General features: G+C 40.2%; 7 protein-coding genes and 1 non-coding gene across 16 annotated transcripts; 4 read left to right on the top strand and 4 right to left on the bottom strand.

The window, feature by feature from the left end:
* Positions 1-4,412: 4,412 nt before the first annotated feature.
* LOC132977496 (intermediate filament protein ON3-like) lies at positions 4,413-8,166 on the bottom strand. The gene is made up of 9 exons (XM_061042105.1): positions 7,810-8,166; positions 7,069-7,277; positions 6,913-6,973; positions 6,137-6,232; positions 5,877-6,041; positions 5,644-5,769; positions 5,333-5,553; positions 5,188-5,240; positions 4,413-5,088 (listed from the first exon to the last, which is right to left on the bottom strand). Exons 1-9 carry the CDS (start codon positions 8,149-8,151, stop codon positions 4,976-4,978), a joined length of 1,386 nt encoding a protein of 461 aa, XP_060898088.1. The 5' UTR covers positions 8,152-8,166; the 3' UTR covers positions 4,413-4,975.
* Positions 8,167-15,900: 7,734 nt separating this feature from the next.
* On the bottom strand, positions 15,901-20,229 carry LOC132977223 (intermediate filament protein ON3-like; the record flags this gene model as incomplete). Its single annotated transcript, XM_061041693.1, has 9 exons — positions 15,901-16,728; positions 16,848-16,900; positions 16,993-17,213; positions 17,316-17,441; positions 17,549-17,713; positions 17,814-17,909; positions 18,006-18,066; positions 18,183-18,391; positions 19,789-20,229. Coding segments are annotated over 9 exons (1,482 nt in total), but the record flags the coding sequence as incomplete, so codon positions are not given.
* Positions 20,230-42,308: 22,079 nt separating this feature from the next.
* On the bottom strand, positions 42,309-50,326 carry LOC132977495 (keratin, type II cytoskeletal 8-like). The gene is made up of 9 exons (XM_061042104.1): positions 49,810-50,326; positions 47,312-47,520; positions 46,426-46,486; positions 46,189-46,284; positions 45,881-46,045; positions 45,368-45,493; positions 44,961-45,181; positions 44,804-44,844; positions 42,309-43,096 (listed from the first exon to the last, which is right to left on the bottom strand). Exons 1-9 carry the CDS (start codon positions 50,260-50,262, stop codon positions 42,789-42,791), a joined length of 1,680 nt encoding a protein of 559 aa, XP_060898087.1. The 5' UTR covers positions 50,263-50,326; the 3' UTR covers positions 42,309-42,788.
* Positions 50,327-57,242: 6,916 nt separating this feature from the next.
* Positions 57,243-61,563, top strand: LOC132977494 (keratin, type I cytoskeletal 18-like). Of its 2 annotated transcripts, none has more exons than XM_061042102.1 (7): positions 57,243-57,786; positions 59,192-59,274; positions 60,008-60,164; positions 60,264-60,428; positions 60,521-60,646; positions 60,963-61,183; positions 61,369-61,563. In XM_061042102.1, exons 1-7 carry the CDS (start codon positions 57,334-57,336, stop codon positions 61,397-61,399), a joined length of 1,236 nt encoding a protein of 411 aa, XP_060898085.1. In that variant the 5' UTR covers positions 57,243-57,333; the 3' UTR covers positions 61,400-61,563. The 2 variants fall into 2 exon arrangements, with proteins under 2 accessions (XP_060898085.1, XP_060898086.1); XM_061042103.1 differs by having other exon boundaries at positions 60,963-61,235.
* A 1,248-nt stretch (positions 61,564-62,811) lies between these two features.
* On the top strand, positions 62,812-75,398 carry eif4ba (eukaryotic translation initiation factor 4Ba). Of its 5 annotated transcripts, none has more exons than XM_061042098.1 (15): positions 62,812-62,911; positions 64,737-64,889; positions 65,729-65,934; positions 66,514-66,630; positions 66,828-66,882; positions 66,972-67,118; positions 67,572-67,703; positions 68,104-68,253; positions 68,469-68,745; positions 69,738-69,826; positions 70,189-70,450; positions 70,634-70,671; positions 74,064-74,193; positions 74,612-74,684; positions 74,966-75,398. In XM_061042098.1, the coding sequence occupies exons 1-15, from the start codon at positions 62,899-62,901 to the stop codon at positions 75,032-75,034; spliced, it is 1,911 nt and encodes a 636-aa protein (XP_060898081.1). In that variant the 5' UTR covers positions 62,812-62,898; the 3' UTR covers positions 75,035-75,398. The 5 variants fall into 5 exon arrangements, with proteins under 5 accessions (XP_060898081.1, XP_060898079.1, XP_060898082.1 ...); XM_061042096.1 differs by having other exon boundaries at positions 62,813-62,911; positions 68,104-68,259; XM_061042099.1 differs by lacking the exon at positions 74,612-74,684 and having other exon boundaries at positions 62,813-62,911; positions 68,104-68,259.
* A 2,732-nt stretch (positions 75,399-78,130) lies between these two features.
* On the top strand, positions 78,131-107,533 carry LOC132977492 (tensin-2-like). Of its 4 annotated transcripts, none has more exons than XM_061042092.1 (27): positions 78,131-78,877; positions 86,143-86,254; positions 86,421-86,458; positions 95,276-95,308; positions 95,404-95,453; positions 95,599-95,782; positions 96,055-96,105; positions 96,199-96,321; positions 96,409-96,473; positions 97,213-97,296; positions 97,389-97,501; positions 97,649-97,709; positions 98,407-98,482; positions 98,933-99,062; positions 100,105-100,170; positions 100,274-100,390; positions 100,472-101,872; positions 101,990-102,140; positions 102,225-103,084; positions 103,202-103,333; positions 104,453-104,545; positions 104,730-104,807; positions 104,996-105,073; positions 105,271-105,439; positions 105,616-105,684; positions 105,979-106,008; positions 106,190-107,533. In XM_061042092.1, exons 1-27 carry the CDS (start codon positions 78,755-78,757, stop codon positions 106,332-106,334), a joined length of 4,632 nt encoding a protein of 1,543 aa, XP_060898075.1. In that variant the 5' UTR covers positions 78,131-78,754; the 3' UTR covers positions 106,335-107,533. The 4 variants fall into 4 exon arrangements, with proteins under 4 accessions (XP_060898075.1, XP_060898076.1, XP_060898077.1 ...); XM_061042094.1 differs by lacking the exon at positions 78,131-78,877 and adding an exon at positions 78,894-80,015; XM_061042093.1 differs by lacking the exon at positions 105,979-106,008 and having other exon boundaries at positions 78,133-78,877.
* Positions 107,534-108,348: 815 nt separating this feature from the next.
* Positions 108,349-108,420, bottom strand: trnaq-uug (transfer RNA glutamine (anticodon UUG)). Its single transcript has one exon. It is a non-coding gene; the product is annotated as a tRNA-Gln (tRNA).
* A 6,235-nt stretch (positions 108,421-114,655) lies between these two features.
* On the top strand, positions 114,656-140,277 carry LOC132977491 (vitamin D3 receptor B). The gene is made up of 10 exons (XM_061042091.1): positions 114,656-115,244; positions 115,510-115,587; positions 126,126-126,273; positions 127,214-127,344; positions 128,508-128,704; positions 129,610-129,709; positions 130,433-130,613; positions 132,237-132,388; positions 133,534-133,650; positions 134,219-140,277. Exons 3-10 carry the CDS (start codon positions 126,128-126,130, stop codon positions 134,470-134,472), a joined length of 1,278 nt encoding a protein of 425 aa, XP_060898074.1. The 5' UTR covers positions 114,656-115,244; positions 115,510-115,587; positions 126,126-126,127; the 3' UTR covers positions 134,473-140,277.
* Positions 140,278-143,056: the final 2,779 nt, after the last annotated feature.

Genomic DNA, 143,056 nt, shown 5'->3' with positions numbered 1-143,056 from the left:
AAAATATAACATCCCAATTAAATGCTCTAACAACAAAGGGAAACATAATCTAATAAATTGTGTAATACAGATGTATATAATACTTTATACCTCTCTCTGTGCTGTTGTGCCTTCATTGCACATCTTTCAAGATAAGGCACACACATACCTAAGCTGAGCAAGCTAGGAGATCCATATCTCCCCAACAATGTATTGTGGACAGATGGTTTTTTTAAATATTAAATAGGAAAGTGTAGTGAAGCTGCATCCCTGTTTGAGTTTCCTATACTACATCTGGAGGATGATTCATACATTTAATTTGTAAGCAGTAGCAAAATGTTACCCATTTGTAATAATCTCTTCATATCTAAAAGTTAGAAGCCAATCTAAAGGGAATGAGTTGCAAAGAAGTGACATTTCTAAAGTGGCTGATTGATACATAGATGACGAAATCACATATATTTAGAACTGAAAGCAGGAATCTCTCCTGTCCAATTAACTTGGTGGAACTTCTTCCAATTAAGAAGTGTGGTCGTAGCCTTAGGACAAGTGTTTATAGGAAAGATTACTTATTTGCATGTTTATATATGTACGAGACTGAGAACATGCTTGGGTGTGTGTATTGCAGGCAGTTTTGGGAACATTCAGCTTCTGCATGAATTGTGTTTGTGTTCTGACTGCCTTGTTAAGTTTGAGTTTAAGGGTTTGGACCCCAGAATGCAGAACACGGAAACTAAAGTCAGTCCTTAAGACGTTTTAATGTAGCTTGTAGCAAAATAAAAGGCTTAAGGCAGTTTGTGACAATAGAGGACGGTCTGGCGTAGGAGAACTCAATAAACAACAAGGCCAAACAGAAATCCAAAGCAAGGAGGTGAGGCTCACCGGCAGGCTGCACACAAAAAGAGAAAACAGGTCAGTCTATGACACAAGAACAACAATCACATTCAAAGTTCTTCAAGGTAAGGCTAGTAGTGTGACACAGTTACCGACTGCATAAGTAATAATCTGGCACAGAAGTTGAGTCTCGATCTGTCTTTAAGGCCTGAGTGATGACCTGATGAGATTCAGGTGCTCCTCGTTCCAGCTCAGCCAGCCACGCCCTCCACTGCACACACACTGCAAGAGAGAAAACAGAAAACAGAAGGAGGGGAAACAAACACAAAGTGACACCAAATGCATCAGAAACTAACACCATGACACGCCTGTTTCTGTCTCTATTTTTAGAGACTTTCAATAAAAAGAGAATAATTAAATAAAAACACACACATCATTGATAAGCAGTAGTTGTTTGCAGTTGTCATTTGAAAGTGGTTTTCTCCATGAAATGATATTGAAGTTAAAGCTGAAAGATCAGTTATACCTTAATGAATGTGAAGAGATATTTTGAAACCTGAAAATAGTTTGGGAAAATGAAGCTTGTGTGAACACTACAGCACTTTTTGATCATAAAAGGAGCTAAACTACTGTGAAATTGTTAAATACAGAAAAAAAGGCAAACCTACCCACATGTATCGTTCATAATGTAAAAACGGAGCCGTTTAAAAAAAAATCACCCCCCGTACGGTGCGTGCCCATGATGACAATAACTTATCAGACCAAAGGCGTATATATAAACAGTGCTGCCAGTGCGGCTGCTAGGGCCCGTGGGGTGGGGGGAGTTTGTGTGATGAAAGCAGGCCCCCTCTATACTATGTCGCTATCTGACTTGATAAATGTCAAGTGCCATTCGCTATTGCCTTGAAGAGGCAGACCAATCTCCATCATGGTTTTCTTTTTATATGTGTTATTGTCACGTTTGAGGAATAATAAAAAGGAACTGGACCCAAGTGCAGAACTAATCGAAATATGTATTAAACAAAAAGGCAAAAGGCTTACTTCTTGAATAACTGTGCAAACTGAAAAAATACAACAACAACAGGTCAAACCATAGGGAGCCACGAGGAAAACACTGGAAAGAGATGTGGTTCAAAAAGATACACACATTTTATTTAAAAACATTAGGCTATAATGACTTGGCTGACAGGGGTGAGGGCTTACCAGAAGTGAAGAGGACTGGCTGAAAAGGAGGGGGGGAGGGGATCCTAAATTATACCGCACACTTGAAAAACCACACCATCTGCATAGACACCCAAATGCTCTACTGTACAGGGATGTGAAGGGATTGCCACCGGAGAGTCAGTCAGCCACTTGCTCTGCCCAACAGAAATAAATAAATATGATTATTACTGTGCCGTGTAGTGAACGAATAGCGTTCAGGTGTCTGAGGTAACACAAAAAAGGGGTAAAAAAAGGGTAACTTCGAAACTTTGAGTTTCTTCTGACTTAATCAAAATGGTGTGATTGCATGGCCATTATACCCAGGCCTCCAATGATTAAATGTATGAATGCTGAGTAAAACAAAAACATTGCTTGTTTAATAAAATTATGTTTCCTATCTATCCGGATATATTCAGGTGTGTTTATCATGATAAGGAAGAAATGACAGTTAGTTGTGCAATCTTAATTTCCACTTTAATATGAAGTTGGCAATCCAATCCAGTTCAGTCTGTGTTCTTCAGAAGCAATAGGTGGCTTCTCTGCTTTGAGAAAAATAGTGATCCCCCAACAGTGAAATTCAACCACTTCTTTGTGATGCCTATAATGAAAAATTGTAGTCATTATGTATTTTAAAGAACATGACTGATGTTGATGATTTAAATATAACCAGAATATAAAATATAATAGTGCTAAACAAATGATAATTTTATCTAAATGTAGAAGAAGTATATAGATAATATATATCATCTTTCTGACATGTAGCTGTGTTTTGTTGTTATGCAAAGTAAAAGACAGCTCCCATAATTCCTCACAAATAAGGAAGTGTTATTCATTGTGTGCTTGACACTTTCCACACATCAAAACATTGTTTGTGAAGGGTCATATAATTTGATTTGCTCTTTTTGCTTTCCCATGGCATTGCAGGTACTTTGTACAGACCATTTCCTTTCTTTCCCACTTGATCTTTCAGAATATCCTCTAAATCACAGACTACAGGTCTATGTCCAGATACAACACATTGAAGGATGCATTTAGGGTAAAAGCACCAAATGTGCATTGAGAAACTTTCCGCCTGGCATAATTGGGGAAGAAGTGAACCCATTTCTGTAACATCTTCAGAGGTAGTAACAGAGGTGTTACAGAGGCAAGACGTTATCAGTGGAGCCAGCAGGTTAGTGCAGTGCTGTGTGTGCATGCATGTCTGAGTGTGTATGTGGAGCCCCCACTGTGCTGAACTTCTGCAACTGACTGGGACACCAATTTTACACCTTTGCAGAATCATTATGAATGCACAAAGACATGATTACTGCTGAGCTTATTTATCAATCATCATTGTTTTTATTCTGCTTTTACCCTGGAGCATAGAAGGGAACAACAGCAGGTCAACGTTCCTTGATCAAATGATGGCAGTTTCATGTTTGAGAAAATTGGACTGAAACAAACTTCTTTCTTTAAGTCTTAGGGAGAAAAGTAACTTTACTTGTAATGGTTAACTATGTTTTATGTTGCAAATGTGGTGAAAGATAGATTTCAGACTTTGTTACAATGTTACAATTCACTTAGCAGACACTTTTATCCAAAGTGACACACATCAGAGAGGAAGTACAATACTACTAATCCATTCATACACCGCCACTGAAGCAGTGGGAGCAATGCAGGGTTAAGTGTCTTGCCCAAGGACACATTGGACATGTTGCTCAGCTGGGGATTGAACCCTTGACCTTCTGGTTGAGAGGCGACGACTCTACCAACTGAGCCACAGCCGCCTGGACTGTAAAGTCCACTCAATCGATCAATCGATCAATCGATCAATCGATCAATCAATCAATCAATCGATCGATCAATCAATCAATCAATCAATCAATCAATCAATCAATCAATCAATCAATCAATCAATCAATCAATCAATCAATCAATATGTGGGAGCTACAATTGTATAAACTTTGCACATACCTTGTATCATTATTATGAGTCCACTTGAAATCTTGTTTCAACTTTATAATGACACAACACCAGCACTTTTTGGCTTCAGAATGTAACTTATTAACACGTCAATACAGACTGTAAATGACTTAAACAATTGATAAACACCATTGTATTTGCAGGAAACAGTGCAGAACACAATACATCTTTACCAAGTCAATACACATATCAAAAGATTGCTCATTCAATCTTTAACGGCTGAAGCTTGTAGCCATTTCCAGATCCTATATTATCCATTTTTAAAAAGCAAGCAAGGAGTGAGCAGTTGAAAAGGGGCACAGCAGTGCCCCCATGTGATATCTCACTTAAAGGGGATTTGGTTGGTAAAGCAACACACTATGCATTTGAAGTATCCAGTAGGGGTTATACTTTTTCTTTAATCCATCCCAACAATAATGTGACTGAGGCAACAATTTCAGTTCTCAGGTATATTTTATTCAGGTTATTTTTACATTTGCTGTCAAAAAGATCTACAGTAACAACAGTTAATGAACAACGTAAACCTGGTTTCACATGGCTTACTTGGAAGGCAAAGAAAGGTCAAACAAATCAGGGAAACAGGACTGGAATAAAAACGAGCAACTAGCCAGTCAGTTTAAAGTTAAACTGCTAAACATGCAAAGTCACATAATTGTTACCAGTTCCTCTTACTAACATCACACTCAGATGTAGGACTGAACACATCAACTCAAAACAACTTCTTGTCTCAGGGAAATTATTTTATTTCTGACTAGTTTATCACTACCAGACAGGAAATAAAGTATCCATGTTAACATGAGTGTGGGTTTTGAAATGTTGTCCTTATTTAGTTTGAACACTATCAAAACCTTTCTTTTTCTTTTTCTTATTCTTGTGTGTTTCAGGTCTTGTTTAACTTAAAATAACCTCTTACTCTTACTATGTGGTTAAGGTTGATTTGGAGTCACGGTTTTGGCATAGGACCATAAGAGGGCACAGAGACGAGTCGCTCTGCTTTTTAATAGACTCTCCTGGAACTGGTTGAGGAGGCTGAGGACTTGGTGACAGAACCAGTATTTCCACCATAACCACCAAAGCCAAATCCACCACTGGAGCTGGAGCTTGAGAATCCTGGGGAAGAACAAAAACATCCAAATGTTATCATTTATCTCTTTATTCATCACCTATAATGATGATGATGACCATAATCTATGAACTCGGAATCACTACCTCCAGATGTCTGCTGGACATGGATGGTTGCGTTGGCTCCTCCACTGGCCAACCTAACAATGGATTAATAAAGAGTTAGTCCTTCATTCAGAGATGATGATCATAAGTGTAACCATCAAACATTGAATTGTCAGCTTTATCCCACCTGTCTTCCTCTCCTTCCAGCAGTTTCCTGTAGGTGGCGATTTCGATGTCCAGGGCCAGCTTGACGTTCATCAGTTCCTGGTATTCTCGCACCTGGCGGGCCATGTCCTGCTTGGCTCTCTGCAGAGCATCCTCCAGGTCCTTGATGCGGAGCTTGGCATCTCTTACTGCAAGCTCACCACGCTCCTCAGCCTCTGAGATCTGGAGCTCAAGGTTGGCTCTCTGTGGAAGTTAATATCACAGTTTGGTTATTAACTGTACAATCACGTTTCTTCATTATGAGGCATCATTCTTTAGGAGAGCTTGACATACCTGTCCCTTGACGGCCTCAATCTCATTCTGAAGGCGGGCGATCATGCGGTTCATCTCGGCAATCTCGGTCTTGGTTGTACGCAGGTCATCACCATACTGTCCAGCAGAGCTCTGCATCTCCTCGTACTGTTTCAATAAAACAATGCATGCAGTAGTATGAACCAGAGGGTTGGTAGAGGGGATTCAAATGTATTCAGTGAACTCATGGGATTGATTTCTTCTCTGCTTATTACCTTCTGTTTGTACCAGGACTCTGCCTCAGCCTTGCTTTTGTTGGCGATGTCCTCATACTGTGCACGCACTTCAGCTACAATAGAATCCATGTCCAGGTTACGGCTGTTGTCCATCTCCACAATGACAGAGGTGTCCTTGATCTGGCCCTGCAGCTCACGGAGTTCCTAGAACCAGATTTTTGCACCAGTTAACTGTTGAATGTCATTAGCTTAACTATAGTGTTAGGAAGAAGGGAAAATATTAAATTTTAGAAACATACAGTCTCATAGACGGCCCTGAGGAAGTTGATCTCGTCCTGAAGAGCATCAAGCCTGGCTTCCAGCGTCACCTTGTCCATGTAGGCGGCATCAACATCCTAAAATTTATATTATAGAAAAACACAGTGTTACCAATGACCATATTGTATTAAACTGGGATAAAAAAATCACATCTTAAAGTGTATTTCCTTTAATTCTAAAACTGGTCCCTATTTTTTGATTTGTTGTGGTCTAAGTGGTCCCCAGGTCACCCTTGAAAAAAATCTGATCTCAATGGCAGTAACTTAGTCAAATTAGAGTAAAAAAAAGTAACTAAAAGTTTAATTAAAGGTTTGGAATTCAGTAGAAGATTGCTTCAGCCAGCGTTTGCAATTGGGCTGTAATGGCTGCAACATATTTTAAGGAAATTTGCCCAGTGGAAGTACATCCACTAAAATTGCTCATCTAAGCATCTAACAACATTTATTGAAGCTACAGACACCAAGAAGCAGGATTCCTTTTTGAAACCAGAAACAGCTGTAAAACATTTCTGTTTCAAGTCAACGGACTGTACTGACAAGGTACATCTCAGACCATGGGAGTTGTTTATCTACCTCTGCCTCGTTTTTCAGTGTTACTTATCTTACACCAAAATTATTCTAAATTTGAAGTTGACAGCAGGGATAACTTTGCAGCCACTGCAGCTTGTTTATCAGTTCATGGTTTTAATACTGAGATAACAAATTTTAATAATCCTCTTTTTGAAAAATAACATAATTCCCCTTAAATGTCTTCAAACCTTCTTCAGGAGAACAAACTCATTCTCAGCAGATGCACGTTTGTTGATTTCATTTTCATACCTGCAAGAACACAAGGAAATGCGTCAGTGCATCTGCTTCAATTTGTACCACTACATCTATCACTTGGTAGTTAGAGACGTCATGCACACACTCACTTCCTCTTGAAGTCCTCAACCAGGGATTGCATGTTATTCTGCTCTCTCTCCAGCTTGACCTTCTCATTGACGAGCCCGTCGAGCTGTCTGCGCATGTTGGCAATGTAGGCCTCGAACATACCATCAATGTTGGATCGGCTGGTGGTCTGGTCCTGCAGGAGGCTCCATTTGGTCTCCAGCATCTTGTTCTGCTGCTCCAGGAAACGGACCTGTGGAGGCAACAAACCAGGCATGATTGTCAGATATCTTAATAGGCATGTATATATATATATATATCTATATATATTTATATATATATACACCAATTACAACCTGCAGTCAAAATACAGGCTTTAGACTCTGTGGGCATTATGCTGATTGAGTCTTGTTTTTACAGTCCAGGTAAGGGTTAGAAGAGGAACTAAATCAACACTTGTAAGAGCAGGAAGGGCACCAGATAGGGATAATCTTTCCTGCATCTTCAGGATTGAGTTGATAGTTTAGGATACGGTCTCAGCAACAGTCTTAAAGATATATTAATTTCCTGTTTGATGGATCAAACAATGAAAAGTCACATTCTCATCTTTTTTTGACTGTAAAAATAACATTTCTGTATCTTAGCAGTGTTCATCAGTGTCATTTAATCTAAAGATTGCTGTTACTACACTATGATCTAAAGATTAAACTATATACCAGGGAAAGAATGAAGGCCTAAAGTAAAGTATACCTTATAAATTGAAAACAATCTTAAAAGAAACAAACCTTGTCGATGAAGGATGCAAAGCGGTTGTTGAGGGACTTGATCTGGTCCTTCTCCTGGGTGCGGACAACCTGGATGGTGGGATCAATCTCCAGGCGGAGAGGGGTCAGCAGGCTCTTGTTTACCTGAACAGCTGTAATTGGTGGAGCAATGTAACAGCCTGCTGTTTGGCTAGAAGAAAAATTGTAAGCAGCAGAGCTTCCACCAATAGAGGATCCACTAAAACCAACACTGGGACCTATCCCATGGCTGGCTCTTTTCACAGAATAGCTGCTTCCTTGTCCAGCAAAGGACCTGCTGGTGCTGCCATTGGAGCTGGTGACTGAGTATGCCTTTCTCATCATGATGTTGCAGCGGTAGAGGTTGTTAACTCTGAGAACTGAAGATGTGAAGTCTTCAAATGGAGAGCCAAGTCCTTTTGAGTGTCTGACCGCCAACTATGACTGCTTTTATAGCTAAAGCAGGGTGGGGTCAGGGGGCAACTTAACCTGTACTGTTACTTTCTGTCCATCTTTCTCCACCTCAGCCACCAGGCCTCTGTCTCTGAATGACAGGAGTGATCAGTCCCGTAAAACTGGAAGGGAGGTATTTTCAGAAGATAAGCCATGACACACCCTGCACCAGCACATTTAAATCAGCATTTTAGGTGCCCTTACTCTTTCAAAAGAAGTGTCCCTTAAAGCTATTGTAGGAACTGTATTCAAGCATTCTTAGGCTATATGTTCAAAATATAACATCCCAATTAGTAATCAACCAATTAAATGCTCTAACAACAAAGGGAAACATAATCTAATAAATTGTGTAATACAGATGTATATAATACTTTATACCTCTCTCTGTGCTGTTGTGCCTTCATTGCACATACATCTTTCAAGATAAGGCACACACATACCTAAGCTGAGCAAGCTAGGAGATCCATATCTCCCCAACGATGTATCGTGGACAGACGTTTTTTTTAAAATATTAAATAGGAAAGTGTAGTGAAGCTGCATCCCTGTTTGAGTTTCCTATACTACATCTGGAGGATGATTCATACATTTAATTGGGAAGTAGTGTCAAAGTGTTCATTTCTAAAATGACTGATTTATACACAAATGTTGACATCAAATCATATATAAAAGTGAAAGCAGAAATCTCTCCTGTCCAATTATCTGGGTGGAAGTTTTTCTTATTAAGAAGTGCGGTAGTAGCCTTTAGAAGTAATAGTAAAAAAAAAAATAGGAGAAATGCTTATTGGAAAGAGAACAATCAAAAATAGGCACCCCTGGAATCTGTAAAAAAAAAAAAAGAATTGTCAAAATAACAGACTGTGGAGTTCAGATATAGATGGGGACATTACTGGAATAGAGTGGGATGAGGTCTTGCGTAGAGCCCAAACAGTCTCAAAGGATGTTTCACTGAAATTTGCACAATTTAAAAAGGTGCATCGGTATCACTGGACCCCTAGCAAGCTACACGGAGTTGGCTACAGACCAATGGGTACCTGTTGGAAATATTCAGCTGAAGCAGGGACCTACCTGCACATGGTTTGGGATTGTGTCACAATTAAGAGTTTCTTGAGGTCAGTCAAAAGGTTATTGAAATAACAAGAAAACAAATGGATCCATACCCTAAACTTTGCCTCCTTGGTATTTTCCCCAGACTTGATATCAACCTATTAACAAGTGGCATGATACAGCCTTTGCAGTTGCTAAAGAGCTATAATGTACTGTGGATGGAAAGATGCTTCTGCATCCACTATTCACGACTGATATAATGCACTTGCTAAAAAAGCGATACTGACAGAGTCATATACAGCAACATACTGTATATTCTGTGCCTAAATTTGACAAGATATGGGGGTCTTCTCTTATTTAATGACAAAACTCGTTATTAGCTTTGACCTGTTAGTGAAGAACGCTTCTTGTGACACAACACTTTAAATGCCTATGTGAATAGGCAGGATTTTATAACATATTGTTAATTAAATAATTAAAAATCTTTAAAAAATTGCTCTGGAAGTGTGGACCGATTGACAATTTATTATATATCAATGAGGTAAACACTTCACCAACCCTTATCTGTCTCTATTTTACAGACCTTCATTGATAAGCAGTAGTTCTAGCATCTGCAGTTCTCATTTGAAAGTGGTTTTCTCCATGAAATGATCTTAAAGTTCCAACTGAAAGACCAGTTATAAAAGCACAGCTCTTTTTAGCGCTGAAAAAAGTTTGGGAAAATGAAGTTTGTGGGAACACTAGAGCACAATTTAAAAAAGCTAAACAACTGTGAAGTTGTTTAATACAGACAAAATGCAACTTTACCCACTTGTTCTTGAAAATGCAGTTTAATTAGCATTACTTGTAGCCTGGTTACTGCCCATGGTTCTTGGCCTGAAGGGAAGGGTTGGGATTTTTTGAAACCAGTTTGATACTTTCACAATCTAGCATACTATCTCTAGTTTTTATAGAGGTTTCAGCACAGTTTTGAACCAAAGTTTTAATTGTGACGTTAACTTGGTAGAGGGCTCCATGTTTAATGGCTGTGAGTATTTGAAGATGTACAACGACATCTCCAATTAGTGAAACATAATTGTGAAGTTTATATAATATTTGTGTCGGACACCATTTATTTTCTTATGCTACATGATCCATGATAACATACCTATGTCTCAGACATTTTACTGGTTCATTTCTCTTCTCTCTTACACTAGGTAGCATTCCCTTGTAAAACCTTAGTTTTTAGATTTTGTAGTTAAGCTGGTGTTTATAGTACCGGTATGTCATACTTTAAAATGAATGAATAACCTTTCCTGTCTGCTTAATCAGTTGCCAACAAAGGCTTTTTATGTAGCTCTTAATTAGCTGAGCATCTGGTCATTTTCTGCTTACAATTTAAGCTGCACGATTGGGTGAAATTGTGCGATTCCGATTATAGTGGACAATATTGCAATCTGCAATTTCAACATAATAAATGGCATTATGAGTAAGTAGGGTTTTTTTACAGGCCCAAAATAATACATTATGTTTCTTGTTTCACAAACATTTTTTCAATACATTTAATTGAGTTAATAAGGTTTTATTTTCCATTGGATCAGATACTGGATTTACTGTAAGTCATGGATCATTTCATCAGATCAGGAAATTGAGAAATAATACAAAATATATTTGTTGCCTTTATATTTTAAGAAGGTAGAAGTGTCCAGGCCACCCTTACTACCCTCTGGAACCATCCCATTTACAATCAAGGCATTACAACATTAAGAAGTAAAAACAATAATCCATCTGTGAATAATCCATTTGCTTTAATCCACACACTCAAAAAAATAAGAAATTCAGCAAACTGTTCAAACTGTGTGTGTGTGTGTGTGTGTCTGCGTTGGGTGTTGAGAGTGCATTTAGCATGCACATCCCCTTCCAGAGGGTGTGGTTGAACACAGCTCACTTGCATTTTAAGCTTCAGGCACAGAAACAGCCTGTTCTTAGCAGGGCTACAATAAAGGGTTTTTTAGGCATGCTAAAATTCAGGATCAGAGTGGATTATAGCAAGAAACTTCACACACATGTTTTGGGCAACTTCTCACACTGCAACTTCGATTAGATGAATCATGCATAACTACTTACAACTCCTGCTCATCCTGATATAAACACTGTGCTGTCAATCCTGATAATTCATGTGTATAATTGGTGTGGTATTTGGCTTTTCATGGAAGTCTAATACCAATTACTTTAACTTAAATGTTTCTATTCTGGTCATGGCTGAATTTTAAACTAGGTTTATGTAATTCCTGACCATATTAATTTATTTAGATAATTTCCAGCGGTATGCATTCAGCTCCAGGAAAACATATCAAATTATTGGTCATTTATTTCCATATGTAGAATAGGAGCCACATTTTAACATATTTTATGTGCATATAGTTTGTTGATTTTTCCTGCATTGATTGTAATCAATTTTACAAGTGGAGGCCATACTCCAGTTTCTCCTCCGTTTCTGGAGTGGCAGGAGGTTACAGTACAGCCTTTTCCTCAGGTTGTTGGGTATGCTGACGTCTGTAACATCAGTGGTGCCACTGGGCCTTTTGTACCTGCGGCCCCTCCAGGTTTGGACCAATGGCCTCCACATAGATCCAAGGGGGCACAGATCCAAGAGAGTCATGGTGTCCAGCAGATGTCTCCTTGCTCTGTGGCAATGGAGAAGCAGGGAGTTTCTTTCCAGAGGCGTCTTGTTGGGTTTAGTACCCTCAGGTTGCGATGTGGCAATGACCAGGTCCTCCCCATCAGGATGGGGGGCAGTGTGGCAGCGCAGAGCAGTGAGAGGGCTTTGGACAGTGCAGGAGGCTACACAGTGCAATGCATTTAGCACTCATCGAGCTCCTGCCCTATTTGAGGGGCCGACATGTTTTTGTGCATTCCAACAACATTCACCAGGTCGACCGAGCTGCTGCCTATTCAGTGAGTGAGGCATGCGCTGGAACTCAGATGGCACAGGAGTGGCACTTTGGCCTAGCCCAGGCATGGGCAAACTACGGCCCGCGGGCCATATATGGCCCGTTGGGCTTTATAATCTGGCCCGCTGAACTTGTCCAAATTATATTATTATTAAATTAAATTTTATTATAATTAAACCTTGTTCGTTTTCCCCTGTAATGCCCGCGTTTCCCCAATAGATGGCGCACTTCAGAGTGTGGTGTATTATTCCCTTCTTCACTTTTTCGCTTTGCCCTATGAACCCGTATGAGCCTTTCTGTAAAAATGATCAAAGAAAAGAAAAGTGGACAGTGAATGCCGAGTGTTTAATATGGAGTGGACAACTAAATATTTTTTCACTGAAGTCCGATCAAAGGCTGTATGCCTGATATGCCAAGAAACTGTTGGAGTTTTCAAAGAGTACAGTATCAGCCGTCACTTTGCAACGAAGCATGCTAACTATGCTAGCAAGCAGTCCACGCAAGAACGGGCGGCTGCGGCTCAGAGGTTGAAGGCTAATTTACAGACTCAGCAACATTTTTTTCACCAACAAACTGTGATTCAAGAGTCAACTACCAAGGCAAGTTTTTTGCTGGCATTCAAATTAGCAAAGGCTAGCAAGCCTTTCTCCGAAGGCGAGTTTTTAAAAGAATGCATGGTAGAGACAGCAGGTCTCTTGTGTCCGGAGAGCCAAGGCCAGTTTGAAAAAATCAGTTTATCACACAGGACTGTGACTCGCCGTGTGGAACTGATTGATGAAGATATAGCCAGAGAATTAAACAAAAAGGCTGAGTCCTTTAAGTTATATTCACTAGCGCTGGATGAAAGTAATGACGTGAAAGACACTGCTCAGCTCCTCATTTTTATCCGAGGGATTAATGACAGTTTTGAGATAACGGAGGAGTTTTTGACCATGGAGTCCCTGAACGGAAAAACGCGAGGAGAGGACTTGTATAACCAGGTGTCTGCTGTCATCGAGAGAATGAAGCTACCTTGGAGTAAACTTGCCAATGTCACAACGGATGGATCGCCAAATTTAACTGGAAAACATGTTGGGCTGCTGAAAAGAATCCAGGATAAAGTGAAAGAGGAAAACCCTGACCAGGATGTTATTTTCCTTCACTGCATCATCCATCAGGAATCTCTGTGTAAGTCTGTATTGCAGCTTAATCATGTCGTGAATCCAGTTGTAAAACTTGTTAACTTTATACGAGCAAGGGGACTTCAGCATCGTCAGTTTATTACGTTCCTGGAGGAAACTGATGCGGATCATCAGGACTTACTGTACCACTCTCGTGTCCGCTGGTTAAGTTTGGGCAAAGTGTTTCAACGAGTGTGGGAGCTGAAAGAGGAGATCAGCGCATTTTTGGAGTTAATGGGGAAATCCGACAAATTTCCTGAGCTAAGCGACAAGAACTGGCTTTGTGACTTTGCATTTGCTGTGGACATATTTTCACACATGAATGAGCTGAATGTGAAACTACAGGGGAAAGATCAGTTTGTGCACGACATGTACAAAAATGTTAGAGCCTTCAAATCCAAGCTAACTTTATTCTCCAGACAAATTGCAAACAAATCTTTTGCTCATTTCCCCACACTTGCCATGCAGAAAGAGACGACGCGAAATGCAAAGAAATACAACAAATCCCTTGACGACCTGCACGGAGAATTCTGCCATCGGTTTTCTGATTTTGAAAACATTGAAAAGTCACTTCAGCTGGTGTCCTGTCCCCTGTCAGAAGACCCTGAAACAGCACCACAGGAGCTGCAATTGGAACTGATCGATCTTCAGTCTGACTCCGTCTTAAAGGAGAAGTTCAACTCTCTTAAACTGAATGACTTTTATGCTTCACTTAACGAAGCCACGTTTCCAAACCTCCGGAGGACGGCACAGAAGATGCTGACTTTGTTTGGCTCGACCTACGTATGTGAGCAGACATTCAGCGTCATGAACGTCAACAAAGCCCCTCACAGATCCAAGTTAACTGACCAACACCTCGGATCTATCCTGAGAATTACCACTACAAAACTAACTCCAGACTTTAATGCACTGGCAAAAAAGGGAGATCAACAACACTGTTCCCACTGAAACTGAACGTGAGTTTCTCTACTGTGTTTTTTTTAATTAAATGTAATTAAATGAATGCATTTGGAAATCAATTTGTACAATGAGCCTTGCATATTCATGCTTTGCTACCTGTTAAAGGCCAAATCCTTTCATGTAATGGCTTTTACATGTCATTTATATTAGTTCAGACAAACACTCCATCCATCTGTTCCTGGCCCGGCCCCTCTGTCAAATTTTAGAACCCATTGTGGCCCGCGAGTCAAAAAGTTTGCCCACCCCTGGCCTAGCCCATCTTTTTTCTCCACGAGGTTGGCTGCAAGCCACTTTCATCAGGTCATTGAGATGGCAGCTTATCGCCCCTGCAGGATGAAGATGTCATGATTTGGTCTGTTTTAGTTTTGTATTTCAAAGTTTGTATCTTTTTGTTTTATAGTTTCTTCTTCCCTAGTGTTGCTTGTGTTTCTTTAAATGGTTCCTGGTTAATGTTTTCTGTATGGTTAAATTCTTGAGTTTTCTTTGTCTTTAGTGTTTTAGATTGTAGTTCTTGTCGTCAGTGTTTCTTGTCTTGTGTTAACTCCTGCCTCTGTGTGTTTCCCTCCTGTCTTCATTGCCCTGATTGTCCTCACCTGTGTCTTGTTAGTTTCACCTGTGTTTGATTACCCCTGTCTATTTAGTCTCAGTGTTCCTGCCCTCATGTTGTCAGGTCATTGTTGTAAGTGAGTGTAGTTTGTCTGTCAATGTCAGAGTTTCCAGTGCACTTGCAGAACTTGTTGCTCCTTGTTTTCCCTTTTTGGATTTTGTTCTTGTAATTTTTTGTTTTGCATTTTGCCAACTACTTTTTTGTTAAATTAAATAGTTTTCTTTTTATCTGCAATTGGGTCCACCTCCCTTGTTTTACACAGCGTTCGTGACAGAAGAAGCTTATTCGGCAGAGCTGATCTGCCCAGTTTGGGTCTTGAGAGACTACATCCAGGCAACCTGAAGTTTTCTCCACTCTGATTGCCTGTTTATCTGCCATGGTAGCCACAAGAAAGAGCAAGCCATGTCCAAACAGATTTTATTGATTTACATTTTCAGTCATTTCTGAGAGTATGTATTAGTTTCCCGATCTTGGCTATTAGTTCCATGCTTTTTCAACTTTTTTATTCATTCCATGTACATTGCTAGCCTTATTTATGTAATTAGGGCCTGAGCACCAGTGGTGCAGAGGATGCATTTCTAATACACTTGAGCAGTGGATGTATTGTGACAGTTTTACAGAATTCTACAAATACACTCCAATTAAAGCAACAGCTTTTGAATCTGGGTAAGGCTTTGAGGATTTAAAACCTTTATGAAACAGGATATGGATGTTACGACAATGTAGAGTTCACATGCAGTGCTTTATGCACTTATCTGGCAAATTAAAAAACAAGCAGAAAGTTAATAGTGAATAAGATGCACAGCACCACCCATCCAAACTGTCCATGTGAAAATTCATGTGTCTATCAAAGTTGAACACTTTTTAAGAGTCGTAGCCGAGCATTCTCCTTTTCCAGTGATTAAATACAATAAATGATGAGAGTAAGAGACAAATGTTTCTGTTCTCAGATTTATTTTATTCAAGTTGATTTGATGTCACTTGTTGCAACATTCATGACATGTTGCTAATAATGATTTTACAAAATAAACCTGGTTTCAGCTTACTTAAATCTTTTGGTTCTGGAAAGGCAAAACTAAACAGAGAAACATTTTGAAATAAAAAATAACAGGTTAATAGCCAATCAGTTCAAAATTAAACTGTTAATGTTTAAAGTCACTCAGATTTAAAATGTTTGTATTTTTCCAGCGATCAGATTTGGCCAGTGACTTGTTCCTTTTTCTGATATCAGCCCTGTAGGATGAAGACATCTAGCACCATGATGAGCAGCATCATGCTACCTGTACAGCAGGACTATATTTCAGATGAGCCCACTAATAGTGCAAAAAGTGAAGTGTTGATTTTCAAATGTTTTCTTTGCTTAGTTTTAACACCTTATCAGAATAGTTCTTTTTTTTGTTTTTGCTTTTTCCTTATTCCTTGGAGTCAGTGTAGAATGAAAACTAATGTTGTCCTGCTAACTGATCCAGCCTTGGTGTGTTGCAGGCTTTGATTACCTTCAGAAGCCAGTGATAATTATTACATGCATTCAGGAATCTTTAGGATATTCCCTATCTTGTAGAACTTGCTTAATAGCAATGCATAGCACCATGAAAGGGTACAGATTTAGATCAGATCAAAAAGCTTCTGAAGGGGAAGAGGGACGGCTCTCCTTTTTATTGGAATCTTCTGCTGCTTGATGTGACTGTGGACTTGGACACAACTGCACCACCACTACCATAACCACCATAGCCAAATCCACTACTGGAGTTGGCGGATGAGTAGCCTAGTGAAAAACAAAAACAGATAAGAGTTATCAGGTATCCCACCATCTGTGTGTGAGGTTTCTTGATTTCGTATCACTTATGGTGATAGTGACTATAATGTTTAAGGTTGAATCACTACCTCCAGATGTCTGCTGGACATGGATGGTTGCGTTGGCTCCTCCACTGGCCAACCTAACAATGGATTAATAAAGAGTTAGTCCTTCATTCAGAGATGATGATCATAAGTGTAACCATCAAACATTGAATTGTCAGCTTTATCCCACCTGTCTTCCTCTCCTTCCAGCAGTTTCCTGTAGGTGGCGATTTCGATGTCCAGGGCCAGCTTGACGTTCATCAGTTCCTGGTATTCTCGCACCTGGCGGGCCATGTCCTGCTTGGCTCTCTGCAGAGCATCCTCCAGGTCCTTGATGCGGAGCTTGGCATCTCTTACTGCAAGCTCACCACGCTCCTCAGCCTCTGAGATCTGGAGCTCAAGGTTGGCTCTCTGTGGAAGTTAATATCACAGTTTGGTTAATAACTGTACATTAACCTATACAGTGAAGTTTCTTCATTATGAGGCATCATTCTTAAGGAGATCTTGAAATACCTGTCCCTTGACGGACTCGATCTCATTCTGAAGGCGGGCGATCATGCGGTTCAGCTCGGCAATCTCGGTCTTGGTTGTGCGCAGGTCATCACCATACTGTCCAGCAGAGCTCTGCATCTCCTCGTACTGTTTCAATAAAACAATGCATGCAGTAGTATGAACCAGAGGGTTGGTAGAGGGGAGTCAAATGTATTCAGTGAACTCATGGGATTGATTTCTTCTCTGCTTATTACCTTCTGTTTGTACCAGCCTTCTGCCTCAGCCTTGCTTTTGTTGGCGATGTCCTCATACTGTGCACGCACTTCAGCTACAATAGAATCCATGTCCAGGTTACGGCTGTTGTCCATCTCCACAATGACAGAGGTGTCCTTGATCTGGCCCTGCAGCTCACGGAGTTCCTAAACAACCAATGGATGTTGCACCAATTAACTCCCTGTTGCTAATCAGCTTAGCTATGGTGTTTATCAGTGGATCAAAGGTGACAAAATAGATACATACAGTCTCATAGACGGCCCTGAGGAAGTTGATCTCGTCCTGAAGAGCATCAGCTTTGGCTTCAAGCTCCACCTTGTTCATGTAGGCGGCATCAACATCCTGAGAAAGAGTTTAATTCAAAAAAAGAAATGTTATACATGCACAACTTTGTATTTAACCTTGGAATTAAAAAATTAAAAGGCCTTTTTTTCACACCTTCTTCAGGAGCACAAACTCGTTCTCTGCACCCGCACGTTTGTTGATTTCATCTTCATATCTGGAGGAATGCAAGAGAAGTGTTTGAGTGCATTTGCTCCATTTTGGAAATCTGCCGACTACAACAGTTGTATAACTTGTTTGAACAATTAGTTCTCATGTAATGCAAACACTTACTTTATCTTGAAGTCCTCAACCAGGCCCTGCATGTTCCTCAGCTCTCCCTCCAGCTTGACCTTCTCATTGCCGAGACCGTCGAGCTGTCTGCGCAGGTTGGCAATGTAGGCCTCAAACATACCATCGATGTTGGATCGGCTGGTGGTCTGGTCCTGCAGGAGGCTCCATTTGGTCTCCAGCATCTTGTTCTGCTGCTCCAGGAAACGGACCTGTGGAGGCAATAAACCAGGAAAGATTGTCAGATTTCTTAATAGGCATGTTCATTATACATAGTAGTATAATAGGGGCTTGGCTGGTGCTTCAATTGTCAATAAGTCTTGAATGCTTGAACTGAATTGATAATGAGCGCATAATAAATCAAAAGTAACTTATCCATTCTTAAGGGAAGGATAAGTGCTTTAAAGATTTTATTGAATATAGTTTAAAAATGCTTGACCTCACCCTGCATTACAGATTAGATATCTCCATATCTGAAGAGCCACACCCACGTCATAACAATTGTAACTCTAGGCGGCATTCTTTAGCTTGCTTTTTGTCTAAGAATATTTCAAGATGCAAAAAGAAACTTCTGCACCTTTATCACTCATTGAATACAAAGATTTAAATGTTTCCCTATTGAAAATAATGAATCTTGTATGTTCCATCTAGTGTGTATATGGCTTTAAGGGTTTCACCTTTTGTTTCACTGGCTGTGACTCATCTTGTGTGCTCAGTTGAGCTTTGAAGGCCACACAGTCAGTGTAGTTATAAAAAAAACTGGGTGTGGCAGATAAACCGCAGACAACAAAGCATTGCAGTAACATGGGATGAGTACTTTGTTGTGAGTTTTTGACTTAGTGCCAATTTATAGAGTTTCAAAAGCTTCATTCTACACGAAGGGAAGACTGTATAGCTTGTAAGCAAGTTTCAACACAGACCTTGGATATTTATCCTAAAAACAAGAGAAAGTTGTTCTACTACCCTGAACTAAGCATTCCTGTTGCCCATAACAACCAGGTGATAGGTGCAATGTGCAAATGACAGACTTTGGACCCTGTGGGTACAGATACTGTATATCCTTGTTTTCTCTGCCAGTCTCGAGGAACCGTCATTGCAAAATAATCTCCACCCATGTTTATATAGTGGGCAAGGAGACCACAGATGGCTCAGACGGGGCTAAAGGCCAACTGTTGCCTAAGGTTGAATTAGGATGGGGCTGCCAGTGTCAGTTAGGGTCATGATCACAGACAGACTTGTACATTTCTCTAAGCTTTCCTGAACCCAGAGGCTGTAACTCATTGATGAGTATAACACCACAAAGATAAGATTAACTGCTTCCTTTGTCAGCTCTGACAGTAAAAAATACTTTTTGCAACTAGTAAGTATTGCTCAGCAGTTTGAATTACATCTTAAAGGACATTGCTACTACCATACAATGTATACAGTGGTCACTTTCTAGTCAGTTCTTTGTGATTACAAGTTGAAAGAGCAAAGGAAGTTGATTCACTTTTGACAGCTGTTAAATGTAAAGGTAGACCAGGGAGTGTCCGTTTTATCAATATTGCCACAACAAGGCCTATTGTTAACTAGAAAAAGAGAAATTCACACAGAGCTCACAGGGACTAACCTTGTCGATGAAGGAGGCAAAGCGGTTGTTTAGGGTCTTGATCTGGTCCTTCTCCTGAGTGCGGACAACCTGGATGGTGGGATCAATCGCCAAGTTGAGAGGGGCCAGCAGACTCTGGTTCACTTGGACGGCTGTGATCGGAGCGGTGAAATTGCTTCCTCCTTGGCTGTAAGAACCACTAGCCATTGACAGTGAACCAAAACTGTTACCAGCACTAGCACCAAGGCCATAACTGGTGGTTCTTTTTACAGAGTAGTTGCTAGCTTGAGCCCCCCCAAATGACTTCCTGGTGTTGCTCACATTAGCGCCTGTGACTGAATATGCTCTTCTATTCATGTTTGCAGTGGTAGATGATGATCTTGAGCAGAGAACTGAAGATGTGCAGGCTTCAAAAGGAGAGCTGAGTCCCTGTGAGTGTCTGACTGCAGACTCTGCCTGCTTTTATGGCAGAGCAAGGGGGAGGATCCTCCTCAGCCACTTCAACCTGTACTCTCACTTTTGCTGTCCAGCCTACAAGCCTCTGGCTCTGAATGACAGGAGTGGCCGATCCTGTAAAACAGGTGGGGGAGGATTGTCAGGAGATAAGCTGCGACACACCCTGCACTAGGACAGGCTGAAGGGGGACAGAGTGAGAGTTAAAGAAGTGCAGTGAAAATGTGATCATGAGAAGACAAACAGCCTCTGAGTATGTTCAGGAAGAACAAGACCTGATCTTAGTGGTCAGGTCCTGGTCCTGTTTAGTCCTGCATCCCAAAATAATGAAATGCTTTTATCTGGTTATAAACAACTCTCTGATGTTCACACAACACTATTAATTTCTAACAAACCTCCAAATGTTATATTAATGGAAACCATAGGGTATATGTTTATATTGTTCACATCCCCTGCCTATGCACAATTAGAATAGTGATAATCACCATCACCGGCATTTCCTAATCAGACAGCCTGGTAGAATTTTACACATTCCTTCAGGAAAGTACTCAATTAGTAACAAAAGAATTAAGTTACATTTTAATTAATTTAGTGAAAATAACCAAAAAAATTAACAACTTATAATGGAGTCCTTTTGTTTCATTTCAGTAATAAAATGAACAGGTAAAGTTCACACACTTCTGATATGTAAACTGTTGAACTGGTTACATCTTTACCAGCTACAACAGCTGTGATGAATACCCTGATTCTGGTCAATTGCTATGCCACGCAGAAAAGACCTCTCCTATGGATGATGCTCTTATCAAAGAGCATCATCATCTAACGAGAAATTGATTTAGGAGTAGTTGACACATGAAGTAAACACCTAACAGGAGTTTAAGGACGATGACTATGTCAGTGACAAGGCACAAAACTTGTCTCTGTGATGCCCTAATTTGTGCGACCTGTTCTCTGTATCTTACGTTACAGTATTTGGATGTTGTGTGTAAATGTGAGTTAAAACAAAAAGGGTAGCTTGTTTCAAGAGAGCTACAGTTAAACCTTGCTATTGAGGCAGCTCTAATTGTAAAATCTGTATAACTTGTTGTGATTTTAGAATAAATGTGGTTATTCTTCATTAAATATATTTTCCAAAGTCAACATTTCCTGCAAAAAGCCACGTAAGAAGGGGATGGATACTTACTTTACAATATCTCTTAATAAATGCATGAATAATAGTATTCCCTGTAATGCATGAAATCAAAGAATAGAGGATTACACCTCTGAACATCAAGAGACTGTGACAAGTATATATGAGGAAATCTTAGCCATAGGGTTTCATACCATTATATAAAATAATAAAATAAGCTAATATATTTATATAGGCTGCGTTTTCAGCATTACCACTCAACTTTAAGCAGCCAATACAATACTTTCCCCTGATCCCAAAATCAGCAATACAGTTAATTCAACAGCTGTTATAAATAAACATCGAAAGAAATTACGCTTTTTTTTAATACAATTAACAGGAACACAGTGTTAAATAAGAATGTAACTGCCCAAACAAGTAAGCTAAAAAAAACAAATTAACATAGTGAACCTCCCTGCCTTTCTAATACAACTGGATGGTCTTGTAGGAACAGCAATAAACACGATTTCTGAGATCTAGAGATGGTATTTTGGTACTCCTAAACTGCATCGCATGTCTCTTAAATGATGTGTCCTCATCATCAGTTGAACCAATCAGTCCACTGACCAGATGCAGTCCGTTGTAATGCAATCCAGGAACTCATGGAGGGTCACCTGATGACGTGCATGCAAGTGCAGCTAACTGTCCAGTCTTGACTCTATTTTCATCTCTTGCTATAAACTATGCTGTTGTCTAACAGCTATATTGTCGTCAGAAAATAGTTGATGTATCAGTTTGTGCTGATGCCAATAAGAACTAACAACGAAGCAAAAAAGACTGAAAGAGTACAACTGTACACTCACTTTAATGTATAGTCTTTGCAATTAATTTTCACATGTCCACGTTCTCACTGTCAAATATACATTTGCCTATTGAAGAGAAATCTGGACCTCTAGAGATTTATGAATGAGTAGTATTTATGTTATCATAAGCCAGCCAAGAAAGGATTAATACAAAAAGGACTACAATAATTAAAGTTTATTCAAACATGCCTTAGGCACATTTCTCATTACAGTCTTGTCATAACAGAGAGCAAGGGAAGTGTTTAAAATGCTGCCAGAAAAGTTGCTGCACAAAGTGGCATGCTTCAGGCTTACCACTTATTGTGTTCCACTTAGTTTTCTGGGAGCATCCTTGTCCTGGTATAAACGATCTTCCAGATTAATCAAAGGGTGTGCAATACGCTTCTAATGGTTGTTTTCACTGGCTTTATTGACCTAGTTGGTTTGTTCTTACCGCAGTACTTCTTTCTTTCCTCTACCTGCATTCTTGTTCGTTCTTCCCTAACTTTTCACAAGCACATGCCTTTAATTTCTACCCTGGTGTGGAACTTTACTCTACAGCTCAAATCTCTTCTGTCCAGCAACTATTTGGATAATATTTATGTGCAAGCTTTCCCTCTTTCTAATCATTTTACAGATACACAAAACACAATAGGAGAAACTGAAAAATATCTGATGATTCACTTCTGAATAAACACCCACACACACGTGCAGACACCTGTTTTAGAGCTTTCTCATGGTGTGGCAGATTTAACACCAATACTCCATGCACATTATATGCCAGTAAATCATAAACACACAATAGTGTTGGGCAACAAGGGTGAGGCCTCTCAGTTGACCTGAGAAGTCTCATTCTTGAGAAGTTTGATTAAAATCTGGCTCAGCTTTATAAAGGGGAGGTTTTACTGGATTTGCAAAGACAGTATTCTAGGGAAAGTGTTGTTACTGATGATCACAATCGTTAGATGAGACATAACGATAGCTCTGTTTTGTCTCATCTAAAGTGTCATCAGTCTTGGCTGTCATAAATCAATGACCCAAGCTTTGTCTAGATTTTCTGAAACCCCTTAACATGAACACACTTTTTCACCACATTAAAGTTGATGTTACCATATGTGTGAGAGGTGGGGGTCATGTCTCTGCATGGGTTCATGAATCCTGAGTAATAATTTAAAATCTGGACATGTGTGTCAGGAGGTGGGGCATGGTGAGGGTTATAAGTTCAAGAGACAATTCTGAGTCCACGTGTTAATGTGTTTGCATTATTTCTTATGGGAATGTGAATTGTCTGAAACCTTTTCACTTCATTGTTGTTTTATTTGTTGGCACTCACATATGCACAAAAATAAAGCTGCATTAACTTAGTAGTTCTGAGAATAAATCAAAGAAAGCTAATCAGTCACGTTAAAAAAGAGCACAAACATCAAATAGTAATTTTCAATATATTGACTTGATTCATGGTGGATTGCTTCAAATTCGTGGCGGCAGTAGCTCGGTCTGTAAGGACTTTGGTAGCTGGGGAGGTGCCTGACCACTGCCGAGGTGCTCTTGAGCAAGGCACCCAACCCAGCCCAGGAGCGCCTGCTGTGGGCAGCCCCCTCACTCTGAGACCTCTCCATTAGTGCATGTCTGTTTAAGGCTCCTGTGAGGAACTTGAGGATATGTTAATTTAGGTGACTTCTGTGGACAATCAAGGGATGATTTATCTCTTTGCTGATCATGCTCCTGTTCATGTATAAGATGTGCTCTCTGACAAAAAAGAAATGTCCAATGTGTAACTCAGCGTGCGGTTAATCGCCTTGTTTAACACCTACCCTGCAGCAGGGCGGACAGACATACCAAGTAACTTTATTAAAAAAGTTCATCTTGATCCTACTGCTCTTTCTGCTTTTGTTTGTTATGAAAAGGCATCAGTATTCATTTCAGTCACTTTCAGAACAATATAAAAAAAAAACTCCTCATAGGAACTTTAAAATTAAACCTAACCTTTGTTTCCTCATCTTTTTAGTTATTTTTCTTATTCACTGATACTATTGAAGATTATTAGCAATTATAGTCTTGATTACATTTCCCCGTCTTTGCTCTCACGCTTCTCACTCTCACAGGCTTTGGCTGTCACATACTTGAAGTAACAACATTTTATCAGATCTGGTTAAAATGCTATTTACTCTTCTTGACTTTACAAGGAAATGATTTCATTTTCTTATCTCTACTACAAAACCTATGTAACCTTCTTATATGCCCTCCCTTTTGTACCTCTGCTCTGTAAGTAAACTGGGTGTGGTTCTCTATGAGGTGTAGTTTGGAAGGCTTCTCTATATGAATGAGAAACTGTGCAGAAAACTGACATGCAACTATGTTCAGTCTGTGAATGAATCAGGAGTGTCTGCACTGCAACTCTGCACTGTGTATTTGTCATTAAGGCGATACCTAGAACATACTTTTTACTCTCTATTTAACAGTACAGGGACAAATTGAAAGAGTGTTCCCTGATTAAGGAGTTAATCTTTGTCGGGCCAGGTCAAAGGCTAAAACATTTGTTAGTCATATTATTGTGACAAAGGCTGCAAGTGTATGTTGCAGCAGTCGACTATAAGAGTGTCCACAGGAAATCACATTTTTATTATGTACAGATGAAATGAGTGAGGGTTTTGTTAACCTCACAACACCTGAATATTTCTGTGTGTTATAATACAAAGAGGCACAACACTCACACACACATACACATACAAACACACATCTTTCACCATCTATTTCCCGGCATCCTTTGACACCTGCCTATTGTACATACTGTTATGTTGGCATTCTCGTCTTTTGACTACACATCATGCACATCAATTCAATCCACTTAATTACAGGGTGCTGGAAATACAAAAGCTATCCAGTTCCAGTCAGCTTCAATATAAGAATAAGCAGCTTGTAATAGAAATATATCCAAACATGGCTGATAGTTTTAAGGAATGCACTTGTTGACCATAGCACCAAAAAAAAAACCAATGCAGGCTCCTCTAAATACTTTGAAGCTAAAGTGGAGCTCATAAAGTGGAGAAAGAATCTTATTGTTTTATGGCTTACACACCTTAAGGCCAGAGACGGACATTCCTCTTCCAAAACACATCATTCCACATGTCAGGTGTTATATGTTTTTCTGTTTCTGCCTCTTGGCGTTTGATCTTCACTTTTCTGGTTTTCCTGGGGCAGTTTTCAGCTCTGCCTCTGGACGCTAAAAAACCTGTTAAACAGCTCAAGCATGTTTGTTTAATTTTAGTTCTTTAGTCAACATACTTTATGCAACTTTACAGAAAACATGCTCTATGGGTTAACACTGGAGTCATCTTTGTGCAATGTTATTTAAAACCACTAGCGCCACTATCACTTGCAGTACTACATATTTAAAAAAAACATGTACACCGAACCCCTCATCTGTGGAACTTTTTAAAAGATCCCTGATAACGTACAGTAACTTTTGCAAATCCTCTTAGACAGTTGCTCCAGGCACCTTCGTATCTGATGTGGACGCACATTCTTGTTTTTAATTAGCAGCTTGTGAACTTGTTCAAACTTGTGAAATTTTGAATGGTGTGTTTAGCTGACATTTATGAGTATCGACAATGAAAAACCTCCAACAACCAATCAAATGTCAATGGTGCTCTTTGACCCACACAGGGATGTTACTCTTAAGCCATTAGGCATGGTCCTTTCAAAATTTCATATTAAAGAGTGTTTAGAATAGAATAGAATAGAATTACTTTATTGATCCCAAACTGGGATATTGTGGCGTTACAGCAGCAGGTTATCCAAACACACAATATTAGCAAAAAACACAATATAATATTAAATACAAAGTAAATAAGCACTAAAAATATCAAAACTAAGAATGGGAATATATACAACCAGGATTTAACTTAGCATTACTAGTCTAAAATATGAAAGATTAAATGTACATGTGAGTTGTAAATGGACAGTATTGACATAGGGAGATGTGCAATCAGTGATACATAAGTTAAAGTGCATGAGTGTAGACATATTATCAGCAGAACCTATACAATATAACGGCGAGTAGACAGACAAATGAAGTGAACTTGAGTGCAGAACCCAAAAAGGATATGACATTAAATGAAATGCATTAGATGTATTTGGTAAATGCTTTCACCCACATTTAACTATTTGAAGAAGAATCAAAAATTGCAGTTAATTGCTGGGTGGGTTTAAGGACTTTGTCTTTAGTTGTTTTTGGTGCAAAAAACAACAACATAGGAGTACAACAGATTCTAGACTAATTTCTCTGCCAATCTGCCAATCTAATGTTGGACAGCGGTGAAAAGAAGTTAAGTGATGTGCTCGCCACTTTCAACCCAAATTGAGCTTAAATGAACAGCTATGCAGCTCTTTAAGCTTTGACAAGAAACAAGGTCGAGGATGCACTCCAGTCTGCATGAGAGAGTTGCACTACCCTGCAATTGATGGACTTAACCTGTTACAGAGTTCTACATGGCAATCACTTCCCATGTAATGAACGATATGAACAGGTTGTATTTGGCTTCACTTAATCAGATAGTAATTTAACATTACATAATTAATATATATAGATGATCTCAGAATCACTGTATCAGGAGATCATTGTTACTGTGAGCCATGATTTGTGCATCATTAGCTACTCTGCGATTCCTACCCATAAATATTAGTCCAGTTTTAATCTAAATATGAATTTTGTCAAGAATTATGGCTGAACCCAAGCGCATACCAACAAGAGGTAAGGTGACAAAAGGGAATTTTATTTAAAAGCTTGTAGGGCTAGGGAAGGGGCGACTGGCTGGGGTCCAGGGCTGGAGGGTGAGGGAGTGAAGTTGGCTGGCTGGCGGGCTTTGTAGGTGGTGAGACAGATTTAAGGTCCTTGAGACAAGAAGAACAGATGTCAGTCAAGGGGGCAGGCAGGCTGGCAACAAGGCTAAACTTGAGCTGGACATGTGACTTAATGCATTTTCACACATTAAGTTTGTTTATTTGGTCCCAATCATGCTCACCATCAAAATTGATTTGGAAGATCCGTCAGGTATGCCTGTGGTCTTTAACACAAGTTTAGCAATGTTGAAAAGAGAGGGTCCAAGTGTGTTCCTTTCTGCAGTTGGTTTGGATCATTTACTAAATACTCAATATGAATCGCAATAGAATCTGAAGAAGTAGACTGAGAGCCACCTTTTTAAGCGGTCTTGGTACAGTTGTAATGTCTGCACCATGGCATCTGAAATAGTGTAATGAAACTGTTCATAGTTCATGTGAAGAATAATGAACAAATACAAAATACAATCCAAAGCTTTTGGACACATAAACCCACCCCTACATGCTTGTTTTGGCGTCCACATAAAGTCATGGATGGGTTCATCATGAGGGAGTGCCGTCGCATTTTCTCTATAAAAACACCTGCGAAAGGTACACACCCTTACTACTTAGTGGTTGCAATTCATGCATGGGATTGTTTTGTTGAGGCCAAGAGAGTGGAATGAGGTAAATCCACAAATGAATGTGTTGAATAAAGGGTTAGTTAGCACAACAATGAACAAGTTATGGATGTCTCTCTGAGAATGTTTCACTGTAACAAGCTTGGCTGCATTGCAGAGTTGCCCGTTTTGGTTTTTACTCTGAGTTGCAGAGTCAATAGTTTGTTGGCATGCTAACACATTTCCAAACACAAACACACCGTTTTCTAAAAAAATTACTAGGAGATATGACTTGGGAATTGTGGACTTTAACACCTGGTTTATAGCACCAACCCTCCACCCTGTCACACACATACACATACACACACTCACACACACAGACATACACATTGCCTCACTATAATGAGAGAAGATGGCAGGCATGGGAACTCTGACACAAGCTGCCGTCTCACTGGATTACTATGACTCTCCGTCAGACGGGAGGGATCATGTCAGTTGTCTAGCCAAATAACAACCTAGCAACACAATCAAACATTTGCTTATATGTGCTGGCATTCGACAACTTCTGCTTTTGGATGAAGTCATACGCTGTGGTTGCACACAGTCTCTCTGATTTTGTCTTTGGCACACAAACAGCTACATTGATCAACAATGTCAGTTTCACAGTTCAGCTGTGAAACTGACTGATAGATAGATAGAATGATAGAAAACATATTTCTTAAAGCTGACAGATCTGTTCATTCATTATTATTCTTTAGCCATTCTAGCAGTGTGGTTCTTATGATAAAAAAAAAAACGTGTGCTTGTATGTTCACCACTTTTGTCTCCACTGAAATATCTCACATGGCTTGCTTTGATCTTTGCACTGACATTAAAGGTCCTTGGAGAGTATTCAAGCATATTTGGTAATCCCCTGATCTTTGATCCAGCACAGTTATCAGCAGAAGACCAATCTTATTTCCTAATTTGTGGTCAAGTCTTGGATCCCAGATTGTGTCATATTTGTTCCTTTGTTGAATGTCTTGGGACTGTGTTGGAAAGAAGTGTTTTAACTTATCCTTAGTTTTTTTTTGTTCTGCAATAATCAATAAATAATTCAAGTGACCAATGACCAATTTCCCGTATACTGTACACATGCCATTCTCATTAGCCTCAAGAGCATTTTCTGTTTTGTGGTAATTAGCTAATGTTAGCAAGCTGCTAAAAAGAGTTAAACTTCAACATGTTGTACTGTCAGTGTGAGCATGTTAACATGTGTATTCATATAATGGCATTTAGCACTGAGCACTTAGTTACTTATGTTTATGATATGTGGTGTTAAGCTCTCTGGTCACCATAAATGAAAAGTGCAATTGGAAGCTTGATCCAAAGGCAACTAGACTTGGTTGAAGATCTTGAAGATGGGGTGAACATCTCAAGATCTTCAACCAATTACAGTTGTATTTGGATCAAGCTTCGAATTTAGCATGACCTGGATGACTAAGAACCTACACAGAGAAAAGCGCAATCCATTTGGCTTTTAACATTTTACTTACTATAGCTTCAACGAGTAAATGTGGTCGTGAGACGCAGCAATAAAACACCAAAGAAAATGTGACATTATCTGACAAGATGTTGATACGCAGAGTATCAATTTCCTATCACTGTAAGGATCTATATTAACATATATTGCATTGAATTTTTGAATTTTTAAGAGCTGGACCATATTTTTGTACCCGAAAGTGGTCTGATTTTCCTTAGTAGTGCTTATGATATTGTTCGCTAGCATTTAAGCAAGCATGTATTGCCTGTACAGGAAAACAGTCCATGTGGACATCGAAAGGAGTGGAACGTATTGGCAGTAATACAATCCCAGAAGCTATCAACCATCAGCAGTCATAGAACATAGATTTACATTTAATTCATGTCTTTAAACAAACATAAGCATGACAGTGTAGCTAACAGTTCTCTCTTTTCACCAACTCCTTCTCGATCCTCGTGTTTGTAGTTGGACTGTAAAGAAAGCAACGCATAAAAATAAAGTCCAGGCTGGAAGTCCTTGATTGCCACCTGGCAGCCACACCAGAAGCCCCTTAAGTAAGCCATCGCCTCCAAAAGACTTTGTCGTTGTCACCAATCGGTTCCAAAACTGACACCATAATAATTTGCAGGGGTTGTAAAATGTTGCTTTTGGGTGTTATTCATTCTGGACTGCTGTCTTATAAATCCTTAAATGTAGAATCAGGCTAATTGGACTTGCTGGTTCATCAGTGTTCTCGTTTTTTAACAGATATGTTGGTCTTAATATTGATAATAAAAGAAGCTCTTTATGAGCACAATAATCTTTTCATTCATTCTAATCTCCATTCCTTGATTTAACCTTAGACATGGCCTACATATTACATTCAATAGCCTACCTCACAGTGGACTGCTGGGCAGTCCTTATCGCGCACACAGACAACTTGTCAGAGCAGGCCTTTTCTGCCTGTTGTCAACACATTCCTTGAACACCACCCACCCTTTAAGTCAGGAGTTCAGCACTTTTACTGGCTTCACAGTGACACAATAGAGACGGCTGTACCGTAGTGCGACATATAAAGCACTCACCCAAGCCTAGACATCTATGACTGATTTCAATAGTGATTAATAGAATGTACTGCTATATGCTTTATTCTTTCTATACGATGAAACCTATAGAATCCAACTACAAATCTAGAGAAAAATGGGTGTGGCTGCTCAGTCAACACAGACATGGGTTGAGGCCCCTATAGGCCGTAAAACCTGTCAGCAGGTGAACCTTCCATTCAGAGAGTCAGAGACATGTAAAGATGACTTCTTAGATAATCATGTCAGAATCACATTGAGATTAGATTTTGAGATTAAATGTGTTCATATTTAAATTTTATAATGTCACTTAGAGTTTTATCTTACTTTCTTGAAATGTATGTTTGAATGTAGGAAAGTAAAACAGCAGATTCAAGTGAAACTGTTTGAATATCCTAAAATGGAGTTCACAGAGATTATAACTCATAATTCAGCTCACTGTTATCAGAATGCATTGTCTTCCCACGCTGCACTGGGACAGAAGTGTAACTACCTCCTGTTATTGTTGCTGCAGTGCCAAGCAACCATGTCTAGTCATTACTTACATATCACCTTTATAAGTCACAAGTATGTGGGTGTGAGTGTGTCTATGTGTGTGTGTTTCATTTGAGAATCGGTCAGAAGTTGTGCAATGATGATTAGGTGTAGTTTATGGTCTGTTTAGAGAGTTTTAATATTTTAAGTTAAAGTGTAAAAGACAATAGGCATCTGCAGCTTTAAACAGTAGACCTGTTGGCTCATACCTGAATACTAGCGTGTTTAAACAGGTGAAAGGAAACTGAGAATACCATCAGACCACACCCTTGTTACACCCTTCAGAATGCTACACATGATAGTAACAAATGATTAACTCCTGCCCATAAACCACACTTGGCAGCAAACAAGATGCCATCACTTTGCAGCTGGCAAGCTTACCAGCACTGAAAGGGCAATTTGGTAAAACTTGTTTCACACAATGTTAAAGTCAGACAGCGGAAAAACCTTTTCTGAATGTAAAAAATGTTACAGTATCGTAACTCCCTATGATGATTGCAGATATCATTACAAACTATTATGATTAATATCTTTGGATTGACCAAAGATTATTCTATGTAGACATGGACAGAGGTAATAATGAAAATCTTTTGAATGGATTGGTCACGTTTTTCAGGACTCTAATGACAAAATTATATTTAAAAAAAATGTGTGTAGCTTCCATGACTTTGCACCTTAAAAGCATTTCCTAGTGAATTGTATTGTGCTTACTGGCCAACCAAAAAAAGTACTTTGTCTATTTTCTAAGCGTAATCTTACAAACTCGGGTACCCAAGAACCCTGAGGTATATTTTTGGTTTCTGAAAACAAAAACAAAAAAAACACCCAATTCTGCAAGAGCTGTTTTCAAAAATGGAACTATTTGTTGATTTTATGTCTGCCATGAAGCCTTTTATACACCATCATACACTGTCATGGAGGGGCACTGTGTCATTCATTTTCTACAATATGTATTTTTTCCATGATATTGAAATGAACAGTAACTATGCAAGAATAACAATAATCTGTTTATATGATATTGCATGTATTTTGTGAGGACCCCAGTGAGAAATCCTGTTATTTAAATATGTTAGTGAGATGTTAAATTACTCTTAGAATACAGCTTTAAAAAGATCATCAAAATATCTGAAGGTACAAATTAGTTAGAAAATAAATCACTAATCTGCTGCACAGTGACTTCACTGTGACTTTATGGTGAACGAACAACGCATTCCCCAGTAGCTTCCTCAGGTTCGCACACAATAATCACATAACATGATGCTGATTATTGGATTCTTTTTATTTTTTCATTTTCTAATTGTACATTTCTGAAACCAACCAGCACCTAAGTATGTAGGTTGGCTGTGCATGAGGAATCGTTTGTCATTTGTAAAAGTTAATCGAAGCTTGATTCAAAGGTAAGATATATTTACTTTGGTTCAAACGTGTTTAGCCATTGTGCCGAACCAGGAATTTAGTCTGACACACCCGTACATTCCTTACAGGGGAAGATATGTGTCAGAAACGCAGCGAGAGTGATTGTGCACACCCACAAGCTCTTCTATTAGAGTTGGACATCAGTGATTAAGTAAAACAGAACAACCCTTACAAACTGATCACAAAATGAAACAAATGGTTCCTCCTGCCCGTTCTCATTCCAAAGTTGTCACACAGTAAGGGCCCCACAAAGATGCAGGTATTCTTTTGTGTACATGTAATGCAAGAGCTTTCAACTGACACCAACCTGTAGCAATGTCAGACCCTCACAGCAACTGCACACAGTGACAAAGTAGATAAACAGAAAGAGAGACAGCTTCATAGGGAGCAATGAACGGTGGGAACATCCCATTCGGCATCATTAATCTGGATATCGTTAACCAGCACTATCGTTACTCTACAAAACATGCCTTTATTTTTTTATTTATTTAACCTTTATTTAACCAGGAAAGAAACTCATTGAAATTAAAATCTCTTTTTCAAGAGTGTCCTGGCCAAGACAGGCAGCAAAACATTAACAGAGTTTCACACGGACAACGAGCACCCAATCTTCCAAATACAAAATACATTAGACATTAAAAGACACAAATAACAAATCCGAACAGCAAATGTTTGTCAAAAATCATCCACAAACACATCAGGAAGAACATCTACAGCCAGATGTATCCGCCTCCAAGTCATTTAACTTCCTCTTAAAAGAATCCAACGAGAGAAATTCATTAAGTTTCAGCTCTTTTTGTAATTCGTTTCCAAGTAAAGGGAGCAGCAAACTTAAAGGCCTTTTTCCCCAGTTCAGTTCTGACTTTTGGAACAGACAGTAAGAAAAGGTCCTGAGATCGAAGGTTATAAATCCCTGTACTCTTCTGACTGATGAAGGACAGAAGGTATGACGGAAGCAGACCTAAAATAGACTTGTAGATTAAAGTACGCCAATGTTTAAGTCTACGTAGGGTCAAAGAAGTCCATACAACACGTTCATACAACAAACAGTGATGAGTGAGGGATTTAAAATTAGTGATGAACCTCAGAGCTGCATGATACAAAGTGTCCAGAGCATGTAAGCTTTGCTGGATGGTTTGTATTTCGCAATCGCCTGAAGATCAGCCAGTCAGGGCCCATGCAAGGTTATGATCATGCAGCAGAGTAGACAAATCTGGAGTGAACCATGCAGTGCTCCGACCTTTGACTCTGTAGCTCTTCAGAGGAGTATGCTTATTAACAATATGGTTAAAACCCACATCTAAAAAGTTCCAGGCAATCTCAACATCCGGAAAGAGATATATTTTTACCCAGTCAAAGTGAGTCATGGAAGAACCCCTGTTCTGAGAAATGTTTCATGTCACGTTTAACTATGATGCGTGGCCTGGTTTTAGGTATTTTTGTATTCCTAACAGTTGCAACTACACAGTGGTCACTAATGTAGTTTGCAAATATTGAGGCATTGGTGTATTTATGAGGGGCATTTGTGAGAAGGGACAATGCACATTATCAACATTCTTAAAAATGTAACAGAGTTAGCCAAAAGGCCCATTTTTATCGTCAGTCCCTTTTCCAGATGTTGTTTGCCATATTAGAATTAAATACACTACAATATTTTCAGTAGTAAAAAGAAAACATGGAGGAGACAGTATCCAATAATTGATGTAAGCAGAGGCCATTTACTGTACAATGACCACAGCTAAGTACAGCATTAGATAAATAAATATTGTTGCTTCTCTATAAACCACTCCTTAAAGAGGTCATATTATGCCCTTTTGGGGGTTCATATATTTAATCTATGTACCTACTAAAGTATGTTCACAATAGCTAAAGTTATAAAAAAGTGTCTGTTTTCATGTTCTGCCGCTCCATGCACCGGCTCACTTCTGACTCTCTCTCTAAGGCTCTGAAGTGCCCACGTTCAGAGTCCCCACGTGTGCCAAGTCTGATCTGATCGGTCGGCCTGTCGGCTCTGCCGTAATTGGTCAGTTGCTCAGCACGGTTCTCGGAAATGTCCCGCCCCTTTTACCATATTAGGAATGCAGCCACTTTGGCTCCGATGGGAGCAAAAACATTAGCACCTTAGCACTACTGTGCTACCGCAGGCTACAGCATATCGTGTGTGTGCTACAGAAGTTAACGGGCGTGCAACATGAGCTGCTGGGCTTACCACAACGAGCCAATGGGCTTAGATCTGTGATCTCACACTGACAAGATGTCACACTGGCAATACAATTTCGAGGGGGGCTAGAACCGAGCGTTACATGCAGCTAATGCTGCAGCTAACAGGAGGACGTAGGAGAAGCCGCATTTCCGCAGACTTTAAATTTTTGCACATAGATGTGTCTAAACATGCACAGGATACATGGAAAACACACTAAAGAGCATATAAAACCAGAAAAAGCATAATATGGGACCTTTAACATTACATTAAATGAAACATAGGATGGTGACTAATTGATTGCGGTACTGAATTCCACTGAATTCCCCCCCAGCAGTGGTGGATCTGTTTGTGGCAGTTTTGAAGTTAGTACAGGGAGCTAAGCCATGAAGAATCCTATAAAGAACTAAGATTAATAATAAGAAAAACAAGAAAACAAACCATTACATCAACTAGGTACATGTATTAAGCAACTACAGTGGATCTTTACACAGATTGTACGCAGATGATCCAATAATACATTTGTGTTTGCGTCTGCAGATCAATTCACACATAAAGTTACACATGTGTGTTACACATGATTACGAAGAGGATGCAGGAGTTCCTTTCTCATTGTTGAGGCAACAAGAGACTCTTTCTCACATCCAGATAATTTTCTGAAATATTTCATCCTTAAACAAATGCCTCATCCCATTTCATACTAACACATTTGGAAAATGTATTGCAGAGTTTATTTGTCATGATGTTGTTCAGGTGCTTGTTACTATCGCCTTCTTCTGCAAATAGAATCAAAATTCCAGACGTTGTTTGAATATATTGTGACAACCAATCAGTCGAACAATCAACCTGTATCAGCCTGAGTGACAGAGCGTCAGTATTTGATAGTCTGACATGATAACTTGTAGGTTCAGCAAGTATACTCAGTGTGACTGTGAGTTACTGTTTGATGATGAATGAGATGTGTCTCCCTAACATTTCTTCATGGTGTCACCTTTTGTCATTCTAACACATAGCTTTTGATGACAGTGTTTTCTGTTGACATAAACTTACTCCAAGCAGAAGTCTGCATGAAAATTCTCCACAAACTGAAAAAAACAGTGCAGTTTAACATAGAAGAAGCACAAGAAAGGAATTAGAAAGGAGTATCTACAGTCCATTTCTGTGAACAAAAGCATCATCCGGATAGAACAGATAGGGTTATGCAGCATTGCTCTGAGATTTGATCAAATATAGGGTGCAGAATGACTATTTGTGTAACATTTTGTGTTCTTTGGCATTGTGTAAGGTTGTGATTTTAAGTAACTCTGGAAACATATCCTGAGGTCAATAACAATCCATCATTCAGAGCTACACAGCTACATGCCACACTTGGGGATGGGCTGTTCGCTTCTGTCAGATCATAGCTTAGATTAATAGTTCACACCAAACTAGTCCAGTTGACAGATGTCTAAAAGGTCTGCAGCAATTAACTAAAGGTATCTTTATGCTGCACTCTTTAGGAGATGCCTTGCAGGAATGGAATGGCTTGTCAGTCAGTTTCAGTGAAAAGTGACAGACGATCATTCCTTTTAAACCCAGCTTCACTGAGAACTAATACAAACCAAACCCAAAATGTTCAGGATGTTTCAGAGGGGTGCAACCATGAAGGTGTGAATACCATACTGGGTCACATTTATCCCTTCATTCGTTCAGGTAACTCTCACTTTACGACCTTCCGTGGGTGAAATATATACTTCAAGAGAAAATGGATTTACAAATGGGCCCCTGTTGACCTCCAACCTCCACCTCCAGCCTTCAGGGCGCAGATTACATAAGCATCGCGCTACCTGCACATTCCCTTTCAGTTGAGTGCAAAGGACTAATAGCACATTGCAGTGTCACCAAGCAGCACTCCTATCATTAAATACATAACCCCAGGTTTTCTGTTTGTCCATCCGTTCGAGGCAATTTGATTGTAAACAAATGATTTGGAGGTTGAAACCTCAGGCAGAGAGCTCAAGTTACACGCACATGTGACATTCCCTTTTTGAAATGCATCTTTACACGACATGGGCCGTTCAAGCTCTAAAACCTTGTTCCAGTGCTTCTGTTGCTTCATCGTTCTGCAGGCTGCACCACAACCGTTGTTGCTTTATACTCTCATTCTTAAGAGAAAAAATACAAACATTTTAAAAACTATTTTACTTTTTTTTCTTTGTGTTGTAACTCTGTGCTATATAAGTATGCACCAAATATATACAATACTAATAAAAAATGAAAATAATTCAGGTGTTAATCTTCAATCTTCACATCCATTAAGGATTGTTTGACCATGTGTTAACCTCTAAGCTTTTCTGACCATGCCTGGCCATTTGTTTATAACTACCACCTTGAGAAGCGAGCATGGAGTCAGAGTTGGGATACCACATCCTAGAGCGGGTTGGTAGAGATTACTTAAACATCGCTATGACACACAGCCGCTCTAGCACAAAGGGCCACAAAAAACGAGGGAACAATGAAGAAGATCCCATAACCTCATTGGTTCAACTGCTTAAACAAATTGGCATTTAGTTGTGAGACTGCTGCATGGCCTGAAAATTCCTAAGAATGGCCTTTCATCAGGGCTGGACTGGGACCAAAAAATGGCCCTGGCATTTTTGGCCATGGCGGCCCACCATGATTATTTATACGATATGCGGAGGCACACGACATACCAGAGGATATATGCGCACATTGTGTTGTTTAAAAAATTCAAATAAAGCGCAGTAGCCTACATGGAAGAGAGTAACCATGTTAAAAAATTGATACGCTCTTTCACTACTCACAGAGACTTTCACCTTGGGAGAGATGTCCACAGTGCCACAATTCCCATCTTGAAGTGAAAGTGGTTGTCAAAGAAACACTGCTAGAGATGTATTTTCAGTGTTTAATGAAATATACTGTTTATTAATAAGACAATTAGGCCTACAGTAAGACCATAGATCCATGTAAAATAAAGAAATAAAGCGCACCTCAAAGTGGCACCTTAAAGTATGAACACACACACACACACACACACACACACACACTAGGGTGACCACCTCCAAACCAGCAAGGACGAGGTTGTGCACAAAACTCTATAGGCTACTATTATTATGCATGTTTTAAGTCTGACTGAATAAAATGAGTCCTGTATTAATTTCCTATGTTGAGCATTTGCACACTTTTAGCTCTAATTTCCCCAGATACTATTTAGTGAAGATGTACACCCATCCTAAAACATTTTCATTGTTAATTCCACGGGCTATCATCATTTCTGGGTCATTCCAGCGTCTTTCTGACTGCGGACGTGTGTAGCCTATGTATACCTGTCTGTCTGCACAAAGACATTTGATAGGTTTGCTTGTTGTACTGCGTCAAGATTGACAACAATTTCAACCAATCATGACTGATTTCAGATCTCAGAAAGTTGAGTGCGTTCTGAAGGCGACCACTCATTGATTTGTTGTGGATAACTTATTTAAGTTTTCTCCTCTGCACGTCGACGACAATCGTGCAATGTATAATGCAGGTGGCTTCTTTGCTACTGATGCAGGTTGCAGACAAACGCTCAAATGCATACCAATCGAAAGCCTTTTTTCTCTAAGCTTCTCTGCGCCCCCCTTGCGCTTTTGTTGTTTCTTATCCATTTCACACTGACTCACACTCACTTCTCTCCAACTCCGGTCAGCTTAATGGCAAAATTTGATAACCGAGGGGAGGGGCGGGCCGAGGAGGGCTGAGAGATTTCATTGGACTAGCCCAATGTCCTTCAAGAAAATTGAAAATGTTTCGTGTCTCAAATAGCCTATCGTCGATAAAAAATAATATAGGCTACCCTTTTAATTAAATTATGACAGCCCCGGGCCGGCCCAAAAATGTGCGTCGGCCCACCGGGCATTGCCCGGTACGCCCGATGGCCTGTCCATGCCTGCCTTTCATCATTAAATCTGTTTTTTCTTCATTCATCATTCAGTGTTTTGACGGGTCCCTCGGCTGTCCTCCAAGACTTTATGACAACTTGCGAGGTTCCATGGACTTGGTTTTAAGGTTAAAGTTGAGATATTTTGTGAAGAGTTTTTTTTAAATTGCGATTTGGTATAAATCTGCAAAGAAGATTGGATGGTCTTGCACTTAAGCTTATGTGGCTTTTTTATTTTTATTTGAACAATTGTCTTAAAGCTTAAGCATCTTTTTTTCTGCTTTGAGTACAACGCAATTTTAAAAGGTCCGCCATTTTCATTTCTTTTTTGTGTTTCAATCTCAATTATAACAGTTGGAGCCAAGCAGCATTAAGATTCACATTAACATTTATAATAATTATTATAGACGTAGAACTGATATTACTAGTCATTGCAGTTGGGGTCAGGCAGGTCAACAGAATCAAGAGAAGCCTGCGAGACGAAGGAGCTCAATATCTGCAGGGAGATCACTTAAAGTTATGAATGTATGATTGAGAAGGAGGGAGAGATAGGAGCTCAGTGTGCCAGGTGCCAATAGACGCATAGGGGCGATCCAAGCCTGAGCCATCCCTAACTATAGATTCTGTTTGTTGTTGTTTTTGTTTGGCTAGTGCATACTTCTGTTTTATCAGAAGGGGCACACCTCAACCAGGTATCCAGACAATTTACACTTCCATTGCAGAGATTTGATCCTTGATCTTTCTGTCAGTAGTCTCCGCCCTGCGCCTGTGGAGGAAATCAGACCTGTTACTCAAACTGAGAGTGCAGCTTTTCTTTAAGGCTTGTCAGACTGTTTTTTTTATTTCAGGTCCTGTACAGACAAATCCTGGATCAGCTAAATTGACAGGGTGATTACTTGTATAGCCGCTGGTGAACTTCTGGCATACTTAGACAAGTAAATCTGACAGTTTACATGAGAAATCATAAATCCCTGGCGAGACATCAAACACGAATAGCTTTTTAACATGTAAGTGTTCATGTTTTATTTGACTGCCTGTTAGTTTAAGTGAATCAATCGCTTCTTTCACATTTTTTGCTTTGTTAGTGTATAACCAGTAACGCTGCCTTCAAGCTATGAGAAGTTTATTTAATTTTGTCCTACAAGACAAAAGTCTGTCTTTGATGAGCTCATCGAATGACACAATGTTGACTTAATACTCCCCAATTGTTCTGTCTGTAATCATACACTGTATGTGTGTGTGTCATTGGCTGTGTCCTATAATACAGATGTAACATAAGCTGGCATGCAAGCCTGCACTGTCAAGCTGCATGTAAAAAAAAAACTGCCATGCTACCAAAAGAACTATATCAATCATATATTCACTTTAAGATCTGCAGATGATTAAACTAGGTTACCATAAAGAATATTTAAACAAAAGACAAAAGACTCACTGTTACAATGGTGGTTTGTGCAATGTAACAAGTTCAACACTTACCTGCAGGCAGTGTTAGATAAAGAGAAGATATGTCAATTCATGTGTCAGCATGTTTATTCTGACAAAGTGTAGGAGACGGACACATATTGTATGGATTGCATAACATGAAGGTAGAACTGGTACCTGTGACAACATGCTCGCATAGGGGTGTGGGCTGCACATCAATCACTCCCAGAAATGAAGCCAAGTTTCTATCAATTTTCTTGTTTCAGTCATGTCATCGTAGCCTCACCCCGTACCTCACTTACATATCCAGAACATGTATTTCAAGGTTTATTTGTCATGACTTATTCTTTCCGTTTCTTGGATTCAACTCTGACAGAAGTTTTATTCACAGGTGTAGTTTCTGAAGGGTAGCAACATGACAGTATGGTCAAAAGTACATGCTAGAACAAGAACCAAGGTTAAGCAGGATTGTAGAATGCAGGCTTAATGATCCTGGTTCAGTGTGTGTGTGCATCCTATGGGCAGGTTTTACAATGGTTATTGCATTTAAAAAGTTAAAACGATTTTGTATGAATGCATTGCCTAGATTTAAGAAATGAAATTAGTTAATCGATCCAGCAAGAGGTTTACATCCACTGTAACCTGCGGCAGCATACATACAGTGCTCCTTGTACAGTATACGGGGTCGGTAAAGCATGCTTGTGTGCAGCAGAATCTGTCAGAGCAGCTTCCTCTGCAGGGCGAACAGTCAGAGAGCCTCCCAAAACACTTAGAGGTTGAAGCCTCACTGTTTTAATTTGACAGAGTAATAATTATTCATCATTCAATTCAACATATTCTAACAGGAAACATGCTTTTACATTTTACCATTTAGCAAACACACCCTCAAAAACAATACATTTTAGAGGTCACATATTATGCAAAATACAATTTCCCATGTTTTTCGAACTCTGATGTATCCATGTCCCATCTACGAACCCCCGAATTATGAGAAAAGTCCACCCTTTCCCTCTTTTGCCTGCTCCACTTGTCAAAAAATGTATGCTCAAACAGGCAGTTTTTCCAAGATTTTCCCACATCACAAAGGGCAGAACCCCCCCAAAAACTGGTCGTTCTTTATACTATATTTCATTAACTGTAGTGTAATTCCACTATTTTCCACAGAAATGTTGTCCAAAGGTGTGCTATTGTTCTTGTTGAGTTCGCAAACAGGGCTGAGAAGGATTGTGCAAGTTGACCTTACTGTACAACAGCAGTCTGGGTGCCTTCACTTTCAACACCTGAGTTTTCACTAGTCCACATTTTAACCAGTTTTGGTGGTTTTATGGGCCCATAAATGAAAATTGAGAGGATAAAAAGTTCCAGCAACTGTTCCTAGTACTAAGCTAAGCTAGCTGGCCTTAGTCACTTTAGAAAAACATTCAATTGGCCATTTGGTTTCAGACTAAGTAAACTGAACTGAGAACTGTTAAATAGCCCAGAGCTTTCAAGAAAGCCAATAAAACTACTTCAGGAAAGTGGAAAGTTTCACTGAGTACATAAACTACAAAAGTCTCCAAGGGACAGCATGCTCAGACACACCTTGAACATAAAGCATCTGTGGCCGTGTTTATGATTCCTGTATTTACTGAAGTAGTCCTTCAGGGCTATTTAAAACTGATCACTTCATCTACCTTTCTTTTTCTTTAAACAACATTTATTTAGATATTGTGCACATACTTGCTGTCCATATCATTGCATAATAATTATTTACTTTTATAAATTCCTAATAAATTAAGTACTGGTACCCAACGTCTGAACCATCAATCCAAAGTCTTACACAAAAACAAAACTTATACATTAAACTGTTCTCATGCAGTTAACTAATCTAGCCTTCGACGCTTAAAGTCCTCCACTCTGCACCAGTTGTACGTTAGCAGTCATCACTCTTTTAACAGCAATGTACAGTGGGTGGGATTGTCGGTCTTTAATGTAAGTTTGGGAGACGCTGTATAGCCTTGGGCGCAGCCTTCTAACCCATAATTCATGTTCAAACCTGTTCCTGTAGGGCTGAAAAGACCTCTTGAGTAATCATCCACTGAAGAGACAAATACCCTTTACCTCACTATAACCACAGGTTTAATGCACAGGCTCTCACATATATTAGTGTTTGCATTGGTTGTTATGATGTTGTCCTCGATGCAACTCTAGGGTTATTGAACACAACTCTAATTTGGATTTTGTGTGTGTGCTTTATGTACTTATTTACTTGTGTAATTACACACTCTTTATTTTTTACAGTAAGTGATTAAAGGTGGTGCTGACATTGCATAGAATAGAAACACATTACCTGAGATGTAATTTCTTAAAGAAAAACATTTGAACTATCTGGACTGAGACAGGCTTGGACTTGTGGTGTGATGTCATTATTTCTGTGTGTGTGTGTGTGTGTGAGTAAAAGGATCTCTGTATGTGTGTCGATAAAGATTGACAACCCCCTTTAGTTTTATATTAAGTACTTTTCATAACAGTCTATCATGGTTTTTCTTTTTTTCGATGAGGTATTCTAATTGTTTTTTCAATTATTAAACAAAAAAGGTTTAAAATAAAATCTACCATCAAAAAAGAACAGAACACAAATCGGAAACACTTTTTGACAAAGTTTATTGTTGAGCAAACAGGACTCCAGGTGTTGCCAGCAGGTATTGCACCAAAAAGTGTTTACCCCTTCACATTATGAAGACTTTCATGACTGATGTTCATCTTACATCAATGTTTTACAACAGCAGGTAGTGATGCAAAGGTTGCTGTGGTGAAAGTGAAATGAGCTGGTCAAAAAAAAGATGGAGCAGCAGAGGAAAACAGGTGTGATAGTGCCACCTGCTGGCTAACCAAGTGTGGTGCAATTGTCACAGAAGGAATGATGCAGGTTGCAAGTTAGCACCTCTTTATTAAGGATACCTGAAGGAAAGTTGTGTTTACACCTTTTACAGCTAAAATGTGCTTTAGAAAAAGGTATATCAATGACTGATTCATCTAAGAAATAGATAGAAAAACAGAGAGAGTGTAATTACTTATTCTTAACCTCCAAAACCTAAATCATAAAACTGACAATACAGGGGAATGATCACTCCTCAGCCACAGCTTCAGCCTCCACCTGCTCCTGCTCCTCCTTCTTCTCCTCTGCTGCTGGCTCCTCGGTTGCTGCCTGAAGCTGCTCCTGCATCTCCTCCTCCTGCTGCTCCTCCTTCTTCTTCTCCTCGGCCTTCATCACCACAGTTTCGGTCTTGGTGACTGTGGTGCTCTTCACTGTGGCTCCTTCGAGGGCACTGAGGGCAGCGTCCGAGCCACTGCTCGTCCTGACTCCACCGTAGGAGCAGCTGACGTAGGAAGGGGTGCGGGAGCTCTCCAGGCCGTAGGCGCTGTAGTTCATAGCTGCATGTTGAGAAAAAAAAATCTTTCATTAATCTTTAAATTAGGTCATTGGGTAAAGGGGTCTGTATGAAGTTATTTTGAGACCATTGAACATATACACATCTGGATATTTTTCTGTGTCTGTCAGGGTTGGAGGGACTTCTTACTGATATTTTAGAGATGTCAGCCAATGCAGGCAAGAGTAGCTGACGTGGTTTCACGTGATTTTAATTGTGATGTATTGCACTTCATGTGGCATATTGCATGTTTTATCATAGTGTGTAGGACTCATACAAACTTAAGTTTAAAAACCTTCTGAACCTTTAAAAATATTTTTCTTTACTTTTTTAACAACCCTCTTATCAAAAACATGGCTTATGGAACTTTTAACAAAAGTTAACTCCCTATATTGTTTTATTTCATTCTCTGATTGAGAATGTGTGGAAATTTGACATGTATTCATCTTTGTTCAATTAAAGTTATTTCCAAATGTAATTGGTTAAGAGGCAAATGAAAAAGCAGCTTTAGTGAAGTGGTGTTTGATTTAAAGGTGAGAAAATGTCTGAACAGAGATGCTTGTCTACAGGCAGGGCAGGAAACTGTGTGGGGCCCCAGGCCAGTAAGGGGGCCCCCAATGGCTGACTAACTTTAAACCACAGCGGTGGCATGAAGTGAGTTTGCAATGACAGTAGGAAACCTCCCTGAGGGCGCCCCATCTGACAGCATCTTGCTGCACTACCAAGCATCACATGCTTTATTACTGTGAAAAAGTTTGTCACTGAAAGTCACTTAAAGAAAAGAAAGAGAGAATGATTACTTATAACATCATAGAGATGAACACTGGTTGGAGGGGCCCCACTGTTTGCCTAGGGACCCACCAGACTCTAGAAGGGCCACTGTGTCTAGAAGGAGAACACTTCTATAGAAAATTATTGTTTATGAGATCTCATCTGAAGCTCCCAAACTTTTGACACAATGTGAGTGAAGACGGTTTCTTCATCCTGGTTTCCATTTGGACACCAGAGTGTTTTTCTGTGTTTTGATTGTATGTATTAGAGCGACAGGACAGTGGATAGAGGCAGAAATCAGGGTGAGAGAGCCACAGGCCGGATTCAAACCTGGGCCATCAGCTTAGAGCAGTGTTTCCCAAAGTGTGGGCCGCGGCCCCCTGGTGGGCTGTGTTGGTACTTCAGGTGGGGCTTCAACCAAGTATAAAAATAAAATAAATATCACAATAATGCTGATTTACCATGAGTCAACCCTTTAAGTGATTAGTAAGGCTTGTCATGACTATTCATGGACATATTGTTTACTAAACTTTTGTGTCTCTTTTGTCATAATATCATGTTGTCATGTCCAATAATTTACCCTTACTGAAAGTTATAGCTGTAATCATAACTTTTATTTTATAATGGGCCCCGGAGTAATTTCGTATTTCAAAGTGGGCCGCGGCAGTCTTAAGTTTGGGAAAGGCTGGCTTAGAGGATAACAGTCTCTGTACACTTGAACTAACCACTAGGCCACAGGCGGTGAATGGAGTTAAATGTGTACCCTCATCTAATGACATTTATCATTTTGTTACCTAGAGATGTTGTTAACTACGCAGCTACACAAACATTTGTCATCTTAATGATTATTTTGGTATACTCTTGTCATGTGTTGACAGATAATAACACAAACAGCTGTGAAACACTCAAACTGTTTGCAGTCGGTACAACATGAACTTACATGTCTGCTTGGATACAGTGGTCTTGATTCCTGTGGCTAACCTGTAGAGAAAACGTAAAAAAAAGTTGAAAGCAGAATAATGACATGTATTCATGAAAAGAAGACATTTCTCTCCACGTCTGCATGTTGTTGTTATCATGTCACTGTAACATTTTACCTGTCCTCCTCTCCTTCCAGCAGTTTCCTGTAGGTTGCGATCTCAATGTCCAGAGCCAGCTTCACGTTCATCAGTTCCTGGTACTGGCGGACTTGCAGGGCCATGTCCTGCTTGGCTCTCTGCAGAGCCTCCTCCAGATCTCTGATGCGGAGTTTAGCATCCTTCACCGCCAGCTCTCCTCGATCCTCGGCCTCTGCGATCTGAGTCTCCAGATTATTTCTCTTTGGGTAGAGGAAGAATAGAAGAGTGAAGTGCTGTACAAAACATTCAAATTTCTTAAAAGGTAAGGTCCTTATATCCTATTTCTTATTTAATGCTGAATATTAAGTTACTCAAAGCAAATAAATGAATGACCTCTTACAGTGTGAGATGGCTAAATATACAAAACATAAATCTTTATGTGTCACCTGCGCTTTAACCATGTCAATCTCAGACTGGAGCCTCATTATCCTGCGGTTCATGTCAGCAATCTCAGCCTTGGTTGACTTCACGTCATCACCGTATCTTCCTGCTGACTGCTGCATCTCTGCATACTGGATAAGAGAGGGGCGAGTCAGATCGGCACATTAAAGACAATGTATTCCAGGTATGATTTTTTTCTATCTTGTAAGTCTGATGTCATTCTACATTTGTTTTAAATGCCATCAGAAAATGTTGTTTTGACATAATGTGGCACACTTAAATTTGCAGTGAATCTACAGACAACCTGACATATAAACACCAGATGCATTTTTTTGCAGCAACAGATGTGCACACCAGTCGTCTGAAATAATGTCTTTGAAGGAAAAGTGCTAAATGGAGGGAAGTTGTTATAAGTCAACAAGAAAGGACAACACAGATTCCTTCTACTCCCTACTACAGCAGACTATACGTGCTGGTTGAAGTTTTTAATTTCAAATAAGACAAGTGTCTTGTCTCACTTTATTCTGGTACCAGGACTCGGCCTCAGCTCTGCTCCGGTTAGCGATGTCCTCGTACTGGGCGCGCACTTCAGCAACGATGGCGTCCATGTCCAGGTTACGGCTGTTGTCCATCTCCACCACAACAGATGTGTCCTTGATCTGGCCCTGCAGCTCCTGGATTTCCTACAAAAGAAGATTAAAGAATATTAGAACAATATAAATTGACTTGGAACACATCAAGAGGTGAATGTCATTTATTTTTAGATGGTGTGTTAAGATCTAATCGTTCATTTTTGAGCCACTGAAGAGTAAATTCAAGTTTTTACTGTGTCATAGAGCTGCCTCAGGAACTCGATCTCATCAGAGAGCCCATCCAGTTTGGCTTCCAGCTCCACTTTGATCATGTAGGCTGCATCGGTGTCCTGCACCGGAAAGTCAACACAGAATTTTCCAATAAGGCACTCAGCTGAGAAACAAATGACCATTGTGTGAGCTGAATCTACTCGAAGGCTAATTATTGATTCAAGGTGAGGAGTAAGAAAAGAGAGAAAAGCTAAACAGACCTTCTTTGTCAGAACAAAGTTGTTCTCACACTCGTTGCGCTTGTTGATCTCTTCCTCATACCTGGAAACGAAGAGAGACACAGAATGTTTGTATGACCTTAAAATCAGAAGTTTCATCTGATTTCATATTTCATATGTTTTCTTCCTTAATGTGTGCTACAGGGGACTCATTCGGCCACTACATGAAGCTTACTACAGGCTCCTGCTGTGTCCACAGGAGAGCTGTTACATTTATTTTATAGCTTTAATATATATACTATAAAAAACGTTATTAACCCGGGGGAAATATAACTTTTCATTGTTTTATACTTTAACACATACTGCACACACACATACACAGACACACACCACAGGAGGATGCATAGGGCGCCCTGAGTAGTTGAGGATTCTCTGCCATGATTAAACTGGCACCAGTTCCAAATTCCACATGTGGTCCATACTAGGACTTGAACCAGCAACCGTACAGTTTCTAACCCAAGTCCCTGAGCCACTACAGTACTCCCCATACTGTGGCAATGCTGTTTCAGATTGGCCTTAACATAAAAATTGATAAGTGAAACTTTTAAAGAAAATTGAATTAAATATGTGTTTTTTTCCTTAACAATAATCTTCTGCATCTTAAGGGACGGATTTCTAACAGTGGGAAGAAGAAAAAGTGGATGTTGGATGACTGCTTTTAAATACATAATAACTGTTTGTTGAATAAAAATCTGCATGCAGCAACAGAAACCCATCCTGATGAGAGAGAACTGAGAGTGAACCAGATTCTGTGTGGGCCTTTTTAATGCTCAAGTAATCATCTGATCCATTGTTGATACACAAATATGATTATAGGTGTTTTAGTTGTAGGGTAAAATAGAAGGTTTGAAATCCTCTGTCCACTCACTTGGTTTTGAAGTCCTCCACCAGACCAGTCATTTGATGTAAGTCTGATTCCAGTTTGACTTTTTCATGACCCAGGTTGTCGAGCTGCTTGCGCAGGTTGGCGATGTAGGCTTCAAACATGGCATCGACGTTGGAGCGAGACGTGGTCTGCTCCTGCAGAAGCTTCCACTTGGTCTCAAGCATTTTGTTCTGCTGTTCCAGGAAGCGAACCTGCACACACACACACACACACATCACAGATTAGGTTTCAGACATCATGTACGAGTTTATAGATGAGTACCAGGAGCATGTCCAGGGGTGGCCTGGGGTGGCATAGGCCCCCCCCCTTAGAATCGGATTAGCAATCCCATAATTCTTAACTATGATTGGCTCTCATCCAGTTGGAGGCAGGACTACATTTTAAAGCCAAATTATTGGGCTGTTTTGCAACAAGCTGCTAACACCTGGTGGCACTTTATTGTGTATCAAGAATGAAGTCTATATATTGTGAGAAGAGTCATAATATTGTGACATTGAGTCTGAAGAGAATAAAGTCTTAATATTAGAATAAATTTGTAATATTATGAGAATTAAGTAATTTTATGAGAAAAAATAGTATTTCAATCTATGGTTAGACTATATGCTATTTTGAATGGGTATATCAGAAGAGCAGCCAGCCACCTTTACTTAAATGAGGAACATAAGAGCATCTTGTGAAGTCATACTTTGGTACAGGTTTCACTAATTACTGAATACATCTTAATATAAATCTCAGAACCATATTGTCCTGAGTATCACGACTTTTGAAAGATTGTATAAGAAACTGAGTCTATTCAAAAGAAGGAAAAGCCCCAATGGCAGCATGAGCTATTTCAAAATAAATATTACAACCTTATTCTCGTTATCTTTTTTTTTTTTTTGTCTTTGGGTAGCTTTAATACTGTGTTGGACTACTTTAAGAGAAAATTATTCTCTCTGAATCTTTTAAGAGTTAAGCCTGGAAGTTTTGTAGGTTGACATATTGTTGTGTTATTTTTTCTTTTTTAAAGACCAGTTAAAGTGCCATCCAACTACAAAAAGTCTGGACACCCTTCTGCAAATATGACCAGGCTAATGAGTGCTCAGTGACATATAGATTTTAGAATAAGAATGCATGTACAGAAAATGTGGGAGTGACTTGGAAAACACGAGTGGATTAACTTTGTTTGCTGATGGACAAAGAATCCCAAAAGATCGACTGAAAGAAAAATGACTAATTGAACTTGTCCCACCTCCAACACACTCTGAATGTCACATTAATTAGTCCTTACTCAATTCTAACACACAGTGCTGCTGATTTAACACAAAGAGGCACTGTTTCTCAGTGGTGACACAGTTTGCTTCTTTTACAACTTCTCTATTCAGCATGCTGTGCCCTGGGTGGGGTCCTGCTTACACTCTGCAAACATGATGGGAGACACGGAGCTATGCATGTGTGTGTGTGTGTGTGTGTGTGTGTGTGTGTGCCATATCACCATGGTATGCAAGACTGAATTATTCTCAGCGTGATTCATTAACAGTTTAACTCTCAGGGTGCCTCTTTAAACAAGAATGTATGGATGGGCGATAAGTAAAGAATCTGATCAATCTCAGGTAGAGAGGGCTGGAAGCTTCTGTCTGATAAGAAAGTCGTCTCAGGCTTTTTAGTAGACTCTCTTTTATAGTTTGTGCATTACAATGACTTATACTCCTGACAGGAAAATTGCTTTCTTGATTATTTTACAACCTCATAAAGTGGGTATTGTTCACATCACTGATAATCTGGGATAGATAGTGATCTACTCCACTTGGTTTTTAATAAGCTCGTCTTGTGCAAACCTTTCCCCCCGACCACTCCCACTCTTTTTACTTCTAGTGTTTGTGAAGCCTGTATACATTTGACATTTTAAAAAAACGCAACACATAAGATTTGCAGTTCCAAAATGCAATAAGACACATGGTCTTTTATCTGATTTCATAACCACTTTCTGAAGGATCTTGCTCTCTTTTGGATGCAGCACTTTTTCAAAAAATTGTTCTTTTTCTCTTCATCTCAGCCCTGTTTGTAGTCTTTATCCAGGTTGATCTGCTTATCTGAGCTCTGTATGACCATACCTGACTGATAGCAGATGTGGAAGTTTAGCCTTGACTTGAAAAAGAAACCAAAACGGTATCCTCCATAGATTGACTGCTTTACAGACCCATGCAGGCTGTAGTGTGTGCAGTTATTTTTTCTCTGTTGTGAATTGAGACCTCTTTCCCCTAGAGCTATTTTTTTTATCTTGCAGAAAACTAATTTCCTGTGAAGTTGTTGCAGTATTGTTTCCGTGATGAATTTGAAGGCCTCATCCCAAAACTCAAAGAAACCTACCAAATTCCACAGAGAACATATTTTATATTAAACTGAAGCCAACCCCTTTTTTGATGATTTAGATGTATTTTTTCTAATCTGTAGCCACACTCATTTTTTTCCTGTCTCCCCTTATTCTTAAATTGACTAACCTTGTCAATGAAGGATGCAAAGCGGTTGTTCAGGGTCTTGATCTGCTCCTTCTCCTGGGTGCGGACAGCTTGGATAGTGGGGTCAATCTCCAGGTTCAGGGGGGCCAGCAGGCTCTTGTTCACAGTCACTGCAGTGATGGGGGTCATCATGTCGTTGGCCATACCGCCTCCCATACCTCCACCGAAGCCCATATAGCCAAACTCTACTCCACCTCCTCTTTGTCCGGACCCCCCAGCACCATAACCCCCAACCACTTTAAACCCCCCGGCGCCCACAGCTGCACCACTGCTGCCCACTCCCCCGTAGGAGCTGCGGACAGCATAGCTCTGCCTGCCACTTCCCGCACCGTGCCCCCCGTAGCCGGAGAAGGAGCGGCTGCTGAAGCCTTGAGAGGGGCCCCTAGAGGAGGACACAGTGGAGAAGGTGGTGGTCTTTAAAGCTCTGACAGACATGGTCAAAGAAGTGGTGTGAGAGGAGAGAGTCTGCTGAGGAGAGGAGAGCCAGGCAGATGAACCCTCCCTGGTCCATGGTGCTATTTATCAGAGCAGGGGAGGGACCCTGCTGAGGTGTGATTGGCTGCTACCCTCAGCAGGGGAGTGAAGGATGAGGGGGTGGGGGTATGAGGGAATGTAAGGGAAGACAATTTGCTCGTGTTACACATTTACTACACACTTGGAGAGAGCAAAGAATTACATAATAGCCAGTGTGCCAGTTTCTATAAAACTACTGCAGAAACATTGAGGTTTTTTTCCCACCTTTTAGACTTTTATGAAATGACCCAACACTTTCATCAAGTAAACTAAAACTTCCAGCCAGTCTGCCATCCATAAAATAATAAAAATCTTCAAGTGGAGTCTATATCTTTAAATTATTCTCAGTATAAACACATGTATACACACCTACATGCACATATGCAACACCAGACTACGAAGTCAAACCTCGGGTATAATGAACAGGCGCATCGTTTTACGACCTTTTCTGCTTTACACACACTTCTCATTGAGGTGACATATTGCAAAGTTAATTATGGTTGCCCAGTGTGAGGTGCTTTATGCATTTGTGGGCAGTGACCGTATGTCTCATAATCGTGGGAAAACCAAATTTACCCTCTGAAAATGTTCCACTATCTATAGTAGTGTTTCCACTATCTACTTAGTTTTGTTTTTTTTATGCATGCACTTTTCAAAAAATCCTTGCACACACAATGGAACCAGGAAATGCACACATACACACACTGACACACAGAGGGACTATTGGTGAGCATTCCTTTAATATCAGCAAGGTGAGTTGTAAACACAATTAGTCTTTTTTTCCTTTTTTTCCTGAACCCAACCCTAGTCTTAAATATCTCTAGACAGACAGACAGACAGTCGCCCTGCAGATACATGATTCATGATTTTTTTCTTAGTGGTTTGATAACCGTTGCCTATTTTGTACCAACCCTCCTGCTCCCTCTATCAACATTTTCACCACACCCCTCTATTGTTTGCAAGGTTTTATATGGTGCTGAGGAAAAAAAGAACTCACCAGCCAATGAAAAGAGCCAAATTCCTGGGTACTGTTCTGTGTGGAGACTAAATGTGACTTGGCTGAGGGGGGCTTGTTGTGGTCTTAACAACCAGAAAGAGACTTTCAGGCATTGGACCAGTGAAAAAGAAAAAGCACATTTAGCTTGGCTTGTCTGACACGGTGACGTGACTCTCCACAAAGGAGCTGCTGTGCTAAACTTGGAGAGAGCCATATATGTACAAATAAACCAGTTCTTGTTGTTTCATTGAGTCAGCCTTTCAGAAGAATTCACCAAATGATGAACAGAGCTCTTTTTATTCCATGCCCTGCTGATAAGATTTTCCTTCATTTTTTGTGGATGAGACAATAAGAAGGTAATTTAAGGAGCTAGCCCCCTGACCTAAAGTCTCTTAAGAGGCCAGTGATGTTTTGGGTTTGTATGAAGCTGCTATATGACACATCGAGTCAGGAATGTGCTGAGAGAGACACGTACATGCTACAAGACAGAAAGGAGGGTGGGGAGGGGGGATGAGCAAGTGTGGGATATGAGGAGACAATTAGCAAAGATAAGAAACAAACTTGTGTCACAACCACTGACAGAATGACTTAGATAGTAAGAATAGGATGCAATAACATGATGGTGTATTGTGTACCTGTAAAGCAGGCTGAAGGGATAGGCCAAAGGCGATCATATCTTTCCTGCATGCATTTCCATATTTAAGTATCGTGACAATGAATTTGATGCATGCAAACTTTGTGAACAATGAAAAAATGATCAAGTTTAAGGCTAGAATTGAGAGAAAAAATAACAAACAGCAGAAAAACCCTAAAAAAGAATCCTGTTTGGTAGATTGTGTTTGTCAGTGTACAAAGTAGTAATATCTATAAAAGTCTGTCTTTACAAATGTTTTTGAAGAAGTGATTGTACTTAATGTAATTAATTTATTTGTAAATGTACTACAATATTTAACATACATTTTACCATTTGATGCATTGTTCCAGAGTTAGTTTAGAGTGAGTTTACATCTGCAGTCCCTCGGCAGGTCATGATGGTGTTGCTATAGCTGTGTAGTCTTTAAGGTGGACTTTGTGGTGTTTAAATGGACCGGCCAAGCCTTCAAAACTATCAGTAACAACAGTTGTAAAAGTCACTTCCTGCTGCGCCCTGTGATGCCTGTGCAAACAGAGCGCCTCCAGGACAGACATGAAGGAAACATGTACTAACACACGGTGTTAAACAATGGAAGCACACATGTTCTCATTGTAGCTAGTGTGGGAGGAAGCTAAAGTACATGCTGTTCTGAGGGTATTTCCATGCTCGTCTCTCTGAATGTTTTTTTTTTTTTTTTTGGCCATGAGTCTCATGCCACCTAGTGGCCAAAAGATGGAAGTGTATGCTTCACGTCAGCAAATCACATAAAAGGAGTGGCTTGATATTGTCACATGATCATTATCACAGTTTCCCACTGACTTAGATTTATTTGATCTTTTCTTGAAACTTGATCCATTCTTGAGGGGGTTGCTGTTTTTCTCTAAGCACACTAGGAGCACGGCTCAGAAGGAAATATATCAGCAAGCATTGCATGGACAATTTGTAACAGGCATTCAGTGTCACATGAGGATGGAATCCACCACACGACTGATTTGTGGTTCAGAGTGAAATATCTTTGACATAGAGTGATCTTGTATTTAAATTCAAGGTTTATTCATTATTTTAAATCAACTGATTCTCCTCCAGCACCAAAACACCTTTACATATCTATTTAATGGATTAAATGTTTGGCAAAAAATCTCAAAGTGCTACTGTTCAGAGTTTAAAATAAAAACAATTACATCAATATAGACCATGGGAATAAAAACAGGAAGGCAGCTAAGGAAACTAAAAACACTAGTTGTATACAGCTTTAACCCGTACAACTTTAGTGCCTTTTTAACTTTTACTCACATGACTCAACTCAACTTGAATTATAATAAAGCACCTTTCATACACAACGTGTGCAAACCAAAGTGTTTCACAGACGGACAGCAGATGGGAAAAGATATCAGAAATTGACACCAAACGGTAAAAGACAAAAACAAGAATGAAGACGAAAATCAAATGATTCAAATAGGTAAAGCCCAATAAAAAAAAGATGTAAACAATAGCACAGTGAAAGAACTAAACTATTTGGGGGTCGATTAAATAAATTCAAGAGGAAGTTGGCTAATAATAATAATTAAAAAAGGCCAGAGATAACAATTGAAAATGTTGACCAAGGGTAAGAACTTGTTTTAAAGTTAAAAGCCAGATTAAAAAAGCAAATTTTAAATGTACTCTTGAAACGCCCAGAGAGCTCGACATTTAAATATCAAGAGAGTTTAGAGGCATAAAAACAAAAAGGTCTTCTAGTTGTGTGGGACACATACAGTAAGTCCTGTTCAAAAATGAAGTATTCAGACCTAAATGATCTGAGGGAGATCAGTGATACATGTTGTAGCAAAGGCTTTTAAAACAAGTCAAAGAACTTTCAAATCAATTCTAAAAGAAAGAGAGAGTTTGTAGACATTTGGACATGAGCCAGACACTTTTGGATTTGATTGAAATAACTTAATTACTGGAATCTGATGTCTGAAGTTCCTTTAGAAAAATCTAATGAATGTCTTGGTCCTTCAGCTTTGTGTTCAAATGCTAATCTTCATTCATATCTCAGTTTGTTTTTAATGCTTATAAGCAAATGTTAACAAACATACAGCTGATACTGTGGTGTTTAACATCACTGTGTTAGCGTGTTAGCATGTTAAAATGTTGGTTGTCTCTATTGTCCTCTCATCTTATACCCTGCTGATGTGTTTAAGGTCAAAAAGGTGTCTGTTGCTGTGTGGCATCAGTTGTAGTGGTTTTCCCTCACAAATTGTACGTATATTCTGTTATGTTTAAGAATACATATTATTCTGTTTTTAGTAGAGTTAACCTTAAAGAGTCTCACTTCATGAACACTTGAACTCATCATTTGTGTCCACATGAGAAATGGGAGTATCGTTGATTCTGCCCTAACAGTTCTTACTCACTGTTTCTTTTATGTCTGCCTGTGAAATGTCTTGGTGCTCGAAATGGACCTGACATCCCACAGAGAAAATGTTTCTCAGCCGACACATTTCACTAACCTCTGACATGTGCCTCTTACACTCAGATTCTGGACGTGACATTACATTACAGATGAACATTAAAACGCTTAAACAGCATTTTGGGTGAGTCAATAAGGGAGGGAGATCAAAACAGGAAGGTTGGATGTCAGAAAGTATCCATGTTACTGTGTAACACTCACATGCATGCCTGCATTCCTTCTTGCATTAGTCAGTTTTCACACATTTGCGCAAATATGCAAATATGCAAATCCACACTGAAGACATTGTATAAAAGCAAGTGAGCGTGCTCATTCTCAGAGGAGCTGCTAGTCAACAGGCAAGGCAGGCAACTGCTTGGGGCCCTTGGCCAGTAGGGGGCCCAACTGAGGACTGACAAACTTTAAACCATTCGTAGCAGTGACTCAGAGTTTTACAATGACAGTAAAAAACCTCCCTAAGGGGGTCCCATCTGACAGTACTGACTAGTTGCGTTCCAATATTCCTGTGAAAACTGAAATGTTTTATTTGTTTTTTCTTTTTTTATTTGTAAATTTTATTACATTCAAACAAACAATAAAGTGAAGAAAAACAAACAAACATAAAATCTCAAATTGTGAATCTAAATGTGTGCACTTTAAGTTGCCGTTGGTGTCAGATTATTTTTTAACATAAGGGCGATGGATGTTAGTTGTCGGGGCCCCCAATAAATTTTGCTGAGGGCCCCCAAAAGAATCTAGAATCGCTCCTCCCTGAAACTGAAGAAAAAGGAGGAGGGAAGTGAAGTTCATTCAAGGCCACGCTTGGCTGCCAGCTGCGACTCTCAGACAGTTGTCCAAGATTTGTGAAGCACATAAACTCCTGTAGTTGTTCCCAGATTCCTGCTGTGTTACTATGACTCACAGAATCCAGCTTCCCCCTTCTTTCCTTTTCTCTTTTTACAGATTCATCTTAGGGAAGAGGAGTGGGCCTCTGGTTCAGAGAATAGCAAGAAGAAAAGCAGAAACAGGAGAGTTATCCTTCATGACTTTTCATGTCTAACTTAAATGTCTTCATTTTGAAGTGTGGATATGTGCCGTACATGATGTCATTTACTTGACATTTAAGTTAAAGTATTGGTCAAAGATTCAAAGGTTTTTTAGGTCTAGGCAAAAGAGGCAACCCGTTGCCAACACAAGTTGAGACAAACAAGACAGTGAAGTCGCTGTCATGGGGTACAAGTCATGCTGATTTCATTCATCCTTCCTCTTTATGTGTGACTCACTGTCCTTATCCCAGACCAATCAGTGTTTCCCTAGCTTCTTTCTTTGCTTTTTTGTTACTCTTGGTGCTTTCTTTTCTTTATATTGTGTACTTTCAAAGAGATGAGTGAATAAACAAACGACAAGGTGTTTCTGTGGAGTGTGAGAATAAGTGTAACTCGATCACCCGTAATGGTGGGGTAAGAGCAGGAAGGGTGTTTGAGCCTTTGCCAGGGCTCCCCCGGGCGGGGGGGTTCATGTGTTTTGTTTTCTGCTTCTCCTGGGTCCAGAGAGAAAATCCTCTTTGATTACAACCTCAGCCTCAGTTAAACCTACTGTACATAAACCTGCCCGAGGTCATGCCAGATCAGGGTGTGCTGCCGTTGGTTTTGGGGGAAAAAGAGAAAGTTCTCTGTATTTTATTGAGTATTGTCGTTTCCTTAGTGTTCGGCTCTGTGCTGTTAATACACTTTGATTCAGAAGAAAACACATGACTGTGAGGTGAGTAATGTTATTCCTGAAATGAATGAAAAAAAGAGCAATCACAGGACCCTTACCACACCTGATCAGGCTTCAAAGATGATTGTTTAAATGATCTGCACGACTGCTAAAAGAGGGCAGCTCTTCTTTTCTTTTCTTTTGGTTATTTTTTCGAACAAAGTGCTATTGGCTTACTTTGGTTCTTTATTCTTCCTAATCTCTCGACGGTCTTGTGGGTAGATTTGAAGCTTGGGTGTTCTTAGGTTTCTTTTTACAATACGGCAGGCGTCATTGTTAAAACTGTTCTCCCTTTTGTGTTGTCCTTGAATTCACTTTGTGGTTGCAGAAGATCTGTTCTATTTTAACTAAGTTTTTAGTTTCTCAGTCAAAATCTGTCTGATCAGAGTGACTCTGGAAAACAGTTCAATGCTATTTATCATTATTGTTTTCCTTGCGACTTTAAGAGTATAATACAGTAAACCAGTGTTTTTGTATTTGAGCTTTAACTAAGACTAAGAATATAAGTTTCAGAAACTAAGAATCACTGCTCACTTCCTGGTTAGTCCAGATGGAAAAAAAAGTAAAATTCTGTTTATTTTGGGGCCTGGCTGACCACAAACTCAGAAACTATGTGGCAAATGACGGACATTAAACCTTTTATGGGCAAACCAAAGGAATTTAGTTGCCTGTTTACAAAATCGAGCTCATTTTTACAACAATATTCAACTGTTGAAGTTTTAACTCTATCCCCAGCTTTCTTTGTTGAAGCATCGATTCACCTTTGACACAGATCTACACTCATCTTGCTCTTTCTTTGTTGTGAACTGTGGTTTTTATTTTCTCCATGTTTCAGCCAGAAAATCTTGTGTTAATGTCAATTAAATGTGAATGTTTTTAGGAGTTTATAAACAGAAAAATGCCTACTGGTTTCCCTGGAAACAGAAAACACCCTGTAGGTTAAAAAAAAAGGGAACATGTGGGTGAATACGAGCACAAGAGAGCAGGGAGGGGGGAGGGGGGGAGACTGGGAGTGGGCAGGGTCTGAGAGAGAAGCTGTGATTGAGGGAGAGAAGCAGGAGTATAAGTTCCCCAACTTCCCACTGCCAGCGTCACTTTCTCAGCCGGCCTCCTGTGAGTCTCCACATCTCATTTTTTTAACCTCATTCTCTGCTGTGTCTGAACATCTCCAACATGAGTGTCAGAAGATCCACCGTTTCCTTCACCCGCTCCACCCCACAGTACAGTTCTGCAAGTGTCTCCGGTTATGGTGGACATGGAACCCGCATTTCCTCTACTTCCACATCTTCCCTGCGCTCTGGTGCCCCCTTCGCCTCTTCTTCCTCTGCTTTCAAGGTGAGCAGTGGGATGGGTGGAGGCATGGGTGGAGGTTTTGGTTTTGGTGGTGCCGGTGCATCCTTGGCAGCAGGCGGCAGCGGTTCCAGTGGTGCTGGGATCCTGGGCAATGAGAAGGGAGCCATGCAGAACCTGAACGACCGCCTTGCCAACTACCTGGAGACGGTGAGGAGCCTGGAGAAGGCCAACAAGGAGCTGGAGATGAATATCATGCAGGCTCTGGAGAAGGGGGGGCCAGACATGAGGGACTACAGCAAGTATGAGCCCATCATTGAAGACCTGCGCAGACAGGTAAGCATGATAATAACATGATGATTGTAAATAAGATGCAAATTTAAAAAAAAAATGGTCTTCAAATGGTTGAAAAATGGTTTCAGGGGCCTCTCATATAAGAATCAATGAATGCCATTACATGCAATCATTCTGTTTTAAATGTAGACATATTTGTTATTATTATTAAGTTTGTCACTCATGTTGAAATTAATATTAGGATAGAGACAGTCAGCATTTCCTTGGTTATCACATTTCCTGGAAGAGAATGAAGGGTGTGGTTGCAAAGCTCCAACCCTACCCCCCCCAAAAAAACGTTGTTGGCACCACAAACAGGCCAGAACTTCCTGTGATGAATCACCAGCATGCGGGCGGCATCACGGGAGACGGACTGAAAAAAAAAAAATCTGAAACAGACAAAGACATTCCCAAATGGTCCTGCTTGAAAACGCTGGTTCTACAGGCATTCTTTGGTGTAGGCGACCGCAATGTGAAACAGATGTGTGTTAATGACACACACACACACACACACACACACACACACACACACACACACACACACACACACACACACACACACACTCACACACTGGTTGTCCACGATCCTTTATGTGTGTGTGAGTGTGTGTGTGTGTGTGTGTGTGTGTGTGTGTGTGTGTGTGTGTGTGTGTGTGTGTGTGTGTGTGTGTGCGCATACAGTAGTTGTGTGCGAGTGAATGGGTTGTATAACAATCAGCTCCATGTCTGCAGAATCAAATGTCACATTCCTGTGCAGACCCCAGATCTTCTATGTCACATAATGACACATTGATGGTTGGCACTTTGTTTTCCTCAACACATAAAGGGATGAGTATTTTCCTCTAAGGCAGGATATACATAAGAGCGGATAAAAATCCCAACTCATGCACAAAGAATGTTTGCAAACCATTGCTCACATAAACAGATCCATTGATGTATACAAATCAAATAAGAGCTGGGTGTAACCATGGAGAAGTAACACTTGTCTGTATGATTGATTCAGACAGGAAACACATCTTTCCAACAAAGCTAAAACAAAACCAGATTCTGTTTTGGCACAGGAACATCCTCTCTTCCTGTTCTGCTCTTTGTGGTTCCTCTTTTCTCTGAGTTTAACAGTGAATTCAAATAGGTTTCTGCTCTGGAGTGTAATCTGACTCCGGAGGTCCAAGTGTTACATAAGGAGAAACAGTGATTTAAATCAGATGTTGGATTCTGTAGTTGATCTCTTTAAAGAAGAACTCTTAAGTCTTAAAGAAGAACATTTCTGGAGATGACAACTTAAATATGTATTGAATGGAAATGCCTCTGTTTAAATGATTTTGTTGTTTGAATGAGAAAAAAAGTGGTATTGATCCAAAATATCAATTAATAAAGTCAATATGTCCTTACTTCTTTTTCTTTCCAGATCTTTGATAAGATCTCAGAGAATGCTCGTTTCGTGCTCCAGATTGACAATGCCCAACTAGCCGCAGACGACTTTAAAGTAAAGTATGTTGATTTTAAATTTGATCTCAGAGTTATTTCTGTTTGTTTTATACTGAAAGCTTCACATGCTGTACAGAGGTAGAAGGTCAGTGTCATACACTTTTCAACTCAAAGCTTTTTGCAGAGTTTGTACGTCAATGTGCTTTAAACAAAATTCATCATATCTACATAACACATAAGACAGACTGGCTGGTTTTGGTTCAGAAACACAGTCGTAAAATTAAGTCATGCCATTTAAGAGTGTGGTTTAAACTTTTGAAAATGAGAGAATGTCTTATTTGTGCCATGACGTGACTGTCCTTCACACTTGGCATACTCGTGCTCACAAGATAACATGGACCTTGTTAGTATTACTGACTTCACTGATAGTGGAGGGAACAAGAATAACACACATAGTCTGCTTATGAAACTCCACATTACATCGTGTATAGTGTAATAAAATCTAAAACAAATATCGTGTCCATTTATACATAGTGTAGAAAAAAAGCTGGTATCATATTTGTGTTGTATAAAAATTAAATAAAGTTCACTGCAGCTCCTTTGTTGTGTTTTCCTTTAAGTAGAAATGTCCAGGTTTTTTTCTTTTTTCTTATTTAACCAGCAAAAACCTCGATGAGATTAAGAATCTCATTTACAAGAGTGTCCTGGTCCAGACAGGCAGTAAGACAAACGTGCAAAACATCATACTGTACAGCAGAGTGTAAATAACAGCGTTTGTGTCTGCACACGTCTACAGGTACGACAATGAGATGGCAATCCGCCAATCTGTGGAGGCTGACATCGCCGGTCTGAAGAGAGTCATCGATGACACCAACATGACCAGGATGAACATCGAGAGTGAGATCGAGTCCGTGAAGGAGGAGCTCGCCTTCCTCAAGAAGAACCACGAGAATGTGAGTTTACAATACATCATATTAACATGAAGTATCTCAGCAGCTCCCAGGAGGAAATCTTTTCAATGTTTGTTGTCTTTGTCTGTTTCTGTCCACCAGGAGGTGATGGAGCTGAGGAATCAGATCTCTCATTCAGGCGTGCAGGTGGATGTGGACGCTCCTAAAGGTCAGGACCTGGCTCAGATCATGGAGGACGTGAGGGGTAACTATGAGAGGATGGCCGTGAAGAATGCAGAGGACCTCAAACAGTGGCATGAAAATCAGGTAATGTAGCATTAAACGGGTAACTTCCTTTTTTTTTAAACAACCTTGTTTGTAGGCTAACACCCTCCTTCCTCTTCATGTCTACTTTTCAGATTGCAGATGTGCAGGTGCAGGTATCACAGAACACAGAAGCTCTCCAGGGAGCCCAGATGGAGAAGAGTGACCTAACAAGACAAATACAGACCCTGGAAATTGAACTTTCATCCCAACAGAGCCTAGTAAGTATACATTTTATTCATTTTGTTTTATCTTCTGTTTCAGTAAAAAAAAAAATCCAAACTTTATGTAATAAAATCATCACAGTTTTAAGTCATTTTTTACAATATTTGTAAAAGGTAATTTAAAATACCTTGAGATAGCCTATAAATAAAACCCATTTTATTGTTATGCCTTCATATAAACCAACAAATATTATCAAATACCATTTTTGGCAAAGGTTGGAACTTTCCCATGTTCTCCAAATTTAGACTTGCTTCACATAAAAAAAAACATTGTTGGCATGCTTTTAACTTGTCCTTTCTGATCCTTTATCAGAAATCCTCCTTAGAAGAAACATTACGCAACACAGAGAACAGGAACAACATGGAAATGGAGAAGTACAACGACATCATAATGCGTCTTGAGGAAGAGCTGACCGGCTTGCGGGCGAACATTCAGAAACAGACGCAGGATTACGAGGCGCTGCTCAACATGAAGTTAAGGCTGGAGGCTGAGATTTCAACTTACAAGACTCTGCTGGATGGCGGTGACTTCAAGTAAGAGTTATAAAGAGGTGGAAGACATGAAACGAGGCAGATGATAGTAGAGGTGAATACTAAAGTTACTTGTTGGCATGTTTTGCATGGTCAAGTATGACTAAAATCATTAAGTGAGGCAGTATTTCCACTTACTTTAACATGAATATTTTAAAAGTCACCATGTTTATTTGTGCTTTGTACAGGCTTCAGGATGCATTGGATGAGCTGGCCTGAGCGAGCTAATTTGGAACTCGTGCCATCCCAACAATGAAAGAAGAACAAACCACAAAATGTAATTCTTGAAAAAAATATCCATGCTGGTCCATTCATTTAAAAAAAAAAACACTGCTGACCTAACAGCCAAGTGAGATTGAATAAAACCACTATTTGTTCCACGATCATGTCTCATGTGTATTTGTTGTTGTAATTTAAGTGTCATTGTTTGTATTATAAGTTACTCACTTATCTAAAAAAATCAAATCATTGAAATGAATTGCATGCATCATTTTTAAAGACTTGCCTCAAAAGAACCACATCCCCAAAAAAAACAATTTCAAGAAATAACCAAGCAGCAACCTCTGGTGTTGAAAAATGAAGTTAATGCAGAAGTGCAAAATCCTGCAGTTCGTGATTTTTTTTATAATGCATTCCAGATTTTATAAATGATACAAGTACAGACAGACGTGCACGATGAAACAGTTTGTCAAGAGGTTTAAACCCACCTCAGCTCCAGCTCTTAGCCTGTGTTTAGGTTGAATAAAAGTTAGCCTGAGACAGGTTTTACAACATGGCGGCTACCGCTGATGAGCCTCCAGAGCCCCCTGCAGTTACAGATAGGTGACGTCACTCAGGCTTCATCCACTAACATTTACAGTCTATGGAAATAAAACGATTGTGTTAATGGCTTACAGAAAAAGGAAAAAATATTACTATTGTTGCAGTGATCCACTCTTAATCAAAGCAGTTGAAATATTTTGCAAAAAGCGTGTCAGATTTATTCTAGCACAAAAAAAGGATCTGCTGAAGTTTCAAGATACAATTTGTACATTTAAAAAAACATGTTAACTTTAGAAATAGCATGCATTATATGAACTATACAGCAGTATATTCACTTGCTGAATTAGAATCATCGTTACCAGCTACAAAACTAAACAATGCTCATTCACTATAGCAGACATAAATGCACTAGTAACATACTATTCATCATAATAATAATAATAATAAATCATCATCATCATGGTTGAACATTAAAATAATTAATGTACAAATGTCTCCCAATAAGCACAAACCATGGCCTGGGATAAGCCTCAAAGGCATTTTAATCCCCTCTTGTTCAAGCAGTTCAGGCTTCTCTTAAATTAGAGCTAAAAGAAAACAAAAAACAGGACAGGTTTCAGTTAAAGCTGTTTTTATATCATTAAAGTTTATCAATCATGCACCGAACTGTTAAACATTGGAGATTTGAACTCACAACCTAACAAAGCATTCTAAGCTAATAAATAGTCCTACTAACATTTAAAGCTAGGCTATATGTTTTGTATGTGTGTTATGTCGGCTATATAGTATTTAAAAGACATAATGTGAAAAATAAAACTTAGTTTAGGGAAATGTCAGTCCAGCAGATGCGGTTGAGCAAACAAGGGAGGGGACAGGCCCGTGAACGACGATGCGCGCTCCCGATAGTAAACCTCTGACGCTTACATCCGGGAACTACGACGAACTCGCTCTCCAACATGGCGGCGTCAGGTGAGGTTTATGAGGGTGAACGATCTTGGTCGATTGGGGGGAATTTAACCGGGTTATGACTAGATATAATTAAAAACATCATGTTTGAGAATCGTTAATAGCCCGCGCTTATTGTTCGCGTCGTTGTTCCGGTTGTATGAGCTGGTCTGTCGGTTGTTTTGGCCCGGTAAAGACGTAGCTGCTAAGAGGAAAGCATATGAACGGAGCTAGACTTGCTCAATCTGAAAAAAATGAAGTAAAAATGCCTCTGGAGCATGCTAATGTGGTGTTTAAGTTTTCAGCCCATGAGTTCACACGGTATGGCATGAATTGGTAGGTCTGTGACGCGGCGTGAGGTGTTTGTAAGTGCGTGCTAAGCTGGCACATTGTATGCCCGTAGCGGAGCTCGCCGTGGCGCTCAGAGCAGATAAGCATCGGGGCGCAAGCGCGTTTCGTGGAGGAGGGGTTGGGCCGAGAAGTCCGGGGCAGCCCGAGGAGGCGCCCCCACGTGTGTAGCCTTGTTCCCCTGGTATCGGTGTTTGATGAAACGGGGCAGCTGGGCCTCTTGGGTTGCATCCTTAAACACTTCCCTGGCGTCTTCACAACTTTGAACCGTCCTATCCGCCCGGCCAAGTCTGGCTCCGATGATGGCGCACTTGGATCCTGGCACTGCGTCGTGCACTAGGCCCTAAAACCTTAGCCAGCTAAGCAGGGAGACTTTTCCCCCGTCGGCAGTCTTTTGCCGAACCCACAAAGGCATAAAAACAAAAGCGACATAATTAAATAGAAAAGAAACAACCTGCGTGTGAAGCGTAAGAGTGAGCTGTTTGTCTTTGCAGCTGTTATGCTATGGTAGCTCCAAAAAGTTACCACGCAGCTACTTAGCATTGGCGTGAAACACATTAAACAGTCAGTAGACGTGTTATTGCTTTTAGTGGCTCAGCATGTAAACAATGACTTAGCATTATGCGCTGGGGGAATCAGTGTGTTGCTCTCAGTGTGTGCAGGTTTTTTTTTAATTTTTTGTAACGTCACGATGTGTGTATGAAGAATGTCCTGACAGTTGTGTTTCTCACAATGAAGCTCCCAGCCAGCTTTGTTGCTCCCCCCTTTACTGTGTCAGACCAAAACAAACCAGACCTGCTCTATGGAGTGAGCTGTGTGAACTACCTGGCAACAGATAATATGACGACCGGTCTGCTATGTTTGCATGACCCATTGATTTAACCTATGAAGGTGCATTCCTCAAAAAAATGCAGCAAACCTGCAGGTTTGAATGTGCATCAAGGTCTGTTTGACCTGCTGCACAGTGATAGTTGGACTGACCAACCACTCCATTTGTTTACTTTCCTATAGGAAAATAAGTCAGTGTTTTTCACTCACTCAGTGCTGTCTCCTTATCTGACTGCCTGACGATACCTACAGTCCAAAATACTGTAGTAGTATTTTTGTTTGTTCTGTGAGGCAGCCATCACATGAGCAGAGACACACATATCTATTGAAAACCCTGACTGTTGTTGATTTTCAGCTTTATGACAATACATATATATTGGACATTTTCTATATCACTGAACCCAAATAATTGTTGCCACTATCATGTTTTTGCACACCAACCTATGTTTTTCCTGAGCCCAAAGCTGCCTTTTTTTCAATCCATCTTCAGTTTTCCAAAGAATGGTTTAAATGTATCAATTGATGGCACATTTTGTACAACTATTAAATGTATATAATCCCATGTAGTGTAGAGAAAAAAAAAAAATCCAAGAGAGGACGGTCTTGAATCAAATGATCCAGCATATTTCCTCTTTGGCTGACTTTCTACTCTTTGTGTTCACCTCCCGTCCAGCGGCTAAGAAGAAGAATAAGAAGGGGAAGACCCTCACTCTGACTGACTTCTTGGCAGAAGACAGCGGAGGCAGCGGAGGTGGCAATGCCCCCCCAAGCTACCCAGCCAAGTCCACTAGTTGGGCCGATGAGACAGATGACCTTGATGGTGATGGTGAGCTCACACTAAGATACCTACATAAACTGAGCTATCATCACATTAATCGAAGCCAATTCAGATGTTTGAAATAATTTAGGATTAAGTAGGGACATGTTGCAAAAACAGGTACAGACGAAGACACTGACTTATGGGTAACATGCTTTGTTCAAAATGTATTTATTCATCCAACTTCATATCGTTTTCTTGATATTGTACACTGTTATTATCACACATCCCATATATTTATCATATTGTGCTGGCTGATTTGTCGTATTTCTTGGTATCATGCATCTACACATAGTTTTTGTCAGGTTTTCGGTGCTGAACTAATCCACCAACACCATTTGCATTCTGCAGTGAGCAACACATCAAGCAGAGGACGTGATCACATGTTGTCATGGGATGTTTAGTCACATCAAAATGGTTTAAAATACATCCAACATCTTATTTATGTGTAGTTTTACTTACCATCTTTTATACCAATGGTCTATGTAGGTTTCTTGGCTAGTATCATGAAATACAACTATTATTTGCCCCATGGATATATTCCTCATAGAACAGTTACACCTTAGACACTGCTATAAGTAGACCAGCGTTTTTAGTGGCAGTTTACATGATGTAATATTTTTTTTTTGTATATGTAAACATGTTATGTGTGCTAAGGCCAATGTAGTTTCTGTTTAAATTAATGGTTGTGAACCATTTGCTGCTTTTATTTTTGTCCATATAGAAGAACTCTCGGATTTGAAAAATAAATTTTTCAGGATTTAATAATCTGTTTCATTTAGTATTTGAAAGTATGTTTTAGGTTTGCATTTGTTATTTATTTTTGTCTTCATTTTTCATCCCTTCAGTCTCTACTTCCTGGCACACAGAGGAGGACAGCTACCGGGCGCCACCCATCGACCGGTCTATCCTTCCCACAGCGCCTCGTTCAGCTCGTGAACCCAATGTCGACCGGTCCCGACTGCCCCGTAGCCCGCCTTACACGGCCTTCCTGGGAAACCTTCCCTACGACGTCTCTGAGGAATCGATCAAAGACTTCTTCCGCGGCTTGGCAGTAGGTGTAGCAATGAGCACCTATGCAGCGTGGGGCTTAAAACACATAGCATTGCTCTTTACAGGGACCATCAACACTTATCAGAACATCTTGTCTCTTCCATGAATATTAGGGCCTGTATGTGTGTTAGATCTTTATTTGTTTAAAGGTTTAGTCCACAGTGAAAATCTGTCTTCAGGACTGCAGCAGTTAACACCACTGAGGTTGTGTAGTTCTAAGAAACGGGACATACAGGTCTGCCAACTTTCGCTACTCATTATGTATGACAGTTTCTTCAAGTAGCTAAATATTGGAGAAGAAAACAATAGTTACAGATAACCTGAATGTAAAAAGCATAGCTGGTCAAATTTCTTTTCAAGAAACCTAATCAGTTTGAGGGATTAAAATGCACCAAAATCACATGAAACTTCTCAATCAGCACCTTTTTCTATCTGCACGTGTTAAGTTCTGAGCAATTACTTCTCAGGGAAGTAATTCCCAGGGTGGCTTCATTTTCACATTTTATTATATTTTCCTGTTCCTTGTTAAGTGAACCGTACAGCATTCTCTGTTTTTATGTTTTTCTTTCCTCATCTCCAGATCAGTGCTGTGCGTTTGCCCAGAGAGCCCAATAACCCTGAGAGACTGAAGGGCTTTGGTTATGCTGAATTTGATGATGTGGATTCCCTCATGAGGGCCCTCACTCTCAGTGAGGAGGTGAGTCTTCTACAAGAAATTGGTTTAAGAGTTTGAATTTATTTTAATGTCTGAACCTTTAATAGTACTTTTTCTGTAAGTGTTTGCACAAAATACAGCTAAGGGTTATTGCCCCGACTTCATAAAACAACAAAGTGTTTTAAAAACATATACAGGAGAATCACTAACTTGTGCCCTCTATCTGTCCATACAAACAGAACCTTGGAAACCGAAGGATCCGTGTGGATATCGCGGACCAGTCTAATGATAAAGGTACATTGCTGACAGCTAGACTGCATTACAAGGGTCCTCACTACTACAGAACCATAGAATAACATCTTTTCATTTTTGTTAAACTACAGAGAGGGACGGTGGGTCTATGGGAGGCAGAGATCGAGGTGGACGTATGGGGGACATGGGTCCTGACAAAACAGACACTGACTGGAGGGCTCGGCCCAGTGGGGATACGGAGGATGCACCTCCCAGGAGAGATGATGCCTTTGGAGAGAGTGAGTACTTATTTCTGCATTGTTACTAGGATGATTCTTTTAGTTGTTTTTGACATTATGAACTCTTTTATCAGTATCAATGGTGTCGGTACCAATTACATTTCTACTTGAGCATCAACTCTGCTTGACATGTCCTAAAAAAGTATCGACGGTAAGATTCTCTGAGCACTTGAAATGCAGCAGAAATGAAAAGGTTGTTTTCTTGATGTGGACCAATAAATGCAGAGAAAAGGAAGTCTTTGCTGGAAGTGGTTTGATGCTTACGACTGGCTCCACTAGAATTTCAGAGGAATTGGCATCCATTCCAGGAGGCTTTATACTTTATCGTCTATAGGACAATGATTGTCAATAAGTTCAGAGACTGAGACTTATTTTATTCACACTAGGAACTCAGTCCAGCCAAAAGTTAGTGAGCAGAAATTGCATTTTTTTTTTAAATCACAATTTCTGCAGGATCAAGGGACCGCTATGAGTCGGATCGCTTCAGAGATGGGCCAAGACGGGACAATGATCGCTATGACGGAGGAAGAGACCGCTACCGTGATCGTTACGATGACAGGGACCGCAGAGACTACGATAGAGGAGGTGTGCCTTTCTGTTTGGACCCTGTTGTGATTCAGATGTACCTCCAAGTAGTTTCTTAACTTCTTCCAAAATCAGTCCCACCATCAGTTTTCCATTATAATAATATAATATGATAAAGTTTGTTTATAAAGCACTTATCAACGCAAAAGTCACAAAGTGCTTTACAGAATAAAATCCCAACAATAAAATACACGACAACAAAATTCTATTAAAAGCATGAAAATAAAACCACAATGCAGCAATCACCCATTTAACAGAAAAAATAGAAACAACTTGCCGAAAGTTAACAGTAAAACAAATAAAACATCATGGATGAAACAAGGATTATAAGAAGGCCTTTCGATTAAAAAAATGAATGCACAGTTTCCTGTTCTTTACTCCCCTTCTGCTGCCTCTTCAGGTTTTGACTCTCGTGGCGGTAGTGGAGGAGGTCGCCGTGCCTTTGGCAGTGGCTTCCGTCGCGATAATGATGACATTAGGGGAAGCAACGATCGTTATGGCGAACGCGAAGAGCGATTCGAGAGAAGGGATGACCGGCGCGAGGAGAGAGGTGAGAGTATGTATTGAACCTCTGTTATCTCCTCTATAATTTCTAGATTGATCTTTCTGATAATTGATTTTCATACATAGTGTAAATGAAAAATAATATTGTAGTTACCAATGTTGATATATTCTCAAACTCTTTCAATCTAAAATTAAGCTTTATCATGATCATATAATCACGACAACATTTATTAATAATATCCTTTCCTGAACTCCTGTCAGCTCCCCTGCAGAGACCCAAGTTAAACCTCAAGCCCCGTAGCGTTCCCAAGGAGGAAGAAGGTAGCGGCGGTGGTGGTGGTGGCGGCGGTGGAACGCCCCCTGCTCCCCCACCAAGCTCCGGCAGCAGGGCCTCATCCATCTTCGGTGCGGCCAAGCCAGTTGACACAGCAGCCAAGGAGAGGGAGGTGGAGGAGAGGCTGAAGAAAGAAGAAGAGAGGCTGCAGAGGCAGCTGGAGGAGGACAAAGGCAGAGGACCCGACAGAAAGATGAGAGACAGGTCAGGGTTCGACAAAAATGGTCATTACGTAATATATGATGAGGTGGTGGAAACCAAACAAAAATAAAGTTTTGTTATGCAGCTGCACACTACTTGTCGACTGTAAAATTCAATTTAACTTCATTCAGTTTTTGGGCAGCACTGACATTGCAGCATGGTTTGCAAAGAAAAGTTTGGCCAAATTCTCAGAATCTTTACCTCTTTAAGGTCAGGCATACAGTACAATTGTTTAAATGTCGTAGTCACACTGTCCGAGTGAATCTCTTAGGACGCATGCTCACATTGTACGTGTTAAATCAAGACATAGCATTGACAAAAGTCACTTCATTTAAAACTCACATAGACAAGAGTTGAAGTCAGATCAAGTGTATTTAAATTGTCTTATATGCACAGCTAAACTACAAACACCATCAGAGACACCCTTGCTCTCTTACACGCACATACACTCGGCATTACAAAAAAAAACAAGCTAACTAGCAAGCTAAATACTGACACATATTCCCTGGCGGTTGGATGTCCACAACTATTTTCTGCAAAGTCATTCAATGTTATGACAAGAACTGACAGAATTTATCTCACTTGTGGTCGCAGCTGATTTGGCCATGAGTAACTCTAGTGCCCCACTGTGCACAGTTGATAAGTGACGTGCAACTGTGCTGAATTCGTCCTGAGTTCAATATCAAGTGTGTGACCCAAAAAATCTGGAGAAAGTCGCACAGTGTGTATGCCCACCCTTAGTCCCACTTTTTTATATATATTTTTTTTTATCCTCATCGTTCCTTATATTTTATCTATAGAGTATTTATTACATTCTTTTGCAATTTTTTACGGCTATGAATGTGAGATGTGTTTGAGGGTGTGTGCTGGTGTATGTGAACATTTTTTATATGCTGCAGCTGGATTGCTCCTGCAGAGTTTCGTTGTGTTAATTTGCCATGACAATAAAGATCTATCGATGTGGGCTACATAACCCTTTTTTTTGTTGTTTTCAGGGATCCAAGCTGGCGCAATGATGAAACTCCTACCGAGCGATCTCGCACAGGAAGTGAGTCTTCACAGCCTGGAAGCACTTCTGGAAGAGGTGAGATACATGTTCATATTTTTTTAATCTATCCTATTCAGTCTGGTTCTTCTTTTGAAAATTAAAGAGACATGGGAAGGTTGTGCTTCTGGGTGTGCATGCATTATTATTATTATTATTTTTTTTTTTTTTACATAAATACAGTGTCATAAGACTTTTGTTTTATCATTTATATGACAGCTCTACAACCTCTTTAAACGGGATCAAAGCTTCCATTTAGCCATACTGTTTAGAGCTATATTCCTGTAACTCCCAGTCCAAAAAGCAGCATTTGCTTTTACCATACTGGAAATACATTGAATATTTTGCATTTGTCTTTAGAGGAAAATATTCAAACTATATTTTTGCTTTTCACCCGCCAGCTTCCAGGTGTCGAGACAGTGAGCGCTCTGGGGACAACGAGGTTTTCAGTGGGAGAGAAGGTGAACCTTCTTCCCCTGGGACCTCCCCACATCCTCCCTCTACCAATTCAGCCAAGGAGCCACCAAAAGTGATGCCCGCACCTCCTCCCAAGGAAAATGTCTGGGCCAAGAGAAGTGCAGCCAGCACAGGCTCTAGTGAAGGCGATGGACGACCTCCAGTCTCTCCGGTTTCCCCAAGTGGTTCAGCTCCTCCCAAACTCAGGTGAGACGATAATGTACTTCAGTCTACGTTCAGGAACAGACACTTCAAGGCTTCTAAAATCAGATTACTGAGTAAAGCCTTCGTATCTAGATTTTAGGGCTTTAGAAAAGTCAGAACATTTTTAAAAACAATCATGAAATCCTTTTGAATACGTTACTTTGACTGTTCTTACTTTCTCCTCAGCTCCCCAAGTTCTGCAGACGAAAGAGACTCTGAGAAAGGTAAGTCCTAAACAGAAATAATAAGAATTTATAAGAATTTAACTTAAAGCAAACCCTAAGTTTTTAACTGAGTGAACTCAAACCAGACCAGGTTGTCTTTCAGCACAAGCAGAAAGGGCTAAACAAAAACAAAGCAAAAGAAGACAAGTTTACAAAAAGCATCGGGGCGATAGAATTTAGACAACCGTCAAAATGTTGATACTCTATAGGTGCCCATTCTTCAGCTCTTCTTCCAGTCTCGGCTCTTTACGCAATCTAGGCTCAGCTTTCATCTGCTTCAGCTTCTCAAACTGATCTGTGCCTTCAGCTAAAAGCTAATGTTAGCATGTTATTGTTCTTATCCAAAACTATTGAATGTTTACATTCCAACAGCATGCAGTGAGAATGGCTGATGGTTACTCAGGCCACGTTTACACAAGGACAATACTCTAGAAACTTGAGTCTGTTTTTGTTTTCCAAAATGTTCCAGTTTCAGACGACAACATTTTGAAAACAACTGCCGTGCACACAGATTCGCAAAAACGACTCAAAACGTTGTTATATACGTGGCAGACAGGGAGTTGGCGGTGTGACTTTCTAATTCAACAACACATGTCCTGCATCTCAGTTCTGTTAAATGCTCGCTCCTCAGTCAAACCAGGAGTAGTTCCAGAGTCCAGACATAACATGTTAAGCAGCGTCCCAAAGCACTATAACTGAAAGACACGAGAGCTGACAGACACGTCTCCTTACCAGATATTACTCATTGATTTAAACGCTGCAGTGGATCGGACTTCATTTAAACAGATTATGAACATGTCCGTTTCTAAAGAGTCAGTATGTCAAATGCAAAAATGTTACCTGTTAAAATCAAAAGATCACAAATAACTCAATTTGATCATGATGCAAATGCCTGACAGTCTGATAAAGAGTCTGCCAGTAAAGACCTTTTTATCATCATTCTGTTAATGTTGGAACCTTAACAATAATTTTCAGTATTCCTCAGACATAAAGTATCTGTGTTTATAAAATACAGAGTTCACTATCAGATTATCAGTAAAAAAAAACAATTAACAATTCAAAAACTTTGTCAGCAGAAATAATCCATATGGTTTTGAGCAGACTTCTTCCTCGTGCAGTTGTTTATCAGGTAACATACAGAGACAAAACACTGTTATTTTCTGAGAATGAATACAGTACACGTGTTAAAGCAGACTGACAGCCGAGAAGTGATCACAAACCAACCTTGCTTCTTCTGATGCCTCGGGATAAAGGGTGTCTCTTATTTCCTCGTCCCTCTCTCCTCTACCTCGTTGGCGGGAGGGACTAAGTCCCCAGTGCGGGAGGAAAGTGAGAGATTCATGGATGCAATTAAGGGAACTGAGATGTACACATACTTTAACTTCCACAGAGCGTTGAAGTTTAAACATGAGGAATGTCAGACGCATAAGTGTTTGTTTGGACACAGGATGAGGTGAGGTCATTCCTCCAACTGACCCTGAACTACAACGCCAGCCAATTTTAAAGAAAGAATGTTGGCTACGAGTGAGCAGCACAAACAGAACTCAGGAGTCACCCCCTGTTGATGTACTTCACCTACTCACGCATGGCTATTGTTTGTAATGGCAATGTGCACGTGCGTACGGCCGGTGTTTGAAATTAACTGTTTCCAGTTTACACGGTGATGGAGATGGTGCTGTTTCCAAAACTTTTGCACTCTCGTTTTCAGAAACATAAGTTGTCATGCACCTAAAACTCTGTTGTCGTGTGAAAAATAAAAAAGAAGCCAAAACACAACCACAGGTTGCCATTTTTTGGGCCTCAGTCACTAGGGTTGACATGCACTACAATGCCCACTCAGCCTGTCCAAACGGTTTCTGAATGATTTAGTTATTTCATCATTCAACAGGCTTCCTTTAAATCGGACTGTTAAACTGTGGTGCACAATCTACACAGACTCTGAGCTTTGATGTGGATTTGATTTGAGATTCATAGAAAGCTTGAGTAGAGTGTGGCTCTGAATGAATTTACTCTTAAGGAACTTTTTTTTTTAATTTAACCTGCATCTTTTTCAATTGATTCCAATGATAACAGTTTGAATGTGGCCGCATGCAGTCACTAATAAAAATACACTGGACTCTCCACCTTTTTTTAATTTTTTTTTTTATTTGAGCTAAAATTCAAATAACTCTAAGAATGGGGTTGGTGCAGTAAATGTCACTTTTTTCAGGCAACCAATTTTATAGGGTGGGGACATCATCGAACGTTTCCAAACAAATTGTTGAAGAAAATCCTCCAACTGGTATCAGGGAAGAATAATAATCTAAATAATGATTAACAAAGTTTGCTGGACTAGCATCTAATGGTACTTTTAAAAATATGAGAGTTCATTTTTGTCACTGAACATGTGCTTCATCCAAACATAGTGCCAATGCTTTTCTGCCATGAAAAAAGTCGATATGGACAAAATGTCTTAGACCACCTGCACGCCTTTTATTAGATAGACAGGACTGTGGATATAGTTGTAAATCGGTGAGAAAGAAAGTAAGGAGTATCATGCAGGAAAGCCACAGGTTGGACCTGAGGACTGGTACCTGAGGATTGCAAACTAACTACAAGGTTACTGCCGCTGTGTTCACTGTGTATCAAAGTAGTGTGACCGTTTTTCTAGGGCCTACAAAAGATAACGTCTAGAAGGCTTTTTAATTTGTAATATTTACGTCCAAAAATAGTAAGAATGCTAAGAAACAGAACTTCACTATTCAGACAAGAAGTCATGTCCATCATTAAATTTAAACTTATTTTTTTTATACTAAAGTCGTGTTGTAATGTTCCTTCGTATTCAATCAAGACTTTCTCACTAACATGATGAGGTGAGATGAGAGCAGCTGTTACTTTTCACACTGCTTTGCAGCTGTTTTATAGTCATTGTATTCAACACAGCCAGAACATGATAGGAGCAGGCAGTGAGCTCATCTTCCTATGGGGAGAGTATTCATGACAAGAGGAGCGCTAAAACATGTCTCGGTCTTATTAATATAATACTAAAAAGTGACAAAAAGAAATCTCTTTTCAACTCAAAGAAATCTAGCAAACTGTAAAAAACCCTCTCATTGCCTGCAGTCTGGATCAGAGTAGACCTTTTTTTGTATTTGAAACCTTTGGTACAACTCTAAAGCCAAATGCAAATGTAAGGAAGTGAACAGGCTCAGCTTGCATGTAAGCAGTTGTGAACCTTTCATTTGGTCCTACAGCGTTTTAAAATCCAACCCAGTGGCTTGTGATGCTGCAGTGTGTTGTGTTGTAGTCCACTGTCTAAACGTAGACTCAGACACCTTTATGTACCGCAGAAGGCAACTCGGTTATAAGTCCACCAACCTCCCTTCACTCAACTGTCTGGCTTCTACTTTAAGATGAGAACAAGGCTGACGGTGTGCGTCGGGACCGGGGGCCCCCACGGGCACGAGGGGGTCCTGCAGGGCCTGGAGCAGGGCGGGGTCGAGGAGAGGGGCCCAACAGAGACCGAAGAAAGGAGGCCGACAGGTCAGCCATCCAAAGCTAGCAACTCCAAACTTCTTAATGAATGAGACGGAGAACATTAAGTAGGCATCTGTAAAGAGTGACCTATGCTCAGCTTCACAACTGATGACTCATTGAATAGGAACACCATCCAGGATTTCTGCTGATGCACTTTTATAATTAAATTACATCAGGATTTTGGACATTCTGAAAGTTTTTTAATGTTGTTCTTTTTAAGAAGACTGAGCACAGTGTGAACTGGGTGCCAAGCAGCTTATAGATGTAACATTTTCACACAATGAAATTGAGCAGAATTTGTGCTCCTTTTGAGTAAATCTCATTAGCTGTGTGTGTGTTTTTTAAGGATTAACAAACAAAAGTAAACTCTCCAGCACCGAGCTGTGCCAATAAATTTTAACCTCAGTGTTCGTTCGGATTGTAGAAAGGATAACAGAAGAGACCGAGACTCCAGACCACCCCCCGAGCCAAAGAAATGTGAAGAAACCCCAACCCCCGTAAGTCCTTCACTGCCAAGGTTTAGACAGACTTGAATATCACCTGAATGATTCCTCCTGACGGGTTTCCCCCAAGCCTTGAGTAGTTCTACCAGAGCCTCCAGTTCATTGTAGCTGGTTGATAAATTTCTCTTCAGCGATCTTAAGATAATAGTTCCTAATGTTTTTTTGCTTCTTGAGAAAGTTGACCTCTTTTTTTGTTTTTCTTCTAAAAGCTATTTATGTGAAGTATCCAAAGCTACTGTTCTGATCCAGATCCCCATTTGTTTTTTCCTTTCCAGAAGTTCAGCTCAGCCAGTAAGTACGCCGCTTTGCTTATGGACGGAGACGACGCAGACGACGTAGAATAGAGCAAATAACGAGGCGAGGCCCCAAAAGCGCAAGAAGAGGAGAAAACAACGAACGCAGAAAAAAGAAATAATCTCACTTAGCTTATGAAAAATACTCCTCACATGGAAGAGGCTCCTGGGAGGACATCACTCCCATCCTTTCTTTTACTCCTACAAACCTGTCCTTTACTTTCAAGACACCCACCCACCCTCCCTCCTCCTCCCCCCCCCCCCTTTCCCCTGACCGACCTTCGGGACTATTCAAGTTCTAAAGAATAGTCACATACTGGACTTGTTTTAAATGGAAAAAGGTTAGCTGACACATGGAAAATGATGGATAACATTGAATTAATGGTAATAAATAAATGGAAAAAGTGGGGAAAAACTGATTTTGTATATTTGTGGATCTGAGGTGTGGTGAGACTGGATTATAAAACAGATGTTGGTGATGGAAGTGGCACCTTAGTGCAAACTTGTTGTTGAATAACTTACTCATTAACTTTAAATATTCCTGCATCAAATGCGTAGTTATTCATTATTAAATGTTTTAATTCTAAAGCAAATAATTCAATGTTGTTGAAATCAATCTTAGATGTAACAGTCTAAATTGACGAGACTCGTAACCATGGTGACTAAGAAACATTGTCTTATCACGTGCAAGAGTCATCAAATCATTGAATTTCTTCTAAACTGATTCACACAGAACTACAGGAGGTAATGTATTGAAAAAGATATTACGTAAATTACCAGTGAGTTGAGAAAGCCAGAAAAATTCAATTAAGTGCCATTATGATTATCCTCATCGTTGTGCAGATCTACTTCTTCACTTGATAAACTCCTCAAATTAAAGGTGGTTTACAGTCGTCTCAAAAACTCTCCACTGCTGTCGAATCCTTAATCCTCCTCACGGAGAAAAAAAAAAATATTTGTGCAGAGGCTGGAGTCTATAGCAGTCTATTTGCCGTTGTTTCTGAGATAACACGAGTCTGTCTTTTAACTTGCGTTAAATTGGGGTCATTTTGTAAGTTTACATAATATGTGGTCATTGATATTGGAATGGGGCATGGGCTTTAAAATAAGTGTGAACTACAATCAAGGCAGATTTTGTTTTTACTTATTTAAAATATTCACATTCACAAAACTCCCAACCAGCTCTGTGTAGTTAGCCTTGCCCACTTTAATGACTGTGTGACATTTTCAATGAATGTGCATCACTTAATGTGCAGCAACAAAGCTTCTTCTGCTTTCTGTTCTTCTAGTGTGGTCTATGAAACACACAATTTGCGCAGTATTTCTTCAGTCTCGGCCTCCTGCTGAGGGCCGGGCTCCTGGTGGCAGCTGGTTAGGATCCTGCTGAGCTTCACATCCCACACACACGCAGGGCGCCCACTCTCCTGAGAGACGTGACTCCTTTTGACCCCTTAGCAGCAGGGCACTCTTACAGTACAAACAGTGAATGACAGAAAGCAAAATATCTGCATATAGAGATGTACTAGCTTTATTTCATTGCACAAGTCATACATGAGGTGTGTGTTTGCCAATCCAACATGAGAGCTTCATTTTCCCCTCTCAAAGTGATCCTTTGTTGAAAAAGCACATTGATTCTGGATATTATAAGTTCTACTATAGTGACTTCTCTGAGTGCGTAATCTGTGTGTGTATATAATAAGAACCTGCTAAATGTCATGTGGAGTTAAGTACCTGTGTGAACAAATACTAAGAAGTTCACATGCTGTTTCATGAATCATTCTCAAAATCAACAACAGGTAGTGTTGTAGTCCTGCAATATGACCTCACTTCAGTTAGATTTTTTTTGGGGGGGAAGTACTTGTACTTTACCAGAAAATGTTTTTAACAATAATTTAGGGGGAAATATTTGGTTTACCCAGATTTTTTATCAGTATTATAATCTCTATTTACAGATACAGATCAATATGCATGACTTGATCACTTTTAGATGAGTGTAAGAATGACTAGAGTAATGCATCCTATTATACATCTTCATCACTTACAAATAGTAATGTCAAAAGTAAGTCACCAGTTCCACCTGTCCCAGGTAATAAGTCAAGAGTAATAACTATGATACTATGATTTTTTGTCCGTTGTAGAATTGCTACATTAACTCGACAAAAGATGGGGACAATTTTCCCAGAACATCCTGTGGGGAAAAAAAGAATGCTGCATCTTTAAGTTTAAATATCTCTGCACTCACCCAGCAAACCACCAGCCCCCTCCCCTCATGCTATGTGGATCAGCAGCTGGTCCACACAGGAGGGTCCTGCTTTCATCCACCTCAAACTACCACACAACATTTTTTTTCCCTTGATGACAAATCAGGTGATATTTGCAATGTTCATTTACTAATGTCATATAAAATCTGTCTTGGTCAACTTGTCATCACTGGAACTATATTATAGATGCATCTCCAACAGGGCTCAAGATCTGTTGGACCCTAATTCATGTTGATGGTTTGTCATCTAATTTAGCTCACAGCCACAGATTTTTCCAAACCAAGGCCTGCTTTGTACGGTCTGACTGGGGGCTAAAACATGGCTTAATAAAGAGCTTATTGTTGGAGATTTTCCCCTCACTCCTAAAACCTCCAGCTTAAAGCAGCATTTTGTCTGGCGAACCCAGTTTGAGGAATTCAGTTGTGTGTGTGTGTGTGTGTATATGTATGTAGCAGAGAGAGGGAGAGCAGTAGTCTGAAGGATCAATGAGGGGAGAAGCAGAGCTTGGATTTAAGCACAGAGAAAATCTTTGTTTTAATTTCAGTCGAGAGAGCAACTGAGGGAATAAAGAGAGCGGACAATGTTGTCGTGTGTCTCATCAAACAGGGTGCTGGAGTTCATTACAAGCTTTTTCACATCCCAAGGAGAGGCCAAAATAAAAAAGGACAGAGGGATCCTTATTAGCAAAAAAGAAAGGAGAGTCCTGGTCCTCTTGTCTGTTGCTCCAGGCGAGCAGATCATGATTAAAAGTCTAAACTTCCTCACAATAAGCTGAGAGGAAGGAAGTGTGTTCTCATGTGCAAAGTTACAGTCTGGAGAAATGACGTGTGTGAAAGAAGCTCTATCTAATCACTCCCCCCGTGAGGAAGAAGAGAGAGCATGAGGGGCTGAAGTGAAGCAAAAAGAAAAGGGGAAGGGCCTGACATCAACAAGCCTAAACAGCTGCCCCCTTCTCCCCCGTGGAGAGACAGCAAGAGGAGCCCGATGGAGCAGGAGAGCGAGAGAGAGGGAGGGGGGGGGGCTGGATGGTCTGTGAGAGTGGGAAGGAGAGAGCAGCATGCGAGACATTTGAGGGTCTGAAGAGGCAAAGAGAAGGAGGTATTGGCAAGTGAAAAGGAGAAGGGGAGGAAGAGGTGTATGTTTGCATGCTTTCTGGTTGAGGTTAGCCAGGGAGCAAGGGGACAAGGAGAAGAGAGGGGGGTGTGAAAACAGTGGGAGGCCCTGCTTGGTGACATTTCTTGGACGGGAGAAGGAAAGGTTGTAAGAGGAGAGGAGGGAAAGAAAAAAAAATCATCTGGGGTGGATTTCAAGGCAGGACAAGCTGTCAGAGAAGAAGGAGCAGAGGTGTGAGGAGTTGCTGGGGAAGAGGGATCATGCCGGTGGAGGAACTTATGGAGGCCCCCCCCCCCAACAACATGAAGCGCTGAGAGGAGGAAGAGGAGAGAGTTAAGCACTTGTTTGACGGAGTTGAGGAAATTCAAGACAAGAAGAAGAGGCATCTGGTGGAAGTATGGGGTGCATTCACAGCACGAGTAGCAGCAGGAAGAAGACACATGGGCCCAGCATGGATCCAGGAGGAGTCCCCATAAAAGCAGACCCTGATGTGCATCCTGAAATCATTCAACTTGCTGAGGTAAGTGAGTTAAGATATTTTTCAGGGAGCTGTTAAAATTCTGTTCATACACTGCAAAGTTTGATCATGCAGTATGTTAAGCATGAGCCTTTAAAGTTTGATGATAATCGGTGCAAATGAATAAAAGAAAGATAAACATTACTGACCTGTACTGTCATCAGGTACTAGTTGTTTTCTGTTTGACATTTGACGAAGCTGAACTTTGCTTAATATTTATGCATGCTTACCAAATACTAGTCATGGAAAATCAACCAAAGGAATCATGACATTTTAGATGATGCCTGGAAACATTCCTCCTCTATATTTTGTCGACACGAGTGTTAGTAGAGCAGCAGCATCTCGTGCTGCACATGCATGCATACCCAGACATAAACATGTTCACAGGTCCTGTTAAGAGCTGCATCAGATGTTTGAGTTGCATGCACATTGGGTCTGTTTGTAAGTCGAAGCTAAAAGTCAAAAGTGTGTGACTGTGATGGCCCATTCATTTGTCATTCCTGCTGCGTGCAAGGAAACGGTAATATAAGATGCCAAGAGTAGAGGATGATCCACTTGATCGCTGTTAATCATGTCCCTCAGGGATCAAGGTTCAAGAGGAAGTGGTATAAGTTACTGTCCAGTTCCGGCCCGCCGTCCGCCTGTCTGCTGCCTCTATTTAGGAACATGTATGGATTTAGGAGCATGCCACATTGCTCCACATGTAAAGCCACCCTGGGACTTTTATAGAGACTGAAATAAGAAGTGTGTGTTGTTTTAGCACCAAAGGCCACAGGTTCTTGTCAAAGTAAATCACAATCTGGCATGCTGTGCGTCAGAGGGAATAAGAAAAAGAAAACTTTTTTTTTTTTGTTTCAAATTGAAATTTGCTGTGAGGTGCTGCACAGTGGACGTTCAGATCCTGCTGGAAGGAGAACGTTACTCTGATCACATGTGGCTTCAAATCCCCTAAAGCCCTGATTGTGTGTCTGTCTGATTTCTTTTTTGTTTTTGTGAGAGTGTGTGCTTTTGTGTGTGTGTGTGCCTTACCAGGCCAAATTATGATAACATAGTCCCAGCTGAATGGGTGGACTCTACACTGGAGGGGAATGCAATGTGTCATACATGCAAGCAAACCATGGAGTCCTTAAATTGTCTCGTAGTAAGTAGTGCTTTTGTTTTCTTGATGATTCTCACCAACTTACACACACACAATCTCAAAAGTACACTCAATCCCACATTTATTTTTAGCTTTTTTCATGGCTGGTTAGAGGTGACACCCCCTTCTCCTGCAGGTTATAAATACCCCACCAGAGCCAGAGCATACCCCTGGCTCGCCACCTGCTCCTGTCCCTTCCTGAGAAAATCCTGTGTGTGTGTGTGTGTGTGTGTGTGTGTGTGTGTGTGTGTGTGTGTGTGTGTGTGTGTGTGTTTGTTTACATTTGTGTGAGTTAGAAGTTACAGCCCCTGCTCTCCAGTATATCATCACCAGTGATGTGTCACAGAAAAAAACAATCACGCACACTCAGGCATTAAGTACCAGGGGGGTGTGTCACAGTACTCTGTATTCATGTACTCATACTGGGCTTTATGTTGCAGTTTTTCCGCTCTTCTCGATCTATAAAACCATCATTTAAAAGGACTCTGAACCTGAGCCAACTTTCCTTCATTTTCTCTGTCAGTCTAGATGAGTTGTTTTATAATAATATTGTCACAATGCTACTGCTGCAGCCCTCACAGTGATAAATAAAAATGGTAAACGCAGCTGCAGGAATAAAGCAATCCATTATGCTTGTGTTGTTTCCTGACCCTCTCCTCATCTCCATGGTAGAAGCTAGAGTGCTCCAGGCTCTCTGCAGTGGTCAGAGATGCTTGTGGAATGACACAGACTTTGGCTGCAAACATCCTACTGGGGTGGGGTTCTTAAATACTGCAATGCAATACTGCAACACTGCTGATAGTCACAGGAGCCCTCTGGAGACTAAATGCAAACTGAAGCAGAGTTCCTTTTTTCACTGGTGTCGAAAGTACATTCAGGGGGTTGGATGCAATGTTTCGTACACATGTACAGTCTAATACAGGACAAAACAATTGAAAAAAAGAGCGTGCGCTTTGATGGATTCTAGAGAAACAGCAACAACTGGAAAAAGTGTAAGAAGCTGCACAACCCCCACAATGTGACGTCCATTTTATTATTTTCATTTGAGACAGTTATTAATTTAATGACCGTTCTTTTGATCCTTTATGTTATTTGACAGATCATAAACGTAAGTTTGCTCAACTTGAGTGTTAACTTAACAAACCTGCAGCTAACAGCTCAAATTATATGCCGTGATGACGCCTAAGGTTTTTGTGGTGGGGACAGACTTAGCCAGCGGCGGTGGGGTTTTTGGGGTTGTATGTCAGTCCCTTTATTGTGAAAATTGTATCAAAGGAACATCTGGATGAAAGTTATTCAAATTAAGTTCAAACATCTACTTTGGCTTAAGGATGGACTAATATGATTTTGTTGGACAGAGGTCAAGGTCACAGCGGTCTTTCAAACTAACTTTCTGGCCATAATTAAAAAATTCATACACTTTTGAAACCTTTTTAAAACAAATGTCTCACAGTAAACAATTAAACGATTCAATTATTTGACCCAAATGTCTGGGGAACAAGACCTCACTATGAAGTCATAATGTCCAAAATGATTTTCCGACCGTTGTTATCCTCCCATTGGTGGGATAATATCTCTAAAGGATTTATGTAAACTTGAATAGTGAGTGTAGGTTTACTGTTGTAAGGTATTAGTTCTGATTTCACAAGTTTGTTTGCTTTATTTTTAGAAGATTGATTTATTGATCACACTCATAGTTTTTAGTAGTATTATTTTAGAGGACATTTTGATCTCATGAGTCAGCATTTGTAACACAGATGATACGATCAGGTCTTCATACATCAGATCATTAAAACAATGTTTGAAGTTCGAAAAATGTTAATCATCCTTGATACTCAGATCCCTGTTTTCACCTTTAATTGCAGTAATCTGTCCTGTGTGTGAATTCAGACTGCATTACTACTTTTTGACCACCAAGTGGTGCCCTTAACTAGTGTTGTGTTTTACTGTAAGAGTGGATTAATCCTCCCACACTGGCAGAAATGATGACTTATTATTTTTTAAATGGTCTGATAAAAAGATGTCCAGCCAATATAAACAGTTTTGTAGTCCTCTGAGATGTTTGTCTTTTGAAAAATTCACAGTCCCTTTGAAAACTCGAAGAGCCCATACTCATATACATTCCGCTTTGGTGGATTTTATTACATCTGCAATACAAACAGTGCACTCATGTCAGTTTCCTGTAGCTTTAAGGATGTGTTTAAGTGGCATTCAAATATTAGAGAGCTGCTTGGATAGGTTGTCCCTAAAAGCCACATTTGGAGGGATTATTATTACTGCCACAAAATCCCACATTCATGTGCAAACAGTGAAAACCGTACTGAGCCACATGCCGCTCATTCATGATTTTTTAGATTTGAATGCTGTAAGGTAAATGGATTTCTATAGCACCTTTCTAAAGTACTTCTACTACTACTACTACTAAATGTCAAATTCTCCAATTCACATCATTATCACACACTGATGGCAGAGGCTGCTACGGGAAGTGCCCAACCATCCAACAGTACTAAGTCAGACACATTTACTGCTGGACCATCCAGCTCTGTCACTGAGCCACAGCCGCTCCAAACTGTGTAAGAAATGTTAACATTCTTAAATTAAAAATAGTGTTGAATATCATAATTTAGATAATAAGACATATTGTGTATTGTTTTTGTAGGGCTTTTAATATATATTAAACAATTATAAAGGTTTACTTTTTTGTAAAAAATGTTGAGATTTTTGAGAAAAATATGAGCAATCTAAGTTGATTCTTGTTAAAATCCTATCTTACCTGAGCAGTGAGTCTACTATTGAAGCTTAAATCCTGCAGTAGATCTGATTTCAGAATGATAAACGGGCTCAGTGAGCCGATTGCATGAGCCCGTTTTTATGTAATAATATTTGAAATGTAATGGCTGGAGTGGATGATGATCCTCTCTCCCCTCATGTGCCCTCTTTTTTTGTCAGGTTCATCGCCCATCATCTCTCTTCCTAAATCCCCATGCACACACACACACACACACACACACACACACACACACACACACACACACACACACACACACACCAAAACACACACAGAGACCCACATTCAACAAATGCCGCACATGTCCCAGTTAACATCAGCAACCATTCATCGTCATAGCAGAGGACACATGTCAATAGTCCAATGTTACTGTGCTGTTTTCATTATAAAGTCAATACATTCCACCAAATGGTAATGTCTGTAGCCTAAGCATCTGAGTATTTTGTATTTTGTTGCTTGATATGACAAAATGTGTCAATAAAAGATCTTGTGAAGTTATTACATACCAGCTGCCTTTATTAAGGTGAAACCATAGGGTGAAGCACACCCCAAATCAATTTTAGACCCCTGTGACCCCTGGACCCAAATATGGGGCACGAGGCTGTCATAAAAACAATCACACCGTGCAGGTTGAGGAGATTTGAAACACACACTAGTTGAGACTGACTGTCAAGTCTTGTGTCTGTGTGCTCAGTATAACTATGACCATTGGGGGGCTTTAAAATATTTTCATCTGCCAAAGGAAAAGTTTGGGAACCATTGGCTTAGCTTATTTTAGTTTAGCTCCTGGAAATGGGGAAACAGCTGGGTCTTTCCAAAAGCCCATCAGCATCTGACTTGTACTCACAATAAAGTGATTATAATCCATATTATTTTTGGTAACACCAATGTTCAAATGAGGAAACCATGTGATGAGTTTTAAGAACTGATTAACATTTCTGAAAGCATCTGGACTCCCTAAACCTTTTAATAATACCTTGTCATTTGGTATCAGTATAAAAAGGCCAAACACTTATTTTATCCTTAACAGAGCCAACCGAAAGCGATGCTAAACTTGTTCCACTGAAACACTGACATAACTTCGAAGCTTGATCCAAAGGCCTGATACAAAATGACCTGCAGAGACACTGACACTAACTTCAAATCAAACTCCAATCTGCCTACAAATAGGCAATATCAACTGAAATGGTGATCAAAAATGTGATTAAAATATCACTTTATAGGGCGCCGGAGAGCCATGGCTTGTGGTTGTTGGTATGAATCCGACATTGCTGCATGTCGGATTCATACCAACAACCACAAGCCTTCTTACTTGATGAACTTTACAGATGAAACTAAACTACTAACTAATTAAGCTAAATAATGAATTACATTTTTATTGAAGCAACGAGGGAATTCTGTGGGTTTTAAAGGGTTGAGAGCAAGTGCAGTCAGAGGGAATCTGCTGTATTTATTTTCACATTATGTAACCACGCAGAGCACAAGGTAGGGCTCCATGAAACATTAATAAGACATTTCTAGTCATAAAGGATTTAGTCTGTGTATGCACCACTTCAGAGACACAGCTGATCTATTATAGATTGTGGTTAATAGAATGACTTTTCCTTCCACTCTCAATTCAAGCAAGATTAAGGTGTTGGATAGTCAATAAATAAGTGTGTGAGACGTTCGAGTGTATGCACCTCCACCTTCCAGAGTTAAACTCAATGCCCCTCCTGTCTGGAAAACCCGGGCATCGGAAAACGTAAGAAAAAAAAAGGCAAGAGCTGAGAATGTATTTTTTCAAGACAGGAGAGACACAGCCAGCCATTTAAAAAAGAAAAGAAACACCAGTGTGTGCAGTTAGGCTGGCTGTTTGTCACCCTCCAGCTCCCTCATTACGTCATACACACAAACACAAACAGTGTTAACAACATCTCCTTCCTGTTTCCAGGCCCCTCCTCCTCATCTAAAGGGAAGATTTAATGGTTTAATGTGCTTCACATGCTGTCAGGCATTGCTTTGGTAGGGTATTACTCTGTGCGTATAGTCCCAGTTGAGTTGAGCTGGTTTACAAAAACACAAATCCATGGATTATGATTCAGGGAAAGGAAGAGTGTGGCCTGTTCAAATGATGCAAAAAATGTTCTTCAGGGTTAATGCTTTATTTTAATCACCACATCTGAATTTCAACCCTGGGTATCATTCAGTTCATTCTGGGTAATCTAGTATATTCAATCTTTAAGCTAATAATATAGTTTTAGTAGAGATGAATCGAGATGTCTGAATGGTATCAGATTTACATTTACTTTACCCAATGAAGCTCATGTCTCATATTTACACAGCTGGCATGATGGTCCACTGTGTAGGCCTATAGTGTAGAGAGGTATCATGAAATGGGAGAGACCCAGGCTACTTCAGTCAGAGTAATAAAAGACCACCAAGCATTAAAACATTTCAAATATTAGACAGCATTTGTTGTGGTTTTGGGCAAAAAAACATGGCATAGGTTTGCCAGAAATATCTTTGTTCTGCATAATAATCGTCTTTAAGCTAGACCATATAGCACAATTTCTCAAGGCTAACTATGCTAGTTGTAGGCTATGCTAGTTAGCGATGCTTTACCCTATCATTACAATGATGATTCTTACATGCTAATGTTTATGAGGGACAATGTTTTCAATGTTCACATATTAGAATTAGTAGCCTATGTTAATATGCTAACACATATTAGCCTTAAACAGAAAATGCAGCTATGGCTAATGTGCCACAATTTTGTGGTCACAGTTCACAGCAAATAACAAATTTGACTTGATTTTCTGTGCCTACAGAAAAGTCAGTTGGAATCATCCTCACTGAGCAACAAGGATGTTTGCACGATATTTCTTGGTGAAAGTTGATATTAATATTTCAGAGGGGACCAAAGTACAAACTCACTGACACCTTCTCACTCTTAAACAAGGAACAGCAAATCTATCTACATTAAATTGAGCTAGCTGCACAGAAAGCTGCTTATCTTTCATCATCATAGGTACTCTTAGACAGAATAAGAATATGTTAAAAGATGAGACAAAGTGATGCCTTTAAACACAGCGTGATTTGACAGTGGGTTTTTTTGTTGAGGAGGCTGAATGTACGGCAGGTAGGGCATCATTGCTCATGCTGGTATGTCACTGAGCCAGCCCACATCTGTTCTGACAGCAGCACTGAGGCAGTGACCGACCAGTGCTTCAGAAGGAATAATTAAGACACAAGGAATGTTACAACTAAATATGTCACATTCTCAGTAGAAATGCATTAATGTGGTATTAGTTATATGGTCAGTTTTAATTTTGTGACTTGAATCCCTCTGTGTGTCTGCAGCTGGCCAAAGGGGGAGCTGGGAGCCACGCCTTCACAGAGAAGAGCTTCAAGAGGAAACGAGTGTGTGATGTGTGCAACCAGAACATCGATAACCCGGGGGCGCTCTGCAAAGGTGAGTCTCAGAAAGGTCAGGCTGAAGACCTAAAGGGACAGTACTGACATACACCTAAGACCTGACACTGATGAGCTCACCCTGACTGTCCTCTCTGTGTCTCTGTCAAAGCCGATGTCAGACTTAATCATGTCCCTCACCTCTGTGTTCTCCTTGATGTCTGCAGAATGCAAGGTTGCAGTCCACAAGACATGTGAAGCCAAGGTAAGCCCCATTTTTCTCTGCTGAATTCATCACAAATTTAACACTTTGCCTCACTCCTCACATCCTGAAAAAAGTCTGTTTCTGTGTCAGCACTTTGTCAGAGGTTCACATGTGCTCTTAGTCTGAAGTGGAGTAAGCCATGTGCATTGACCTACATCTCTGTTTAAAGATGGCCTCCCCCTGAACTGCAAACCTTCAGGTTGCTGTGACTGATTCAGTCATGTGGTAATCAACATCAAAAACCTCAAACGTCACAGTGGAAATTACTCTCTTAAACAGATTGATATGAAGCATTTTTGCATATGAAAGAGTAATATAATGCACAATACAATGTCAGGGGGAAGATCTCCTGGGCCGAACTGAAGGGGGCAGCATTGAGCTTTCTCTGTGGGGGTCAAAGCAGGAGAAAAGCTTCACGAAGCAGCAAAGCTCAGGGAGATGGCACCTTGCAGAGCGGATTATTTCAAAATTTGTATGAGGATTTGTGACTCAGGAAATGTCTTTCTCTTAATGGCTCTTCTTTTTGGGTTACTTATGTGTCAAATAATCATTCTGCAATCATTTTAGAGCACTGTGATTGTCACCTTTGACCCTCCAAGCTATATTTATGTCTATATGTTAGTTTTTTAATGTGCATATATATTTAGCATTTTGTGTCAGCTCATTGGGATTAAAAATCTCTTTTATGAGAGTGTCCTGGCCAACACAGGCAGCAAGACAGTCCAAAAGGTTTCCAACAAAGATTGAGCAGCCATACATGTAAACATTACAATGGACACATTACTATAATACATTTAAAATAACAAGTGAAACCAGTAAATAATTGTCACAATTGGCCACAATCATAATTATATCAGACCACCTGTTTAAGTTTCAGGTCTCTTTGTAATTTGTTCCTAGAAAAGGCAGCAGCAAACTTCTAAAATGCTTTATAGTTTGTGATGATTCACAGTATCAAGAGGTGCATGAATAAGACAGCCACCGTAGTATAGGAAACATGTCATCATCAAAATGGAGCTGAATTACAGAGCGCTTCTCGCATTGATTCAGTGATGACCGTTAGGTTTTCAGAATCAAAATAAAATGTATTTTTGTTCTCATTTTACACTTCCATTATCAGCAGCCTCCTCTGCTCTCCTCTGGCCTCACATCAGTGTCACACCACTGAGTGAGATAGTGACCTTGCTGCAACTGTGCTGCTTTGCTTCACCGTCCTACAGCACAAACAAACCCAGCGCATTTGCACCATCCCCTTTAGTCCTTAGCTCTTCAGGTCAGCACAAATCCTGTAGGATTTATGACCAGAGGGGGCAAACCCCCCCCCCCCCTTGTTCATACACACACACACGGACACACTGTAATGTACTGCTGGGTACTACCAGCTGTTGTGCCTCAGCAGCATGCATCAAAATAAGATTATTATTTTTGTCATACTCGTCCCCTCTGGTCACCACGGCAATAGCCAAAAACAACTCATGGTGGCTGCAGGAGAGGCAGGCGCCGTGGCGACCAGAGTGGACATCGTCACACAGAACGATGATCAGTGTGGACATGAGAAGTCTGAGCGGGTAAATATAGAAAATAACAAGAGTGCCGTAGATGCCTGCCAGTGAGTGATCTGTTGGGGGACACGAATTAGTGAGAGGCAGCTGGGGAGGTAGACTGTGTTTGTGTGTGTGTGTGTGTGTGTGTGTGTGTGTGTAATAAGTCCCATTTGGGGGTATTCATAAATGAGGGGGAACATTAGGTCAAGGCTACAAATTGCTGTCTGCTGCATGTCACGCCATGCTCTCTCTGTTTCCTGAAGTTTTTTTAATATGCATCTCATATTGCTTCTTTTCTTTTTCACTTCATTCATCCCTTGCATCTCACTGTCATCATCTTTTTTTTTTAACCTTGAATCTTTGGGATAGCATCTGCTCCTTGTTTTATGTTGTTGCACATAAAGCTTCTGCGACTCCTCAGTGGCATTTTTTCACTTTTTATGTCTTAAATCATTTTAGCATTATCATTTTAGTAGGCTACCCACTCTGTAACTGCCTCACTATTTTGCTCTTGCATCATTTGTAAATGTCTCAAACTCTTGTATTTTCATCTAATTTTGTATTATTATTCATGTATTTGTTTATTTAACAGGGACAAATGATATGCCAGACACACAGGTTTTTCTAGCCATGGCTCATTTGCAACCTTTGTCATGCTGCCCCTTTAGTCTGCCTCTTGTCATATCTCTCTATGGTCACTGCACATCAGCACCATGTGCCTCTGCAGGGCTGCCCACTGTCTGCATGTGTTGCATTGACTAATTGATGTGTATGTGAGTGCATGTGCAAAGGGAAAGTGCTTGCACAGTGACACGCGTTACAGTCTGCGAACGGCAGAGGCAGAGCGAGAAGGGAAGGCTGTTCTGCATGTGCTGCTGGCACAGTGGGACAGTGTGTGTTATCATGAGAGAGAGAGGGAGGGAGGTAAAGGGCGCTGGTGAGAGAGAGAGAGAGTGAGCAGAGAGCTTGTATGAGAGGGAGAGTGGGGAGGTTTGTGTATCCCACTCCACAGACAGGACTGCTCGGAGTCAGAGGGGAACACTGAAGCTGCTTGTTGAGAGGTAAAAACACTCGGCACTCTTATTTACTTTGTGACAGCTTTGGCTTTTCTCATAAATATGCAGTTTTCATCTACATTGTACTGTACATTCTGTTTTACCGAGCAGCAATCGAATAACCTTCTAGCCTCTTCATGGGGGTATGCTCTGATAATGTGGCATGTGATTGTGCATATTATTCCATTAAAGCTGTAAGTCAGTGCACTCTCGCTTTGCCAAGAAAGAGGATTTCATTGACTGTGATTAAGGCAAGTGCAGAAAATGAAGCAAGACCCCTGCTGTGACCTACAAAAAAATAGAGATTTTAATTTTTAATACTAGAGAGTGAACGTATAAGATTGACTTTTTTATGAGTTTGTTGACTACAGTATATGTGCAGGTTGGTATAATATAGACTCTGCATTACATCCTGAGATATACACTACTTTATTTGGTTGTTTGGGGTGTAAATTAGATGCGTGTTTTGGGGCATATTTCCCTCTACTTTTATATATGCGAGTGTGTGTTCTGTTTGTGTGTGTGATTTTACAAGTGTTTGCATACCTAGAAGTTCTTCTTATTAGTACTTTGTTCAGTATTTAAATAACTAGTGCAGAATACAGAAAGCATGTGTAGTTAAAATGCAATGTTCTGCATTAATCCATCAATCCACTTCTACTTCAACACTGTGTACAGACCTGCTTGTGTTGTATGGTGTATTCCAAAGGTTTCCTGACAGAGACAAATGTCTGTAAATAACCCCAAGTCAACTATCCTTGCATCATCTGATGGCTCCTAATGCTGCATAGTGAGATACAGATGGTTGCACTGTCTGCTCATACACACCAGCTGCTCTGCGAATGTTGCATGCTGATTTATGAATTGATATAGGAATTATGATAATATAATGGACCCTGTGCTAATAATAAAGTCATTTTTGTAAATTCTAATGCAGTCCATTTGTCCTGATTAGTGCCAGCGGAGCTAGAACAGATCTACAAAGTTGCCTGTAAAGTTTGTTTTTGTCTTAAACACACGATGTAAACAAACAATCTTCAGTCTGCTCATTTCAGCTGATTTATTACTCGAGCTTGTGTGTGACTGGTGTTTTTATTATTCTGGGTTCTTGCTTATCAAGTATTTGAACAGCATGGCAACACGTTTCATGTTTTTCAGCTTGTCCAGTCGGTTGTGTCTCTCACCACAGGAGACACGTCCTAAAGTCGTCCTGTGACTGTAGAAACAGCAAAGTCTAAAGAGATGGAGAACTCGGCAGGATAATGGTTGAAGATGATGATGTCATGAACAGACTGTATGAGTAACCTTATAGAGCCACTGACGTATGGACGTCACATTTTTGTTGCTCATTATAACCGACCTAACATTTTGCACAAATAATTCTCAAGTTAAATGTACTGCTTTACCTCTCTCATATCCATAATCAAGTGTCAGAGGGCACACACACAAGTAGGCATGCATGCAAACAGTGTTTATGTTTACCCATTGCTTTTAATTTCCTGAAACCATAAGCCAGCTTGATAAGTGCTCTTTGTCACTATTCCAGGAATTAGGCACAATCAATATTGCCACAGATGTATTAGAGGATATTTTTGGATTATTTGATGTTAAATGTTGTATGCCAAGACGCAGTCACACGAGACATAGCTTTACTAGAGATCCATTTCTGAATCTCCTAAAAAATGTCATTGCTGCTGCTGCCAGAATAGTAAAGTGGACTTGTGAGATGACTGACGGACTTATAGACAAAGTGAACCTTTGAGTGTTCTGGTTCTGAGGGACGTGTGATCTAAAATAAGGAGCTCTATCAAAATAGCTCTGCAAAATCTCTCTGCTCTATGTCAGTGGTCAGCATGTTCAGCTGTTGACATCTTTCTCCCATCCAGCTTTTCGCTCTCACTTCCTGTCTGCGTTTCTGTATGCCTCTCCTTTTTTTCTCCTTCACATTTCCCTTTTTTTTCACCCCTCTAAGCTGCGTCTGTATCTCTGCTCCCTGGACAGTTTTTTTTTTAAGTTGTTGCTTTGAGTCCTCATCCCAGCTTCCTCTTGTTCTCTTCTTCTCCAGTTGCATAAAGTGATATGCCCTGGTTATGTGTGATGCTTATCGAGGTGTCCTTTGTCATCACATGTTGTTTATTCAGAGGGGGGGGGGGGGGGGGGGCATACTTGTGTCTCACGGCAGGGATGATGGTGTTTATCCTGTCCCCAGGCACTGAAAGAAGAGAGAGAGAAACAGGAGTGTGAGGTTGCAGCAGGAGTGGGATTCTGCACAGTGTAGGAAATCCCAAAAAAAATCAGGGGATCAAAGATGAGAGGAAACCAGAAAAAAAGCAGGCCGATAATGGGAGAAGAAAGAAAGAACGGAATTCTTTCATGTTAAGCCTCCTAAATGGTGGCCACTCCTAAATGTGCCCTCTGGTATACTTAGAGAATGTTCACTGTCTGTTTAAATAAATCAAATGCATCAGTTTTATTTAGCTTTTTTGGACTTCAGTGTCATTCTGTGAGTCTATGGAACTTGGAATAAGCGATGGTTATTTTTGCTTTTCCAGTTTGAAATGGGAAGGCTTACTCACTTCTCCCTCTCCTCAGTGTGATGTCAGATCTGAGGTGCCTGTCAGAGTGGTACTCGCTCCTCCTGGATGGCAAACTGACGCGTGTGTCTCAAACACTCACATGTATCTCCAGCTTCTATGAAACTGACTCAGCTGCTCCGGCAGAGCTCTGTGTTGGATTTCCTTTTCATTGGAAAAGGAGCAGTGATTCATGATGTGGCAGGGAAAAACTTTTCTGATTTCGTTCCACAGTTAATCTGTTGTGGAGCAGATTCACGGCAAAGGAAGCTGTAAAGAAGTTTGGATGTAGATTAAGGCTGATTAATCCGTCAAATCTTTAGTTTAATCAGATAGGATGTATAAATCGAAAAATGTAGTGAGAATGTGCACTACACTAGAGCCCAAGACGAGCCCAATCACTCTTAAATCTGTTGACTTAGTCAGAAGTTAAAGCAAGCAGCTTAAGCTCTGTCCAAATGATAGCAAAACCCCCCTACTAGAACCTTTGAAAGCTTTACCATCTTAATAACTAATTAAGACATGCTGAAATGTAGAATCTTTAAACTTCAGGCAAGTTATTTTTTATTGTTTTCAACGCGCTTAATTTAGCCAAAGGGCTGCCAGCAACGCCAGAATTGATAATTTTTCTATTATTTTCTGATTTTTGACTGCTTGTTAGCCGAAACAAACGACGTACGTATGCTTTTTTGGGAGAAAATGTATTCCTACCTGAACAGAGGAAGGTTAGACGATTGATACCACTCCCATTATATGTCTGAGCCAGCAGCCAGTTAGCTTATCTTAGTAGCTCATAGCTCTTTCAAGAAATAATCTAATTGTTTTTGCTTACAGTCTTATATGCTAAGCTAACTCTCTGTTGGCAGTAGCTTTTTGTTATTGCTGGAGACATAAGAAATGTACTTATTTATTTAACTCTGGACAGCTTCAGTAAGAAGCATGTTCCCCAAAAGTATTTCCAATAGAGCTAAAGATGATTCATATAAGCAGCACAATCTCACATGTGACAAGCTAAGCTTTCCACATTTTGTGTAATAAATGAATGAAACGTTTGACTTGATAAACAAGGCAAAGTGAACCATTTAGAGAACAGTCCAGGCATCCAGTCCTCTTAACAGTAAGTGAGTCCCTGAGGGCGTCGTTGAGTGCTGTCATTGGCACCACAACTAGACAAACTGAACCAGATGGCTCCATTCCATGTGGCTCCATCATACAGTCCACATGCATTAAATGAAGAGCCTGAGGCTGGCAGGGCTTCCAAAGACACGTGTTAACACTATGCATGTGTGTGTTTGAGTGTGTGTTTTGTATGTGCTTGCGTAGGCTACATGTGAACCCAGTTTGACCAGTGCTGACATCCTGTTGCAAATTGTTTCCTGTTGACTCTGGTGTCTTGTCCCTATGTCTTTATTATGCTGCATTTTGGTGTTTTCTGTCTTCATGTTCAACCCCTGGCGACTTTGTGTGTGTGCATGTTTTTTTGTTAATATGTGGGTGTACATGTGTATGTTGTGTCTGTCTCCCACTGTTCCTTCCTGGACCACTTTATTCATTTAACCACCATTATTAAGCCTATTAAGAGATGAGTTCTCCCCTGTGGCTGAATCTCTGCGTACTCTCCTTTCCTACTGCAGGTTTTATAACATGTTTGTGATTCTACATCTGCACACTGCAGAGTGTGGACAATGTTTGCTTCCTGTCGTGGAATGTGAAAAGAACTGATTGACGTGAGCAAAGATGTGGATATTACAGATATCACCTCATGATACCATGGATATGAAAAAAAAATAAAACCAAATAAAAAGGGTTTTTGTAAGTATTTCTGAGACATTCGTGACAATAACCACATGATGATGGCATCATTTTGTCATTTCAGCAGTAGCATACTTTGGTGAATTTGCTTTGCCATGCAGTAGCCAATTACAGCACGCCATACCCATTCCTCCCTACATCACATGTCTTTTTCCCTATAAAGCTTTGCTCTCAGATAATAGTCATTACAATAATGCTAGGTGGGCTCAGACTTCCTATGACTGCCTTCAGCCTGCAAATCAAATTTGCTGCAAATTTTGGTTTAAATCAGATTAAAGTCATGTAAAGTAAATTTCTCTTTCTGAAAGCATGCACAAGGAAGACCATTATGTAGGAGTTGCAGGAGCGCCTTCACAAAGTTTGGTCCTCGGTTGATGCCTCATCTTCCTTCTGATTTGAACAATGCCAAAGTGTTGTTGCTGACATGATGTGTCAGAAAGCTCTTCTGAATCTACTGAGCAACCGACCTCGACTATCAGGTGTTCTTCATCATTTCTCGGGACCTTGAATCAAAGATCCCTGACATTCACTTGGGTTGACTATTAGTTGCCTTTAAAGTACTCAAAGTTTGAGCGAGAAAGGTCAACAAGGTCGGCCTTAAAATCAATATCGACCTGGAAGTTATCTAACTAAAAGAATTGTGTAGCACCCTGAAACATTTGTGCATTTCTGGTCAGTCGCTTTTTTTTCCCCCGAGGTTGTTTCTGCTGTAGATCATTTTGTCTGTCAGGCATCTGACTCGTTAACCTGTTGCCTGACACCTGTCAGCACTGGCCGGCGCTCAGCCTCAGAGGGCAGCTCAGCTGTCAGTCACTCTCATGGGGTAGTGCACAGGTCAAAAGCTGACAGCGTGGCACCTGTCAAGGTTTTACGGTCAAAGTACACAGTTATTGTTGTTGCATTTCACAGTTCATTTCCTGATTTGTGAGCCGTGTTGAATTCGTTGCTCATCTTTCACCATGTTTTTGAATAGTTTGATGTGATTTGCATAATAAATTAATACCTTGTGTGTCTAAAAATAACTTTTTTACATACCACTTTCTACTTGCTCGGCACCTCAGCCTCAATTGCTTTTATAAAAAAAAACAATCTAGAATTGAAAAAGCACAGAATCCTGTTCATGTCTGTTCATAGAGTATTGTGGCTCTGTGGGTGATCTTGTCTTCCCTTGCTCTGTTTCCCTGTGTAAATCTGTGTTTGGGGTTTTGGCAAGTTACTGTTGACTCACCAGCAAAGAACCAGGACTGCACACCACATGTAGAATCTTCCGCCATTAAACTTGAGCCATTTGGTCTCCTCCTGCGTCTTTACGAGACACACAGATACAATCAATCATTTTTATTGAGACTTGTGTTATTTTAGTGAGGAAAATAAAACCGAACAAGAATCTAAATAAGTCAATACAATGTATTAGAGAGTGGAAGAGTTTTAAGTGAAATTAGTCTGTAAGTCTGTATCAGGATGAGTGTGTGTGTGTGTGTGTGTGTGTGTGTGTGTGTGTGTGTGTGTGTGTGTGTGTGTGTGTGTGTGTGTGTGTGTGTGTGTGTGTGTGTGTGTGTGTGTGTGTCACTAACTCATCATGCAGAACAGCTAAATCTTTACAGACAGCCTCTTCTTCGAACCAGCTGCTGTGCACATCAGAAAGGAAAGTGAGAATGAATGTGCTATCCCCTCAATCAGCTCTTCATCCCTCCTCATCCTTCCATCCGTTCATCTGCGCTACTGGAGCGAGACCAAGAGCGTTAAACCAAACACATGACTTGGCTTGCAGCTTCCCAGTGTGTCCATATGGTTATGTTCACAATTAACTGTGTGCTTTCCGTTTCCTTTTAGGCAACTCTCACCTGTACCTCAACCCCAGACCTGGTAAGTGTATTTACTAGATCTTGTAAGGAAGTAGCTTTACAATATATAGTGTGATCAATGATTACAGAGTTTTTTCTTTCTGGATTGTTTTTCAGCACGGCTCCACCAAATCCACACCACAGAAGAAGAGAGGCTCCCTTCCAAGGTACACAGAAGCCCTGAATCCCCTACTTACATACTGTATGTTACATTAATGACAAAATAAATTGTATATAGAGCATAAACTGTGATTTTGCCTGAGGCCTGTTTCAGCAGCACTAAAACAATGACTCCCCCCAAAAAATGTCTAGGAGTAAAAGTGTGGAAAAGGTGATGGAGCATGTGATGGAGCGTCACTATGACTTTGACCTCACCTACATCACAGAGAGGATCATCTCCGTCTTTTTCCTGCCGGACCTGGAGGAGCAGCGGTATCGAACAAACCTTCAGGAAGTGGCCTCAATGTTGAAGTCCAAACACCAAGACAAGTTCTTAGTAAGTCATCAAACTGAAAACAAGAAATATAGAAACTCCAAGTCTCCTAAAATAAATACATATTTGTACTGTGTGGCTGCAACTACAATGTATTGAAACAAACTCCTGAGCGTGTGTAACTATCCAAAAATAAACAAAAAACTAGACAAAAAAGTCTTTTTTTATGTTAAATGAACAACCATATTGTTCCTTTAACTGCTTCCTTTTTTGCATCTTCATTCTCATGCTGAAAAAAAGATTTGTGACATATCTTTATGTGTCTGACTTTTTAGCTACTGAATCTATCAGAGAAGAGACACGACATCACCAGACTCAACCCAAAGGTAAATTTATTTTAAAAAGAGAACAGATTTTTAAACTATAACTGGCATCATGAGTGAATTCAAAAACCATTATTTTAATTGTTTGCTCTCCAGGTGCAGGACTTTGGCTGGCCAGATGTTCACGCTCCACCCCTGGAGCAGATCTGTGCTATTTGTAAAGCCATGGAGACCTGGCTGACCTCTGACCCTCTCAATGTGGTGGTTCTCCACTGTAAGGTCAGTGCCACCTGGATCCACATGTGCTTGCCTGGTTGACAGAAAGGAAAGGAAAGCTATTTCATGGTCGCTTTAATCTGTTGACAGGGTCACAAAGGGAAGACGGGGGTCATCGTGGCTGCCTACATGCACTACAGCAAGATATCAGCTGGGTAATTTTCTTTATCCAAATACACGCATGTCTGAAGATGAATTATGCAAGCTGAATCTACAATTATCACAGTTCCATTTATACCCTCAAAAAATTGTATGTCTCTTCAACATTTTTTATTATCTGCCATCAAGGCAAAAACAATCTTTGATCACCTTTCAGTGATAGTTAAGTCGGTTTAAAAAACTGTATGGCTGGAAGATAATTTCATCAAACAATTTTATGAATATTTCTTTTAATCAGGCTACTCATAATACTCATAATGTCGGAAAATAATACAAAACAACTAAATTTCAAAGAGCCAAAGTTGACATATGATGTTTTTTCTGTGCCCAGATAACAGTCGTCAACACAAATACAAGTGAAAACAAACCAAATGGAAATATATTTCATCCAGTAGCTGAAAACCAATGCGTCTTTTGGTGTTAATTAAAAAAAAAAGTTCATTTTAATTGGTTATCAATTTGTTGATGATATTTATTCTGACGATAAATTAATCTAATAATTGACCAACTAATTTAGCTCTAGATTACGGCCCTTGGTGCATACAATTAATACGTTTTGTACCCAGAGAAAATGTAAATATCCATAATGCCTATAAAATAAAATTCTTAGAAGACACATGTATGAAAAGTAAATAATGACAGAACTCAACCTCCAAAACACTCTATAACTTCTGAACATTTATTGCATGGATGTTGTTTCGTCATTTAATATTGCACACGTGGTTGTGTCCACAGAGCGGAGCAGGCTCTCACCACTTTAGCGATGAGAAAGTTCTGTGAAGACAAAGTGTCCTCTTCCCTACAGCCCTCTCAGAACAGGTCAGACACACTAAAGTATCTTTGAATTTTGTCCTCTCTTTTTGTGCTGCATTTTTTTTATCACATTGTGTGCTCATCTCTCTCTTCTTCAGGTACATTTACTACTTTGGAGGTTTACTGTCGGGTACCATTAAAATGAACAGCAGCCCCCTGTTCCTCCATCAGATCCTCATCCCATCAATGCCCAACTTCCAGACAGGAGGAGGTCAGTTTCACACAAAAAAGCCAAACATTTGAGGTTGAGTTTTTACAGTTTTTTCTTATCTTATCGCAAAGTAAGTTTAAAAAAAGAAATTTAACAATGACAAACAATGCAGTCTTTGACCCTTTTTTTCTAATCATCTTTCTTCAGGATTTTACCCCTTCCTAAAAATATACCAGTCTTTACAGCTGGTGTACACCTCAGGCGTCTAGTAAGTACAAAAAGTCATGCAAGCAGATACTTTTCTTTCCTCTGTCTAACTGACAGATGTTGCTCATACACATCGCATTCTGTGTTTAGGTGTAGGCCAGTCTGTGCTTATGTTAAAGGTCACATATTATACTCTTTTTTTTTTCATAGTTTAAATAAGTCTAAGAGGTCTCCAAAACATGTCTCTGAGGTTTCTTGTTCTAAATCCACTCTGATCCTGTATTTTATCATGCCTACAAATGCCTCTATTTCAGCCCTGCTCAGAACAGGCTGATTCTGTGTCTGTACCTTTAAATGCAAGTGAGCTGTTATCGGCCACACCCAACTGAAAGGGCTGGGGTGGCTCTGGCTTTCTTACACCATGTCCTATTGTTTATGGTAGAAAGGCCAAACACCTAGCGGTGGGAGTGTCACCCACCTGGGGGAGGGGTTACTGCCCTTTGTGATGTCATGAAGGGAAAATCTCCAAAAGGCCTGTTTAAGCACACATTTCATGAAGAGTGGAGCAGGCGAAAAAAAAAGGAGAGGAGGGACTTTTCTTGTAATTGGGGTGTTTGTAGACAGACTAGGAACATGGTGAAGTGTGTTTTGCATAATACAGTGTGTGACCTTTAAGGTTAGTGTTGTTAGGAGTGTTTTTATCAATGTTTTTAGCTGGTGTGGTGTTTTGTTTGAATTCTGTGTATGTGTGTGTCCAGTGATCCCCAAAGCTCGAGGGCCCGGAAACTGTGTGTGACTATGGAGCCAGCACTTTTATTAAAGGGGGACATTATGGTGAGGATAAGTTTATCATGACCTATATGTCTGTATGACCAGTTTTATTGGAAACCTTTGAACACTATGCATATCCACACATACAGATCATTACTGCAATAACTGCAAAACCTCAATTGTATTATAGCTAAATCCTTTTATTCCCAGTTACTCGACTGCTGGCTTTGATACACTTTGAATCATTGCCTTTGAAAAGTGCTGGATTATTTTAAACCACTTAAGCTACAAATCCTCCGTAGAATATGAAAATGTGCACTTAATGATTTTCTTGCGCTGTCTTGCATGCCTCCTCAAGACGCTTGAAAGGCTTTATATTCCTAAGAGACCTACAAAGAAACAGACTGAAACATACGATTCAAAGCAACAGAACCCATAAACAAAGCAGATAAACCATGATGTCAATATTTTAAGATGTTCTTGTATTCATACATCACTCATCTCTCTCTGCAGGTGAAGTGTTATCATCGGCGGAGTCGCTCAGCAGAAAGGGAGGTTGTGTTTAGAGTCCAATATCACACCTGCACTGTTCATGGAGCTCAGCTGTGGTTTGGCAAGACTGAACTGGACATGGCATGCACAGGTATAAAACAAAGGGTCTGTTAAGGTTCTATATCCTAGCCAGTTGGCTTTTAGACAATACTAGGGCTTAAATAAACTTAGAATTGAATGTATCATAAGCATATAGATAGATAGCATATACCTACCAATGTGTCATACATCTCGAGGACAGTACTCAATAAAATACTCAAATTATGGAACACGCATATTTATTTACTTAAAGATTTTTTGTCTTTTTCTAGATACAAATTGAGACTGAGAAATGTGTTGATGTCAGAAAGATTTGTAGTGAATAGTGAATCGTCCTGATTTTGTTATATTGTCTACATACTGTATGTCCTGTTTTGCTATATTTTTATGTTTTCAATGTTTGTAATTTTCAATTGGGTAAATTTTATTTGTGATAGTAAATATTCTTACTTTGTTATTTTTACTGTATTTTATTTGAACTTTGTTTAATCTCTTAAGGTGAGGTTTTGAGATAAGCCCTCATGGGGTTCTACCTCACCTGCACACGTGTTTTATTTTTTATTTGTTTTATTTTTCTGTTTGACTCTTCTTTCAAAAAATGTGCAAATAAACTAAAACTAAAAAACTAATAGACAAATAGAACCCTGCTGTATATTATTGTTCTTTCTTTGGCCAACATGGCTGTATAATTCAAAACCCACTTATTTTCAGATCATTGTGGTGTTTGTGTGTCTTTTGATTCAGATATCAAATGACATGAAACAGAATTGCTTGTACATGGCTAAGTAAGCAGCAGTCTCATGTGAATTGCTCTAAGTGCTTTAAGCTGATGCATGAATACAATATATGATTCATATTACACGTCCGCATGAATGAGAGAAAAAAGGAAACTTATTTTTGGTATGCATCTGTATAGTGTTATTCTCTGTTTCTATTACAATGACTGACAGAATCCTTATTTAAGTGTCTTTATTTATTCACACGGTATTTCTACTTCACAGAGCACAATTTTTCCTCTGTGTTTTTTTTTAATCAGTCTCTTCAGACACAGTCTGGATATTTTAGTCATTGCCTTTGTGCTCCTCTTTTTGTAGATGACAGGTTCCCTCCTGATGCTACAGTTGAGTTTATCTTCTCCAATGGGCCAGAAAAAATGAAAGGTGATTATTCTCGGCTGTTTGCTGTCTGTCACTGCGTCCTCTGGTGCATTACTTCATCTGACAGTTTTTTTTCAATACAATAATAAAAATGGCCGCCTTTTAGGTCGAGAATACCGCAAAAACGATGCGTCTATTAAAGTGGACTACAACACATCGGACCCTGTGGTCAGGTGGGATTCTTATGAGAACTTCAACCTTCATCATCAAGACAGCATGGAAAGTAAGAAACCTATAAACACACAGGTGTAAAAGTTTTCTTTGGATTAAATTATCAAATTTAAAGAAGCCATCTCTTTTCCAGATATCTGTCATACAAGAGGCCCTCTGGACGGCAGCCTGTACGCCCAGGTGAGGAAGCGTCGAGGGCCGGGTTCGACTGCCTCCGCGGCATCAACAAATGGATGCCTCACAAGCAGCCCAACAGTCAAGCCCCACCCTCCGAGCCCGCCGCAGGCTCTCATCTACATCCCCGACTCCAAACGCTCCTCGGTCCCCTGTGGTCACTTGAAAGACGCCACAAACCACCCAGAAAGAGACCCTACATCTCCATCTGGGAAAGGAGAATGGGAAGATGGAGCAAAGGAAATAACAAGAGGGAAAGAGAGGGATAGAGAGACCGCTATTTTAGACGATGGAGACCCGTCAAGTCCTGGGGGCGTGAGGAGAGAGCGCTTCTGCTGCGGTCGAGCGGGTACAAAGTGTGGCGAAGTTGGATGGGAGAGAGAACGAGAACCCTGCATCTCTAACAGTCGTTGCCTCGGCCGGTGCAACAGCACTAAAAACAACCCAAAAAGCCAAACACTGCCGGCCTTACCGTCCAAATCCATGTCCCCGCCTCCTCATGCAACTCATATGGAACTCTGCCATCGACATAGTTCTCATCCTTTACCAGAGTTACCATGGGAGCGTCCACCCCCACCCCCACCCCCACCCCCGCCTTGTTTCCACAGGCCTTGCTACCCGTACTCCACCCCCGAACACGCCCACCAGCACAGCCACACCCTCCCAGCCGCAAACAGACTCTGTACTGGGGAAGAGTGCCATCTCTTCCATTACCCCGGCCACACTCCGGCCTCTCACCTCTCCCATCAATCACTGCCCTCCAGCCCCTACAGGGAAATCTTCTTTGGCTCTCCGGCGCCATCCTCTGGTTGTTCCTGTCGTGACTGCTCCAGCAGGAGAGAGCACCAGTCCGCCTCAGTGAGGACAATCGGTCCGCTGAACCCGGACCAGTTGGAAAACCCTCACTGGTCCAAAGGAGCGGGGCGAGCCAGAGAGCCGCCTCCGCTGTGGGAAAGAGAGAACCCTTGGGAGGTGGCAAGGGAGGCAGAAATCTGGCAGTGTAAATCAGCCATGCCGGCATTTCACGTCTACCAGCCCCCTTTGGGTCAAGGTCAGAACCCAGAGTACCCTAGATATGCCATGGCACTCCACCAGGGCTACCCAAGCCCCCAGTCTTTAATGGATGTGCGGGATGGAGCCAGTAGTGGGTACCACACCCCTCCACAGCCTCGCCATTCTTGCCCCTGCTCTTCTAATCAGTCCTCTCCGGCAGAGAGCCACGAGAGCCGGGGCTACGCCTCAGGGTATCACTCTGGATCAGCCTCACCCCTGCCTGCTAGCAGCCCCTCACCAGGGAGAGGAAGACTGCCTGAGAACCCCTGTGGATCTAAAGACCAGCAGCAGACTGAGCATAATAAAGGTGAACTATGGATAGATACTATCTGTACTGGTTTTTAACATGCCAAAAGCACGTGTGTTACTTCTTGTCTCACTTCTTCTTCTCACATCTTTTCTTTGTATATCACCTCTATTTAAGTGGAACAAGCCAAGGCTGACATGAAAGACAACATATCCGAGGGTTCAGAAGGTAAATCAGACTCCAATGGCCAGTCGAGCAACGCTGGAGTGGACTCTGATAATGACTACACGATCATTGGTAGCAGCAGTCCAACACACACAGAAGACAGGTTGGTGTAGCTTTTGTTTTCGACATCTACAAAAACTGAAAATGAAATGCTAATTATTTTATTTCTTGCCATTTTTGTTTTAAGTATACCTGCTGATAGCCCTCCTCAAAGCCAAGAAACCTCCACACAACTGGAGCCCAACTCAAACGACAGCCAATCTGTGTCGCCATCACCAAGAGAAACGCAAAGCCAAAGTTCCAACATATCCATAAGCTCCACACAAACATCAAGTGAGCAAAGGTTTGGCCCTGATGCTGTGCTAAGAGAAGCCAACATCCAAGGAAGTTCAGGAGGAACCAAGCAATTGCAGTCTTCAAGCTATGCCACTGTTTTCATCACCCCGGTCCAAGTGCAACTCAACGGCTCTAACCTTCCCACTGATGCTCCATCCGATAGCAGCAGAGGTGTCGCCATGAACCTTTCTGCCAACTCGAGCCCTTCCACCACCTGTCCAAATTCTCCTATTGCCTCCCCTGACCTCCAGTCGTCACCTCGGGGCTCCACATCAGCTTCAGAGGCAGCAGGACAAAGACTGACTCCGGACAGAGATGGCTTATCAGACAACAAACCACCATCACCCGTGCCTGATGGATATAACACACCGACTTTCCCCTTAGCATCCTATTACTACCCATTACTCAACGTCCCGCATGTACCCTACACTGGGTACACCGCCATCACCATCCCCGCCATGCAGCCCCCGCTCCCTGAGAAGAAACGGCTTTCAAACACAGCAGGATCCCAGAATGGACACAGCTCTTTACTCAGGGTCTCCTCTGCTCCTTCCCCTACACACCATGTTAGTTTCTCCCCCGCAGTGGGGGAGCAGAGACGGGGGTCCGCACAATACAGCTGTAGGGATGACTCGGACAACAGGGTCAATGCTAAGTTTGTCCAGGACAGCTCGAAGCACTGGTACAAGCCGGACATTTCCAGAGACCAAGGTGAGGATTTGAATTCAGTAGAAGGGATGAGCAATGTTTTTATTCATGATTATCAAGCAGCTTGACCTCCGCCATTTTTCATTGTACCTTCCTACTCTGTGCCCTTTTGTGTTGCAGCAATAGCTGTTTTGAAGGATAAAGAACCAGGAACTTTTCTCATCAGAGACAGCAACTCCTTCCAGGGGGCCTATGGCCTTGCCCTCAAAGTAGCCACCCCACCTCCTAATGCCAACATCATTGGCATCAAAGGTATCCATTATAATGTGTTATTCATAGCAATTAGCTTCCAATGGGTCTTTTAGAAATGGTACAGTAACCAAAGCATGGATGCAAATATTGAAATATTCAACGACTGTAAATTATTTAGCTGCTTTGTTTTCAGGGTGCCAGGCTGCCATCCAATATTTGTTTTAGCTAGGTGAGGTTACTAACTGAGGAAAATGAGCCCAAAAATATCAGAGGTAATCATGTTAAGAGCAGGTGATAGCTCTAATCCAAGACGCAAGTTTACACAACAAACCTCTACAAAAGAAAAAGAATCAAACGTTCCTGTGTTGCAGCAACCTACAAGTCGATAAACATAAGAATCTTGCCACATAATTAAGTAATCCAGGGTTTGTGGCACAGAGGTAATCTTGGAATTGAGTCCTTCAAAAGTTTCTCATCAAGGCCAGGTTCAGTAAAGTTTGAAGCAAAAGACATTGCATGTATGTAACCAGCAAACAGCAGCCACGGTGTTTAGCATGCTGGCTCAATGTCATACTGCTGTAGCTAAATGGGACGATGAATTAAATAGCTATCTTTACTGTTATGAGTACAAAAATAAATGGCAAACAGCACAACTCACTTGAACAGTTTTCTTACATATGAAGCCGTTTCTGTTTTCCTTTACTCTACTTTACATTTATGCTGTTAATACATTCAACATTTCACGTTTAAGTGACACAGTTACATACCTAATCCTTGTTTTAGTTTGAAGTCTGCAAATTATAATTGTGGCATCAAATATGAGTCAGGGGTACTAAAACTGAGTTATAACTAGGCCCCAAATATTATTCTTGTGCATTTCTGTGAAGGTCACTTTGATTTTTTTGTTAGTTGTACGTACAGAGTAAATTAAATGTTAATAGATATTCAGCTTTAGTGCATTTTGGGTACATTCTGTTCATGCATCAAGTAAAAATGACCAAATAGCCACTGTCATTGAATCAAAATAAAGTGACATTAGGGTTTTATAGGCATCAAATAACTACAGCCTGATATTTCCTGCATTTCTGTTCATGTATTTTCATAGAATTTGTTCTGCAGCCAGAAAGTCTGTCATGTTTTTCATCCTCACCTCTCTCCTCCGCCCCTCTTCTATCCCAGGGGATCCTCTTGAACAGCTGGTGAGACACTTCCTCATCGAGACAGGGCAGCGGGGAGTGAAGATCAAGGGCTGTCAGAACGAGTCCTACTTTGGTCAGTTATGTGAGAGACACAACATGCCAGAACATATTTCATATGTTTAGCGATGTTTGTGATACTGAAACAGCCCTTTAGTATTTACTCTCTCTCCGGTCGTCTTCCTAAGATCTTCTCTCCTTGGGTGCATTATAATCCTGATATGCTCTACTTTTGTCTTCTTTCTGTCTTTATATCTCAGGAAGTTTATCTGCCCTAGTGTACCAGCATTCAATTACTCCCATCTCTCTGCCATGTGCCCTTCGCATCCCAGAAAAAGGTAAAAATGTTTTTCATGCATTAAGATGTCAGAGTTTATATGCCCAAATGATATCTTCCATACTGTTAAAACATCATTTTCATAACAACAAAAACTAAACAATATAAAGAATGGAAGGTTAAATCAACAAATACTGACTGGATCCTAACTAAAACGATCATTTTAAATACTGACTAATGATGTTTCAGACCTAGTGGGCGAGCTTCAGGAGGTGCAGAGTGTGACAAACACCAGCACAGCAGCTGACCTCCTCAAACAAGGAGCAGGTAAGACATGTGCTTGTTTGTTTTTTTCTGATTCTGTTGTGATCCGATCTTCAATTGAAGATTTCTTAAATGTTAAACAGTTGCAGTTCTCACCTTTGACCAGCAGAGACTGCAATAGCATCACACTTTCAAAGCACAGACCTATTAGATCACACACTTTTGTTTATTTAAATTTCTTTATCTCTCTTAAAAACAAGCGTGCAACGTGCTGTACCTGAACTCTGTGGAGACCGAGTCACTGACGGGCCCTGAGGCCATTTCTAAGGCAACCAAGTGTACTTTGTCTCTGAGTCCACGTCCAGTGCCGACAGTAGTCCACTTCAAGGTGTCGGCTCAGGGAATCACTCTGACAGACAGCAAGAGAAGGTACATCTTAGACACATCTGTTTTTTCATTGCAATGGACATTTATAAAAACCTGGATATTTATAAAAAGTGTTGTTTCTTTTTGTGTCATATTTCTTTAGCACCGTGTCCATTTCTCTAAATAGTATTCTTCTAATTCCAAAGAAATGTGAGTAATAATATTGTTTGTGTTTACAGGGTATTTTTCAGGAGACACTATCCAATCAGCAGTGTGACTTTCAGCAGCCTTGATCCGCAAGACAAGAGGTAGGTCATTAAAATCTAAAAAACAAATGTAATGTAAAAACATTCTTTATCCTGGGGCTGCTGACCATGTTCAGTAAAATCAATGTGTATTTTCTGCTGCTGTACAAATCATTTTTGTTTAGACTTATATTTAAGAAATATAAGTTCTTTGTGATTTGCCTGCCTCTTTGTTTGCTTTGTGGATATCTTTAGAGCGCTAGTCTGAGCTGAGTCTTTGTTTTACAGTCTCCATGTCTTTGTTATTCATGTTCCCAATGTTTTGTCTGTGTCTCTATTTATGCACCCATGCTTCAGGTGGACTAATTCTGATAGCACTTCAAGCAAGTAAGTGCTTGCTATATTTGTGTTATATTGTTGACCAAGTCAATGTGCTACGTTGCATGGCAATTAATCACAATCAGTTCTGGTAGTGTGGATTCATTTAGTCTTTTGTGCCTTTTTTTCTATCTATTCTGTCTTTTTTCTGTCCCTTCTTTTGACTACTTGTGTCTTTTTTTTGCGGAAGGATGTTTGGTTTTGTGGCAAGGCGGACAGGCAGTGCTACAGAGAACGTTTGCCACCTGTTTGCAGAGATGGACCCCGAGCAGCCAGCTGTAGCCATTGTCAACTTTATCAACAAAGTCATGCTGGGACCACAGCTACACAGATGAGAGAGCACAAACTCTGTGTTAAAGGGGGATCTGGGGGAGATATTAATGTGATTGTGACATATTTTTGATGAAGTGTGTGTCTGTGTGTGTGTATTTGTACAGGTGCACCATTGTGCTTGGCTGTATGACTGTTTGATGACAGATTCACTCTGATGAGTATACAGTTTACAGAGTGAACAGTTGAAGAGGAAGCGCTCAATAAGCCAAAAAAAACTGACCTCATTTTGGCTACTTTTTGTTCCAAATGAGATGGAAATAACATTTTGAGGGAGTTGGCTGTTTTGATTTTTTTGTATTGTTTTTCCTTTTTTAAACATTTCAAATAATGTGCAACAGACTTCACATGCTGCAAGAGTGACAATCCATTTATATTAAACTTAGAAAATTCTACATCAAAATATGAAGCAAACAGAAAGAGTTCAGATGGTCATCAACAATGCAGAATGTCAGAGTCATACATGAAGGTGTGTTTAGCTGATTTTTTCTAATGCAATGTGCCAAAGGGTAATGGAAGTTATGCTACATTAAAACTAGTATTATCATGTTTTTGTAACAATCAATATTTTCTTCACAAATAAATTATCAAAACAATATTTTCTATCTATTAGAAACGACTACACCTACATATACAATTTTGTAAAACAGGTAGGTATTATATGGTTTCACAAAATGTTGTGTAATGTAGCTTATAACTGCATTTTAATATATAAGAGGTACGCCTTAATGCAGAACAAATAATCAAATGTAAATATTGTGGATAAAAAAGTATTATCTTAAAGTTTTCTAAAGCTATAAATCATAAAACGCCTTACTTTGTGAAGTTAAAAATGGCATCAAAGAACATTCTCAAATGAATATCAGTGTTGGCATCGCAACTATATAAAAAAGGTTTTGAAAAGTCTCCATATTCCAGATATATAAATAACATGTTAGGGATTTATCTTTAAGAGGGAGTTTGCCTTCAAGCCAAAGACTTGATATTATTTTTTTTTCTATTACATTTAGATTTTTTTGGTATATGCGTGTTTTTCTATAAATTTATACAGTATTTAGATGGTTTAAGCACAATCATTATTTTTCATAATGAATTTCTATGTAAATGAAGTAATATATTTGAGTCCTGAGATGGTGCAAAACATGTCAAATAATGTGTTATATTTGACAGAAAATTGAAGCAATAAAATCAAAATGACTTACAAGTGTGTTCTTCATTACTCAAATACTCATAAACTAAAATTTTAATATGTTTATCAGACTCCATGCTTTATTTATCAAGTCCTTGTGTTATCTTTTTACATATTCTCAGCTTCATCTAACCTTTAATTGTTGGCTTCACAAAGAAACCATTAATACCATCTTCTTCTCTGAGGTTGTACAGCCATTGAAATGTGTGGTCAACATTTGTCTCTCCTACTATTTACTTCACAAATAGATATGCTCCACTGCATTTAACAGACAAACCAACTCCTCTAAACAAATTAAAAACACTGGCCCCAGTCTTTTTTTACTTGAGCTTTTCTAAGCTCATCTGCCAGACACAACACTGTCCCTTTCACTTTTTAATCTGATTTGGTACATGGCCATCACTCCTTGCTTCAAGTACATTCGCAATTAGTGAACCACCTGTTCCATCCATAGTGTGTGCTTTTAAGGCCAAAGGTCTACAATCTGCCAGCTTAAATCTAAAATAACCTACAACTAAGACACATCTCAACAAAGGTGAGGTATGATAGGCCTATATGTCTTGAAATAAAATGTCCATATTTTATTTTGATTATAACGATATATTATTCAAAATGAAAGCTGAAAAAAAGTTTTTGCCAAATTTCAAGAACTTTGAGGCATGTGCCCCTGTCAGCCTACAATTATTTCACGTCTATGGGGTTCCACGGAGGTAATTGGCAGTTCATGTGGTTCATGTTACATGGCCTTTTTAAATGTATTTTTGTTTAATTTATTATAATCCATTTCTTACGAAATGAATGTCGTGATACAAACACAATTCAAAAGGATGAGGTCCCACCGAGATTTGAACTCGGATCGCTGGATTCAAAGTCCAGAGTGCTAACCATTACACCATGGGACCATGTCTGCCACACACGTCGGTATTACTGTATTTAAAGGTTGTTTTGCCCTATAGTGATGTCTAATAATTAACAATTGGGAATGTAAGTTATGTTGTTATACGTATTACAAAACGGAACCACATATTGACTCGCTCAGAGAGTCATCGACCGTGTGTAGGCTTTGCTAGTTAGCTTACAACGTTAAAGCTAATTTGACGTTAGCTAACTCTGACAAGCTAACGAAACGTGTGTTGAGAAACAGGCAGCGACGTTAAAGTGTGAATCCAGAGACAGCTTGTTTACATCCGTATCCATCTACAGGTGGAGATAGTCGGCCACGTTTGTCTTACAGGGCCTGCAATCATATATAATAGATACAATAATAATTTTACGCTACTTTCAATTAGGCGGGCAGCTAGCTACATACAACTTGTCATCCGGTATGTCAAAATAAAAGCTTTGTTTTCAAAATAAAGTTGATTTGTTTACAACTGATGTGTTTCATATAGGCTATAGTGTAGTGTAGTGTAGTGTAGTGTATCTTTTTGATGACTTTATAGACATATTTTTTTTCAGTAACATTTTTATTTAGAACGTGGTAACGATTATTTTTAGTGTACGCATCTTCCCACTGTACATTTTTAGACTCGTATGTAGCTTACTGATTGTATAAATATTTGAAAATAAACTTAACTTTAAAAAAGGTCACATTAGATTAAAAAAAAAATAGTGTCTAATAAAGAAAACAAAAACACATTTTTCCACCACCTCTTCCATGGAGGAGATTTGTGTTTGTGGTTGAGCTAATATCCCTGTTGTAGGCAGGTTTATGCATTACACACAGAAATCACACTGTTACCGTTTCCATCGCGTAAAATTTAACCTGACAAGGCAGTAATTTTGGTGCCCAGCTGTTTTGACGGTTCACCATCCAACTCTATTCTTAAAACTTTATCCTTTTGACAATTGACAACCATAATGACTTGGAGGTATACCTACTCATTTCATTAATACTTTTTAATAATGTATAATAAGAGTATATTCTTAGATATTTGTGTTAATTTATTCTTCCTTTGTGATTGAGAAACAATGAAGGCTCCACGTATGTGTGATTGCATGGAACCAGCCTAACCAATCACACAGCTGTACATTGCTTTGGCAGCCACATAGGATTTTAAGAAATGTTGTGTTGTTAGCCCAGCGATCCATATTGCAGTAGACGGGTAATGAGTCTTCCCTTGTCTTTCCAGAAGAGGGAACTAAAGGGACTTTTATGGACCTTGGCCGTCTTCTTGTTAAAGCAAGCTCTCAATACTGCAGCTCTTGGTGAGTCAGTGAAGGAGAAAAGTATGGCCGTGCTACAAGGTTTCAGAGTTTTATGTCAGTCAGTCTATCCACATCACTTGATGATATAAGTGTGACTCATGTAGCATCGGCAATGTCTGCAAAGTCCTGCCATTTTTGTACTTTGTAAGGTCTAAGAACCCTTCAGTCCCTGCAATCCTCTGAGGAATTACAATAAGAAAATCAACCTTTGGTCTCTAAATACATAACTGAAGAAGACACAGGAATTCCCACAATGCTCAGGATTTGCTGGGATAAAAAAAACTTAAAAGACAATGAAATTATAAACTTATCTGATTAGAAACTCCGGAGCTGACACTTTACCAATACATTAAAATGATCTCTGCATGTATAGCTTAATTTAATAAAATAGAATATCTTGAACTGGTTAGAGTAGAAAAACATGTTATTATACACTTTATTTTGAAGTTATTGTAACATTGTTAAGCAAAAAAATGAAATGTATATTCACTAAAGTAATTTATTTCTGTTCAGTTTTTTTTGGAGTATCCAAATTTTAGGGCATCATATACACCTTTTTGACAGGGATGCTCTACTATTACATGCTAAATAACAAGTAGGGTAATTGACTACTATTCCTGGATTACAACAGCATTAAAATAAAAATAAATGAAATACAATTGTGCTTTACCCCTCACTTCAGAACGGTTACAAAAGTGATTCCCAAATTACCAAACAGTCTAAGCATTGCACTGGTTTAACAAAGTAGTTGTTTTTGAATTGGTCATAAAACAGTACGCTTCAACCTTTATAGGCAGCATTTGAATGAGAGACATTTTGTTTACAAATGTAACTGTCTGATGGCATTCATGATGAAGCTTTCCTTAACATGTCAGCTCTGGAAATAGGACTCTGGTAATGTTTTCCAGAAGGTTTAAAGCCAGTCTAGTCTGTGGCTTGGGATGAGTGTGGTCTTGTATGTTTCTGCGGGCCTCCTTCGAATGTCTCGTGTTGTAAATGTCCCAGAGGTATAGTCGTTTATTGCCTGTGAGAAACTATGTTGTACACACCACCTGCTGTACAGCTTTAAAGTCCAGGATGGTGCAACATGGACACCAAACAGTGATGCAGCTGCTTCTCTGTGTGTAAGGTAGAGAGAATCTAAGGAGCCATGATGCTGAATTTACATGTTGACATTTCTCTGTACTGCTGAACTAAAGGAACCTGAAACTGCTGACTCTCTCAGATTAATGGCATATTGATGAGAATGAGGGTGGCCCACCACCACCCCCCACCCCCCTTCCACTATCATCTCCTACAACTACGGTACTTATCCTGTCACCATATTTAAGGATCTCGCTATGGTTTGTTGTCAGAGAAATATTTCTTTTTATTATAGGAGATAATGCAAAATAAAAATAATGGGTTTAAGTGTCCTCTATTGATCTGACTACTCTTGATCCTCTTCTAACTAACTGGTCAGGAATCAGATGTTCCCATATTTTAACCATATTTTAATTCACAAGAAAACCATACATAAGAATTTGTATTACTTACTTTGTATATGTGCCTGAATTAAGAAATAATATTAACAAATCATACTGTTTATGTTACATAAATCAGACTATAGATGAAAGTCATTACACAATCAGTTTTTTTTCCCTTTCAGGAAAACTTGTCAAGAGCTGATGGCCTTGGTTTTGTTCTCAAACTGATGAAAGGGTTGCTGAGCTGTGCCACACAGTTATGTGTGATCAGGGAGTACTGGCATGGGCTGGAGTGCTAAGAATGAAAGGAGGAAGTGCCAATCTTAACCACCAGTCCCCTGCCTGTCAGCAAGTCCAGGATTCAGTTGCATATAGATGTGGTCCCTGAGGATGAGGAGAGTTCAAGTGAATGCTGTGCTGTAATCGGCAGTATTCTCTCAAGAATGAAAGGACAGTCAGGGGTTAATGTGATCCTAAGATGATCTATTTGTTCTATGTAAAAAGTGCACACTGTCTAGATCGCTTGGGGAAAGTAAGTCTTCTCTGTGTGGGTTTTGACCAGCAGCCTGAAGCATCCCATGATGACAGACGTAAATGGAACAGGGTGGTAGTCCCTCAGGCAGGATATCCTGGGTTTCATAGGCTCTACATGAATGCATGCTACAGCACTGATGCAGGCAACGCTTGAGTGTATCCACAAGGACATCTGCGAGTTGATCAGTTCTGATTTCAGCATCCTGTCAGAGACCCTTTCAGGTGCTTCAAGTGCGTTTGTACACCTGAGGGCTCGGCTCGTAGGACTGGACACAGTGAGTTCTCATAGACATGATGGCTTGTTTGTGTTGCACTGTGACAGTCCTCAGGCCACTAAAGAAATGACTGGATACGTGATGGTTTTAACTTTTGTATTTGCTTCTTGGAGGTTAAGTAGTTTCCTGTTAAATATCACATAATGGACACAATATACTTTAACAACTTTTTTCAAAGCAACATAACAGTGAAATGGCAGTCAACATATACACATTTGCCAAAATTGGAAAAAAAATAAGACTTTGGAAAAGAACCCATAAACTAAACAAACTATGATATAATAAATGGCACTAATACCCAGCAGGTAATAGAATAAACAAAAAAGTATATGTTGCCATCCAAAAATGAATCCCCTTCACAATCTGTAAATCAAGTAGGAAAATAAAGGCTGCCATATTTGTTTTAATCTGCCAATAGACTCATGCAGCAAATCTTATTTTCTCCAAATTCATTAAGTTCTGAGAATTTAGTTAGAGGAGTGGTTTCCTTCCAATTTAACAAGATTAGTCTTTGTGCTAAAAGAGAAGTGTAAGCAGTACATTGGATAGGCTATTTGGTAAAGGGGTTTCAAAAAGAGTTGTGAGATGGGGGGTGGGTTCAGAATTGAAGGTTTACATACTGCTTTGAATTAAATGCATCTCCTCTGAAACTGCAGTCATTATATCGCAAGTATATATTTTTTAAATGTACGAGTTTACCTGTCCTGCACTGTCCCTTTGCATTTCAATATAGCTTCAAGTCAAATCAGTCTCTTCTCAAGGCATATGCCATTATGCACTCTGTTAATATGCAAGTTATTTATGTCTCTGCACCAGTGCTGCAAAGACTAATTCTCTTACTTTTAGTGGGTCAAGTGTTTCTGATTTATGATTTCCATTCTTCTGTTTTCCAAACAGCAAGCCAAGCTCAGTGTGCAGGGCCAGAGCATCTGAGGACACAAAGTGGCTGGGCCAGCATACATGTCTTACATGGGTGTTGTGGAGCCAAACAAATCACTGTTCGCTGAACGGCTTGATCCAGTGCTGGTGCCAGACTTGGAGACCGCCCAAGCCACAGGACAAGGATCAACTCTCCATGAGCATGAACCTAACACCCACACACTTTACTACTAGTTACCGCACATGAATCAACTGCAACAGATTTCTAAGGTGCTGCAAGGCTCGGGTTATGCACATTTTTTCAGTGTCATACATAATACAGAACTGGATGTCGAAGTTTGTATGTGTTCTAAGGTTTTATGGTGTGACCCTAATTGTTGAGTGCTCCTTAGAAACAGAGCGGGTAAAAAAAAAGATGAATCATGTCAGATTATTGATGAGAGGAGTAAAATACTTACGATACTTGTTGTTTTGGACAAGGTGTGGTGCTGGCAGGGGATACAGAAAGCTCACTGTAACTTTACTTTCTATACAGGGGATAAACAGGAGCTCATGACAATTTACAAAGCACATTTGATAAACAGAAAAAAGGAAGAGGAAAAAGGAAAAGTCCTGGAAAAAAAATATTTAATTGCGTCAATTAAATAATAGAAATAGACAATTTCAAGTTAACACAAACAGATTGATTGGAATACATAAATATAATGATAAAATAATACAAAATAATCGCAGTTTAAAATATTAAATGTATTTATAAAATCAACATATTTATAATAGGCACGTACGTTTTCTGTTGTATCATAATAAATTGCTCACAGTTTATCCTCTTTTCGAACGGCATTGGTTTTTATCTTTTGTTTTCTGGCAGCAACAAGAGTAGAGAAAGATGACTTGAGAGAGGATATATGGGACCGGATGGGGCCCTCCTCTCTTTTCCCCTCTCCCCCTTCGTATCTGTCGCTTTTACTGTGTTTACATTATAGACACACCCCTGACCTTCACCCAAGCCCCTCCGCATGGCCCCGTCACACACACACAAACACCACCATTTATCCTGAGAGGTTCAACAATAAGGAAGATTCTTACTTTAAGGAGAGCACACCCACATTTTTCTTGCATCACGCAGTTAGAGTTTTTCAATCGTTTGGTTTTTTTTCAGCTTGCTCGTCCATCTTTCATGCATTGCAAAGCGCATAGGAAGATCACCATGCAGCGGAATTGCTTCCCAGCCTACCAGTGTACCGCAGAGTAGACACACCCCTCTCTCTCACTCACACACACACACACACACGCCTCACTGGACACATTTACATTGTGTCAAAGAAATCATGCAGCAAAATGCACGAAATGAAAAATGTTTGACCAGACAGCGCTCATATCGTGTTTTCAGCCGCGTGATATCGATGGTGTTTTTGGCTCATTGAAATTTCAAATGTAGGCTAAGGGTCAAAGTCCGAAAGTGAAAAACAAAGACAGTAGCCTACATGACAGAAACACGACCTCAACGGGACGATCTGCTCCGTAGGAGACACTACAACATTTCTAATGATAGCACCGTTATCCCCTAATTGCGTGCCATCACAATCAGAGATCAGGGGCAATACGATGTTGCTTTAAACCTCACGCGGTCAAAGTTGTTTACCTCTTCGTTACCTCTGACGTCACGACACACCCCTGTTTGAAAGGGCCGCCCCCTCCAAGGTAATGAGCAGCGGGTCTGACCAATCAGAGCCGGAAGAGGCCGAAATGTCACCAACCACAACACAGGATACACGCCGAGCCTACCTGCGATTGGTCACCAGAGGGGCTTGGGGGGGAAAATCCCTCTTTCCCGTAGCGGCACTGAAGAGGGGCGGTGCATAACAAAAACTAATGGCCATCTATTTGGGTCCTGAAGAAGGAGGGGTATTGCTCGTCGGACTACCGTAGGTGTGCTTGAGTTTCCCCCTCATGTTACTGCGTACGTTTTGCCCGTCAATGATATACAGTGTCGCCTTTAGTCGTCTTTCTGCTGGACGTTGTTTAGCCACAGTGGCCACACGGTTTGTGAAGCGGGGCTGAACTTGGTGCCGCGTTTTAGGGTTAAAGCAGGAGCAGCTAGCCACGCTAACGCTAAGCTACTACCAGCGCCTCCTCTATAGTGAACCAGCGTCTAGAAGGGCGTACGAGTTTGACGTCTCCTCCTCAAGTCTCCTCACATTTACAACGAGTTTTAGTACAACGACAGTCCTCTCTTCCTCAAAGCAAAGCCCACCCAGCCAACATGGAGGGGACACTCTTCCAAAGAGCATGAAGAAGACGAGAGGCGGCGACTGAAAAGGATTTACAAGCAACTCGGACTTGATGGGGAAAAGTTGAGCTGAGGTATGAAACTCGCATTGCACAGGAGGAATGCTAAAATCTAGACTCTGCTTATTGTAAATTGACTTGCGCAAAAATGTTTAACACAATTCAAGGCTGCTGTGTCAAGTGTTTACCTGGATACTGCCAACTACCTATATGATGTTTACCATTGAGTGTGTGTGTGTGTTTCTGCGTTACATAAACGGAGTAACAGCAGGTTACCTACTTAAGAGTATAGGCCCACTCTTCTAAATGCGACATGCCATTTTGCTTTTGTATTGAACAGGACTAACAACTTGGGGGAAAATACAGAAGAACGGTTCCAAGGCTCAAGCTTTTGTACAAGGGCATGCGTAAAACTGAGGTGAGACATTTCCCCCTGTTGCTTTGATGTGCACACGTGTATAGTGATAGTCCTCTGTTTAAACACACTGAAAGTGTCCACTCACGTGTTACACAGCTGTAACTCGTGTTTCTCTGGAGTTACACATTTTTACACTGATTTGCTTGGAAATCGTTGCACTGATTATTAGAAGTGTATTTACTCTTATCGTACATGGACATCATATCAACAGATACTTCCTTTTAAATGCAGCAAGCAATGCATAGATTTTTATGACTATTGTAAACTTAAAAACTCTAATACAGTTCAGTTCAGATCTTTATTGTCCCTGGAAGGGAAATTTGATTTGCAGCAGTGGAGACAAAAACACAACAGATAAACAGACAAAGGACAGTGAAACACAACCTGATGAAATACAACCAAGAAATATAAAATATAAAAACTCACTGTTCGTTAAGAAGTTTCACTCAAATGGTATAAATAAATAAATATAAAGTGCAATAGCTCTGCTTGAAAGTGCAGTCAAGGATTTAAAGAAGATTAAGAGCATTAATTGCATGAGGAACATATGAAAATTTAAATGTGTTTGCCTTCCTTAGCCCTGGGCAGCCCGTACCTCCGACCTGAGGGGAGAAGACACAGTCTTTTAACACACATACCAGTGTCTTAAAAGTCATAGTGTTTGTAGTTTTCTGAATTGTTGTAGTTTTGAAACTTTGTTGAACCTGTCAAGCTGAAACCTAAATCAGGGACACTGCTCAAACCAAAGGAATAAGACTGAACATGTGGGCTGTGTTATCAAGTCTGCAGGACTGAAAATGGTAATTTTAATGTTAATTTTAGTGTACAGTGTTTTTCCTGTCCCAATTTGAAAGAGTCTTTCATACAACCACAAAGTATAATTTGTCTCACTATATAAAAAAAGGAATTATTCTTATTGTGCGGACATTGCTAATAAAAGTGTCATTTTGTGTTGTGACTAGAAACATGATAAACTGGTGAGTGGCTCGGGTGATCTCAAACAATACACCCAGCTCTGATGTCACACAACATACAGTTACAGTTTGTCTGGGTGAAACCACAAAACATTTATCGACCCACACAGTTGTTAAAGTATTTCTAATAGTGATTTTTTTTTTTTACACCATAACATTTCATTTCATTTCATAGATACAGAGAACTAAGCACCTGACAAATAATGACATAATTTATCACTACTAGATTCTTGTCTTTCTTCGGATCTGAAATTTAATTTTCAAACACTTAAATAAAATCTGCGTGGACCAAATACAGCCAGCAGCATGGGGGCATACAGTGTAATTCCTCCCAGTAAGCTTTCTTTCTGCTGTCATTCTCACACCTATCCATTTCTGTTTATAACACAGTTTGACTCCTGAAATATAGCTGCTAGGATTTTTGTTTTTGTATCAGCTGCTGCATTGCCTGTTTTGAAGAAGGAGGAAAAAATGAATGGGTCTCTCCTCTTCAACAACTTCTTGAGATCAACGGTCACACATGTTCTGGATTTATATGATGGGGAAATTTACGAGAGAACCCGTGTTATTTTGGATAGCTAGAAGGAGTTCTCTCAAATGAGGAGCGAGTATGTTTGAGCCTTTTGAATCAATCTGCAATTTCTTTGTAAGGAGAAGAGTGATGATTAGCCACATAGTGGACTCGGTTTGTGTCGTTTATTGATTGTAGCGTGTCACTCTTGGAGCTGTGTGCAGTGGTGATGGTACAGTCCATTAGGTCTCCTGTACAGTGAAAAATACCCCGCCCCCTCCCCCCTTTCGTGACTACAGTAATTGGTTGCTTCCTCTCACATGTAACCCTATAGAAAGAAGGGGCTGCTGTACTTAACTGTAGAGACCCTCTTGTATATGTACTCTGTGCATGCATGCTGTTTGCCACATATGTTCAGTTGCCTTTGGGACTAATGAAGTGTTAACTTCCCCCTTAATGTCCTTGGGTCCGCAATTACCTCCTGTGGTTGATGGTTTCTAGGCCAAACACATCACACAGGTAATGTTTGTCGTATATGGAGCGCAAGTCATGCAGAAAAAATATCTTGGAAAGCAAAATAAATGTCAGCACTCTATATCAAGGGTGGTTCCTTTTTTTCTTTTTCACTGTAAAATCAGATTACAGGTTTTTCATTATGTGTAATATACTTCAGTGCTCTATGGAGGTCCGTTTCTTTATTTATTTCAGTGTGTTACAGTTTTTTTATATCTATAAAAACATCAATAGTTGACTTTTCATCAAAAGTTCAAATTCCAGTCGTTAACATTTCAACATATTTTTAACTCAAGTATTTCCTGTAAAGAGACAGCATTTTATGAAAGTTATATAACCTTTACATGTGGGCTAAGTGCATTTGCACCCACCTCACCCACATGTCTGTTGTCTGTCTGGTTCTGTCTAGTTTGCTGTCGACGTGCACGACTTTTGCGTGCTTGAGAATGTGCATTCTCTGTCAGATTCGGCATAGACATAAACAGGACTTTCGGTGTGTGTTTGAGTGGGCCTCTCCCTGCGTCGTCTCTTTCCCCTCTCCAGAGTCCAGCAAGGGGCCCAGCATAAGGGGGCAGGCTGCCGTCACTGCCTCTCTCTCTCCTCTCGCAGGCCAGCACTGGGGCCTGGGCAAGGGGGGGAGTGGTGCAGAGACCATAGGGTTGGACACGGGACATGGGACCCCCCACCCTTTCCACCCCCAGTTTAGCCCATCCTGTGTGGGGCACAGGTCACCTTGTCATGTGCTATTACTGCTGCTGTAACATGCTCCCTGTGATCGTAGGAAAAGAGCATGAGATAGACCCGTGGAGGCTGCGGAAGGGAGAATGAGAGAGGGAAGAGGACAGGACTGGACTAGTCTGCTCAGCCAGTTGTTTAGCTTCATTACAGACTGGGTTTGTCTAAGTTGTTGTTGTAAGGTCCACATTGTCTCTTTTTGTCCATTGTTCTCTCTCTGTTTTTTTGTTTTTTTCAAAGAAAATGTTAATTATCAACCTGATTTGAATTAAAATTCTTGTCTTAAATCCCATTTGTTTTCTTCACTCTGTTCCCTCCTTCTCCTTTAATGTCCCCTTTAAATCTCTCTTTTGCTGCCTTTATTGTAGACTTGACGTACTTCCATGTGTGAACCACAAACTCATGTATGTCAGTTGTAGACCAGCTCTCTCTCTGCAGCCCAGGTCATTCCAGATCTGAATTGTTTTATGTCTCTCGTGTACTCGTAGTGACCCAGCCGGAGGTATGCAGTATAACACATTGCCTTATGTTTTCACCCTCCCAACCCACTCCACAACGTCTTCCCATTCCTCTCTTCCTCTCTCTCTCTCTCCCCCTCTCTCTCTCTTTCCTCTTTAACATTTTTCTCCCACCTTCTCGTTTTCCGTTTTCCCCTTTAAAGAGAAACTTTTGGCAGCATGGAACAATTTCAGAACCATTTGTGGGATTGCGTCATGTGATGTAAAGGAAGGATGCTCATTGGGCTGTCTGAGGGGCCTCCTTCTCGCACTCAAGCAGTCCACAGCAATCCCTCTCTTTCTTTTACTGCCGTTATAGGTCTGGATGTGATTCTGACTTTGACTCTTATGTGTTGGGATGTGGTCTGTAAGCTCATTGCTGACATTCTTGGGACATGATGCCAGAGGAATTTTTTTTAATTTCCCACTCTCTCTCCCTCTTGTGCACGTCTGTGTGCAGTAAAAATGATCCCTCATTGAAATGTCTGGATCCTCCTCTTTACCCACTTTGTTACATCTTCCCCAAATCCTAAATCACATTTCATTTCAACACCTCGGCACTAATGGTACCACTTAATTAGGTTTGTTAGTCAGTGGACGTTGGTGGAGGTCGGGTTTTATAATCACTTGATATTGACTTTGATGAAAGTTAATCTAACATCTGGGCTGCAGTCCAAACCTTTTTTTCAGAGCTAAGGTCTCACTTAGGTCTTCTGTAAGTAATAGGGCACCTGACAAGGAAACCAATGGCCACTTTCCTGTTTGCTCATTACATACTTAGACAATAGTGCAGCTGAAAATGAAATGGCGAGTAGAGCAGAAGGAAATAAGCTACCTTATGAGTGGTGTTGGACTCTTGCCAGGGTCCACCTTGGCACTCATCCCTGCATGTTTATCTCCCAGCAGCTCAGACTCACTGTAGATACGCTAACTGCAGCAGTAATACAAATATTTTAAAAAACGACTTCATTCTCAGGATTCAAGTGTTACTATTTCTCCGTGAATAACACTTAACAAGTCTTTACCGTGTGTTTCTCAGATTTTGCACTGATTGACATCAAATGTCGGCTAATTAGGAGGTGTCAGAGGTATCATTTGGGAGTCTAGAAGGCAGATGGTGTGAAACAGGTTGTGCAGTGTTCTGTGGATTTGATGCAAATTGGGAGTTTCTTCTATTACACATAAAACACCAGTTTATTTTTCAATAGATATTTAACTACTCGACTTTTATGTAGTGTATTTTAGGTCAAAAAAGACATTCTATGAGGGTGTGTTTTGGACTGGTTGATATTTAATCACCCCAAACAACATAATTCAGTCTTTAAATCCAACCCTTGTCCGGCTCTTACATCAGTCCCTGGGTTATGAGATACACGTGTGTCATTTCTACCATGATGTGAATAAATCAAAGCAGGAAAAGATGAGTCATCACTCCTCTGCATGCAAAGTGGCACTTGTTCTCCCTCTGCCACTTTGTTGGGTAAAAAAGATGGGGAAACTCCCTAGCTTTTCCTTCAGCTTCACCAATATTGGACTAATGTCTTCATTTTGCAGCTTTCACCACCCAGTTAAAATGACAAGCTAGAGTCAGTTTGTGGTTCTGCGAGTAATTACTGCAGGCCTCATTCCTTTGCTCATCGGCCACTGCCACCTTACTCAAAGTCCTCGCTGCTAGTCCCATTTGCTTCTCCTCCCTTTCATCACATGATTTCTCAGATAGGGCTGTCAATGTTTTTATTATGAACGGTTTATTTGGTTGCAGACCGAGACGTGTTTATTGCACAGTAGGTGAACATTATTCTGAACATTAACTGGCAAAGTTTTGTCACATTTTCTATGCTGTTACTAGAAATGAAATGTTCAGAGACAAATAATAAATGTGCAGTCATTGGTTAGGTCAAACACACCAAATATTTTGGGATATGCAACGCATTGCTGTTTGTCTTATGGTTATTGCACATCTTCATTATGTACTGTTTACATGAAATAGAACATTAAGAAGTATTTGCATCCTATTGTTGTTGATAGATTGTCCATTCTCTCCTATAATCCTCCAATACTGGATTGCCCTTCAGGGTCTTTACTGATTGGCTGAGCGAGGGGGTGTGGCGGTAGTCACGTGGGGTTATGTGAGCCACCCTGTTGGTATCAGCCTCTCTCATAGTCTTCACAAACAACACATCTGAACATGAAAGTTTGAAATGTGGCTGAAATATAAGAAATAAATAATACTGTAAATGTGATGCCAGCATGAAAGCAAATCGCCTCCTGAAAGATGATTTTCTTCAGAATAAAAAGCTGTCAGGGATGAGACATTTGTATTTATTTTTAGCCAGTAATTGAATGCCTTATGATGGTGTATTTTTAGCTACCTTTCAAAATCACAACCAGCCTGTTTGTTGTGTTTGCCTTTTCTCTCTCTCTCTCTCTCTCTCTCTGTGCCACTGCTGTGTGTTGGTCCCTCGTAGTACGTTTGTCTTATTTCTGCAGCAGGCAGCAGGGTCTGCTTTGTGACGCAGAAATTCAGGGTAACAAAGAGGTCACCCCTCCCCTACTCACTGTATCTATGTTTATATCTGTGTCTGTTTTGACTCCATCTCTCCAGTGTCCACCCTACTCCTCCCTGGCCTGCTTCTCTCGTCCATCCCTCTCTCCTCCTTCACTACTATCACTGCTCCTGTGGGCTGCCCCCCCCTCCCCCCCTCATAATGCAAGCAGCACACAAGATGAGAACTGACTCAGCTGTACTATCTGTGTTGTGTGGTTCAATGGACACATAAGCAGAGTAAAAGTGCCTACAATGTGACAAACTCAGCGTTATTTGTTTATTTATTTGGCTCCCTATTAGCTACATCCAAGGTTGAAACTATTCCTCCTGGGATCATGGGGAAAAAATAACATCCAAATGTACTACAGTAATGAGAAATTCCAAAGAAAAAGGAAACACAATTAATAATAACAATGCATTTGAAAATCAAAGGAAATGAAGCTGAAATAAAAAAAAAATGTTTTCAATAAACATTAAAGTGTAAAAAAAAACATAAAAACAGTGACTGAAGGTATCCACATTATATCTATGCAGTCATAGATATAGATATCATAGATATAATGTAGCATAGATATATAATAGCTTTGGATAAAAGCTAAGTGAATTGTAGTCATGCAGTACTGACTCGACTATTGTAATGCACTTTATTCTGACATCAGCAAACAGAACATCCAAAGACCAATACGTTAAAAAAAAAATGCTGCTGGCAAGCCGGGCCGCCCGCTTGAAGGACTATAGCCTCCATACATGGGGCGAGCGCACTAACCACTAGGCTACTGATGCCTTCACTGGCAGGCCTTTTTATGTGTAGCAAGAGAGCTGGCCAAACTTTACCTGTCTTTGATTCACTTCACTGGCTACCTGTGAGTTTGAGTTGTGATTGATTTTAAGATGGTATTGCCGCTTGTTGTTAAAGCCTTAAATGACCAGGCCTCACCATATGAGCCTGACCGCCGCCTTACACCCTCCTGCAGGGCAATGCTAGCAGTTTCTAAACACTTCAGGTCACGAAAGGTTTGCGATTCACGGGCCACAGCTGTACTTCTTTACAAGGTTTTTTATTGATAAATCTTTTGTTTGGGTCTATTTGCTCTTCTTATTTGTTGATTCAAGTATTTGTTTTTATTATTTTGGCTTTTATTGTAAAGCGCTTTGTAACTTGTCTTTGAAAAGTGCTTGATCATAATAAGTCTTAGTATTAAAGTTATTATTGTTGTTGTTGATATTATTATTAAAACATTTGATAATGCTTTAAATAAAAGTGGAATGACCCTGATAGATCCTGATAAATGATCTCATAAACGTCTCTTCCCACGGATACTCTTCTAACACTCTGAGGGATGACACGGAGCACATTCAATGAACGACGCAGCCAGCGTAAGACATTCAAAGTTTTTGACCTAATATAAGAAGCAGCCACCACCCTCAGGTAGAACGTGTTCATGTTCAGAGAGATTTGTCTCCTTGAGTTGGTGTAAGCTCATTCCTTCTCATACTAGTCATGTGGCTGAGATGAGCTACCTTAATTACCCTCAGTAGTTCTCCTCGTCACGTGGAATGTGTGCAACATTCAAGGTCGCTCGCACACGACGATTCTACACATTTATCTTCTCTTGCTTTAATATACTTAAAGAACATTTTGACACACTGACACGTGAAATGACAATGAGTCCGCCCCACTATCGCTGAGGCCTCCTCCACACAGGCAGCCTCTAAATAAAAGATAATGTGTGTGCGTGTAAAGATTGAGGCGTGTAAGATTAAAAACAGACAGTTTTGCTTAAGACACCATTTTTTGTCTATGACGGGGTCATTGTGTAGTTTTTGTTTGATACGATATTAGAAAGGATATTCACACAGTGTTTATAGAATCTACTCAGTGTTTTCTGGTTGAATTTCTGCCATCAGTGCATTATCACATTGAAAACACAGCTTTTGTTTTTATCATTAAGAAACAATGATTTTGGAATTATGGCAATATTGTTTCAACATGAAAAAAACATTGCAACAAATTTCCATCCAAAGTCTCAGCCCAAGTTATTTTTCAAACCGATTAGCTTAGATAAGATTTTTGCTTGTACCTTTAACAATACAAATTTATCTTATTTTGAACTAAGAGATTTTAGCACAATTCACATAATTGTTATTTTTTTCCTTTTTTTGCAAAAGGGAACCTTTTGATAAAGTTCTTAATAAAACTGTGCGTTGTCTTTAAGTTGGCTTGACTGGAATAGACAGATGGCTCCTTTTTTTTTGTAGGGTTACAGTTTTGCTTGGGTAAGAAATGTGAGAACTCCATTTAATAACCTAGACTACAACAACACTTGTCTCTTGGCATGCTTAGTTGGAGTTTAACACCATGTCTCTGCAAAACTAATTGTTACATTTCTTGCTTGGTACAACAGATCTGCCTACAACCTGATTGTGTTTCTTGGTACAACAGGTTGGAGTTCAGCAGCTCCAGAAGTTTTTGATCTTCAATGTTTTTAAAACTTTAAACACAGTCAGTGGGAAAGCATAATGCCCCCCCCCCCCCCCCCCCCCCACACACACACACACACACACACACACACACACACACACACACACACACACTAAAACACATGGCAGCTGTTCTCTTAATGTTAATACTGTCTAATTACCATACACAAGCAGACTGGTAGTATATGCTTCTTTCCATTGTCTTAATGGTACATAGCAGCCTCTATTCACCAGTCGTCAGATGACTAATTAATAATTGGTTTCCTCATCAACTCGGTTTGCAACTCAGAAATCAGAAGGTTACTGCTTTATGCCTAGGCTTTATGCAAGTGTAACGCATGAGGGCTGTGTAATATTTCACATCATTACTGCAAAGATTTGATTAATGCTGTCTACTGCATACACACATCATGTGTATCACTCAAGAGTTAGACATTCAGTAAAAATCAAAATCTGTTTCCTGGCTTTGCGTGCCCAAGATTGGAACGAGTACGGATCGGGTCTAATAACCTGATGCATTATTTAGCGCGCTCTCAATACCACTGTGCATTTAGTGTAATGGCCTGTCAAGACTGAATGCAATCACAGAGGACTGACTTCACTGATCAGTTGATGATGTAGGAAGGTAAATGGGTGTTTTTCCTATTGGTGCACTGTGAGCGATGAGTGAGGATGCCCCCTGGGATTAGTTTTCTTGCACGCAGCCAAGCAGATTTTTTTGATTAGCTAAAGGCTGCGCCATTTACATGATACCTATTAAGATTTGGAAGGTAATCTATAAACCTGTAGTAAGGACTTCTAATGTAAAGACACTGCATTACGATAGGCTGCCAGTGTGTGTCAGTTTGTTGTTAGTATCTTCATTTAGCTCTGAAATCACCTCATAGTCTCAGCCAGTAGGGTAACTCAAACCTTAAAGTTAGACTAGTGTGAGTGCTTGAAATGTAAAACCAGTGCCTATTCATATATCATCTCATATATAGCAAGTGTTATCGTAAAGTAAATAGCCTGTAGGTCCTATCTTGTTGGTGTTACAAAAGGGTTGACATGAAGATGTGACTAGTGCAGCTTTCATTGCCAGGTATGTCATTCTGAAGGACCCTTAGATAAATGTGCGTACTTCACCTTGACTTAAGAAATGTGGGAGAAACAAACACAAAATGTGCACCAAGACAGTTGGAGAAAAACCAGCGAGTTAAGGACACACCCTTGATTATTCTGCCAGTGGAGGCCAGCCTGCCATCATAACAAAACGAAACGGTGTGGCACACTGCTCTTAGACACATTTTTTCATTTTATTCAACCTGTGTCCTGAGTTGCCTCTGGAAATATTCCCTGAACTATTTGAATTATGTGCTGCTGCTGCTGCTGCTGCTGCTGCTGCTGCTGCTGCTGCTGCTGCGGCGATACAAGACATCAACGAACGATAGAGGCCCTAGTCAGTGCTGTCATCGATGCCTGCAGCAGTAAACCAATAACTGGGTCCTCTGTTTCCTATCTTCCTTTGACCTTTTGTTTTAATAAGGACTTCATGTTCTGGCAATAAAATTGGTCAGGTGCAGATATTGGTTTAAAGGCATACAGTACTGTTCAATTCCAGGGTCCAACTAAATACTAAAACAACCAAAAAATACAATTATTCTCAGGTGTACGTGAAAAAAGTGATCAGAAAACTTATGTAGAATTATGTAGTTAATCCATTTACCTCATTGCTGTTGATTTCTTATTTTAGAGTTTGTAGAGGTTTGTGTCGGGTAAGTAACCGCCCCCCCTCCCTCAGCCCTCTCATCCCCCTTCATTCGCCCTGCCTTCCCCTTTGCAGAGGAAGCAAAGAAAAGAATAAGAAAGGAGCTCTGTGAAAAGGACAGTGATTGTTTGTTTATGAGGATGCTCGCCTTGCGGTGACATGCCCCCCCCCCCCCCGCCCCCTCCTCTCACGAGGCCGTTAAGTGAAATAGATACTCTGAGCACTATGTAATCAAAAGTAACCAGGATCAGGCATTTTAGAGGGGGAACGGTTTTTTTCCCCCACTTGATTCATGTGGTCCCCCCTTTTCTCGCCCCAGGACAAAAACACTAGAGTTAAATTCACCTCCAGGTGTAGGACTGTGTACAGGGCACTTGTTTGTTGCATGTTGGTGAAGGGTTTTAACAGTAAAAACATTCATTTGATATCAGTTTAAATATCTATACGAGTAAGAACTTGTGAAACTGGTAGCTGATAACATCTGTCTTTGTCTCTTGTCTTTTCTTCCTCTGTTTTCCCCATCTTTGTTCAGTGATGGATACAACTGTTGTGAGCACATCCACTCTGGCCTCTGATGAGTTTGATAGGAACATGCCGAGGATCTGTGGCGTGTGTGGTGACAAAGCCACTGGTTTCCACTTCAACGCCATGACCTGCGAAGGCTGCAAGGGTTTTTTCAGGTACACAAATGCATGTGTAACACCAAAGATAAACTGTAAGGAACAGATTTACCTTTCTAATGTATAACGTCAGTCTTGTGTAGCAGAACAATGAAAACAAACACATACACACTGATGAAGTTATTGACACATGTTAATGTTAGCATACAAACAGAGATGTGATCTTGCATAGATATTTATAATGGCCACCCACACACACACATTAAATGTAATTACCACCTACAGTTACACAAGAACACACACATAACAGCTGACAACACTAATGCCCAGCAGCACGTAGAGAATATAAATAAGCTTGCTCCTATAGTTAATGCCATGGCTGCTTCCTGCTCATTCATACACACATAAGTTTTCAATTCAACTGAAGACAAAACTAGAGCAAATCATGATCTAGAAAGCCTGGCGTGCATGATGTATCCACCAGTCTTTCGCCTTTTCCTCTCCGCAGTGTTGATATTTAAAGGAGAGGATGAAAAAGACGGATGTTTGATAATCTCCTTCCCCGTCTCTCAGCTGGCCCTCGCTTGAACTCTCAGCATGCATGCTTCTCTGTGTGTTTTTGCTCACATCTGTGTATAATTGTTCGTACATACACGTCCGTCACTGACTAAATCATTATGCTTTGCGTCACTGTTTGGCAAGACTTATGTTTTACCCAGAGATTCCTGGCACTCATCCATATTTATAATGTTTCACACAATCCCAGGCTTAAAAGGCAAAACGCATGTTTCTAATTCTACTGTGATTTTGAATTTGAGCAAAGCACCTGGAGGTTTAAAACAGGTGCTGTATGTGCAAAAAGAGCAAAATTAGAAGCATGTTCAGCCTTCAGCAGAGTCTTATCTAAACTCTTAATCATTTGAGGGGTTACTTTAACTTTGTCTTTTGCGTCTTTATAACCTGATGTTTTAACAGACTTAAATCTATGCAATCTATTTAGGCGCAGTATGAAGCGCAAAGCGGCCTTCACATGTCCCTTTAACGGCAGTTGCACTATCACCAAGGACAACAGGCGCCACTGCCAGGCATGCCGGCTCAAACGCTGCGTGGACATCGGCATGATGAAAGAGTGTAAGTATGACATGTGACTGGTATGTTTTCAGAACAAAGGATTGCAGGTAATCGTAGGTGCATCGTACTATTCATTAATGATGGTTTTATTATATAATGCTTGGAAGGGATGACAAAAAAAATTCTTTTTTTTTATGTTGCCATGGACCTTTTGTATAATAGATACTGCATACAAGACTCAACTAACTTTAATAACTTTAAATCCTAATGTTCTTGTTTTTTTCTTTTTGATGGACAGTAAACTTTACACATTGCTGTTTGCAGTTTTGGAGGCCTACTGTCCCCTTTTCTTTCAATTATGTAATAGTTAGACTTGGGTCAAAGATCTCAGGTTCTTTGCTCCCATTAGTGTGTGTACATGTTCTATTTGAACTAACAGAGCCTCCCCACATTGTATACAGAAAGTATACTCCATCTGAAGTTTAAACACCTGCTGTTATGTACAATCTAGCGTGGCCTCCTCTCTGCACACAGTCATGTTTATTTTGCTTCTCTAAATAGCAGGTACATTTCTTCTTGTTTTCCCCCCGATATCCGGATATTGTCCACAGGCCTCTTTTAAGAAAAGGCCTCTCACTTCCAGCTGAATGTTCTTTCCCCCGGAGTGTATTTTCTGGGAATACCACAAGAGTGGAGGTGGCAGCAGCACCACAATTTACTGTACATGAACAGGAGCCAGTGGCGTTGCCGTTGCAAAAAACAGCAACATGTTGTTGAGTCTCAGCGGTCCCGTCTTCTCTCTCTTGCTTTTCTGTGAGCTAATTCAGTGGCTAGAACAACAAGGAGCAAACAGAACAAAAACAATGCTTTCAGTTGTTCGGTGCAGCAGGGGTCTCCATATGGACCCGTCCCCTCCCATGCTCTTCCTCTAGGGAATAACAACCCCAGCACCACCCCCACCCAACCCCACATTGACATATCTGTCATCACAATGAGAAACTCAAGTACATACTGGAAAGCTTGAAAACCTCTCCTGTAATTTTGGATTTTAAATGTCTTTGCTCTTATTGTTACCCTTCATGTGTTCCTGCTCTCAATCCAACTAATTTCTGCTTGAGTTAAAAAAAGAAAATCACTGTTCACAGTTTATTTTTCCCTTGTGTGTGTTTATATAATGTAACACTCTCTCCCCCTCTTTTGTCTTCTTTTATTTGCATCCTCAGTCATTCTGACAGACGAGGAAGTACAGAGGAAGAAGGACCTGATTCAACGGAGGAAGGACGAGGAGGCACAGCGCGAAGCAGAGAGGGAGGCACGGAGGCCCAGACTCACAGACGAACAGAGTCAGGTCATCTCCACGCTGGTGGAGGCGCACCACAAAACATACGACGACTCCTACTCCGACTTCTGCCGCTTCAGGGTTTGTGTTTTATGATGCAATACATTATACCATTCCCCATTAGTAGAATTAATCTACAAACGCCAAACTGAATATAGATACATCAAATATTCTTCATTTAACATCAAGGTTCAACCGTTCCTACTCTGTGCAACTAGCATCAACAATTATGTGCCATGACAGCAGTCCCAAGATATAACTCATCAATTACAATGTCGATATTGTTTCCAAATGAGTGCAGGAATTGTTATGTGCACACCTGTCTTTTCAGATATCTAGTTTGTAGTGATGTTGTCCACACTGTAAATGATTTCCCTTGACATAAATACATGGCCTGTCTGGGCTGAGATTTTAGAGACTGATATTTCAAATTCACGGATTACTGATATGGTGGCCAATAAAGTTAACAGTCCAAATGTAAAAATGTATGAGGACTGTGATCTTTTTTTTGCACTGATGACTCTGCAAAAGATACTTAGAAAGCTCCATTAAAAAAAGAATACCTTACTTAATTAAATAGAATAGAATAGAATAGAATATATGTTTATTGCCATTTGCACAGGTACAGGACAGTACAGGTACATTGGAATTTTTGTGCGTCAGCTTCTACAAAAAAGTTAAAATTATATGTAAAATAGAATAGCAAATATGTTTTATTATTTTTATTATTATTTAAATATGTTTTACAGTCAGTTTGAGTGTGGACTGTCTGCTGCTCTACATGTGGCAAGAATTTTGGCAGATAGCCAAAAAAAAAAGTCAATTAGTTCAATCCAATTTTCTCTATTTATTAAAGAAAACAGATTTTTTTAATTGTCAGGATGAAAATGGGAATAAAAAAAACAAGAATGTATTATTTCTGTTGACTTAAAATATGTTGGGAATCCTTCAGTGTCTTTATGAATGCCCCTTTTTCTCCCGTGCAGCCTCCTGTGCGCGAGGGCCCAGTGACACGCAGCGCCAGTAGAGCTGCGTCCCTCCACTCTCTGTCTGACGCCTCCTCTGACTCCTTCAGTCACTCTCCAGGTAAGAGATACACATTATGAGGACCTCACTTTAAAAACATGGGAATACAGTGAATATTCTGTTTGTAAGGATCATCTGAAATGAATCTTAAAAAAAAAATTAAAAAAAAATAGTTTCCTTCCAAAACTATAACTTTAAAGAAACACAATGTTTAAGTAAAGGGTTGAAGGGTTATCAGTATCAATAAACTTAACACTTAAGACTGCTATTGTTTTCCCAGTTCAGCTGTTTGAATGTATGCTTATGTAAACTGCTTTACTGAGAATCCTGTGGAAGGTCTGTGAGTAACCTGGCCTCCCCACCTCCACCCGCAGGACCACCTGACTCCGACTAGTAAACACCAGTTCATTAATGCATCTGTCACTAATGGAGGGAACATAGTGAGGGACACAGTTACATGGCTTACAGCCAACACTCAGAGGAGACAAATGACTCCAAACAACCCCAGCTAGCTCCGCATGCCTCACATGTTGTCATAGCTGTCATCTAAGCTTTCATCCAACTCCTACTGACCCGACACTTGTGTATTTTCAGATGATCCTTTCCATCAACAAGCCTATATGCCTTGAATTCTTCGGTTCTTTCAGCACAGAGTGTGTCTCATGTAAGAATAGTGTGAAATTGATTTGCTCTATGTATAACCACTTTTCTGTCCCTGCTTTTCCACTTCCTTCTCGTTCCTCTTCCTCCCTTGCTTGGTCGCCTTCATCTTGCTCGCCACAGAGTCGGTCGACAACAAAATGAACTTCAACAACCTGCTGATGATGTACCACGAGCAGGGCAGCAGCCCCGACTCCAGCGAGGAGGAGGGCTCCAGCTTCTCCATGCTGCCCCACCTTGCTGACCTGGTCTCCTATAGCATCCAGAAGGTCATCGGCTTTGCAAAGATGATCCCGGGGTTCAGGTATGTCTGTGTGATTGTTTTTTGTGTTTGGAATGAATCATTTTATCTGCCTTTTTCTTTTTAACTCGCGCTCTCTACTTTAGTTATATTTGCTACAAAGAGCCAACATACATAGTGTTGGACAATTCAGCTGGTAAAGTTTAAGTTTTCCATCCTAGAGAGATTAAGAGATAATGGGTTTATTTTTTCTGAGCTTCTATGTTGTTTGGACTTTAATGAGGACATTCTGACTTTCTGTTTTTGATTTTCTGTACAGATAAAAAAAAAAAAAAACTGCTTATGTAACAAAGACATGAAGTCTGGCATAATAAGACCCTTAACTAAACAAAAGTTTACATGCAGAACTGTCCACACGTATTTGTTAATGAAATGTCTCTGTGTGACTTTTTACCTAAATGTGCATTGAAGACTTTGTCCACCTACTTGTTTTTCTGCCCTATTAGTCGATATTGTGCCACAGTGATTGCTATGGTCTAAAGGCCATAGGTAACTGAAAAGATAGCTGACACATTGTGAACAATATTTTTATGTTAGGTTGTTTCTTCACTGCATGAGATTACACATTTGCTACTGTTGTTGGTGTGAAGTGCGTTGGTAGGTGATTGCTAAACTCGGGAGGAAGACACTCCTCAATTGCTGAGCACTCACCTGTCTGCCTCTCACGTACACCCTCAGGTTGTCTACCTGATGATCAAAACATGTTTAGAACACACAACAGATACTTTACAGGATTGACTGGGTTTTGTGTATAAGTTGGATTGGTAAAAGGTTCATGCTTAAGTGACAGGAAGAAGAATAAACACATCTTAGGAATACAGTTAACAGAGGACATTGTGACTGTGAAGGCAAAACAGCAATAGCTGGCCTCGGCTTTGTTATTCTCTTCCCCCGTCTTTCCCAACATGGCAACAGTTGCATTTCAGCATGTTTGTCTGTCAGTGCGTTGACGGGGACAAAACGCTCAGTGTCTCAGGGGTCACCTCAAAGTCAGGGCTAAAACGAGTTAGGGCCTGTATTTCCTGAAAGTTGTCGTCCTCACTGGCAGCGAGTGATAGACGTGGTCGGATTACATATGGAATGTTTGTCCACTTGTAATCTGCTGCCTAAGGCCAGAAAAACAAAGCAGACCTCCCTTACAGATCTGCAGGTTTTAACTCATGTCTCCTGCTAGTTTAGTAGTTTGCATTTCCAAACGTCTAAAGACTTTTCAAGACATTTCCTAAAACAGGATTTGTCTGTGACGGCAACAGCACATAAAACAGCCTTAGTTTGACTTCAAATGAGTCAACAGCAGGGAGTAATGTTTTTCTTCCTCCACACCATATAGAAGATAAAGTTTAAAGACATTGACTGACCTCGGACCTGAAGCCTGTAAACCGATGATAAGCATAATCTTTTGAATAAAGTTTTCCATCTCAAGAGCCTGACATATTCCAGACCCAAAAACATGCAGAACGGGCATAACTTGTTGTCAATCCATACTTGTTTATCTGTTGTGGTATCAGCCTTCTGTAAAACTAAACATGATCAACACTGCGTGATTAAGGTTATCTGAGGACCGCGGGTTTAATAGTTAACTGTTTGTGGTTCACTAACTCAGTAGGTGTTATTTTTCCCCTGCAGGGAGCTGACTGCAGAGGACCAGATTGCCCTGCTCAAGTCCAGTGCCATAGAGGTGATCATGCTGCGCTCAAATCAGAGCTTCAACCTAGAGGACATGTCCTGGAGCTGTGGCGGGCCTGACTTTAAATACCAGATCAGTGATGTCACCAAAGGTCGGTCTGAACTCTGCCACGTGTACACTTTTAGACCGCTGTGAAGACAAGCTAGCGTTTTGGACTATGAATTTGCATGCCAGTCCACTCGTTTAGCCTCTCCGACAGCTGAAGAAAAGAGGCGCATGTTACACATTAACACTCCCGCTCAGAGCTCGCAGGAAGCAGCGTGGCGTTGAGGAGGCGACCAGATCATTAGTGGGGGAGAGCAGATAAGATTACTTGTAGTGGCCTGTGCTCACACCCATAGGAAAAAAAAATATGCTAATGCACGTTTTTCTGCTAAACCAGTCTTACATATCCACAGAGGCCCCTATGGGCATGGCTTTCATTTGCCTTTCAAACAAGACCCCTCTGACGGGGATCAACCAAAGAATGTTACTCCTGACCTGCTCACCGCACAAAACAACCACTGTCTGCACCAGGGAGAAGTGTGCGTTCCTTACAAGAATTTGTGCTTTTCTTAAAATATCCCTGAATAGTCCACATGAACAAAATATACTGTTGATTTATGTCTTTTCTTTTGTAAGTCTACACCAAGATTGAAAAAAAAAGGCCATTAAAATCTTTTCTGCAAATTGTTTAACATTAGCACTTCATTCACAAGATATCTTTGCTGTTAACGTTTCTGCTGTGTATCATAAAAATGAGCATTTCCTTTAAAAAAAATTAAAGGAATCATTTTCAATACTAAAACAGTTTTTTATACTCAGCTTTTTCAAAACGAGATTTACAAAACACATTAGTGTTTAACGAAATTAGGGCAAGACTAAAATTTAAATACAAGGACTTACTATTCAATTAGAATTAAATAGGGAATATGCATTTGTATGGTGTCTCATTAACAACTCTACATAAAAAACAACATCTCCCCCTGAGAAACTGAGTAAACACTGACTTGAATTCAGATTTGCTGATTAAAAAGCATTCACAGCCATTAGTTCTTAGTGACAAAAGTCTAGATAACGCACAACACATGTAGGAAGAAGTCCTCTCCAGAGATGACTCTTAACAGGCAGAGTGAAATATTAATGAGTCAGAGGGATGCTAACGTTCCCTGGAGGGCCTTTCTCCTGTGATATATAGTATGAAGCTGATTCTGTTTGCTGCACGGACAGTCATGATGTGTTTGCGTACTTTTTTAGCGGGCCACACTCTGGAGCTGCTGGAGCCCTTGGTGAAGTTCCAGGTGGGTCTGAAGAAGCTAAACCTGCAGGAGGAGGAACATGTGCTGCTGATGGCCATCTGCCTGCTGTCTCCAGGTACTGTAGGTCTGAGTGTTCGCTGAAGGGAACATATAGAGGGGTCAGCAGCATGAATTCTTAATGTGTTATCTTCTTATATCAATTTTTCAACAGAAATAGTAGTGTCATTTCCTTTTTTTAGTCGTGGTTGGAGATTATTTGAGGATTTGTTGTCATCTGTCACTCAACATAAAACACAGGGAGGAGCAGATCTCAGCTACTTTTAAGAGTTTCATGCCTCTTTCTGAATACACATTTGTGTTTATGTTATAGATTGCAGCATATACATTCCATATATTATACATGTTATGTAAGCAAGCAAGCATGTGTAACTAAGTGGAGATTTGCATTCCTTTGTATACATTAGGAAGCTCATTAACAATGCATGGATGTGAGCTCCATGATCTAAAATTAGTTTGACTTGACCCGAACGGTAGAAATGCAACCGCACATGTAGGTCATACATTTTGTTGTGGATTAACAAGTAAACAAATGTTTCACACTGAACAGTGACGGTTTCCAGCTCTCTTTTCAGTGTAACCACCGTAAATATCTGAAGACTCCCCTCTTCTCTCCTTCCATGTAGATCGCCCAGGTGTTCAGGATCACGCGCAGGTCGAAGTCCTCCAAGACCGACTGTCGGAGACCCTGCAGGCCTACATCCAGCTTCACCACCCGGGAGGTCGGCTGCTGTATGCCAAGATGATCCAGAAGCTGGCTGACCTGCGCAGCCTCAACGAGGAGCACTCCAAACAGTACCGCTCGCTCTCCTTCCAGCCGGAGCACAGCATGCAGCTGACCCCACTGGTGTTGGAGGTGTTCGGCAGTGAAGTCTCCTAAAGGCTCGGTGGTAGAGATGCAGCGGGAGACGAGATCCCTGGTGGAATTGAACGAAAGGAGAGAGTTGAGGATGTGCTGGATGGACCAAATTGGAGTTGTGGAGATTGAAGTGAGTGGAAGAGAGAAAGTGATGTGTGCGTGCGTGCGTGTTTGTGTGCGTGTGTCTCGTTTAATTGAGGCTGTCTCGGCATCAAGGTTGTATGGCGAGAAAGCAGATGTTTAGAGACACAGTAAACAAGGAGACTTCATGAAATACAAATTCAACTATACATACAACTTCTCTCTACGTACAGTGTTTTTGTCTGTATTTAAATCAACCAACAGCTGCTTCAGATGCCAGGACATTTTCTATGTGTGCATGTGAAATGCACACACCAACACAACAAACACACTCAATTATTCATTTTGCTATTCAGTTGAGCTACCTCTTGGTTTTACTGGGGTTGTTTTATACTTACATCACCCATGTGAAACTGTAACTTTAACACAGGACAATTTAGATACAGTGGAGCTGCACGGTGGTGCAGTGGTTAGCGCTCTCGCCTCAAAGCAAGAAGGTTCATGGTTGGGACAGGGACAGGGCCTCTGTGTGTGGAGTTTGCATGTTCTCCCTCTGCATGTGTGGATTCCGACCGGGTACTCCGGCTTCCTCCCACAGTCCAAAGACATGCTTGTTAGGTTGATTGGTGACTCTTAACATTGCCCTTAAGTGTGCATGTGAGCGTGCCTGGTTGTTTTAGTCTGTATGTTGGCCCTGTGATTGACTGGCGACCAGTCCAGGGTGTACCCCCACTTCTCGCCCAGTGACAGATGGGAATCGACTCCGGCCCCCTTGCGACCCCAAACAGGATAAACGGTATAAATAATGGACGGATGGAACTTAGATACAGTACGGACAACTTTTCAGTGTACCTGTGCAGAAGCACCGTCTGCACATTACTCTGACTTTTTATGATATTTGTGATTCCTTTGTTTGGTTTGTTTTCATCTGCTTCTCTCCAAAGCAGCATATATAAATATATATATATATATATATATGACTGTGTATACAAATCAAACGCATGCCTTTCACCTTTCACCAAAGGTATGGTCTACTACTTTCTCAATAAGCTTTCAGTACCTAAAAATAACCTTGCTGCTGCTCCATGGCTCGTTTCACCCATGCAGCCATTCGGCATGGGAGCAAGTTATGCTACTGGCCTCGCAGCCAATGAAGGAAAATGTCATAATATAGGATAACTGCAGAGTGCAGAACTTAGTCTGTAATTTAGTGAGGTTTTTTGACAGGACTTGGGGTGTATGGTTTTGAGGTGAGAATTAGCCACTAAATGTGTTAGCTACTTTTTACTCTGCTAACTGTCAATCAAACCAAGCCTGCATTATGGCTTGTTCCTCTCTTATGGAAATTATTTTTTCATTCTTCTCTGGTATTGTTTATTTCCTTGTAAATAGTTAATTACTACCACATGTATCCTAAGCACTGTTATACCACCTTTACTCAAGCCTATGTATTGTTATACAGTATCTATATTATCACAGATTTTTAAAGGGCTAAGTTGCCAAATCTAACTGGAATAGTAAATGAAGGCCAAAGCAAGGGGCCGGTCTTGTTTATATATAGCTGCATACCATACTTGGAATTGGCATAGCTATGGATGTAATTTCAACGAATGCTTTTTTTTTTTTTGGTTGTTTTATTGGTCATTTCACTTTTAAAAACAATTCCATGAATTGTTCCTCCTCAGTACACCGTGAGCTCGATGGGCGGAGAGCTTCGGAAGCTGCTTCAGACCTCCATAGATATCACACCCTTTCGTTTCTGACAGGGACGTGGATCCTCTAGAATGTCAGAGGGCCTGATTGTGTTGATGGTGTGCACCTCACCACCCAGGCCCGTCCTGTTTGATGATGTATGCTGCGCAGCCCTCTAGTGGCTGCATTGTGTAAATACCAGGTATATATATATATATATCTATATATATATATATCAATATGTAATATGGCTGTCGCTGTACATAGGGCTACATAGATATTTCTCAAGACACATTTTTCTGAAATATATATGCAAATTCAATATAGACCCTTTTTTGGTTTTGAGTCATTATCACTACGTTCTGATACACTATGCTCTTTGTTTGACTTTGATCACATTACTTCTGGTAAGAATGAGTGAGGACTGGCCTGAACAGGGATCACTTGTGTATTTTACTCAGTCAGATTATTTGTTTAGTGGTTGGGTTGATGTATTTGCCCTAATTTTTCATGTTCACTCTGAAAAAGAGGACAAGCTAAACTTACCATGCTGCTCTGCTCTCTAATATAAGCCATACAGATCACCAAGCTAGTAACACACCTACCAGTAATGCATTACAGAATATCCAGAGCCATGGGTATTCTCATTCTAAAATGTCATATGCTATTTAACCGTGGCTTCTCAGAGATAAGCTTGTACATGATTGGACCTCATGCCTTTTACTGCCACCATCTTAGGCTTCTGCTCAGACAGCATCTAATGGCTTCCAAACCAAACTGCCAAGATAATAAAAAAAGCTTGTGTTTAGAGGTCAGTGATGCATGTGGGATTATGGTTTCAATATTTGACATGACTTGTCTTTTATATCAAGACATTAACTGAATTAAGCGTTAAGTCAACTTCCTGATGACTTCATGTGATGTAACCAGAGCCAACTTGGTTACAGTGAAATCATTCAGAAAGATGATTCAATTGGTTTTTGTCTTCTATTTGCTGTGAAAGAAGACACAAAACGGTTTCCTGTGATCGACCATTACGGCTCTTATGTTGTAGACTTAAAGCCTCCAACATCTCAGTAGGCCGGGTTAGTGTGGCATCTTGGAGAGAGATGGTCGGAGAGAGCATGTGTTAGTTGATGAGCTGATTTGTAAAGAGTTGGTAAAGTTGATGCTTTAATATGTTCGGGCGGTTAGGGTTTATTTTAAACCTCTATGAAATATTTAGTCAAATCGTTGTCACTGTGGCTTTATTCCAACACTTCTTCTGTCACTGTGACTGTGTGCATGCTTTCGGTCGGGATATACACGACGTATATAATCTGCATAGCACAGATAGCAAAGTACTTTTTGGAGTTTTTAAACATTTATGATGACAAGTTGTCCTATGAAAATCATGGGAATTATCTAGTGTATATTTGTAATACCAAGTGTCCCACAAATGCCCCTTCTGTTATTGGACTTCAAGAAGTTGAGGCTCAAGTGTCTTTAGGCAGTACCACTCATGTGTGTAGTATGTCAGTATGATGAGGGGTATGATGTGCTTGGTTACTGAACACTGACTTTTGAAGTTTTGAAAAGTCTCCATGACGATTTTTCTCTGAATACATACTTCAGTATGTAGAAATGGGAATCTTATTTTTTTTTTTGTTCATGAGAGAGATTTGGTGTTGATGTGTGTATGTAAAATACAGTGTGGGGAAGTTTGGTGAACTTGTAAGTGCCACGGGGAGAGTTCCCTCTACACGAGAACAGGGTAAAAGAGGAGTTGCTCTGGGGAATTTTAAAACTGAACAGGAAAAGTCTTGAGGATGCATCATGTGGCCACTGATCAGTTTTTTCTCGTAAAAGGGGAACCCCCTTGTTTCCCTTTTATGACTAAATATGAGAATAAGTGTATTTGTTGTTGCCCTTATTTCCCACCTGCAACTGTACATAACTTGCAAGTTACATGTTACAGTTCAATCTGAATATGGGGCATCCCTCGAGATTCCTGTTTGGTTTCACCACAGTGGGCTGCTCAGAATCCGTAAGTTTTGAACTCTGCATTGTGGTTGGTAAAATACTGGAACTTGAAAAACCATGCATCAAAGGAGATCTACCACATGTAACATGGATCCATCGTTGGAGAGATTTCCTTATCATTTGAAACACAACACACGATAACAATGCCTGCAATATGAAACTTATGGTACACTATCACCAGCAAGCTTTACAGGATATCATTTTAGACATTTTTGAAGATTTTTCTATAACTGTTGCCAATACAAATCCTGTCTGTACAAACATGTAAGATATTCTCATCCATAGAAAACAGTAGGCCATCTCCCACGCAAAGGCTTTCAAGTCTGTATTTTATGATTTTGTTTTCTTTTTGTTCTTCCCATTAGGACAGGGATTGTAATGGAATCAACTTAATGTAGTTCTTATAAAAGGAGTGTCCACAATGGATGTACACCATAATCTACCTAAAAAACCTACCTCTTTTAGCTCAGATTTTTGCTTTAGCATTAAGCATTTGCCTCTGTTTTTACTTTTGTAATATTTGTATTCATGTTGGTATTTATTGCTGTCTAATGAGTCATACTTGTATGATTACCTCAGAGATATCTCACAGATTTGGGAGACTCCAGCTAATGAAGTCATTCATAGTTATTTTTATTTTTTTGTACAGTTTATTTTTTTTCTTCTCAGACTTAGCATTGCCTTTTTTTTAACGCACAAAGTACCGGGAGAGTTTTTAATACAGTGCCTGCACTCTGACCAACGGGGGGCTCAGACTGGCGAGGGGCTGCATTAACTCAACACAAAGTACCTCCTTTTCTGCATCCGTTGTTCTGTTTACGGGACGTTTTTCGATACTTTTGAGCAACATATGCATCAAATCTTGTTGCTATTTAGCTGAACCTTATCTTTAAAGTCCCTCAGAGCAAACCGAAGAGGAGGATTCTGTGGAGTGAATGCAGCTTTAAAGAAGGAACAGCCTGAATGACTTTGCGGCAGTAGGAGAAAGGAGAGTTGTGTTTGGGCTCCGCTTGGTACTGACAGCATGGTATTTGCTTTGTAGTACGCCATCCTTACCTTTTTTCCTTGCTACTTTTCCAAGTCCTTCCTCCTCATTACCCGTCCTTTGTCTTCACCTCTCCTTCTGTCCTAAAGTCTGCTCTTGCACCTTCATTATTCCCTGCCGATGTTTGGTCTAATATAGGAGAAGTGAAATCCTCAGTATCCATGCAATGCTGCTTTTTTATCTTGAGCGCCACCAAGTCGTGTGTAATCGATACAACGTAATAATGCAGGCATCGTCCAAAATGTCAGCCCCAGGCGGTGCGACAAGCCTCATTGTAAAGCTTGTGTCTTTTAAACGAACACGACTTAGTGGCGCTTATTGGGGGAATAAACTTTCCCTTCAAATCCTAGTATCATATTAACAGAGCAACTACTCACTTTGGTGAATTGAAACCAAGTTTTTTTTTTTTTTTATTCATGTCAAACTGCTTCAGGTAAACACTGAATGAAATAAGAGAGGTTTTTATTGATCAGTGAATACTGAGGAACAATGTGGACATGGTCACATCTACCCTGAGCTGTGTGCCATAGTTCGACCCTTTTCGATGCAGGGGGAGGGTGTTGATGAAGCTGGCTTCACATGCTGACGAGTGTGAGATTAGTCTCCAACTTTGGGACTCTGTCAGCTGTATGTTTTGACCGTGTTTGAGGATTAAATTCTGAATTAGGTGTTGAATTCTTACCCTGCATTGTTTACCCAAATTTAATCAATTAAAAATGCCTGAACCAACAAAAAGCACTTAATGTAATGTTTGTAACACGTGCATACTTATGAATCTTCTAGCCATACACTGCCTGTGTTGGTCAGCATGATATGGCTTCAATTATCAATAAAAAGTTCAAGTCACTTAAATTCTAGTGTAATTGCAATTTATCCTTTGTCTCATTTTTTTTCAAAGATCTTCTTTTTTCTATTATAAATTGGTGTTTATGTTATGTTATTTTTGTCAAATATTTTGCAAATCAAAAATAAACAATTGTACAGAGCGGCGGGATTCTGTGTGAGTTATTCTATCTGGTTCACATTTTTTATACTTTACATCTGCTTTATGGTCGTCTGTTGGAGTAGTGGTCTTTTCTGATCACATGCTACTTATGAGCAATCTAAGGCTATTCAAGGCTGCTGTACATTCTAATAAGAAAATCATGAGCCCAGTTTACATAAATACATTTTCAATTACAACCTGAATACTAATGTGAGGGATTTCCCATCTTAACGCACACATTGAGGCGTATTGGAGAGGTGTTAACATTAAACAATCAAAGCTGTCTGAGCATCCTGTCAGAGAGAGCAGCATAAATACATATTTCCCCAGAATGTGTTGATTATTCCTTTTATAACGTTGAGAGAGGGAGGGAGTGAGAGATCGTATGGACGAGCGACACTGACTGAGCGTGCCATTGTGCAAGGAACAGGAAGTACAAGAAACAAAAAACTTCATGCACAGTGGCACGCTCAGTGTTGCTCGTCCATTGGAGCTCTCCCTCTCTCTCAGAAATCTTTTTAAACATTGAACAGGAATGAAAATGTTATTGTTTTAAGCAATAATCAGCTAAACTCCACATGTTATGGAAACATGTACATCAGACACCTTGGATTACTGAAATTTAAAAAAAACCTCTCCGAACCGGCTCACATTTCAAGTGCATCCGTGTCAGCTCAGAATGTCATAGTTGTGACATCCTGATATTGTAATATGTATATATATTCTATATGATTGATTGTATTTATTTACGTATCATGCACGCAGAAGCTCAACCCTCATGGGTTTATAAGACACCAGAAATGTAATTGCAGGGGTTTACCATTTTTGAACTTTACAAAGTTGCTCGCTTCTCTCACAGAACTCTCCCAGGCTTTGCAGATAAAATCTGCAACAAAAAAGTTTCCTTTTCTAAAACACAACCCAAGTTTTTTGTAATGGTCTTACCAGAAGAAATCAACATTAATGGAAGATATTTTTCTCAGAAGAACATCCCTTATTTCGTCATAGATGGGAGTCTTTCTCAATTTCACCTAACTCACACAACAAACTCTGTTTTCCTCAGGAGTGGCTTTAAACCTGCTGGTCTAAAGCTAACCTTCCTGAATGTATTGTGCACAGAGGGATCTTTGTCTTTTGGTGAAATTATACTTAACATAGGCCTCTACACTGTAACGATCCTATGGGACAATAAGTTTGGTAGTTTTGGTTTACACCATATACCAACAGACCATTTCTCTCTGTACATAAGTAAAATGTTCCGCTTAATCTCCTGAATATCACAAGGAACTTATTTAGACCAAAAATCCAGATTTCAACTCATTAGCCCAGGGATGACAATGAAAAGTATCCCAAATAAAGATCTTTTTAAAGAGTCTCTGATCAGACAATTTAACAAGCTTATTCTAAAGCTGAAGCTTTTCACATTTATGCCTGATGTTTGGAGGCTCCCATCCCATATCTCCACTCAAAGACAGGACTGGTGTAGATTTATGGACTCCGAAGAAGGAATTAGAACTTGGATGTTCCTGGAGCTCCCAAACATCAGAAGCATAATCAGACACTGGGCACACACATCAATGACAAAGTTGTGTACAAGTTTGGAACTTTGTTCAATACAAATCCCAGAGCTCTACCAGCTGACTGAAGCAAAACACTCACAGCATCTTTAAATGTCATGTGTTCGTCCAATGTCAAACCAACATATTTATTTTGATTAGTGTATGATAACACTAGCATTGTCTTGATTCACTACTAGTCTCCATTCAGAGCACGATTCTTTAACAATATTCAGCATAATCTCTAGATCTTCATGTTCAGCCAGTAGAACTTCATCATCCGCATATAATATTCCAACAATCGTAGACATTAACTCCAAAGTTAGAAGCTTTAACTTGAAGATCCAAATCATTGATATAAATGGAAAACAATGAGAGAGAGAAAACTCTTGCTTCACACCAAATTGTTGGTGAAACCAACCAGTTTTGTATTCATTAACCTGAGCGCAGGCAGCAACAGGTGCTTGATAAAGAGACTTAACAGCAGAATAAAAGTTGCCATTCACACCAGCACTTAATAACCTATATTGCAGAAGTTCCCTATTTATCCAGTCAAACGCCTTCTTGAAATGAATGAAACAAACAAATGTTGATCTCTTTTCCTTCATTCTAGCATGTATGATTGAGGTGACTGCATATACATGGTCAATACATGCTCTAGCTTTTCTGTATCCATTGTGCTCATCCACACGCAAACCCATTCTCTGAAGGTGGTCAAATAGTCTTCAATTTAAAAGCGTAGAATATGATTTATACATACATCTAGACTTATACCACTTTAATATAGTGGAATCCTAGGATCATTTTTTTGAAAGTTTGTGAGTACGTTTAGTGATAGTGTTGTGCCACTGTGTGGGACAAATGCCATTATGAAAAGAGGACTGAAATAATTAGGGCCCGAGCACCAACCTCGGAGCGAGGACCCTATTGAAACTGAAGGAGTTATTTTTCTCCCTCACCACAGTAAATTGTTTATTTGGGGGCTTTAACGTGCACAAAAACTCACCAAACTTCACCCAAAATTCAGCCTCGTGTGAAATTTATGTATGAAAGTGGTTAGGTGCATGGGCATCGCCGAATGGTTGCACAGCGCCCCCAAACGTAACTCAGGGTACTGCGGTTAACCTACATGCACGAAAATTGGTGAGTCATATGTAGCTCAATGACACGAGAAAAAAAATTACATTATAACCATACTCTTAAGTCACTCATATGCGGCATATG

The sequence above is a fragment of the Labrus mixtus genome, chromosome 7 (genome assembly GCF_963584025.1).
Source record: "Labrus mixtus chromosome 7, fLabMix1.1, whole genome shotgun sequence".
Classification (NCBI taxonomy): Eukaryota; Metazoa; Chordata; class Actinopteri; order Labriformes; family Labridae; genus Labrus; species Labrus mixtus.
This window is presented reverse-complemented; position numbering and strand designations above follow the sequence as displayed.

Excerpts from the sequence above, each read along its gene's own strand:
- LOC132977494 (XM_061042102.1), top strand. The coding sequence starts at position 57,334 with ATGAGTGTCAGAAGATCCACCGTTTCCTTCACCCGCTCCACCCCACAG. Across the intron at positions 60,165-60,263 it reads TCAAGAAGAACCACGAGAAT|GAGGTGATGGAGCTGAGGAA; the intron begins GTGAGTTTACAA and ends TCTGTCCACCAG. Across the intron at positions 61,184-61,368 it reads CTGGATGGCGGTGACTTCAA|GCTTCAGGATGCATTGGATG; the intron begins GTAAGAGTTATA and ends TGCTTTGTACAG.
- eif4ba (XM_061042096.1), top strand. Across the intron at positions 66,631-66,827 it reads CCCTCACTCTCAGTGAGGAG|AACCTTGGAAACCGAAGGAT; the intron begins GTGAGTCTTCTA and ends CCATACAAACAG. Across the intron at positions 66,883-66,971 it reads GGACCAGTCTAATGATAAAG|AGAGGGACGGTGGGTCTATG; the intron begins GTACATTGCTGA and ends GTTAAACTACAG.
- LOC132977495 (XM_061042104.1), bottom strand. The coding sequence starts at position 50,262 with ATGTCTGTCAGAGCTTTAAAGACCACCACCTTCTCCACTGTGTCCTCC. Across the intron at positions 46,285-46,425 it reads ACTTTGTTCTGACAAAGAAG|GACACCGATGCAGCCTACAT; the intron begins GTCTGTTTAGCT and ends TTTCCGGTGCAG. Across the intron at positions 45,182-45,367 it reads TTGACATGGTTAAAGCGCAG|AGAAATAATCTGGAGACTCA; the intron begins GTGACACATAAA and ends CTCTACCCAAAG.
- LOC132977491 (XM_061042091.1), top strand. The coding sequence starts at position 126,128 with ATGGATACAACTGTTGTGAGCACATCCACTCTGGCCTCTGATGAGTTT. Across the intron at positions 126,274-127,213 it reads GGCTGCAAGGGTTTTTTCAG|GCGCAGTATGAAGCGCAAAG; the intron begins GTACACAAATGC and ends CAATCTATTTAG. Across the intron at positions 128,705-129,609 it reads CCGACTTCTGCCGCTTCAGG|CCTCCTGTGCGCGAGGGCCC; the intron begins GTTTGTGTTTTA and ends TCTCCCGTGCAG.
- LOC132977496 (XM_061042105.1), bottom strand. The coding sequence starts at position 8,151 with ATGATGAGAAAGGCATACTCAGTCACCAGCTCCAATGGCAGCACCAGC. Across the intron at positions 6,974-7,068 it reads GTTGAGGACTTCAAGAGGAA|GTATGAAAATGAAATCAACA; the intron begins GTGAGTGTGTGC and ends GTGTTCTTGCAG. Across the intron at positions 6,233-6,912 it reads AGTTTGTTCTCCTGAAGAAG|GATGTTGATGCCGCCTACAT; the intron begins GTTTGAAGACAT and ends TATAAATTTTAG.
- LOC132977492 (XM_061042092.1), top strand. The coding sequence starts at position 78,755 with ATGGGGTGCATTCACAGCACGAGTAGCAGCAGGAAGAAGACACATGGG. Across the intron at positions 96,106-96,198 it reads TCACCAGACTCAACCCAAAG|GTGCAGGACTTTGGCTGGCC; the intron begins GTAAATTTATTT and ends TTTGCTCTCCAG. Across the intron at positions 97,297-97,388 it reads CTACAGCCCTCTCAGAACAG|GTACATTTACTACTTTGGAG; the intron begins GTCAGACACACT and ends TCTCTTCTTCAG.